Source organism: Cyanistes caeruleus, chromosome 11 (assembly GCF_971803275.1).
Source record: "Cyanistes caeruleus chromosome 11, bCyaCae1.hap1.1, whole genome shotgun sequence".
Classification (NCBI taxonomy): domain Eukaryota; kingdom Metazoa; phylum Chordata; class Aves; order Passeriformes; family Paridae; genus Cyanistes; species Cyanistes caeruleus.
In genome coordinates, this window is record NC_141711.1 from 6,992,190 (window position 1) to 7,136,368 (window position 144,179).

At 44.0% G+C, this 144,179-nt stretch overlaps 1 protein-coding gene and 1 long non-coding RNA gene across 9 annotated transcripts; both read right to left on the reverse strand.

Annotated features, from left to right (window-relative positions):
- Window positions 1-580: 580 nt before the first annotated feature.
- SYNPR (synaptoporin) lies at window positions 581-98,716 on the reverse strand. Of its 8 annotated transcripts, XM_086845926.1 has the most exons (9): window positions 98,578-98,690; window positions 98,428-98,493; window positions 50,562-50,634; window positions 49,359-49,543; window positions 42,680-42,887; window positions 26,787-26,911; window positions 12,449-12,647; window positions 3,366-3,557; window positions 581-2,364 (listed from the first exon to the last, which is right to left on the reverse strand). In XM_086845926.1, exons 5-9 carry the CDS (start codon window positions 42,746-42,748, stop codon window positions 2,098-2,100), a joined length of 852 nt encoding a protein of 283 aa, XP_086702052.1. In that variant the 5' UTR covers window positions 42,749-42,887; window positions 49,359-49,543; window positions 50,562-50,634; window positions 98,428-98,493; window positions 98,578-98,690; the 3' UTR covers window positions 581-2,097. The 8 variants fall into 8 exon arrangements, with proteins under 8 accessions (XP_086702052.1, XP_086702055.1, XP_086702050.1 ...); XM_086845929.1 differs by lacking the exons at window positions 42,680-42,887; window positions 49,359-49,543; window positions 50,562-50,634 and adding exons at window positions 81,776-81,885; window positions 82,982-83,054 and having other exon boundaries at window positions 98,578-98,663; XM_086845924.1 differs by lacking the exons at window positions 49,359-49,543; window positions 50,562-50,634 and having other exon boundaries at window positions 98,578-98,682.
- Window positions 59,800-65,062, reverse strand: LOC111935001 (uncharacterized). Its single transcript, XR_002867554.2, has 5 exons — window positions 64,916-65,062; window positions 62,053-62,191; window positions 61,492-61,673; window positions 60,966-61,052; window positions 59,800-59,897 (listed from the first exon to the last, which is right to left on the reverse strand). It is a non-coding gene; the product is annotated as an uncharacterized LOC111935001 (long non-coding RNA).
- Window positions 98,717-144,179: the final 45,463 nt, after the last annotated feature.

A 144,179-nucleotide genomic window follows, 5' to 3' on the forward strand; every position in this document is an offset into this window, starting at 1 on the left:
TTGCTGATGTCTTTTTTCCAAACTTAAAAGAAGAAAAACAACCAAAAAAAAAAAATCCCACCTCTCCCAAACAGACAAACAAACAATCAACCTCAAAAACAAAAAAAAACCACCCAAAGACAAAAAAAAACCCCAAACAAATTAACCAAGAGCCAAAATAACCTTTTTCATTAACCCAGAAAATTGTATTTTGCCCTCATTTGGAATAGGAGTACATTTAGATATTCCAGTTTGTTTTCTCTACAAATCACACATAGCTTTCCAACAATCCTCAGAACTGGGATGGTTCCACAGTACTGGACTAGTCCTACTGACAGTGGAAATAGAGGTAAAGAGGCAGGCAGGTATTAAACTGCACACTTTTAATTTTTTAAAAAAGTTTGTGATACTAACCTTTAATGACAGATGTCTGCAGAAGTGTCATACTCCACTGTACATTAAAATAATCCCCATAGAAGTGTTAGAAAACAGTAAGAATGTGACCAATAAGGTCAGGCACAGGAATAGGTATTTTTCTTTAATGGTTATCTTTGTTATTTGGCAGTGACATTTCAATATTAACATACTCTGAAAACATGCATTGTATGCAATAACTTTATTAGGGTCAAATAGATATCACAATATAGATTCATCCACTGAGTAGCCATAAATTGGTTACAACAATCATAGAAGAGACTAAGCTGTTTTAAGCTAAGATGCTTTCAACATTACAGCTCATACAATAAGATTATATACTGATACACTTTGATCTAGAAATGCAGATGATCAGTTTTGATTAGTACATTGTGCTTCAGGCTTTCATTTGTGCCAATGCATCCCATATGCTGAAGTGAGGGAGGGCTGAATTTCCCAGGGAGGAATCCAAACAGGCTACAAGTCTGGCTCTTTTAGGATGAGTTCCTCTGAGCCTGGGTTATTTGGTCAATCCAGTTACATTCTCCATTAGCACCAAGCTAGCGCTCAGAGCAGCAGCCTAACAGAGGGATATCTAACAATCTTGAAACAGCACGGACAGAAAGGTTTTCTTCTCATTAGAGGGCATAAAGGAATATTTATGCTTTGTAAGGTCACAACAATACGTGCGGTTTTCATGTCGCTGTATCAAGCAACAGGGCGTTTTCACATGATTTTATATACTGATATCTGCACCTCTGTTATCTTAGTTAAATAAATACCTTTGTAAACATATAACACAGTTACTTGGTCCTTATTCTCCACAGCTCACGTTAAAAGATTCACAAAACATCCATAGAAATAGTGATTTATAGAAGGAATACTTAGCTGAGTTAAATGGAATAAACATTGGTCAAGTACCATATATACTACTGAATGCCATTTCAAGGAAAAACAGTTTAGTTACAAAGCATTCAGAACTTGGGTAAGCCATATATTCAACTCTGCAAAATATATAAAAGATGCATACTTCTTTTAAACAGACATTTAACAAAACGTAGTGGCAGAAGTCGAGAAGTTCCATTTACACAGTCCAGACATTTGGTAGTATGAAACTGCTTATCCATGCACTAAATTACAGATGGATGACTCAGTTAACTGAAATAATAGTAAAATCTTCTGAAACAAAAAGGTATAACCAAAACAAATGCTCTGAAGAGTCACAGACAGGCAGTTTTGAAAATTTAGGTGCAATGTTACATGCATGGATATACAGAATAATTTGTAGAAATCATAGTAAAACACTTTCCGTTTTTCACCAAAATGCAGAAGGAAATTCAATTATATTATGCATATTAAATACTACAGACTTGAGGCTACAAAAAGCTTCTACCATCTTAACACATACAAAACTACCATAAAGTTATCTCTACAGTACGTACTACAACAGCAATTCCAGGTCACCGGCAAGGAGCACATCCCCTGTGTCTGGCTAGTCAGGGAAAGAAAGGCCAACTCCAGCCCACTGGCCACCTCCCATCTGCCAAAGGAGGTGGGCTTAGACCTTCAATGGACATTAAACACCCTGTTGTAGTATTAATTTATGTAGAACCCTTAAAAATCTGGTGCCACTGAAACTTGAGACCTGTTAAACTCTCTACTTGTGAGGGATGCAAGAGCTTGCGCTGCGTCCTAAATCAAACCCTAAATTTGATTAGCGAAGGAGGTTGGCCCGCTCTGCCCATAGCTCTGGGACTGGCCATATTCACCCACCTGGCCATAGGAGCCTGGCTGGTTGTAGCCACCAGCGGGCCCGTAGCTGTCTTGGTTGTAGCCACCTTGGTTGTAGCCACCGGGCTGCTTCTCCATGGTGTCCGCAGGGTGCCGCTGGCCTGAGGAATGCCAGCCCGTCTCCTTAAACACAAACCAAATGTTGCCTGCCCAGAGGATAAAGTTCAAGTAGCCAAAGACCTGGGTGGGAAGAAGAGGAGCTCGTCACCAGCAGCCACGGTCACACAGCTCAACCTAATGTTATGGACCCTGCACGGTCCTGGGATAAGGCAAAGCTGTTCCCAACCCCTCCTTCCCAAGGACAAGAGGAACTGGCCTCAAGTTGTGCAAGAGGAGGCTCAGATTGATTATTAGAAAAAAAAATCTCTTCACTGATTGTCAAGCACTGGAACAAGCTGCCCAGGGAAGTGGTGGGGTCACCATCTGTGGGGTAAGTGTAGATGTGGCACCTGGGGACATGGTTTAGTGCTGGACTTGGCAGTGCTGGCTTAGTGGTTGGACTCTATACTCTTAAGAGATCTTTTCCAGCCTAAATGATTCTATGATCCTCCCAAAATCTGCTGGAAAATTTTCTCAGCTTTGGAGAAAATTCACAAATTCACCTCCCTTAGCTTTAGCTCACAAAGTGTCTGCTTTGCTTTTTGCCTCCAAAAAAATACTTGAGTTTTAGACCAAAATTTTTTGTTGCTGTTTGAAAACATAATCTAGTTTAAAGAAATTGTGTAAAGATAAAATTGAAAGAAACTAATTAAAAAGAGAGATCTTAACTGGTCAGGTGGCCCAGAGGGAATTTTTGTGTTTGTTTCCTTAACATGCTGAAGTCAAATTTTATGTTGGTTTTTTTGAGGCATTTCAGAGGAATCTGTAAGGCACAAACCTTTCCTTCCTAAAGGAGCACACAGACCCCTTTGCAAAAGAGCTGCAGTGAGTAAATTAAAAGCAGAGGGGCAACCAATGCACTTGAACAGACACTTTGCCTTTTCCCCATCCCAACCCTGCGTACTCATCCTGCTGCTGCTCCGTGGCAGAGCTGCTGTGAGTCACAGCCTGCCTTTTCCTGCACTTCCAATTAAATCATGTCAGCTACCTGGTTTACACCAGTCAGTTTAGGTCAATACACGGGTAAGAGATGAAAATACATTGCAAGGTAAGGGTGAACAGCAGCAATCAAAGTCACTTACAACCGAAGTGTTGAGGCTGGACATAACAGGGCTGCGAACAGGCAAGCATTTGTTGGACTGCTGTTTGCAGGCAGACATCAGCAGCAGCACTTCATCGGGGTCGGTGGCAACCTTTACATCTGACAGTCCTTTAGCCCAAGCAGATGAGCTCACTAGCCACAAGAATGAGAAGACCACTGTCACAATGAAATCCTAAAAGACAAATTAGTTAGAAGCATTATACTGGTGTGTCCATTGGAAAGGAAAAAAGTATTAAAAATCACCAGAAAACTGAAAGCTTGTGTCAGAGGAGAGAAATACCAAGAGCTTATTACTTAGTGGAAAGTTTTGTTACTGTCATCAACTATAGAGATAATTTTCAGAAGTGCTTGACATGCCTAATGGGGCGGAGCCCTTTGGCTGACATTTGCACCTCTGGCCTTGAGGCAAGATTCCCACAAACACGTGGCTGGTACCCAGGATGCTGAGCTGCCTTGAAAATGTGGCTGTTCACAGTACCAGGCTGATGCATTGGGAGGAACTACAAAATACACATGCCTGTAAAGAAGCTGAGCTCTCCTGAGGGCTGTGTCTTGCCCTGGGTACTCCTACAGACAGTCAGGGTGGGTTTCCAATAGGAAGTGTTTCTGTCTTAGGGAAAACCTGAAATTGGCTAATTCTCAGGTACCAGATGAGGAGTTTTCTCACCAGCCACAGGGAAGGCCAAATGTCCCTGCTGCATAAGCCAAGCAGCCACTAACTACCATGAGTGACCAAGTAAACAGCAAGACTTGCCAAGCAGAGATGCCTCCCTGGCCCTGGGAGCACTAGTTCCTAATTCCCATCCACATGAAAGGAGGGGAGAAGGTGGGGTGGTCCCTCCAGGTTCCAGCGGCTCTGCTCTGATCCACTCTGCTCACTTTCCCCTCGAAAGACTCTCAAGAGCATGCACAGGCATAAACTTCTCCTTGTCTTAGCCAGAACAAGTGGCCAAGTGACACTGTTGTTGTGTGGGTTTGGGGGGAAAGGAGGGAGGAGGTGTGATTTTTCAAGCTTTCTTGTGTCTTGCTAAAACAGAAGAGCCTTTCTGCTGTCATATTTCATCCCATCTGTCAGCCCACAACAGATGGCAGAGGTGCCAAAGTCTAACATACCACTAACTGCATCGCTGCGTCTTGATATCCCACCTCCCATGGGGCTGCTTCCCCTTCCCCCTTGCAAAATAAAGGTGTGTGCGGAAAGAAGGGAAAACATTCATCAAGAACCCAGCGTTTCAGGTTGCTTCTCAAAGAAATAAGCAACCCCTAGGAAACACCATTCTCATCTACAAGCACACCTGACATTTGGGGAAGGAGCTCTCCGTGGCACCACAGGGGTGGAGGGCGCGAGCCTCCGTCACGCCGGAAGAGGCACCAGCCGATAAAGCCGCCGCACAAGCGAGCCATGAACAAAGGATGTCTCCACTGACGCAGATGGGATTAAATTAACTGTGCTTGGATGCTTTCCCAAAGGATACATCCTTCTCTTTTAACAATTTGTTTTCGGCAGGCCTATGTCTGCCACCGAGCTCTGAGTTCCTCTGACCTCCTTCATGCTGTCCACATGGGCTCTCTTGAAGAGCGTGAAGCCCAGGAGCTGACAACTCCCTTAACACCCAAAGGGACTCCGTGTGGGAAGAGCCATATAGCCCAGAGTAATTTTTCTTCTCAGGGAGATTTCCAGCAAAAGAAATTATTGTATCTCATATGCCTTAGCAGTGAATGAGAAACAGATTCCTAGAGGCAACAGTTCAATTGCAAACATTTCCTAAAAATTCCAGCTGGTAGAAACACGAGGTGTCTGCTGAGCTGTGGATGATGATGGGAGATGCTCTTTATTTGCTGTGAGGTTTGACATGCTATCAACCCAGATGCCAAGCCCTCATGCAGTTTCAGACTGACACAAGAGATGGGGACACAGCAGAGTTTTGGGGAATGTATTTTCCAAATGACAAGCAACTCTCTCAAGGCCACCACACTTAGAGCAAACTAAATCCAGCTCTGTAATCAGTGCACTGGTGTTCCAATTAAAGACATGCTTAACCGCAGGTAGAAATTTGATGCAAACAGAGACAAACTGACTAAAACTAATGCAACACAGGAGATCAAACTTGCTAAAAAGAGAGAAATTTTAAAAGGGAGCAAAATTCTTGAAGCAGGTGACAGCAGCAGGGGTACACACCAGCTGTTGAGCTTACAGGCTCTGACCCCATGTTGGTGAGGCCCATTGCACAAACTACTGCATCTGCAGGAGCAGTCTGACTGCTGGTATAGCCCATGTCCAGGGCTGGAAGTCCTTCTAGAACATCCCAAGGCACTGTGCACTTGAAGGGATGGCCCTAAGGGCACTAAGTATTTCATGTTATTTCTCAGGTTTTGTCTTCCCCATCACACCCCATGCTCCAGCCTTCTCCTGACTTCCTCTGCTCCCCTGTGCCAGGGTGTTCACAAAGTCTTCAACCCTGCCCTCTCTGCTACCAGCTCCCCTACACTTCAGAGCAGGTCAGAGCCTTGGGGAAAGGGTTCTTACTCCTGGGGTGCCAGGATCAGCTCTTGTATAGAGGAGCTCCCAAAAACCATAAAGTCTGGCTGGGTGCAGGAAACACCCAGCCAGAAGTGAAAGATGTCACAGTGGGACTCAAAGAGGGAACTGTGCAGCCTGTCCACTAGCTGGCCAACAGCTGGCCAAGGAGACAGGACAGAAAAGCTAATGGAACACTAGGATTTCTTCAGTAGGTGTTGTCATCAGGGCTACATGGCCAGACTCAGGCCCTCAGAGGACTTTTTCTTTCTCTGTGCAATGCAAGGAGCAAAATGTATGATTCTATGACTAGAGAAAACTTGCATCTTCCTATTTATTTTGAATCTTTGTGAACCTTTAGCTTTGGCTGGAACTTGAACCTCTCTTGTTTTCAAGTGGGTTTGCATTTCTGGCTCTGGCTCTGTGAACATTTTCACAGCTCTGGGTGGAACAGAGTTACAAGATAATGACATGCTGAAAATAAAAGTGAATTTCAAGCTAAGCTGTTCTGTGGCTTAATGTCTATCTGGGGAATTTCTCCTTGGTAATTAAGGCCAGAGTGCCTGCATACTAAAACAAATCTTGCATTTCAATGTTTAATATCCCTACAGCACGGGTGAGTATTTTTTTCCTTCAGAACAAAGTAATTTTTTTGTAGTTGCTCTCTTAAAGTGGTGTCTACAGATCTCTTCAGTGTGTATTGTTGTACGATTACACTACACTCCTAATTGCCAGGTTTCTCTCTCAGATCGCAGCTGAGATACTTTGCTGTGCCTACAGATGCCTTTGGGAAAGAAGGAAAATAGGAACATGTAAAGAAAGGCAAAAATCGAAATTTAAAATACTCTGAGTACACAAGGAGGGACTTTTCCAGATCCTGAAGTATGTGGGGAAGAAAAAAAATAAAAAAATTCTTGCTGCCTTTTTCAAGCTGACACTTGTTATTACTGAGTTTGCCAAAAATGCCTACTTGGAACAATTTTATGTATTATACATTTTAGAATAGAACTGTGTATGCCTTTTCTTTCCATAATTATTGAAATATTTCTCCTTGCTAACAAGCTACTTACTGGCTTTTGCAAAATGCCCCTCTTTGAAAGGGGCATTACAGTCACTTAAGCGTCCTGAGCACAGTTTTGGATTGCCCAGTGTGTGGCACAACCTCACCCAACCAAGAGCCTCTGAAGAAGCTGCTCGTTCACTCAGAAAGGGGACGTGTTTCATCTGCTCCAAGCTGGTCAGTGGCTTCATCAGCCCCTGAAGGTTGTGACACACATGTCCCTGCGTGCCCTCTGCGCCCTGCTCTCCCTCCCAGCCAAGCCTGGCAGGATGGTTCTGGGCTGTCACGGCTGGAAACAGGAAAAACCTCAGCTCTGGCCTGGCCAGAGTGCTCCTGGCATCCCTCCTCCCTCACAGAGCAGCAGCTGCTGCCTTGTAACTGGCTTCCACACAGTGCTCATGCTACAAAACCTTTCCATTCGCGAAAGCTCTCTCACGCATTTACAGCTCCCAAGGGAGAAGCCCCTCAAATGCTGAGGTCCAGAAACCCTCCTAGTGCCTGTCTAGCATTGTCAACAGGTTTCATGGCCAGCCATGCAGCGGAAGAGGGAGATTTCTTTACCCAGCAGAGGCAAACCACTCAGAGGATTTGCTTTCACAGTGATAACCATCCTGAAAATTCAAGAACTACCCCAGCAAGAGCCACAGCCCTGGTCCCAGCCGGGAAAGCGGCCAACAGCAGATTGCCGCAGGCAGCAAACGCCTTCCTACAGTGGCATTTTAGCTCTTTTTTGGTTTGAACGAGGTCCCACCCCAGATTTTCTGCCGAATGAAGCTTTGAAAGAATTACATGCTTCTTGCAATAGTCTAAGGCCTTGCAAGCTTGCTTCTGGCAGGGAAGTGCAGAGCCTTTTGGGAGGCACCAGCATGTACAGCAAGGTCACCCTGGCTTGTGCTTTAAAAGGAGATGACAAGAGCAGGCTGAAACAGCTCTTTGAAATGCAAAGAAATATTCAGGTTCTTCCTAATTTCATTTTTCTACTGTAAAGAGTCCAGTCTTTGTTTTTATAGATGGCTCTTTATTCTTTTCCTGTCTCTTTTCTAGACAACTGGACACTGGTGAGGAAGGGCAACATGTTTAATCAAAGAGGCATCCAAAGAGCAGAGCAGGGTGTACTTAACTCATTTGATCTGCAACATATGTAAAGAACCAAATGCCTTTTTGCATAATGTGATTATTCATGGGATTCCAGATGCAAAGGAAAGATCTCATCTTCTTAAGATATAAGCATCTTTATGCACCACAAGAATGAGATTATCAAGTAATCACTATAAAAATGAAATATATCTTTTCAGGGCTATGTCAGTCACTTTTCTTGGCTGAATAATTTTATGCTTTTATATTAATTGACTGGAATATTAATAAAGTGATTTACATTTATACATGAATGCATGTGGTTTCTCATGGCCAAGCTATAACTTCTCAGAGAAAAACCTGAAGGCACATAGGGCTGTCAGCATGTGGATTTTAAATAGAGCACATATGGGGCAAAGAAACCATAGGAAAAGTAAGAAGTCTGAGTGATGGGGACTGATACCCATTGACTGTGACTATTCTTTCTTTTCTGAGAGACATATGGAAGCATCCCATCCCTGATCCCCAAAAATTTCAGCACAGCTGGGTTGGTTACTCTCTACTTGCAAGAAGCTCCAAATGTATAGACCTGAAGCAGAGCACCAACACAGGTGCCTGGGCTGGCAGTCCCAGGGTGCAGCTCCTCCCCAGATATGTGATGTTAAACAAGTGGAAACCAGCTTAGATTAGTTTGGTCTGAGAGATGGGGATGTACTGAAAACTGGTGGCATTTTATACATCACATTCTTTAAAATCTAAGTCACCACCTCCAATTAATTTCTTTTAAAAGTTTCTGGATCTCGAGCACTAATCAGTCACTTGAGAAGCTGCCTTGCCCTCGTTGTACCCACCAAGGTGAGACCCCAGCTCCTCACTGCACACGTGCACCGTGGGAGTTTGCAATGGAATAAAAATCACAGCTGTGGTTTGCAGAGCTCAGAAACACAGGGCATGTTTCTATGAGGCACTGAATCCCTGGTACAACCTGCTCCTTGTTCCTTCAGAAACTGGGAATCCAAGGTCCTCTCTTAGGTTCATCTATCTGTAGGAACCCCCTCGGATGATCCCTCAGGGAGCCAGCAAGGGAAGCAGAGGGTGCATAGTGCAAGATCTCACTGCTGCCCGCTCTGTGGGAGTGGATAAGTAACACAACCAGGGCCCTGTGTGACCAAAACAAAGACTTTTATCCCCAAAACCTGACAGACAACATTAGCAACAGAAATGGTTTACTGCATAGTGAATAAACACACCACTGCCATCCAAACAGACAGGGAAGGAGTTAACTGCTTCTCCCACTGGAAATATTTCCTTGCTATCATGCCTCACTCCACACTGAATGCTAAAATATTTTTCCACAGTTAAAGTGATGCTTCACTGAGATCTCAGCACATCCAGCTCATATCCCTGTATCTGTATAAACAAAGTAAACTTGAAACATTTGTGATTGAAGTTTTCCCTGCAAGTTTCTTGTGACTTAATGGTCATTAAATTAAATTCCTAATAATCGTATCTTCTGCACCCAGTCAGGCTTCTGCAATTTGGTAATGTATTGACAGTGTTCTGTCTGTGACTGCCCGTGCAGGGACCTTTTATAAAAATATTATAGAATTTCAAGTGAAAGGGGTTTTTTCCTCTCTCACCTTCTCCTGTCATACTCATTTTTCAAATCCTGAAAATTTGTCAGGAGAAAAGGCAGCTCTGAGAGAGTGCTGCTTAAAGGCAGATGTCATCCCAGACTGAAAAAATATGAAGCCAAGAGGAAATACAAGGCTTAAAACAGGAATAGTTTTAACTATGAAATTGTGATCAGTCACTGCAGCAGAAGCAAGGATGGATGAAACTATCATCTTCAAAGTCTTCACTATGAGAGAAAACTGGTAGTCTGGATAAGATGCCTGATGCACTGATCCTGCCTGGTGATGAAACAGAGCAAGGGCTGCCTTGCCTGCTGCACCAACACGTGCTGCACCACAGATTTCTGCAGCACTTTTCTTTGGAAGGAACAATCTCAGGGATGAGACATACTCACACATCTGATCTGATACATGTCAGTTCAGAGCAGCATCTGCCTGGAGCTGGAGGATACACTGCCTGCCTCCCTCACAGAGTGTGTGACATCCGGTAGGTGAGCACTGCAGCCCTGAGAAACTGGTTTTCACTCTGAGTTTTCTTTTTCCTTGACCACTGAATTCCTCCTGGCTACAGCTGCCAGCTTTTCCTCTCTCTGGGGCTCTGCATTTTCCCTACAACTCCACTGCACACAGGGACTCAACACCTGTCCTCAACCAGGCTGTGATACTGCAATCATTGAACTGGACAGTGTCCAGGGAAACCAGCAAGGATGTGCTCCAGGCAAAAAAGGTTATTTTTTCCTAAAAATACCAAATACAACAGAGCATGCAGTGCACAGGAGCTGCAGGAGCATTTGGCTGGGGAAGATGGGACTCGTCTCCTGTCAGGCATAACCTGACCATAACCCTCAGCCATTCCCTGAACCACTCACCAGCAAAAGCTACTTTTGCTGTAAGACAAACTCAAAAGCATCTTTATATTCTGAAAAAATAAGGCCATATAGCCTTGGTTTAAATACTGGGAAAATGCAAACAGAGACTTTGGTAACAGACACTGGTTAAATTTAACCTGTAGATTCAATTACAATCCATTACATAGAACAAATTAAGTCAATGTGACATTAATGATGTAGCAGATTGTGCTATGCATCCTCTGACAGACATGACTGCAGCAGCAGTTTCAGGAAAGTCGTGGACAAAGGCAAGACATGGCCACATCATAATGTGACCTATTAATACTATTGTTTCTCTTTCCTCTTTCTATTGATACAGCAGAAAATGTGGTTGGTCAAAAACAAGAATCCTTTTCTGTAAGAAAATTAAGATGGAAGAATTCTGTAACAAATCCTTTCATGAGATAGTTTGAAATGAGATCTTACTTGATACCAAGAAGAATTAGTGGAACTTGATGGCAATGGTACCCACAAGCAGCGATTTTCTTCCAGTCAGACAAGAGGGTAAGTAAATGACTCTTGTGGGTGCCTGGCATTTGGCCTGTACCAAACCATGACACCAAAGAAACCCCAAATGAAGTGGATTCATTTCCTTTGATATGGAAAGAGAACTTTTTTGGTAAAAGTTCATCAGTTTTGAATTATGCAAAATCAAAAGAATAGTTCACATCTCCCTGTAGCAGGAAAATCTTTCCCTCAAACCCCCAAGATGCAAAGTTTACCTTCCTCCAGTTTAATCTTTTGCTGGCTGTTATTGTAGTTACTTCCTTTAATAGATTCAGCTTTCATGCACTGGTGATTTATTTTTCTTCCCATTATATGTTTCTGATATTCTTTACTGGTAGCTTTTAGCCACTTAAGTTTCAGCAAAATGTCTGGTTTCTGTCTTTCATAAATTTTAGAATTTTCTGAAATCCAGAGCTAACTTTTTCCTTACATGGGTCCTTGATAAACTCCACCCACCTTCACACCAAGACTTCAGAGAAGTATTTACTCTTCCTTAGTAACCTTCTCCTTGCAGTCATGAAGAAGAGGGTTATCCATGAAAGGGAGACTGTGCTGCAACTCTACAGCCCACAGACACAGAGACCTGACCCAAATTCAGGTGAGGGTCAGCACCCAGTGCTTGGCAGCCCAGCAAGACCATGGAGTGCATCATGGGCCAAAATGTACTGACAGGCAACAGATACCTGGACCAAAACAGCCCTCACTGGCTTTACAGTCTCAATTTATGAGCAAATATATGCACAGCAGCACTTGCTTTTTATCACAAGCCTTCAGGAATCAGTAAAAATAAAAATAAAAGCATAAACAGCCACAGTTTGATGGGTGCAGGCAATGATAACTGGAAAGCTCATAAACCAGTGTGCAGAAACATGCTGGGAGCTCAGTGTCATGCTAGGAATACAGCCACAGCATTCTTCAAAGCAAAATAATTTGGCTTAACCCTGCAGTAATTAGCAATAAGCAATCTCCCTGGCTAGGCTTTGATCAGGGGCATGGCTTCATCTGTCTGCTAGGACAATGCTTAAGATCTCCTCTTCCCTTTTTTCCCCACCAATAAAGCTCTACTATTACAGACATAGGGCTGAGATGCCAATCCTGCTACATGTTCATCATTTGTGTGATCATCATCACTTTGGGCAGCGGGAGAGAAGCACAGAATTTCACTAGTACACATAGGACTAAACTTCTCCTGCATGCAGCCTCCATTACCTTTGTTGCTAAAATATTAAATCACCATTAAGATAAAAAACAGGTGAATGCAGAGATGTTTTGGGCAGCATGACACCTGGACCTCCTAGACTATGCCAAAACCTCAACAACTGAAAAAGCAAGAGGTGAAGAACTATGCCTGAAAACACTGCAAATGCTGTAAACACTTACAATTAAAGGCCCTCTGTTGTTTTCACGGTACTTGTTCTGGAAGAAGATATAAACCACGGTGGCAGCCAGAGAGTAGAGGAAGGCAAAGACCGCGATGGTGACGAAGAACTCGGCCGAAGAGGAGAAGTCCCCTATCAAGGCGAGTGTTTCCCGGCGCTTGCCTTCGCAAGTGGGAGCCTCAAAATTCACTTGATGCAACCTGGAAAACATCCCATAGAGCAGCAGGTGAAGTACAGAATGGAAACTGCCATTTGAATAAAGATGAATACATTTGCTCTGTTTCATTCCTGATGCACCTTGACCCCTGTGAATAACTGGCAGCTGTGGGCTGTGCTCCTCAGAACCCTGTGAGTGCCAAGGTGAGACTGAGCACATGAACACATCTTTTAATTAATCCCAGAAAAAAGTTTATATTCCAGTGGTTTGGTACAACCTTCCCTCTCCTCTTTGGGGTTTTGCCATGGCAACAACTGAAAAAGGATAACATGAGAAACAATTTGATTCTCAAATTCTTACAATCCAGGCAGAAGAAAACAGGTCTTATCCTCAGTACTAAGCCCATGGGATATCCATGTTTGGATGTTCACAAATTCCTTGCATAAAATTGTCTAGTGCAGAGCTACCCGTGGCTGTTAGCCCACAGGGCTGCAGGCCACATAGTGCTTCTACATTATAGGCTTTTAAAATCAAGCTGCAGCAGAAATACACAACTTGAATCAAAGAAAAAGTCTGCATGCCCTGGTTTAAGCAACCTAAGCCCTAACTGGATACTAACACAGTATTTATCAGTGACTGAGCCGGTAAAAACTGAGCCACATCTAAACAGATTAATAGTTCTGTCTGGAAGCTCCAGCGAGAGACTTTTTTCTGTAATAATTTTAATTTCTGATACAGAAAGAGGACACATGGAGGGGTCATTTTGGCAGGTCCTGTTGCATGGCCCAGATTCTCATCACTGGAGATGTGGAGCCCAATGAGGGATCATGTTGTTCTGCTCCACACAGGGTGAGTGGAGGGGACAAAGCCAGCAGCAATTAAAAAACTGATGATCTGGTGCTGAGAAAGGATTAGGCCTTCTGGGAGGCATTCCTCTGCTCAATGGCAATTAATGTGTGCAACAGCAAGCCAATGGCAGCAGCAGCAGACATAACTGTATTTGGCTAAATAAAAAGTTAATTCCCCAGAGGAAAACAAAGTACCCACAAAAGAAATCACAGAAGACGGATTAATGGACACTGGAAGATTGGATGACTTTTTGCTTTTGCTGGTCCCGATTAAATGTACCTAAACGTAGGCAGGACCTTTTCATCAGAGGTTGATGAATAACACCAGTTATTTGCCTCAGAGGTTTTATTCCCTGTCATCATAGTAGTGGTGGGATGAAAACAAAAACCAAGTATGCCCAGATTGCAGAGATGAGCAGTGGCTGAATCACCTTTCTTGCATAAAGCCAACAAAGCCTGATGAAATCTGAAAACATAAGAGAGATCCTAATGTTCATGATCAGTTTCCTGACTTTACTGTTTCCTGGCATCACTACACACACACTTTTCATCAGGGCTTATTGTTATTTTCTAAAACTGGGGGATAAAAGGAGAAGTAAGATTTCCTAGTGCCTGTCATGCCAGTTTTGCAGTCAGGAGAGAAAGTGGTATTGTTTTAACCAATACCACGACAATGGAAAGATTTGAAATGCATTATTTGCATGGTCAAAAAAGGAAGATTTCTCTGCTTTCCTTTTACAGCTGTGTGTTGGTTTTGCACAGGCTGGTTTTTGGTAGTGGGGGGCCAGAGAGGTGGTTTCTGTGAGAAGCTGCTGGAAGCTTCCACCACATCCAGCAGAGCCAGTCTCTGAGGGCTCTGAACATGGACATGCTGCTGGCCATGGCTGGCACAATTACAGAGATTGGTAATGCTCTGCGATAGCAGATTTAAGAAGAAAATCAAGACAAACGGCACACAGTTTTTCTTTGTTCTTTCTTCTTTTCTTTTTCTAGTATCTAACCATGACAAAGCTGCTTGGGTGCTGTACTGACACAGAACAAAACCATGTTTCAAAGTACCTTGAAAATTGTGGAAGGCTCTGTGGGGCTCTGGATCAGTAAGAAATGTGGCCCATCTCTCCCTCCTTCCCCAGGGGAATGCAGTGCTGTGCAGCCAAAGGCTGTCCTCAGTCCTCATCAGGGCTCAAGGCCAGCTTCAAGGCAGGTTTCACACCCCACCCAGCCCATGGAGCTGCAGTCTGGGGCAGGAAGGACACCAGCAATGGTGTGCAGAGCCAGAGGTGGACACTGCTGTCTGCTTCTGCCCACCAGCAGACCAAGAGTCTCCTTGTCAGCCCAGCCTTCGCAACTTAACGGTCAAGGCTAGGAGGGGTTTCTTTGGCTGGTTGTTATTGTTGGTCCAAACCTCCAAATTTCTGATTCTTCAATAACTCATAGCATTTGCTGTGTTTGAAGGGCCACACTCAGGTACCACAGCTGCTGTTTTAGGGCCCTGCTGCAGGATGTGGGATCTGTTTCTGTAGCTGAACCCAGCAAAAGCCAGGCTTTGCTGCAGTGGGGAGAGCTCTATGCTTTTGCTACCACCTCCCCTCACATCACTTGCACAAGCACTGTGAAACTGGGCTGAGCTACCTTAAATACAACCCAAGTGCTTTGGGGAAAAGAAGAACAAGGCAATTCTGCATGCATTTTATTGTGTACAACATGTCTTTATAGTTTTGCTTTCTTTTCCTCCCCAGAAGCCCTGAAGTGCAGACTGGACCACATGTGTTGTTGCAAGCAGCAGCTCAAACTCCTGTGCACACCAAAAAGGAAATAACTTATGGAATATTTCTAGCAAGATTCAGACTTGGAGTTGCTGCCCACCCCTGCCCCTCTGACTGTCCACTGCCAACACAGCCCAATCTCATCATCACAACCACCAGCCTTTACAATACATGGTAAAGCAAGGGAGACCATTTTCCTTTTCTATTCTCTGTTTTCCTGACTGCATCTTGGTTCTGAATCATAAGCCAAAAAAAAATGTTCATATATTAACACCACACTTGTACCTTCTCAGTAGTGCTTTTGTGGCCAGGCACCTGTCAGGGATACGAGATCACAGAAACCTTCTTCCATCAAGGTATTTTTATTCACTTGCTTTTTTATTTTTTTTTAGATTTCCTTGAGGAAATCTAAGAGAATGTGCACTAATTGATGCTTCTTGTGGCCACCTCACCTATGGCAAAACAACTGAGATCTCTGTTGTGCAAAGGGCCCCAAAATAGACCATGATTCAGACCTGGGAAGAGAAGCTGTGACAGGGAAGAGAAGTGAGAGAGCCAAGCCCTGCGGTGGTTAGGGTGGATGCTGACTTTACATGATACATCTGAAAAGTTTCTTTAAGGCAGGGGAGGATCAGTGACAGAAACTCTGGTTTCTCTAATCAAAACCTTTTTGATCTGGAATGACATCTCCGAGAGAAAACTCTGATTTTTTTTCCCTACTGATGTTGCTGAGTCAGCCTTTCTGGGGGCAGAATGGTTTGGTGATGACTCACAAAACATTAATTGCCTCTGCCTCCCACTTTTGATATAATTCTACCTGTTCTGTCTCTTACTTCCTCTGACTTACTCTTGTTTCATCTTCTCTTATATCTCTTTGTTTATACCCCACCTTTTCTTTCAAGTCACCCTTGGCCAGTGCCTTCCTTCTGCTGCTTTTCCAATTCAAACACCACCCCTCCATTCCACCTTTGACTTTCCATTTGCTAAACAAAATCAGGAGTGACCCTTTGCAATCACACCCTTTGCACTTTGTTAACATTTGTCAGGCTGCATTAACAAGAATTATTTTCACTGATTGATGGACAATGCAAATAAGGAACACAACAGTAATGAATTTACTTAATTAGGGAAACCTTTCCCCCTGTAAGTTCCACCATGGGTTTTTCTGCCTTGTACTGCCCTGGGTATTGCTATTAATTCAGAAATAAAGCTCCTGACTTTGGAATGTGACCTTGCACCCCACACTCAGCAGAGCTGCACTGAGGTAATCCTCACTGCTCATTGTTACCAGCACCACCCCCTTTGTTAACAGCAACTGCCATGGCCAAGCCATCCAGGCCCAAATTCCACCAAATTCACTTCAATCTGAAGCAAGTCCACCAAAAGCAGTCAAGTTTCACTGATGAAGTCACAGTAATTAAGGGCTTCTGAGGCTTCTTCTACCACTTGGCAAACTTTCCATTGCCGTGGGAAATACGATGACAAGACAGCTGTATTGTCTAGCTTGACAAGATCAAAAGAGGGCAGGAATGTTTTACAGTGAAAAAAGGGATTTTTACATTGTTCCATGTAATAGCAAAGAACAGTTACATTTTCAGATGCTAATTACCCTTCCTCTGAAAACAATATATGAAGCCAGACACAGTGAACAAAGCTACAGCTGTTACGTGTGCATGGGGGAGCAAAAGTTGGGCTCTCTCCATGTGAATGTGAAGCTGCCTTTTCTTCCTCAACTTCCTCAGCACAATATTCATGCCACAGCTTTCTTCTAATCATAACTCACCATTTTTCTAAGCAGCTTAGCTCCCCTAAAGATCCTTGACCATGAAAATGGTCAGAGCCAACTGCCCCAAAGATCTGGCTCACTCCACCAGCAGACAGAAGAGCCCAGGCAGAAGGGTGAGTGATCTAATCTTGTCTGATTCACTCCCTTCACACAGGGATGCACACAGGGCTTAGACTTGAAGCCAACAGAACACGTAATTAACACAAGAATGTGCTCAAATGTTATTGATGAACCAGCATAGATCTCCTCTTCTGGGCTTTGATCAGTGTGTGGATTAATAAATAACAGATAAAGTTCTGCCTCCAAAAATTCTCAATGAGAGTTAGTGCTTCTCCATTCCTTTACTAGGATCTAGTGAAAAACAGGCAAAAAAAAGCACTCTGTTTTGGCAGGTTGTCCTATTTTCTGAAAATAGCATCTTGTAATCCACCCTCCAACCTGTCTACAACATGCTGGAACAAAATCTGCAACACCCACATACATGCTTGCAAAAACCCAGAGATCCATTATCTTTTCATTGGGCTGTGTTTCCCCCCAAGTTGTTTCTGGAAGTCAGAACTGTCAATTGTCTTTAGTGTCTGCAAATCCCTGAGAGAAATACATTGCTAGAAGTGAGTTATTGGAGTAGTACTTGTGGAGGGGTTTCTTGGGAAATGTTTATCTTGGTTGATAATCTCCAAATAAGGGGAAAATGAAATTTCAAAATACAGTAGTGAAATGCTGACATGCAGAGAACCCCTCAGCAAGTCAAAGTGCTCTGTTGAGGCACAAAAATGTGACAAAGGTTTACATTTTTCTTTCTCTGGGATACAGAGTACAGGCATTTCTTTTAGCTAGCCCTGAACACAGTGGAGTCCCCTCATTTCAGAGGACTATGCTGGTGTGCTTTGACACCACTGCCTCCAGCCAGCCAGTCCCTGGGAAAATATACCTTTAGAGGTGCCAAATACGTATTTTTTGTAGGTTTAGTGAAAGAATACAAATAAATGGGAGTCTTTTCTCACACAAAAGAGATCAGCATTACTGTAAAACTTCTCTAGAGATATTACCTACATTAAGAAAAACACTTTGAAAGTCATCTCTAATAGTCAGGTCAAAGCAAAAATCTGCCTACAAATAAAAAGTCTTTTCTTGAAGGAAATTGGGGTCCACTGACTCTTCCAACACTCTTCCCAGCCTGCTCTTCTCACTGTACAGAATACTTCCCCCAATGCTGGGAATTCCTGAATGTTTGGTGTTAAATCCTGGCTATCTTTAAGGCTGCTCACACAGCAAGGAACAGGCTTCCTTCCAGTCTCCAAGAGGCTGGATGGAGTGAAAAGTTCTGCAGCTTTCTCATCCTCCTCCTCCCCCCAGATCTGCTCTCCAAGGACAAACTTCTGAGTGGGGAGACCCTGCAGTATCAAAACCATTATCCAGCAACAGGATCTGAATCCTTGCACCCAGGCATCCAGGAGCTGCTGAAGTTAGTCTCAGGCAGACAGCCTGTTAATACCACATTTGAACACCTTGAAGCCATTAATGCTGAAGTTCTCTCCAGCCTTTCAAAGTCAAATAGCTGAGATGTTATTCAAGCCCTGGACAACCGTGGGGGGAGATGGTGTTTGCCCCTCAGCATGACAGCAGCTACCATGGAGGTGACTGCTCCCTGGCCCTTTTGCACCTGTGCAATTCTGGTAAAATCTGAGGTTTCTACCCTTTTGCTAACAATGACAAGACTGTTTCTCACCCCAAACTGCTCTCCAACAGCTCTTTTCCCAAGATGAAGAAATTACCACTTACTTAAGTATTCCCATCCCTTGCCTTCTCATTGCCCATCTGCCATGATGCACATCCCAGTGCTGCCTGCACATACCACAGCCCTTCAAAAGAGATGCTTATCCATCCCTGCTAACTATCCCAGCAGTTTTCCATATCTCACACCATCAGCTACCCCAAAAAACCCTTCCAGACTCCCCAGCACCCAAAGGTGCCTTCAGTACCCTGCTCCCCTACAGAGCAGCAGCACATTTGTTTTCACCACAAACCTGCCCCTACAAAATCACTTCATTTTTCTCTGGAGACAGAAAACAAAATTAAAATTCGCTGTCCGACTCAACAATCCAAGCCTGGTCTTTTGTTTCTTTCCTTTATAGAGGAAGAAAGAATAGAGTTGGCTGATCAAAGAGTATTTGAAAATATTTCACTTTGAACTTCTGTCCCCTCAATAAAATCTCTCCATTTATGACAAAAAAAATAATTCCAAAGCCCACATCACTCTAGAATTATTCAACACTACCAGTTATTTCACACAAATACATACATCATCTTACAAATATTTATTCCTAGCTCCTAACCTGGACATTTGACCATCCCAAAGATGGAGCTTTGTCACAGCTGACTTCAGTAGCTTATACCCATCCAAATCCATGTCCAGAGCAGCATAACCAAAAAAAACCCAGAAGATGCTGCTGGGAAGTTAACCAGGAAAGCTGCAGCAACCTACACTCTTTTCTGGTTTATGTCCAGTCAAAATAATATAAAATATTTCCCCCCTAACACTTTCAATTTCTTAGTTTGTCAGGTTCCTGGCCCTCACAAGCGCATAGCTGTGCTGCAGATGTTTGAACAATTTTCCTGCCATGCTGGTTTATTAGGCAGCTCAGAGCAAGCTCACCTCAATGCCTTCCCAGAGCTGGGCACCACATGGGTCCCTCTGCTCCATCCTCTACACCTCATTTCATTTCTCCTGTTAAGACAGTGAGTCTGAACCCCCCTGAGGTGCTCAGGCCTTCAGGAAGAGAAGCTACACAACCCTTTTGAGGATGGGGTCTGCAGGCATGGAACAGGGACAACACTGGTGGTGGGGAGAAGGCACCAGTGCCATACCCCCAGCTTGAGATCCCCCTGCAGGACCCAATCCCTGTGCCTGAGTGCACAAAGCTCTTGGGAAACAGCCTGCACAACACTCCTGGGGGAAGAAACACCCGGACTAGCACCAGCCGTGGGAATGAGCCTCCCCAGACTGTGCACGTAGCAGGAATGCAAACCCTACTACTCCATCGTAGCACCAAAAAGCCAACAAAAAAGGCTCATTATAGAACACATGCTGCTGGGAGTGCTCGGAAAGCTGAGTGGGTGATCCCAACCCCACTTCCAAGCCTTTATCCAAGACCCAGATTTATCTCCCAAGATAATTTCACAGCTCTTCTCAGGAACACATGCTGTGCAAGCAGAGCACAGTGCTCAAAGACATGCTCCACCAGTCTTTACAGCCCAACTACCTTCCCAGACTGGGCACTTGCATTCTTTGTGGTACAGACTAGTGGCATTATATTCTGATTTCCCTTCACTGAGCTATTTTCTTGGGACAAACTGCTTTCTAGTCTCTGGGAAACTTTGCTACTATCTCTGAAGGAAGGTAACCCTTAATTATCTTTAAAAAAAGTCATCATGTTCATAGAACAAGGCAAATTATAGTACCTGGAAATGCCACTGGCATACATTTGCATCACCACATAAACAACTATCCAATGTTACCTGGTCCCATCATGAGATCATGGTGTCACAATCAGAGATATTTGTAATCTGAAGGATTTTCTGAATTTTACTCAACAGGATGCAACATTATCTTCCTCATTCACATAATTTCCACTTTCTGCTTACAGTAGTTAAAATGTAGAAGTTCTGGTTAGCCAAATTATTTGTTAAGAGGTAAAAATTAGGTATAAAAAGCACTGCTGAGATCAGAATTTGCAACAGTTGTTACAGACAATTAAAGCCCTGACTGAGCCCTCAGTGCCCATCCTACACAGCCAGTTTATATAACAGGGATATTGGTGAAAATCTCCAGCTTAGCTAATGTATTATTGAACATTTTTCCTCATCAGTTCAGCTGTTAACCTCAGATCTGTAGTTCTAGATGAGGTGGTCACAGTTTGTCAAGAAAAAGGATTAAACTAATGCAGCTTTCATGGACCAGCCTACTGCAGATCCAGAAGGGACCACTCTGACACAGCTTGTGGTCTTCTGAACTCCATCCCATCATCCCTGCAACTCCTGCTTGTGCAAAATCTACTTCTCAAAAGCACCAAATTTTGTTCTAAAAAGTTCCAGGCTGGAGATTTATCCTTTCATTAAGCTGGAATGGGTCATGCAAAGTTTAACCAGCACCTCTCACCTTCCCAGGAGCTCTGCCAAATCCACCTGGGAACTGGGGCATCTCCATTTTGGCACAGGTTCCACCTGAAGCCAGTGCACAACTGCTGCTGGCTTGCTTTTGCTCCTGTCTATCCACAGGAGGTTTATGAGGCCACAGCCTGGTTTTGCAGAAGTGGCATCTTCTGTAAGATGAAGACAGCCAAAATAAAACACAAACCTTAAGTAGTTTAGCTGATTCCGTGACTTTATTCCTTCCTATCTCCAACCTTCCAGGAAGTCTAGGAGCAGAGCCCACCACAGCTGCCTGAAAGTCAGCACTGCAGGCAACTACTTAGTTGAAAGAATTCCTATTTATCAGCAGCTCTCAGTCTCCCAGCCATCACAGACATTTATAATCTTTCAGCCAGAATGTTTTTCACTGAATTCTGAAGAAAAATTTACTACAAATGGATGATAAAAAATAAAAGGATAGTACACACTGGCACAGAAATGTGCTAACATTAGCAGAAGCCTTTTCCAAAGAAAGATAGATGCAAAGCTCAAAAAGTTAGATGCTCTCTCCTTAATTATAATTTGTAGCTTCTAAGCAGGCAATTTAGATCTGGCTGTCATATTTCAAATGGAAGACTAGACTACCCATCGCATGCAGATGAGGTGAACACTTTCAAGGGTGCTCAATGGGAATGTCTTTATTCAAATGAGATGCTTAAAGTGAATGAAAAGCTCCCATAAAACACAATTTCCTTTTCCATCAGAAGGAAGAATCACTTGAAGAGACAGCTTTACTAGCACACTGAAAAGATACTAATAGGTGATTTAGAATAAAATGGAAAACATTTGTTTTGCTCACTGCTGTGATACAAAGATGTGCAAAGACATACTTTCACCAGGGCCTCACGTTAGCACCACCAGGAAATCCTACTCTGTCCTTTTAGTAAGGTGGCTCAGTGCTCCTAACACCTCTGCACACACTTCACCTAACCACTGGCTTAGCTGAGACTGTTTAAAATTTAACCATGTCATCCTCCAGGCCAATATTTTCCAAGTAGTTTTCAGGATGAATGCCCCAAGAAAAGACAAGAGATACTCCAAATTAATTCCTTTACAGCATTTAACTTGGGCAGACACTGCGTATGCAGGGTTGGGTTAAAGTACCTCCAAAAGCTACAGGCGAAGAGATTTTAGTCCAGGGTCTGCCTCAAGACTTACCAGGCAGCACACTTAGGGGCTTGTACTGAGATGGCTCTCCCTTCCCACTGCCCTGCAGACCTGTCCAGCACAACATCTCTGCTCATGGGACTCCCACGAGCCACAGACACCACCAGCATCACCCACAGCCAGGGTTTGGCACAGCATTCCTCCCCTGGCCAGGACAGGGCATGACCACAGAGAGCAGGTGATGGCATCAGCACAGAGTACCTCTCATCATCACCAGAGCGCTTCTGAGATGCAAAGGTTCGTTTAAATCACTCCTTGAAGAAGCCCAAGTGTTTCAGTGCAACTCTGCCAGCTGCAAGTAAAACATCATGTTTGTGACACAAATAATTATGTAGCAAAAAATCTCCAGTACTGACTCAGTAAGCAAACAAAAATACTTGCTTTTAGAAGGACTAATGAAAAAGCATCTTAAAAATAGTGAATACCAGTAACAAATATGTACACAGTAGGTGTACTATTCAATCACTTATTATCAAAGTAAACACAAAGCACATGATAAAAATGTTGTTGGGATCACAAAAATTAATAAACAAATAGGACCTTCACTAGGACTTTTATTACAGACAAAATATATTGCTTCAGGGCACTTGGGTAAGTGACAAATCCAATCTGAAAGGGTGATGGACTGTGAGAGCAACAAATAATCCCAAGATGCTGAATTTTTTTTCCACCCCTCAAAGATTCATTGCCTGGGTGAGGGTCAAGTTAATGAACATCCTAATGTGTGCCAAATTTGCAATAGACTCTGTATCAAGCACAGATTCTAATACTAATTAAAAACTGCTACTGTAGGGCCAGAAAAATTTATTCCATATTTGATCTTATAAAACTTTCAAAATTCATATACAGGTACCCAGAATAGTGGCTGATTTGTACTTTAAAACATGAGGAAGGAAGAAATGTTTTGTGATAAAACTAGGATCAGGCCTAAATGAGAAAAAACCTCATGTGAATATTTGAAACGTCTTTTTAAATATCAGATTAGGCATGGAAGTGTCTGGCAGGACCTGTAGAAGAGTGTGGCAGAGCTCCAGGAGACACTGCTGGAGGATATTAGGGTTAGGCTTGATGTTAATTTCCACATTACAGGGTGACTCCAAGGTCATGGATGTGGGTTGCAGGAAGCTTAAATGAATCAGTGTAATTGTGGATGGAAAAGCATCCGTCTGATCTGTTCCAGGAGAGATGGTGGAGCCAGATTTGGGGTCAATGACGTCAATTCTGGGGAGACTCTTCAGTGGTTACTGCACCCCAGTAGCACAAGCTCAGAGCAGAAGCTCAGATGGGAATGGCTCAGCCTCCTCACACTCCTGACACAACCACCCTGCACAGGCACCACCACACGGGCTTTTCTCCCAGGGATCCTGTCTCCCAGCCATGCAAAAGCACCACTGCACCAGATTGCTCTGCTAGTGTCTAGTGATTAGTACACTTCTATCATTTTCCTCACTTTCCCCTTTCAAAGGGAAAATTAATCCAGGTCCAGAACTACCTAAGAAAGTGATTCCAGCAGAAATGAGAAGCAGGCACCTTGTTAAAAAGGTTTCTGGGTTTTCCTTTTGGTGCTCCACAATTTCCTGCTACCAGAGTTACAACAGCAATAAGACAAAACAGAAGCCAAGCATAACTTCCATATAACCATAACTTTAAAAAAAACCAAAAAAACAAGAAAGAATTAATCTTAGTTTAAAGATAGGTTTCAAAACTCTCTGGCTAATTGTACTAATTATTTCTCTTGGACTCATTTTTATTTCTTGCTGGAGACTTTTGCAATTTGTAGGTTGGGGCTGAGAAAAATCTCAATAAGCAGGTGTGAAGATTGCCCTTTGTTTTGGGAGCATCTGGAGCTACCTGCTGCGAAGTGCAGTGCTGCTTTAGTGCATTCAAGACTGGCCTGTGGCCACATGAATCACCCTCACTTGCCACCAGCATTAGTTTTATCCTCCTGCATCCTCCTTTTCCTTAGCTCAGGTGATTGGTCTCAGAAGCAAGCGCAATGTCCATCCTTTCAGTCTGGAAGACTCCCTCCCCACTGTGATCTTGCTTTAATAGGAATGTTTTCAGGTTCTTCCAATGTCATTTCCAAAACACCCAAGCCTTCTTGCTTTGCCAAGCTGTCCTGTTCAGCCTTACCGCTTTGTTTACCAGCTTCAAGCTCTCAGTGCTTGTCATCTACTGGCCAAGGTCTAGCAGTTCATCTTTTGGGAGAAGAAAATAAAGCCTCAAATTCACAGCAACAGAAATGAAAGCAGCTGGTAGCACGACTTTCTTCGTTTCAAGTCATGCTGGAAGGTGCAGCTCATAAAAAGCAGCACTCAGGTATTTTGACTGCTTCAGTGTCACTGCTGACAGCCCCAACAGCAGCAGGGTGTCAGATGCTCAGCAGCTTCTCTCCTTCCACCTACACCTCCCCCGGTTGACAGCCAATAATCAGGACTGTGAAGGCATTTGAAACGAAAATGCCATGGGAAGATGGACCTGAATGCTAGACAACTGGTGGGAAATTCATCCTACCTAACAATGCCTGCAAGCCCATGCAGGGAGATGAGCCTCAGCCCCAGGAGCAAAGTCTTGATTAGAGAGACTCAACTTTTCTGAGCTGCTTTTTCCAAGCGGATTCACTGCTCTGAGATCTTTCCCAACTAAACTCACTTCTGTTTCTAGAGCATCCCATCTCCATTCTGTGGAGGGAGCACTGAAGAAAAGCAAAAATAGCAAACGCATGAGGAAGTCACAGGACTATTTAGATGAAGATGACACCAAGGTAGCACTGGGCTGGATTTTCCAGGGACACATCTGCCGCCTCATGTAATCTGCATATCTCTGGACACTTTTTGTATACGCCTCAGGTTTGAAAACAAAATCTCAAATTGCACAAAATCTGAGCATATTCATGCTTCTCCTATAACAGCAGCTAAGTGTCATCTCCCTTCTCACCTGCACATTTCAGGTATATTTGCACCATGTAGCCAACAACCCCACTGTACATGCCAGACATCCCATCTGTGCATGTTGAGTTCAAGGGCCAGCCACAGCCTCAGCTGGATCCCTCCTGCAAATAAACCTTGTTTTCCATCATCTCTGCAACATGCTGGAATGTTACATTATCCATCAATTACTTCCAGTTTTCTAATAAGTAAAACTGTGGGAAATTGCAGATCCAGCCATTTCCTTCTAGAAACAATGGTCGATGTGCCTGGTGAAGCACCAGGAGACACTTGATGGCTACTTCTCTCTGTTTTATTAACTTTTAAAATAAAATAGTATTTTATAATCATGTAAACTTAAAGCACTTCACTACAGGGTGTATTTGTAATGAATGTTGGAGAAATGACCTATTTGGAAGTGAATCAAATTACAAACTCACATAACACAATTTTCAGGATCTCTCCCATGCATACTAAGCAGAAATGAAAGAAAATGTGGACACGTTCAAGACAAAAAATAAACATGTAATACCAGGAAATGTGACTTTTGGAGTAATAAATGTATGTCAGACAAGAATAACATTTCAAGGAATCAAATTCAGTTCCCACTGTTTGGAATTTGCTGTATCTTAGAACATGTTAAAGAAATAGATGCTTTCAAGTCTGGTCTGTGCACAGCAATCATAAGCAAAACAGCATGTGATTTCCCAAGGAAGAAAAATAATTTTAGAGTCACAGTGTACTAGACTTGAGATTGAATTATGCATTCTTTTCTTAATCATCTCAATTCCTTGAAGAAATCACTTATACAAAAGTGAGCAGTTTCTGCAGTGGACTTGGCATATCTAAAACTAGAAAACTGTAAATGCTCTTTTGAAGCAGGATCTTAAATGGCATGAACATTATATATATATATATGTATTTATAACTACACTACAATTTTCAGACATACTTAAACCATAAAAAACCTATAAAAACTGTTTTCCTAAATAGCTAGGTTTAAAGCATTCAGACACCAAGAGATGCAAACAGGCAATTAATAAAATTTTCAAAAAGCATTTCAAAATTATGGTTCAAACTCATTTTGGTTTTTTGTTTCCCCCTCCCTTGGAGTAGCTATTTCAGATCCTCGCCACTGCAATGGATGGGAAATCTCTCATTTCCAGCTTAAGTTAATGGCTACACTACAGTTTTTCATCTTGGGATGATGTGTTGTTCATTTTTCCCTGCCTGCCATTTTCCACTCCCCAAGCTTTCCCGGCCTCCACAGGGCTCTGGAATCTGTCTTCTCCTCCGCTGAGCTGCCATTCCCAGCAGTTGCCATGGCCCCATCCACACCAGGTCTAGCCAAATTCATTCCTCCTGCACACCAGAGGAAAACTCTGGAGCCCCAGACTGGTGCTTAAGTGCAATCTGCTATAAACGAAGGAAACCTCCGTGGCGCTGGGCCAGCCCCAGCCCCCGAGTGCCGAACCGCCGCGAGCCAGCCGGGGTTACCTGAAGGGGTAGGCAAAGGCTATGTCAATGCTGAGGTCACTCTCTGACTTGTTTGCACAGTCCACACTGAGGCGCAGCTCTCCAGAGTACCCGCCGCATGTTGCAAATGCAAAGATTGCAAAAAGCTGTCAAAAACAAACAACATTTTTATTTTATTTCGTTTCAGCGATCACCACAAGCAGATCCATGCAGTAACTCTAGCTGCAGCACCGGCCCCCTCGGGTCAGGTCATCCATCACTGCTTGCATTTAAAGCATTGCCATACATTATCCCTGCACCTTCCCTAAAGCAAAGAACCACGACACACGAAGCTCTGTTGCCACACAGACAGACACATCACCATTTGTCCATGCCAGGCGTCTCAGCTCATCCCTCCTGTCTTGAACCCCATTTGGGATTCACAACCCAAGCAGTTATTTAAATCACCCCACTGACAGGTGAGATTGGACAAGAAGAGAAGGATGAATATTGACTGAACATAATGAGTAATTCTTAACCCAAACAAAACACTGGCAGAAGTATTTAAAAGGTGCAACCAGAAGTAGCAGTAGCAGACCCAGACAGCTCACACAGCTGCCATCCCATTTTGTGGCAAAACACAGAGCTGAGCTGCCCTTCTCCCAGCTCATGTATGACTTAGAAAAAAATCACAGTGTTTTTTAAAATTACTTTTCCTAAATTACTATCATAATCCAAAGTGGACACAGAGGTGAAGTAAACTGACTGCAAAGCAGAAAGGAATTACAGACTTTGGCTGAAGTCAGGCAAACTGGAAAGGAAAAAAGAGCTTGGGTAGTTCTGATGCAAATCTACTACATCTTAATCTTCCAGGAGAAAAATAATGGAGGAGGGAATATGCAGGGCAGAGACACATAAGCTTTCATATCAAGGGTTCAAAGAAAAGAATTGGAAACAGGCATGGGTATCTTCAAACACCATTGGTGCAGGCCTCCTTGGATGACCCTAAGTAGAAGAGGGGACAATTTATTTATGCAGTTGTAATTTACATTAAAGGACAGGTTAGATTTTGTTGATTGCAGCACTATAGCTCTGAAGTAACTCCATTAGTTTTAACAGAATTACTGAGATCTACAGACGGGCAGATAAGGGAAATGGCAAGCAAATGCCCAATCCCAGCCACAACTAAATAAGCTAAAATCAGCAACCCAGAGGAAAGGAAGAGAGAACACGTCTGGGAAAGAAACCATGTTTTTGGACACTGAAAAATTAGGCAGCAAGCAGATGTAATGGCAAAATAACAGACTGAAAATATAATAAATAGAAAAACGAGATCTTTTCTTGTTGTACAAGGCTTTGCAAAACATGCCATTAATCTTAGTTCTCCCAATTTGCAGCATAAACAAAGCCCCAGGTTTCACAAGCCTCCTTGGAATTCAGCTTTGCATGTGCACCTTTTCCCCAGAGTGACAGATTACAGGGGTGACACCTGAACACTGGGGCAGGGAGACCAACCCTCCCTGGGTGCAGAGCAATGTGCTGAGCATGATGGAGCACAGGGAATAACAGGAGAATGATGCAAGATTCCACCCTGCCACTCACTTCCAATGTGATCAGGGTATATCATACATGGAGGATAGATTTGTAAAGGTATTTAGGTACCTAATGACAAGAAAAGTTAATAAAAACTTTGAATCCATTTTTCTTGCTGAGCTCACTGCAAAAGAGGAATCCTGAACTTCACTATGAATTGACCTGCTAAATATGTCACAAAATAAATGTTTTCACTACAACTTAAGTAGCGTTCCTTCATCCTAAATGAGATACTTCCTCTGTACACACAAGAAGTTTCTGCCCTTATATGTAACACAGCACTGAAAATCAGCATTAATCACCTCAGGTTAATTTGTGAGGTGATGTCAGAAAACAATAAATTAAGGAGAGCAGGAGGGAACACTGACCTGCTTTCTGGCCTAATTAACAGAGTTGCAAATGCAAATGTTTTGCAGGTACATAGCCACAAAGATTAATAGTGATTATATAAAGAGGGAACTTGAAAGCCAGCAGTGTGAGACCTGCCATAAAGAAAGAGCAAAACCTCTCAGCAAGGGGACAAGCAGAGTAAAGAGGTGCAATTGAAATGCATCTCCTTTAATCATGCATTAGGAATCAGTATTATGGGTGTCATCATGTTTTTTTCACCAAGGGCATAGAGCCATGCCCAAAAACAGCTCAGGCCATTCCTTTCCAGGAAGCATCTCCTCCAGAATTCCCAGTTTTTCCTCTCCCCTATTGGGAACATCTCTGACAGCAGACTCTCACCAGGAGATAGCTCAGATGCAGCCTTTTACTCACCCTTTAGCCCACAACCAGCTCTTAACCAGAAGCTTTTCAGCAAACCCCTCCAGGCACAACCACCAGCTCCCACCCTCACCCAGCACCCACAAGGCAGGTGGGAAAAGGAAAAGGACCATGCTACCAGACCTTTCTACCAAATGTCAGCAATGTCTCAGCCAGCTCCAGCTTGGCTCCCTGCTATGGTTGGAGCAGATGCTGCTGATGGCTGGGATCACCCAGCTGCCAGTAATGCCCAGCCAGTGCCCACAGCTGCATGCTGAGGGCACAAAGCACCTTTAGGAAGCATATTTACAGTTTCCATCAAGGGAGTGCAGAGTGAGGGCTGTAAATCAATGGTGTTTCCCTTGGGAATCCTGGCCAAGCAGCAGCATAATTCTCCTCCTACCTCTGCGTTTCTCCTTCCCCCCCACCCCAAGTTGTGTTGCTTTATGTTGTCAGAGGAGTGCCCGGAGCAATAAGCCAAGAATTACTAGCTGTTTTTTTGTGCACACAGTAATTCTGTGGCCATTTCAGGAATACTGTAAACACCACTGTATTTTATTATAGCAGGATTTGTGTAAATGGCAGTTGTAAACCCCATAATGGGAGCTTTATGGGCCAGATTCAATAAAACCCCCATCTGTGAGATAATTTTATTGAATCTGGCTGCTCTGAAATTGAAAAGTTTATGGAGAAAGAGAAAGTGTTTCCCCATGTTCCTATTTACTCTTTGCCTATAAATCAACACTCGGCACTAGGCCTATCTGCAAGTGTGCACGCATCCTGCTTCCCCCTTCACATGAGATAAATCTCCCCAGCTGCAGTTACTTCTGGTTATCCCATGGCTGCTGCCTGCCAAGGCTCAGGCCTGGCAGCCTGATTCCTGTGCCTGGATTCCCTGGAATGGGAGGAACCTGCTGCCCTTCAGGCAATAAATCCTTGCTGCCCTGGCTGTGCCAGGCTACTACTCAGGGCAAACCCTGCTTTTTCCTGTGCTCTCCATCCCTCCTGCAGCTGCAGCTATTGTCTTGCCATTGCTACACAGTGGGGAGGCTGCTGCCTTCAAATGTGCCTGGATCCTTGCAGGGAAATGGAAAATGCCTGTTCCCAGCCTGCATCAGGGGTCCACATTCCATGTGGGATAACACAAACCATCCCACAAGTTCAGTGTGTGCTATGGAAGCAGTTACCAGGCCACCCAATGAGGCCACAGACCGAAGGGAGGGAGAGGAAGGAACATTATTTGTGCTTCTCAGCACAGACTGGAGCAATGCACATCTCACATGTCCAGCCTAGCCTGGCTGGAAGATCATCCTTCCTCCTCACGCTCTCAGACACAACGCTGAGAAGGTAATGAGTTTCTGTAAAGCGATTAACACCATTCCCAGATCCTGTTATGGTGATATTCCCTCTTTTACCTCCAGCCTTGGCCTGGACTATAGGTTTATTTTTATAAAGAAGTATAATCCCACAGTATAACTTAACAACAGAAATTATATTTATTATGGTACTGTGTAACAATAAACCAGCTTTCCCTGTCAAATCAGACAAGCATACTTTAAAGACCAGTTGGCTCCTTAGCACTTTGAGAAAAAAAAGCAATGTAACATCCAGCAGAGCACAACTGCTTCTCACACCAGCACAGGGCAGGGAAACGTTCATCATATGATTTATGGAACCACCTCCCTTCTTCCAGTGCCAGGTTTCAACGCAATGGCAATGAATCCTGTAATCCAGCATTCAGGTACTGTCATTTATCCAGGCTCAAGGCTGTTTCCTTTGTTTCCCAACCCAGTGGCCAGGGGCTTGTGGTATGTGATGATGCCCTGAGACATCCCAAGTCCTAGCTGTGAATTAAACAGTTGGTAGTGCCTCAGCACGGAACCCTGGACATCACTTATCCCACCGTGGAAGGGAAAAACAGGAGGATTTTGTATCGCTTCTCCCTGTTTGGCTTTGCGACAATTCCCCGCAATGCCTGCTGAGAACAGTCCCGCTCTGCACACCAGGGGAAGGCAGAACAGCTCCTGACAAGGCAAGTTAAAAGGCTTATGTGGCACATGTTACAGCTGAAACATCCCAGTAGGAAGACAACACTGTCATTTAAAATTGATGAAAATTCTATATAAACCACTTGCTTTTTCTGGGAGCACGTCTGCCCTGCGCAGCAGCCTGCTGGCTGACAGGATGGAGACGTGCTGGGGATGCACCCCAAACCTATCGTGCTGCAAAGGAGAGGACCTGCTCTGCCTGAGGGCTCCTTGGTGGGTTCTCCAGGAGGGCAAGATCTTAAAAAGAAAGTGTCAGTCTTGCCTGGAGCTGTGGTGGCCAAAAAGAGGCTGTGAGGGACACAGTTCACTATGTGGTTAGGCTTCAATGCTTTCTCTTGGCAATGAGGAAGGAAAATGGGAATGAACCTGCTGGATGCTTTCCCAAAGAGGTCCCCCCAGTCCCCTACTCCTGCCCTAACACTGGAAAGCCAAATGGAACTGTTAACACTTTTAAAGAGCAACCTGAAATATTCAAAACGCCTGCACTATTATTAGTCATTTTACATGTTCAGAGTGTTTTAAAAGCAGACCTATTTTTCTGGCATAATTTCTGGATCTGAGACCTCCCTCTCTCCATACCACCATAACAGAGAGACTGCAAAACCTTTGCCAAATGCTCCATTGCCTTACATTTCCCACTGTGGCCAAGAGTGTGTGTGGAGCGAGGAGGGAGCACATTGCTCTGAGGGCTCTGGAGACATTCCCCCCGGCACTGCTCACCCAGCAGAGTGTCTCGTTAAACTGAGATTATTTATTTATAGGGTAGAACCAGTAATTGAACATTGTTATTAAGGTTGCAAAGGGAAGGTTTGAAGGCACTAAATGACTGTATGAGAAACATTTAGTGCAGAATTGATGGCCCAAAATATGTCACCAGTGAAGGATTAGGAAGCACTCTCTCCTCTGGGTCTCTGCCTGTTTCTTTTTTAAAATCTGGCATTTTTCCTGCACGGATCTGAGCTGCAGACTTCCTGGAATCACTTCTCCTACATACAAGCCTTTGTGCACTGGAGATTATCAGATTATTGACTTTGGGATTCCTAATTATATCAACTTGACTGGTTGATGAATTGGAGGTGGATAGCATCGCAGCCGACGCAGTTCTTGTGGGGGTGACAACTAGCTGGAGTCATTTTCCTTCAACAGCTACATAGGGAGAAAGCTGAAATATATTCTGCTTCTGCTGAGAAACAAACCCTAAAGCCACAGTTCACTGATTGCTGGGATTTAGTGTCCCCACCTTAAAAATAGCAGCATTGCTAAGGCTCCTGTGCCAGCCCAGCCCTGGTCTGTGTGGAGCGAAAACTCCGGGGATGAGGGAGCAACTCAAAGTTTGGGCACCAAGAACCACACATGCCACTGTCATCCACCTGGAGGAGACCAATCTGCTCCATGACTTCCACACTGGGCCATGGGGTCTTCCTGAGGCCAACTACAGCAGTAAAACTCTGTCTGGAATTTTAGCACACCCACAAAGAGCAGCCCTTGATGCCACCTGGATGGAAAGACCTGACCCCAGAGCAGGCAGGAACCCCACAACACCCTCTGTTTAAAGCATACCTCATTTAATGCTTAGCATCTTTTTTAATGAAAAAAAAAAACCCAACAACTTGATTTGATTCTTAATGGAAAAACTTATGGAAATGAAATTGCGGTATTTTTAGTGAGTAAAGATCATTTTATAATAACTTGGTTATACAATACTTTAATCCCAAGGAGGCAATTTTCTCTCTTTTGCTTTGAAGAAAACCTTTATCTTCTTCATTCATCATCCATTGATTATTCTAAAAATCCCATTTAGCTCCACCAAATAATGGTATGGTAGTCTTTTCTCATTATATTTTAATAGAATAAAGCCCAACTGTATATGACAGGATTAGACAGCCATTCGTTGGGGTAAAGAACACTGCTCCTACAGATGGCCAGACAGAATCTATGTAATGCCTTTCCTTTTTATTAAGTTCAAAATGTAATGCAAGCTGTTTCATCCAGTATTTAATGGGTCAGCCACAAAGTTGAAAGCTACTGCTAAGGTTGGTAGCATGCATGGAAGAGTTAACTTGCAGAAAATAGAGACACATATAGAGCATCTCTTCTTGGATGCAGTTAAAAGCTGTTGGAGTACAAAGGTACTTCCACAAACTGGGCAGAGCTGCCAAGCTCTTCCAGCACCTCTAACCATAAGTCAAAGGTCTGAGGTCAGCATTTACAAGGAGCTGGGGGGCTTTTTTAATTTAATTGTATAAATTGCTTTCAGCACATGGACATTGGCACATGGGTAACGTGTCTTCCATGAAACAAAACCGACAGGTGCTGCAAACAGGTTTAGGAGTACCTGGGGTAATTACTGGGTGTACATGGCTTAATTTGGGATGTGCCACAGACATACCTACAGCCCTCTGCCCTCAGAACAGCCTGGAAGTTATGACTCTTCCTCTGCAGCCTCCACAGCTTCCCCTTCGTGCCCTTTTCATTTAAGGACACGGGAGCACAAGTTGGACAGACATGTTTAGATTTGTACATATAATCCCTGAATGACTCATGCTGTGACATATGTCACTGCAGCAGAGATGTGCTCTTTTTAGGCCTGAGAGCTTTTCTAGTCCTAGACTTCCAGAAAAAAAATGAAATCAAAAAACCAACTGTGGCAGTCTCTACCAGGATCCACATTGTGACACTGCCCAGAGCATCACAAGTGCCCAGAGTCCTGGAGAGCAGCCACCCCCAGTCTGTCCCCCCTTCCCCTGTCCTCCTGTCTCATGAGCTGCTTTGGCACCAACCACATGTGATCACTGCAGGCAAAACCATGGAAAGTCACGGTAAGGTACAAGAGAGCTTTTCTAATAGGTCAAGTCAATTCTCATTTTACTAACAGGTGATGTGCAACAACCCAGCAAACACTCAGGTTAATGAAAAATGTAATTGTTTCTGCTCCCTCCAGAAAACAACAGGTTTGGTACAGCCTCTACAGCCTGATTATATGGGATTTATTGCGTTATGGGATTTATTGTGTAACAAGTGTAAACATTTAATTATAAAATAAAAAACATTGGACTGCTGCTCGTTTCCTCTTTTGCTTGGTGGGTTCAAAAGCATCTGGGCTTAAAATGGCCCATAATGTAATATAAATGCATACAGAGCACAATCCAAGCTATTACCAAGTAGGATTTACTCCCTCTAATAATCACAGGGATTTACATTATGGCTGAGTGACATGCACACACAGGAAGCACTCTGGGAAGGGAAAGTGCCCCCAAACTTAACATCTTTAAACCCTGGCTGGCCAACACAGGCACAGGGACTCAACCACAACCAAGGCTAGAGCACACTGCAGCCCTGCACGGCAGGGACCACAAACCCAGCTTGCAAAAGTAGCTTTGTACACAGTGTGCACAACATCTGCCCTGGGCTGGGGCTGGGACAAGGCCCCTCTCCCAGCCAGGGAGCCCAGCCCCATTCCCAGCATCACCACCAGGCACCACTGTCTGTTGGCAACATTCCCTGATGGCTCCTGGAACTGCTTCCTCGCCTAATTTGTGCCCTTGTTCTTCCCATTAGCTTCAGCTCCTTTCCCAGCACTACTGCATGGAGCTGGGCTCCTGAGGAGAGCTTTCCTGCTCTGGTGACAGATGCACACTGCAGAACCGAGGCTGGAGCGCTCCTCTGGCCAGAAAATGCTCTAACAGCTGGGTCCCTGCAATGTGGCACAGTGAGAGGCTCCAACCAAACCCTCCCTGGGTCAGCACTGAGGGAAAATGACTATTACAGGAAAGGCTCTTGTCCTTCAATCACACTGTATTATTTATGACCTAATGATTGCCCATTGACTAGCAGGGATTATACATTCCTGAAGATGTTTCTGGGTGAATGAAAGGGCATTAACCTCATTATTATCACGTCCATGCTCATCAGAGGCCATTAGTAGCTTCCTCTCAGCTCCCTAGGTTCCAGTGTAACTATCTGGTGTCATCTGCTGCCTGTCACCTGCTGTCCTACACGCCTGCCCTGGCTCTGTCTCCAAACATGGGGCCCATTGCCTCATCTCAAACCAGATTTGGACGGAAAAATCCACTGGAACTGGCTTTGACCTCAACACCCACCTCTGTGCAAAAGGCTGGAAGAAGAATTTGCTCCTGGCTAAATATCAGCCCACATGGTAAAAATAATTTATTTTTTAATAATTAAGATGATGGGCTATAAATGAGCATTTGCTTTGCTGAGCTCTGGGAATTCACAGGGAACATTTTGAACAAGAAATATTTTTAAAATTAAAACCTCCCTCTCCTCTTCTTTTCTGCCACTCCTCTCAAACTCTGTCCCCAGAGATGGTATTGCTCTCCTTCCCACACTTAAATCATAAAAAGCAACACCTAAACACAACATATTTAGGAAATGCTAACAACACTGTTCTTATCTCACCAGCTCTGAAACACTTCATCTGGACAGGTTATAAGCTGTCCTGCTCCCCTACATCCTCCCCCTTCCTGTGCTGCTCCACACCTCTTGCCTGTCTCTTTTTTATTCACACCCCTTAATTCACGTTCCCTGAAATCTGTACCCATACCTGCTTCCAAATACAAAGAGAAAAAACTTTTCAAAAATCTTGCCTGGATGTTCTCCATTTCTTTCATGGTTCAAAATACTTAATTCTGAGACTGCCAGTCATCTTTCTCTTTCTCTCAGCTGCCACCAGCTGCTGCAAATCTTCTGTGCCACTTCCCAATGTACTTCAAATCCTCCCAGACCCCGGAAAAGAAACAGACACTTGTACAAAACCAATAATGCATCTATATGTGTTTGGCTGTTGCAATCTTTACATCTGCACTGCTGGAGATGAACATCCAGCTTTTTTTTTAATCTATAGACTCTGGCCTATGGAATAAAGCCAGGACCACTAAAATAAGGAAGCAGAGAAAATACAATCAGAATGGAAAAAGCAATTGAACATGCTATAAACTTAGAATCAGGCGAAAGCTAATTATGGCCATGCTCACTGAAAAGATAAGGACACAGTGAGGCAGATAGACTTATTAATTATTTGTGTTATGGTAGCACTTAGAAGCCCCAATCCTTTATCTGGGACTAGCTGTACTATACACGGCAAACACTTAGATGTATCTTTGGGTACTGGTACAGAGTTTTAAGGAAAATGTGCAAATGCTCTCTTCCTTCGCCTTCAGCAGTTTCTGGTTTGTTAATGCTTTTAAAGGAACCCGAGTCCACCATCAGACTCATTCTGAGCAGCTCACAGGATGGTCTCATCTCAAAGAACAAATAATCCAGCATGAAGGCAGCCTGCACTCAGGGCTGGATTGAGCAAACCCCAGGAAACCCCCCCAAAGCGGGGATGAGCTGCATCCATCGCCATCCACATCCCCTGGTGTGGGGGACAGAACGCTCATTGCTGCCAACAGAGATGTTTCATCCTCACTGACTCTGTGCAACTTTGATTGCTTTTCTAATTAAGATACATTTTATGGTAATCTACCAAGCCCCTTAGACTAAATCACTCACTTAATCTGTTGTTAGTGCCCATATGTTTACAGCTTTACAGCCTGCTGCAGCATATTTGCTTTGCCATGGCGCCGGGGAGTTTGGGTGACAGATGAGCCTCTGCACAGCAGTTCAGGTGGCACAGGGCTCTCCCACCCACCCACCCAGCCTGAGGGACAGATGGACAGACAGCCCTGACACACACACACAGCGGTTTGGAAAAGAGAGGAGAGGGAAGGTACAGCACTGCAGATACCCGATGCTGATCACCTGTCTCTTCCTCTGTCTCTACAGACAGCCTAGCACATCTTTCTCATTTTCTCTTCTTTCCTTGCCTTTTTTTTTTTTTTTTTTTTTTTTTCCTCTCCTCCAAAATAAGAGGTGGCACATGACAGGAGAGGACTGCTGAAGAGTTTCACAGTACTGTCACGTCTCTAGATCCAGAAATCATTTACCAAAGAGTTTCACTGCAGGTGCAAGGGCTCTTTGCAGTTTTTTGGTCACATCTGCAAACTAAGGACAGGCAGAGCCAGACCCTCCATCTGCACTGGACACTGAAGGAAATAAAGGCTGAGCAAGCTCCACGGTTCTACAGGGGGGTGTGTTCCCAGCCCCAACCTCAGCTGCAGTCCAGACACACCCACGGGCACTTCCAGCTTCTTCAGGGCTGGCACCGTGTCACCACATGCCCCTGGGCTCCCCAGCAAGCCTGCCTCCTGTGCAGGGACACACAGCTGCAGCACTGGCAGGTGCAGCTTCATCTCTTCATCTCACATCAGGCTGCCTGCACTGGCTCTGCATGAAGGAGCAGGGATCACTGAATGGAAATGTGGACCTTCCCTGTTCCCAATCCATGGCACAGCTCCCAAATGCCTGCTTCCCACATCTCAGCTGAGTACCTCAAGCTCAAGAGGGACCCAGAGACCCCAGATCTGCTCAGACCAGATGAGCTGAGTCTCCAACCCACCACACACAAATGAGTCAAATCCACAATGTTTGAAACTACTTGTACTCAGCTTGCTGAGGGAAAGAGAGCTCACAAGCAAAATCAGGAAAAACCAAACTCCAGGTTAGGCTGTCATCTACCATCCTGTGTACACGGAAAAATTCCCTGGAAAAAAACAGTCATATAATTCTACAGGAACTCTTAATCAAGAGTAACATGAAGAATAAAGTGCCACTTGCCATCACCAGCTCTGGTAGGCAGCTGCTACCCAATATCAATACAAATACCTTTCCCCCTGTAGAGTTTCTATTGAATCTGAACAGGATCAACAGAGGTGAGGAAAGCACTCATTATGTCTTACAAGGACTTGGCTAAAAAAGAGTATTGGACATTCAGAAGGAGACAGATATATAAGAAATCAATTTTTTAAAGGGTTTATGGAATTTCTCTAAGAATTGCTTGAGCTGCTAGAGGAGCAGGCAGGAAGACAAGTCTCAAAGAAAATGAAGCTCCTGGGATCCAAACACCCTATAATAATGTTTCAAACCCCTTTCAAACCCTGGTGCACCTCCTAGCAGGGGACAGCAATGCCTCCATCCCACTGGCACAAATCAGAAATTTTCAGTCCCAAGGCTTGCAAAGCACCATGCTGTGTACCTGTCCCTGCAGTTGCACCAAGCCTAGTCTGCACATCAGCCTGAAGTCGTCTTGCAGAGTGAGCATCACACTCCTGGGGAGGTGATGGAGGCTGCTCCAAGGTCTGAGAGCTGAGTACTGGTGGTACAGCTGCCCCCAGACCTGCTGTCACCAAGTAGTTGGAGATGAAGGATCACCACACGTTACAGCATGAGGATGGGCAAAAGGACAGAGACAAACCTCACAAACACTGAAGACTTCTGTATGTATGACATGATGAGCAGGGCAAGCTCACCTGTCCCCAAGGTTGTCAGCCATACCCTGTAGAGACGTAGGGCTGATGGGATCATTTCTGCTCTGCCAAAAGCTCCTCTGCCAAGAGAAAGTCTTGCAGCAATATACTTAACCACATTTTCTCTTTGTGCCTTAAGCCCCTTGGCTGCTGGCAACCTGCCCTCAGGGACAGGGATGAGACTTGCCCCTGCCTGCAGTCAAACCAGCCATTTCAAGCCACTTTTCCCACTTCAAAGCTATTAGGATGAGATAAACTGCCTTCCTTAATAAACCACAACCTGGCTTCAGGGCAGTCTGGCACCTCTGCTATGATGACTTATGTGGCACAGAAAAACCAGGCCTTTAGTTTTGCATGGTAGGAACAGGACCTGTGCTTTTCCATCCCCTCCCCTCCTGGGTCACCCAAAGATGTTCTCTGACCATCACCTTGCTCACCTCAAGGACTGCACTGAGCCCAATACCAGGGCTGAGCAAAGTTAGAAATGCTCAACACTGTTCTCAGGCAAGCAGCATTATGGTTATAAAGTGTGTGAGATGTGCATTGCTCAGACACCCATACCCTCCACACCTGAGGAGCTAAAGGACCATGAAAAAGACAATTATTGTTATGTACCTTGTTCTCTAACATGGTGGCACACGGCACATTTTATGTACCATGTTTCCTGTGCCAAGCACACACATCCAAGCTATGCAGCTGCATAAATATATATGGTCTTTATGAAGCAGCAATCACAAAAGCACCAGAAAGCCTCTGAACTGAGTGCCTATTAACTACATTTGCAGGAACAAAGCACATGGGCTTGCCTGTGGAATGCCCTGGCTGTGCACCAGCATCAGCTCAGCCCAGCCAGGGCACAGACCCAGCAGAGCCTGTGAGCCACTCTGAGGGTCACACCTCCAAATATTCCCATCAGCTGCTCTTCAAGCAGGTGAGAAGGCACATGAACTACTACACTAAAAAAAAAAAAAAAAAAAGGGAGGGGGGGAGGGGGAATGAACAATTAAAGCTGTCCAAAAGCAGCTTAAAATGACTAAGCAGTTATTGGCAATCTGAAATTTCTCCCAGATTTTAGAAGAGTTTAGCTTTGAAAGCTTATACAACATCCTCACCTTCTCCTGTTGGTTCAATAAACTCAGTTACAGCCTTCTAACATCTTATTAAAGTACACTTCATATATCTATTAGCATACCCTGGTATCATGAGAGTAGCAGACTATTCTGGGTTTAATCTGTTGATTTTTTGGGCAGATACATCCTCAAACATGTTCTCATAGCAGCTCCAACTTGTGCTACAGCTGGAGTTCTTAAAGACTTCTGGAGCACCAAAGCTATTGACTCATGGATACAGTTCAAGTATGAGAGAATTAAAGTGTCAATAAATAAGTTAATATAATGCTGCAAACTCAAGTATTAGGTAGTCTGAAAGTATTAAAGCTATACATCTTATTTCCCTCAGCCTATTGTTACAGTCTCTGACTTGTGCTGCCTGGAAAGCTCACCAGGAGCTATGATGGGAAGAGAGAAATAACTGCACCTCGCTGTTATTCACAGGTAACAAGGAGGTCTCCAAGTTAACCAAGAGGGCTGAGGAATGAGGCTGCTGAGCTGTAAAAGCACAGGCAGGGAGCAGAAATTCAGAGCAACAGTCTATTGACCTGTACTAATGGTGTTACACTCTGAAAAGTAAACTATTTTCTTAATTAAAGATTTTCTTTATTTCATTAACATATTTTGATGAGGAGCATGTTGCTGCCAAGCTGTCATACTTTAGATTGATCTAAGGTAATGGGCATTCAGATTTCATACTTCAGCTTGATCGATATTAAATAGCTCTGATTTATTTTTCTATTGAATATTGCGGCATTATTTTGGAGGCACCTCTGATTTAAAATGCCAGAAGGAACACAATAAATAAGAATTCCTTTTCCCTTTAATCATCATTGTCCATGTTTCTGCAGTAAAATGAAGTGCAAAACAAGTTTTCAAAGCAGGCATCCCTCTCTGCAAAGACAAATACAAACTGAAAATATTTCAGCATATCTAAAAATCACAGAACAGTTTGACTCAGCATGAGACTACAAAGAAACCAAGCCTAAACACAATTTTGTGGGCTTCACGATTCCTGAAAAACCCCACTTCTCCCCCAGCCAGTACAGTTACACAAATAAATAGAGATGCATATAACTTACCGGAGCAAATATCACCATACACATTTACAAAAGGATTTATAATCCAACTTGCGTCTCCTGAAATAAAGCAAGGTTTGTCTCATACTAAAAATAAAGGCTCCCAAAAGCTTCTCACAGGAGAGAGAGAGAGAGAGAGAGAGAGAGAGAGGGAGAGAGAGAGGGAGGGAGAGGGAGCAAGCGAGCATCAGCTCCTTGCCTCGCTTTTTATGAAGCAAATAAGGAGAGCAAGAAAATCAATGCTGAGAGAAAGTGAGATGATATACCAATCAGGCAGCAGCCTCAGACTTGTTTGCAGAGGGATGGCAAAATGCTCTTATTATTAGACACTGACTACACAGAGCCTGAGTGGAGAAAGCGTTTCCCCTCGGCGAGGGGCTGATTGCTTTGTTGTGGTGCAGGTACCACCATGGTGGGCTGGGAGATGCAGCCCCTTCCCTCCCACTGCTAATGCAGCATTGCTTTGGTCCTCGTGTGTGCTCCATAGAAAAGAATCAGCTCACAATTTTGGGCTGAAGTTGAAAAAAGCTTGAAGATCCTCCAAACTGTCACTGGAGCCTTGTTTCCTCATTGTGGGGCTTGGGGGCTGTCTGGACTCTGTTACATTTTGAGATGCCTTTCACTGCACCTCGGACAGCTGCCTTGCAGCTGCAGCAAGGAGCCCATCCAGAAAGGGGAAAAGACTTCCCAAGTCTCCCATACCTCCACGTGTGCTGAGCAGACCCTGTGCTTGCACAGATCTCCAAAGCATCCTCCTGAAATCTGAGCTTTTGTCCCTTTTTGTGTATCAGAGAAAACCACTGGGAAACCCATGGATTGCCCTGCACCAAGAGGGAAAATTTTTGTGCTATTAATCCACCCAAACAACATCTTTGCTGTGCCACATGTGTTGGGGGGAGGAGGATGTATGAGAGGACGAGCTCAGGCACCTGTTTGTGAGCTGGACACATCAGTGGCAGCCAAACACCACTTTCTTTTTGGGAAGGTGCCACATTTGCTCCCCCCACCAGCAGCTACACACAAACCCCACACCCTGTCACAGCAAACTTCCTCACAAGAGGGGCTTCAGGCCAGTCCCACATCTCTGCTCTGCATTCAGGACATCAGTACATTAAGAGCAGGAATGGATCTGTGGATCCCTTTTGGAAAGGTGTCTGCTCTGCACTTACCTGTGCCCAAACACCACTCAGTGTAACCAAGACTAAACCATACTGTGCTGTTTATTGGTCAGTGCTGAGCTGATCACTGTTTTACCCTCTTTTTTCACCCACAGCATCAAACATTTACAAATACATGTGACATAAAGCAAATTTCCCTTTTATTAGGAGACAGAAGTTACATGCTGGTATACAGATACACCTGTGAGGTGACAACAGTTCTCTGCACTACAAAATTGGAGCACAATTGCTTTTCCCCAGTGGCTTGGGATTTACAAGAAGTACTGGAATTCACAGGAAAATCCTGAAGACAAAAGCAAGGAGGCTGAATTCATCTGGTAATACAGTTGTATTATCTGTTGGGGGCTGGCACTTCTAGCACAATCCAGGCACAGAGGATGCTCTGACAACCCTTTATGAGCACAGTACTCCAGGCCCCTTTCCCACAAGCAGGAGCTGCACAGCCAGGCTGACAGATGTCACTGCTGTCGATGTGGCCCTGTGTTTCCAGCAGATACAGCCTGATACTGGTGGATGCTGTAATGAGGAGATGCTCTGATGCTCAGAGAGTTCTTCAGGCTGAAGCACTGCTCTGCTGCGTGGTGCATTTTAACATACACAGAAACGTTCACCAGCTACCTGCACACCTCCTGAGCTCCAGCCATGAAGATTAAACACCACAGCGACTCTGGTCTGCAGAGCTGGGCAGCATTTGCTCCCCCCCTGAATTGTGAGCAGCCCTTAGATGCCTTATAAATGCAGGCAGGAGCTGCACTCTGCAGTCACATTCATACTCCACGTGGTCAAAGGTGACCAAGGACCACACAAAACTTACCACCCACTGCATCAGCACAAAGAGTGATGCTGGCTCTCCCGCAGCCCTGGGAGCTCTTCTCCAGCACATTGGTGGAGGATGGCAGGAGGATACTCAGCTTGCCTCAGCTCCCCAGCTGATGCATCTCACTGCTCCTGGCCTTCTTCACTGCATTCAGTTCTCCAGCTGGCACTCAAATGCGCTGTATCTCATGGTGACCAGCCTCTTGCTGCAAGGTGTGAGAGTAAGTGAAATGCAAACACCTCTCATTTCATTTTCCACTGAGAAAAATCCCTTCCCACAGCTAACAACTGCTTACTTAAACTCACTAAAGTCTTCTGAAAACTTTGAAAAACATACATTAAAAGAGTTCTGCTGAGCTGAGAGCTGCCATGTCTCAGCCCTCAAAACATCTGTGCACCTGGGCACCTGTGTGGGATGTAGGGATGCAGCTTTAGCCAGAGCACAGTGGGTTGTGGCAGATGAGGACCTGTCCTGTAACAAACCTCCTCCAAACAACACAGTAACACAACTCCACAGGATACAGAAACCAAGGACTGCTTTTTTTCCCTAACTGGTAACACACCACAAATGCTGTAGGTCAGTTCTAACACTACTGAAAGGCAAATGTGCTGGTGTTTGCTGACAAGGCAAAACACTTGTCAGGCTGCAGGAGACCCTGCAGCATGGTCCTTTCTCCAGCTTTATTAGAGTAGTTTCCAAAAATTCGTCTGAAATACTTGATGGGGCACTCAGCATCACCAAGCACAAGAAGAACTACTGCCAACACCAGCACTGCTATGCCATGTCTCTGTGCTGTATCACAGCTTTTTACTTCTGATTTTTGTGTTGGGAGTTTCAAAGCAAACTAGAGAACTTCCTGGGATTTAAGCCCCAAACTAATTTAGGTACTATTGAAAAGCAGTATACATATAGCAGATTTGCAACAACTTTGTGCAAGGTTCATGGCCAGTGTTGCTGAAAGGGATGCAGTGACACCAGGAACAGGACAGGCAGCAGATACTGCAGGACTCAGGGGAGGCATCTGCATGAGGTCAGCTCAGAATTACAGAAGTTGGAAAAGACCCCTCAGATCACTGAGTCCAGCTTAACGGAGCACTGCCAAGTCCACCACTAAACCACATCAGGATCCTCAGCTCTGCCCAAGGCTGGACTGCACCCTCGCCCTGCCCAGGTAAAGCCAGGAACAGACAGCACCACCAAAGACCCTTTGGACCATGCTACTGCATTGGTGACCACTCCACATTTGGAAAAGTTAATTAATTAATAATATTAAAGTGTCCATCCCACCTGTGCTACAGAGAAAGCATCAATCAAGGCAGCAGTGGTGTCCAAGAAGGCTGAAGCCTGGCAGAGGGGCTGGAGCTCCAGCTGAGAGAGGATAATCAGCCTACCTGCAGCCACTGCTGTAAACAACCCACCAGTACAGGGAATATTAAGACAGGCTGCCTGTTTGCCAACAGAGATTTTCACATTTCCCTCTCAATCTTTATTTAAATTTGGGAAGACAGAAAATTAACGAAGTCTGAGATCTGTAACTGGAAACCATTTGTTTTTCTTGTGGAAATGGAACGTTTCCTAATGAACTTCCCCTCCCCCTGTGCCACTCAGATCCGGATGCAAATATTGCTGCGAGTTTATCAATCTGCGGCTTGTTTCACGCAGTTTGCAATGCTAATGAGTAAACCAATTTTGACATATTATGTAAGCCAGTTTCTGAAACAGAGATTCTTGGCAGGCCAAATGTAAACACAGACACCCTCTTGCATCCAATTTAAATGAGCATGTTGCTGAAAGCACTAAGGGCTTGATTCTGTTGACTTATTCCTGATTTACTCCAGTTAAAAAAAAAGGGTGGGGGGAAGAAGAGAAAGAAAACTAACAAAAATACCTCTTCAATTCAATTACTAGTGCAGCAGCAATTTGCAAAATGGATCTAATTTTGTAACAAGGACATGTGCTGGAATAAGCTAATACAGGGTGGTGACTTGGGCACTGTGTGAGCACAGCACACGCCTGGGAGCACACATGCCATTCCAGATGGAACTGAGGGGGGAGATGACAGCTCTCCTCTCCCTCATCCCCCCAAGCCAAAATTAGGTCCAGGTAGTGGCCCACGGGTTGGAGCAGCCCCAGAAGGTGACTCCTTCCAGCCTCTCGCTCTTCCACCAGAGCTTTGCAGAAGAATGATGCTGCCTGTGGAGGCAGCAGGCACAGCCCAAGAGCAGCACCAGCTGTTTTGAGCTGCCCCTGTCCTTCACATAAGGGCCAGTAGGAACCCAGAACATGAGGGAGTATTTGTTTCAGCACACACTAAAAGTTTGCACTTCACCAGCACATGTCCAGGTGTCAAGACCCCAGGCACTACTCAGTACCTTGCCCACCTGGCTCAAACCTGGCAATGCAGAAAGTCAGACACTGTGCTTAATGGATTAGATCCACTTTTTAAAGACTAGCACCAGAAAAACATGCTGGGAGGTACCCACTAAGAATGGCAGACTGCAACAACCAGCAGAACAACTGCCAGTGACACAGTGATGAGCTGCAACTCACAGGCTCAGAGGCAGGGGTAGGAAAAAAAAAAAAAAGAAAAAAAAGAGGGGTAAGTTTTTAAAAGGCCCTAAAAAAAAAAAGGCTCTACCAGAGAGATGAGCATGGTTTTACTGGAGTGAGGAAGGGCCAAAATCAAATCTTTCATTTGCACTTTTTCCCAGTACCATCTGGAGCATTTGTATCTGCCAAAAGCTCGGCGCACTTGACCAGTGGAACCAAACAGGGTAGAGGCAAACCTGGAGGTGGCCTTTGGCCTGTTATCAGCTCTGGGCACCTCCACAGTGCTTTAAAACTGAAACACCCCTGTGAAGTTTAATTGTGATGCTCCTGCCATGACAGAGTAAAAGCAATAAAATCAGAGACATGCTGTGCTTTGAGGTAGGGTGTGCTGCCACAGAATGTATTTATTGTGTGTCAGAGATCCCACCAGCCACCAGAGCTACAAACACCACCTCACATTAAATTCCCTGCACAACATCACAACCAGGATACCATTTACCATACCTGGATCTTTTACATTACAAGGAAAAGGAGAGCAAAAGGAAGAATACTTTTAATCTCCAAGCAAATATCTCATCCTGAGCTTTCAATGGTGAGAGCAAACTTGAGAGTTCTTCCCTTTGTGCTGTGCTGCACTTTTGAGCTATGATCATAAGCAGCCAAATGACACACATTTGTTGGCTCATTAAGTTTCACCCTGCAAGTTTAACAACTGTATATTTCTAAAGTAATTCACATTTTTATGCCATAAGAGAAAACTTACTGCTGTCTAGACACCGAGGGGGAAAAAAAAAGGACAGTGCTTGAAAGGAGGGCAGCAGACAAAGAAGCATCGCTTGGGATATGAACAACAGGGACTTGAGATGCCTGTACAGACCCAGCACCACGGGGCACAAATCCCAGCACTGCAGGGCTATGGAAGAGCAGCAAAGACTGGGAAGAGAAGATGCATTTCAGATCTGAGAGACCTCATGATTTTTGTCCAAGTCCAGCTCTTTGCCAGCCAACAAACACCCCCACTAGTCACACTCCTATCCCAGCACGGAGCCCAAGGTGGGAGTAAAGCCCAGAATCACATCACAGCATGGACTTCCATCCCAGCAGGGAGATGAAGGCAGCAAGCAACCAGTGCAGACTCATGTGCCACAGCACCTCCCTCCATCCCTCCTGCTTATCTACATCTGGCACATTATAGTAACAGACAGGTAAATGGGGATTTCATTCCTAACATCTCATTTTTTTACTGTAATTTTAAATGATTTGGAATAACTCCTGCGGTTAGAAGTCCAACTGTTATTCAGAGTTAGTCAATTTGGAAAGCTCTCACTGTCCATTCAAGCATCCCCTGGATTCCTCAAGCTCAGAAGAGTGTTACTGCCATTCCCTCATTCCTAATGCTTTCTGCATTTTAACACTGTCCCATTTCTGCATGTCTTAAATACCAGATACTAAAACCATACAAAGAACAATCAGGAGGCCAAATGGATACTGACTGGATGATGAAAACAGCATGAAATAAAAGAGAATCAGATTATTTTCTGTTGTAATTTTTATAGCTATTTAACAGGAAGAATGGAAAAATCTAATTACTGTCAACTGTAAGTTTTCAGCTACCCAGCCAGCAGTGCGCTGTTATTAAACTACTGTATAATTGCCTCTTTTACTCTGCTTCCCACAGAAGTTGTGTTATTTCACTCATAGTTAAACTCATAATATTGGCTTCATAACTAATCCTGTCAATCGAAATCCCCGGGGGCTGGTGCAAGGATAAAAATAGCAAGCAGTTGTTTCTTCCCTCAGCTTTCTCTCAAAGCCCATTTCTGCAGGCACTGGGGCTGCAGCTCAGCAGTGCCACAGATCTTGGCACCACCACTGGCCTGTGAATGCTGCTCCTACGGCTCAGAGCAAGCAGAGGGGAGGGACAGGTCCTTCCTGCAGGAGATTCAGTCCCTTGCGCTGTGTCTATCCCAGGAAAGGCCAGTCTTACCCACCCCTCCCTCCTGACCCAGGCAGCTCAATTAAGGTATTTGATGTTGCACTGTTGAACCCCAACCTCCAAGCCCAGCTGCCTACCCTGGGACTTCTTGCCAGCCCAGAGGCTGAGATGACCTCACAAAGCCTGAGGAGACATGAAAAACATGGCTTTGTTCCTTCCCCAAACGCTGGGACAGAGTCTCACACAGAAAACCCCACCAAGATACCCAGCTACCTGTTCAAGCATCAAAGATACCCACTGAGATGTCTGTTGGGCTCCAGGTTCCTAAAGGTCTTTTCCAGACTAAATGACTCTGTGCTTCTCCAAGATGAGTACAATTTGTCTATGCACTTACAGGAAACTGCAAAAAGCACCAGATTTTTGGCCATCCAAATAGTTCACCTCTGTCTGAACCCTTGTTTCCTGTACATCCTGGATAGATATCCCTTGCTAATTCATGGCATGGTCCTTTCCCAGAGATGGCACTGTGTTTGCCTGGGTCTCCTGCCTCTCTCCTCCAGCATGTCCTTCCTTCCCTGTGGGATACTCCTCTTGCCCAGGACATAGAGGGCCTGAACTCACTGCTCAGCTCAGGTTTGGGATGAGGTGATAGGGCTGGAAAGGGTGAGGAAAGATGGATTTAACCTCACACTCAGCCCTACAATCTATCTCTCTGGAGACAACAACCCTGTGCTGGGGTTGCTCTCTGGTGGGCACGCACAGAAACTGCTGAGAGCTGGCAAGGAAAAGATGGGAAACAACACATTTCCCAAAGTGGTGTCCCAGAGGAAGGTGGCCATGCTGGGGGGGAACCAGTGCCAGGGCCCTGCATGCACCTAGACCAGCTCCAGAGTCACCTCTCTTGCCTGGAGGAGCCCCTCCCTGTGCTGGGACTGACACACAGACAAGAACACAGAGCACAGCAGCACACTCACTGCACCACCAGGTCCATGTGGGAATCATGGGAGACTGCTTCATCTGAGGTGGTTTTCCTCCTGGAAGAACCACCACCCTGCCTCCTACAACCAGAGGCAGGGGTACAGCACCCCAGCCTTCACTCAGCCCGCTCCTGGAGCCATCCTTGGGATGGACAACAGCAGTGTCCATCAACACAGGAGTGAGAGAAACAGGGCACCAGTTTAAAAATGTGTAAAAAAATAAATAAAATTGCTCACCCTTTCTCCCACCCCACAGCAAGGATGGACCAGCCCCAGCACAATGCTCTGCAGCCACACAGGAAACTACTGCTTTCTGTGCAAGCCTGAGACACCCTGGCCAGAGGCACCACAGGGTTAAAAAACCCTTTTGTGTGCTGTGAGAGCCCTCTGGGAAGACATCTCTTCCCTGAGCTGTGTTGTTCTGTCCTCCTCCCATCACTAAACTTCATTCACTGTTTAAGACAAGAAGATAAAAAAATAATTTTTGCCATTGTTTGGGCTGCCAAGCAGCACCACAGTGCTCCCAGTCAAACCAGGAAAACTTCCACCATGTCCAGCCTGGAGAGCTCTGGTGCTCCCATGGCTTGGGGGACTGCCTTGGCTGACAGAGCTCTCAGCAGCCCTGACACTTAAAATAAACATGGCCCAACACAGTGTTAGATTTCCCACCCATGGTGTTTGTGCAAATGAACCCTCAGGCTGACAGACCTCCTTACTCAGAAAGCTGCAAAGACACAGAGAAACTCTAAGGCCAAAGTCACCCTGGTGGTGGCACTGTCAATGAGCTGCCACCTCCCTGCCAGCAAGCAGAGCCCACAGCCTCAGCTGTGCCAGCCATAGCAAGGACAAAGGAGGGAAGCACCAATACATGAGGGCTGAAGCAAACCCACCAGCATGACTGAGAACTATTCCTGTGTCCAAGTACAGGAGGAGAGTAAAGGACAAGGAAAACTGAGGATGCAACAGAAGCAGCAAAATCTCCTATTGTTCCTACAAGTGCTGGTAATGCACAGCACACAGAGGAGCTCAAAGCAACAAAACATATCTGGTAGCATGAACCAGCCTGCCTCAGTGGAGGTGACAACATATGTGCCCTCTCTGGATGCTCAGCCAGGTCCTCAAGGAGAACATGGCAAAGCAATCACTCTTATAAACACAGGCCTTAATATCGAGATCACCATCCTTGGGGTCTGATTCTTCAAAGATTCAAAACCTGCCAAAACTCCTAATCTTCCTCTTGACTATACTGCTTGTGGTGTGTCCATTTAAAATTTCCAACTCTTCATCCTCAAAGAAGAGGAGAAACAAGAGTCCCAGGCTGTCCTATGCTCCTCGTGAAGTGACACAGTGTGTTTGGATGAATTCCCATCAAACAGCAGTAGATCCTTCAGGATGAATCTGGAAGAGGAGAGCACAGGTTGTGTAAGTAGTGGGTAAATCAAGGCCAGCCTAATTTTCCCATTTGCACAGCGGCCCAAGCATGCAAGAAAATGTGTGCAGGGTCCCTGTGTTCCCCAAATTAATGTACTGTGGATGAAAGGATGAAAATGTATTTCAATTGACTCATTGGTCAGGGAGAAATGAAAAGGAAGTACATTACTGCTTCCATAAGTTCTAATTACCTGTGGATTTTAGATGCAAGAGCAATGCATTCATCTTGCTACCTATTTTTCATTAAACATAGTTCAATCAAAGAAGCCATCAGCTTTCTTAGATGAAAGTAATTAAGGAAAGCACAGGCTGTTGTGTTTGCAGGGGAGACAGGAGCCTTCCCCTTGGCAAATCTCATGCTCCCAGATGCATCCAACCTACCAGAAGTTTTAAGCCAGCTGTAAGCCCAAGGCTTGTTCCCAGATGTGGGGCACCCTGCTGCTCCAGCAATCAACCCACCCACTGCTCCAGCTCCATGGGATGTGCAAATCCTTCCCCCCTACATAACTGCATCTGTTATCGAACAAAACACAGCTGCCTCTGAGAAGGGCACACCATGCCACAGACCTGCCCCCATGCCAGGGTACAGGGCAGAGGAGATGTCTGTATGTGCCCATCTCATGCTGCAGGGCACTTGCACTCAGTAATGGATGGACTTCCAGTTACACCCAAAGAACAAGGTAACCCTTGTAGGTTACAAATCCCTTGTAACACAACCTGGAACCACTGAAGAAACTCCACAAGGACAACAAAGCTGAAGGAAAGCAAGGGTTGAGCCATGTGGTAAAAGGTTTCACCTCTCCAACTGACTTCCCCAAAAATGAAAGTGTAGGATGCTGTGCTGGGGACATCTTCAGTTCTGTCTGAGATACGCTGACTACTGCATGTCATCAGGGTATCTGGTATTGTCCTAAGGCTCAGAAAAATCATTCATGCCCCCAAAAGAAAGTAACATGGCCAATGCAAACACCAGGCAATATCTTACCTGAATCACCATCAGCAAGGCTCTTCCAAACTTCAGCTTCAGGAAGGTCAGGGGCTGAGGTATTGTATTTCCCCTGTGAACGAAGGCGAATGGTGCATTTTTTAAGTTTCACGTGAGGCAGCCACACAAGTGCTTTAGGTTGACCTTCCCTGTGGATTGCAGAAGACTGTCCTTGTCCAACCAGCAGAGGCTTTCTGTGCAAAGCAGCTCACTGTCCTTGGGCTTTTGCACATTTCGTGTGTGTGAGATTCAAGTATTTGTTATTATTTCTTGAAATGAGAATCCCCCTTCAAGAGCAGTGCTTGGTTTACATGGAAAACAACATTCTCCCACACCAGTCATTTCCAGTAAATCAGTCCACAAAAGTCTGGGTGTTCAGTACATGCTTGTTGGCAATTTATGCAAATCTGTTCTACAAATAATCTTGACAAATAATGCTAAGAGTGAATTTGAGCTGAGGCTGTCTGAGATCACAGGTGTTAGTTAGGTTATCAGACACAGTGGGTGGCATGTTAATGTGTTCACATCTTAACTAGTGGGTATAAGCGAGAGGCTTGATCTACAACTGAAAGAAAAAACTGAAAGAAAAATTGAATATACAGCACAACAGATACTGCTGAACAGATTCGCATGTGGGCACTTGATTTATCACAATGCCTACATAAATATGTATGGAGCAACTGTTTCAGAGAGGCCCCATGCATGGACAAGCCTGTAAAATTAGTTTTCTGATCTAAATATTAAAATTGGCCCTTGGCAAGTAATATAAATAATAGTCTCTTACAAAATCACTGTTTCAATTAATTTTACTGGCATCACCTTAATCTGTGCAAGAAGGAGAGAGAAGCATCAAACAGGCCTGAAAGCCAGCAAAATAAATTCAGAGTTGTTTTCAAGAGGTCTGCTTGTCTCACAGTTAAGAAAATGCACCATGAGATGGAAAAACAGATTTAAGTCCCATCTCTGCCAGGGTCTAATTTTTCTCTGTAGAAAAGTAGGATGTATTTCTTGCAGCAAACACAAAGCATTTTCTCTTACTTCAATAAACAATCATTTTTTCTGAGCAGTTACATCAAACAACTTACATTTTTTTGCATCCTCCAGTAGCTTTGTTTTACTGCAATTGTCATTGTTTAAAGAGGAAAAAAAAAGCAAATAGAAAAAAAGTACCTTTCCACTTCCTTAAACCGATTAGAAATGTCATTCACATTACCCTGTGGAAGTGAACTGAACTATTCCCAACAGCCACTCAAAAAATACATAATCACCATAATTACTGGTGGCATCTAATTAACATTCAGCTTCCTCTCTACAGCAGCTACAGCTGGACAATCCATTTATTTCAACCTAAAACTAATGCTCTCCTAATTATTTTCCATCTCGCTAAGCAGCCCACCTGTGCCCATTTTCACCGACAGCTCCGTCTGGCACAGCGTGAGGGCAGAGCCTGGTGAGCTCAGCCTGGAACTGCCTTGCTAACAACTGCCCCATGCAAACACGGGGACCTGCTCCCACTAATTATACAGCTCCTGGCTCTGTCAGCCTGCTTAACCAGGATCCACAAAAAAAGAAACAAAAAAAAAAGGCAAAGGAGCTGCAAAAGGCTGCGGCCGCCCCAAGGGACTTTGTGCTCTGTGCTTGACAGGACAGGGAGGAGGATAACTGAGCCCATAAAATGCACATGCCTCTGGTTTGATGCTGTGGACTGTCTTCCAGAAGGGCATGGAACAGTGGGCACACCAGTGGTCCAAAAGCCTGGCACATCATGGTGCTGATCTCCAGGCTGGGGCAAACCTTCTGCTGCCACCTCTGTTCTCCTTCCCTGGCCACTCTGTTGCAGCAACAGGAACAAAACTGCTCACCCCAAGTACTATTTTAAAAATAAAGACAGCTAGGGATTACACAGATATAGTAGCCTGCTTTTATGAACTGCCTAGTATCAGTAACTCTGAATAAGATGAAGTACATGCAAATCCACAATACCTTAGTTGTTTCAGTCTACTCCTAGCCCTTTCCACCCCCATATCACTAATCAGGCAACTTTTTAATTCACTTTTATTTTCTAGACGTGCATCACCTCTTGTTAGGGAAAGTAATGCCTGCTGTTGCCATCTGGATGAGCTCAAACTCATTAGCTCTGTTTCCTTCCAAAATTCAGCTAAAAACTTATTTTCTTTTTTGCTCACTCCTCTCTCTCTTTGCTATTATGTTTCTACTTATATTATTTCAGCCTGTAATGATTGTAGCACTCCTAGGAATGATGATCCGCAAAATTATCTCATAATTGCATTCACACATGAACTTTCATCATTACAACTAAATATATAAAGGGGGATGAGAAGGAAACTGGCAGTTACTGGAGGAAGCTCTGGCTGAACTTCTCTTGAACTCAGGAATTACTAATGCTTCTTTTCCCTTCACCCTCACTTTAATTTGTCAGCTCTAGGGTGAACATCTGAAGGCACCAAGAGGCCTCTGCTCAGCCCAGCCAGTTGGGTTCACAAAACCCACAGTGACACAGTGTTTATCCCCAGTCAAAGTGGGTACGAGAAGTTAATGACATTCAAAATCTGTGGGGAGAAGGAAGGAGCTCAGCACAATATTGTAGAAGTCACTTCAGAGATCAAGGAGACTAATACAGCAGGTCACGAGAGGTTGTATGAGTTGTCAGAGATGGCCTGAGCATCAAAGGGAAGAAAATTAATCAGTGCATGCATATTGGAAGGTTATCTATGCAATAGTCAAGGAGTTACAGTTTTGATGCCAAGGTAAGAACTCTAAGCACCAGTTAAGATCAGAAATTCAGTATCTTCAGGCTGTGTGCACAAATTTTTTTGCTCCTCGTTACCTGCTGAGCAGTAAAGTGCCTCCAAATGGAATTGTCCAGACTTCCCCAAACAAATTTTCAGTTCCACAAAAGATAACCTAATCTTGGCAGCTGACCTGTAAAACCTTTTAGATATGGCTATAGGTAGAGGACCAAATTTTATGAAAATGCCCTAGTTCTTATCAGTGCAAATCAAGCTAAGATGGATCAAGGAACTGAAGTTGCAGCATTTGCTAAACTCAAGAGCTGCCCATGTGCTCCCCTGGCTGTCCAGGAGTACTCATGTTTGAAAAACTAACTGCAAACCAGTGTATTTCTCTTTGCAATTTTTCCAGAAAATAATTTAACAGTTAACACAAAGATCTCCAGCCAGTATAACATTGCTAAGGCTCCCCAGGTGAACCTCTTGCATTTCATTTACCGTACTGGTGAAGCCCAGGATTGCAGACATCTGATTTTTGGGCTGCTGTGCTCCCCACACCAGCCAGGCTCACACCTCCCACTGCACATTATCTCTCCTGGAAAGAGCACTCAAAGCATCAGCAAGGAAAGAGCTCTTGCAAGCCTGAGAAGTTCACAACAAGCCCAGCAGAGGAGGAGGGATGGGTGGATTCCCTGGTGTCTAATTGCACATACACCATCTCTGCCAGTACTCCCAGCAGGCGAAGTGTGGGACTTGGGAAGTTCCATTTATTTTTTTATTTACTTCTACAAAACTTCTAGAAATGCAGGTTCTTTGAAACCCCACTATCCTGCCCTATCAAGCTGAGGCTGTCCAGGTGGTTCACAATGCATTTGTACCCCTTGTCATGTTGCAGGGTGCCAGCCACAACCGAATAATTTCATCTGATGCTTGAAGACAGAGCTTACAGATGATAAAACAAACATCTCCTTCGAACTAATGGCCCTGTCCAAAAGCCAAGCAGGTAGCAACTTATCACTTCCAATCTCAGCCAGCACTCACTTGCACTTCTAATTGTTTTTAGCCTCTTCTTAAGACAATTAACTCCATACTCACCCCCTGACACTATCTCAGTCCAAAAAGCAGCTCCCATTTATTGCCACAGGGCTCTGCATTTAGATCTCAAGCTTCTGTCTTTACTTCCTTTCCTCTGCAGGGCACTGCATGTGTTTGTGTCTGGGCATGTGTTTTCTCACCCTGATGAATTCATTATTTATGGGGCTGAAAGAGCAAAGCTGCTGAAATCATTTAGCTCTTCTGCATGTCTCCCAAAGGCATAACAAACATAATGGGAAAGCAAATATCAGGCTAAGCGGGGTTGTTTGAGGGAGAACACAGAAATGAACGTGGGGATGCTGTGCAGCAGGAATGCCAATACATGCCATGCTTTCCTGCCTGGTGTGGGGCTAAAATTCTCCTGTCCTGGTTCCAGCTGCTCGCAGGGATGCCCCGAGCAGCCTGGACCAGCACAGGTCAGTGTGCTCCAAGGGATGCTCTGTGCTCCCTGGATCACTGCTCAGCTTTACCAGGTCTGGCAAATGGCACTAGAGGGCAGAGCTATTTACTCTCAGCATATCTGAGCCAAGGGGGAAAATCCACAACTTCTGGGCTGCTTCTAAATTCTCCACAGTCCTGTCCAACACCAAAAGCCTTTAATACACAAAAGCCATCACATATATTTCTACTCAGAGTGACAAGCACAGGCATTAACAAGCCAACAGAGAGCCTGCAGTTCCCTGCTCTGTCTTTACTGAGACTGAAGAGCTGGAGGTGAGTGACAGCCTCTTGCCAAGGCAGCAGCAGCCTGGGCCTGCCCTGGCTCTCTGCACTCCAGGGCACATAGGGCAATGCAAGTAACACAGGTCCCTTGCCAGCAGGAGTGGGTAACAAAGCCTGTTCTCCTCCCATCACTGATGTGGATGAAAAGGTTTTACTCATCAGGAAGCTTTGATCACAGAGACCAGAAATTATGGACCACACTGACATGCTGCTGCTAAGGCTTGACACCCAGGCTTGCTGCTAAGCATCTCAACAGATGGCAAGTGCTTCCAAGCAGGTGAAATATTCAGTGTTTTAGCTTTTGTTCTGAGCAGATGACCAGAGGCCAAGAGCCCTGTAGGTGGGCAAACAGAACTGTCTGAATGCACATCTACTCCATGAACCACAGGATTTACATTCCAGAGAGCACCTCCAACAGCCATCGCTACATCTCCTGGACCTCAGCTCACTGCACTTGGCTCAGGAGGCGGGGGAGGGACTGTAACTCCTAAAACTGACACTCTGTTACATGCAAAGGTTTTTGGATGGTACACACTTGCTAACTACAACAGACTTTTCCACAGTGTCCTGGTAGTGAGAGCATCCTTGGATGAGGATTATAGCCCCAAGAATCCCACTCCAAACTACTCATAAGTCCTTTTCTTATTATTTCCCCTGTGCACACAGTGTGCTTGCCTTTATTATTATCAAGATTAGTCATCCTGCAAGCCTGTTTACTGTTGAGTAAGGAAGCAAAGGAGTCTTGCCCCAGGAAGTCACTGCTCCTTTCAGGGTCTAAGGAACTTGTTCATGAAGTACCACACTGCATCATATCCCAGCTGTGCTGCCAGTGAGGGTACTTCATAACAAAATCTCTGGACAGGGGAAGGAAAGTACCTGCAAAATATAACTCAGAGCACAGTGCATTAATGGCTTAGTCAACAGCTTAGAATAATGTTGGCTATCTTAATAGCGTGGAAAAAAAGTCTATTAATATTTAAAGAGAAGGAAGGAAATAATACTGGTTTCAGGTCTCAGTCACATTTTGTCCCTTGCCACAACCACTTCATTCCACATCTCTTCCTCCTGGGCACACCCTGCATCTTCTCCTCCGCAGAGGAAAGGCAATGTGTTGTCTTATTTTTGTGCAGAATTTGATTTCGAAGTCATCATTGCAAAAAGGGCTGAAAGGACCCTCAGAGCTGAGGCCAGGCAGCTCTATCTTTTCTGGCAGATGTTTATCTAACTTCTGACTCCCAGTGACTGCAACTCCACAACTTCCTGGGGCAAATCTACCTCAGCGTTTCTCCATCTGCCCCTTAAAATTGTTTATCCCTTAATAGCATATCTTTTCCTGCCAACCAGCACATACAAGAGAACTGCCCATTCCCTTCCTCTCCTCTCTGCAGCAGCCCAGGAGAACTCAAACATGATCTCACCTCCTCCCAGTTACCTCTTTTTTTACCCCTCACAGTAAATAGCCTGAAGCCCACAAGTTTTCTCCCCACAGCCTCTACCCTCGGTTCATTTTTAGTGTCTCTTTCTTGACTCCATTTTCCCAACTATCTTTCTTTTTTTCTTTTCTTAGGATGAAGCCCAAAAAGTGATGGTTTCCCAGATTCTAACTAGCACAGAGCAAGACAGGAAGGATTACCTCACCTGCCCATCACTCAGCTCTCCCAGTTTGCTGTAGCCCCACACACAGTCTGGCCACTTTGCAGAAGACTTCTTCCTTCCAGTCTGTGAAGCACCCTGTCCTCACCAGCACCAACCCTTCCTCAAAACTCCCCTTCCTGCAGAGTCCCATTCCAGGGAACTTGTGAATCTGTTCCTGCACCTTCCCAAAGGATGTTTACATGAAATCAGATGCCTCCAGGTATTTTCTCAGCATCAACCTCATCCCTTACCTTAAGGAGCAGCCTAGCTCTTTCCAATGGCTACACAGACAATTTAGTAAACCTAAAATCACTTGATCCCCTTTCTCACTGACTTACCTTGTGCATGTTTTCAGTCCTGCCCCATAGATCTCTGCACAGGAATTATAGAGAAAGCAACAGCAAGGACCAAGCAGGTCTGGCTTACCTGAGCACATCACCTGCTCAGCTCACACCTGCACCAGCTTTTCAGTCAAAACTGCTGGTCCCTCCCTCTCCCTCCCTTAAAAGCAATGGCTGTATGTGATTCTGGAGCTGTAATTGATGATGGCCTCTTAAATTTTCACTTGGGTTGACCTGAGCTCACCTGCACAGACCCCAGGAATGCTGGGCTTGGTGATTATGTCCATGCTCACAAATCCAAGTGCACCCCAGGTGTGTCTGGGTTCTTCTTCAGCCCATTCCTTTCTCCTTCCCTGGACACTGACTAGCCTCTCCAAGAGGCTGTGCAGAGCAACTCTGGGGTTGTGTGACACCTGAGCAACACTTAGATTTGCAGATAAAATATCTTCACTCTGTCTACTTAACGATTTAGCATGCAATTATTGTCTTTAAATACAACTGGGCAGAGAACTAAGATGGATACTGTTCCTATTCTTCACACAGTTACAAATTATAGTAGTATACTAATATTAGAGGTATTTTTTTCCTCTAGTTACACGACCATCCTCTACTTTGGCTATCTTGTACACTGGTGTTGGAGCACTGTGCTGGGCTCACTGAATTTACATTTCATCTCCAAATGCTGCACCTGCTGCAAAGTCTCATGACCAGCCTGAAAAAAAGTACTTCATTCTTTCATAGATGCTAACTCTGAAGTACAGATCAATCAGAAAAAAACAAATATAAAGTTTATGAAAATTGAAAGTGATAAACAGTACATACATATGAGTAAAAAGTCAGAAAACATATAAAGCATGTAACAGGACTAATTCCCTACCAAGGAAAACACAAAATACTAACACCCTTGCATAAAATGAAATTAAGCCAAAGAAGGTTTAAGCAGCATTGCAAAATCACATCCTTTTAATGTCAATGACCAAATCTGAGTTTCAGCCACCCTTCAGGTTTTTAGCATATTTTAGTAATTCTTTATCACAAACATACCTGTCAAATCTGCCTGGATTAATTTACAACTCAGATGTGATTGTGCAACAAAACATCTGATTTGCACATGCAAATTCTCATGAAAACCATAAATAGACAATTGACATAGACAATTTTTCAGTGTGTGCTCAGAAGCTGACAATTTAATCATTTTAAGTGTAAAACACCCTTTTTATTACTGTGAAACACAAGGCCTGTCATGAGGATATAAATGAAACACATAAATTGCTATCTGAGGAGTATGAAGCATCGAAGTCAAAGAACACCAAGGCCTGGATGGATTTAAAATAAGAGCAAGGCTGGCACAAATCAATAGTAAACAAGAGTCTTCAAAACAAGTTAAAGGACAAATCTCTCTGTGTGTATAGTATTTGACTATACATATTACCATATTAAACATGACATTTATAGAATCACAGAATGAATCACAGACTGGTTTGGGTTGGCAGGGACCTTAAGGATCATCCAGCTCCAAGGCCTCTGCCATGGGCAGGGCTGCCACCCACTAATGAACACTGATATGATATTTTGGATAGCTGGCCAACCAGGAGGATCCTGTGGAGATGTACAGGTGCCATTTCATGTGATGTTTCCCATGCCCATAAAAGCTGTCTCTCCCAGAACCTGGATGCAGCCAGTGTTCCCTCCCATGGCAGGGAGGAAAAGGATCCAGCTTGGGGTCTCTGATGCAGATGATGCTTAAAACAGGCTTAAACAAGGCTCTGTAGACAGTGATACTGAAGGGTGCTAAAATGATTGCTTTCACTCAGCTTTCAGAGTATCAACAGTGATTAATGACTAAAAGCAATTGCATAGAAATCAGATGGAAGTTGGACTCTGCCCACAATTTTACATGCATTAAGTGCTGGGAGGTGATGGGGAAAATGGACCATTATCCATAAGGCACATGATTTCTGAAATAATCACAGCACTGAAAGATTAGATGATGCTGACCCTGTGGTGAGCAACAGTCTCCTCCAGAGCATTTTTTTGCTCATCAGTTGCTTCTTCTGCAGATCCACCTTGTTCTCCCCATTCTCATTTGACTCTGGTCCCAGTTTGGGGTTTGTGGAGATAGGGCCAGCATTAGCTTCCCACAGGAAGGTCAGGGTGGATGTGTCAGCTAAGGCACATATTTTGGAGCAGGTGGAATTAAAAAAAAAAAGAGCAAAGTCTGCCACTTTCACAGAGCTTACAGCACAAATAACACAACAGTTATTTAGCAATCTTGTTACTGTAGGCAAAGTTACAGCTGAGTCCTGATGGTGCTTTGATTGTAATGCTCAATCCTTGTAAACACATTGGCTGAATTAAGGATATGGATAAAGGGAGTGGAAGGCTTTTCCCCTGCAAAGAGCAGAACACAGTTTGTCTTGAAAAAAATTAATCACAAAAAACATGCCTCTATTTAAACAATTACTTCCAAAATTTTGGAAGGGATTTCTTCTCCCCTGGAACTCAACATTACATTTGGGTTAACAAGCACCAGAAGTAAAACCAATTAAAATTTTACAGTCAGTGAGGACAAAACCAACAGGGTATAACAGCCTTCCAGATTTTCATTGATATGGTAATGAAACACAAATATTTATGAGCTGAACACTCCACCCAATATCATTCAGAGAGAGTTCTTTTAGTGCTCCAACTAACCTTTCAGGATTATAAGAGAAGAGACTTGCAACAGATAAACTCTTCACCACATCTTACCCTTAAAGTACTTTATCAACATGTGTATCTCTTCTTCATCACTGTTAGACAAAGGAGAATGAAAATGTGAGAGAGGATAATGTTGCTCATAGGAAAAAAGAACAAAAAATCTGGAGATAATTGGAACTGATGGATCAAACTCATACTGTGCTGATTTTTGCCTTTTTCTTTTATCTATTCTCTGTATTCTTTACACATATATTTGTGGTGTATTATGGTACTACTGGATACTTTTCCCAGTAGTTTTTAATGCTCTTTCCTTAGGCAGAAAGACAAAACACATTCCAAGGGCCCCTATCCTATCTTGGTTCTCCCTGGCTACCAAGGTTGAGAACAGCTCTTTGAGACACTTCTTCATGAACAAAATAGAGCCATTACCATGGTGGGGGCTCCAGAAAAGGGTTGAACCAGAAGGGGGAATTACCTCATCACCTGTGCTTCTAATTGGGAATTCTTGTCAATTATGCTAATTTGCTAAATTTATAGAAACTGTATTCACCCTGTGTGAGTGGGCTTTTGTGGATATTTTCCATACCTGTCCCTGGAGGCCTCCAATAAAGATCAACCTTTATATTACCTCCTATACAAATATTATCTGAAAGTGTGTGTTGCTTCATTTACAAGTTCCTTAAGGCATCAAACTACTGCACAGAAATATGCAAAAGAAAGCCTTATTTACATCATAGCATTGAGGCTAGTTCATTATTAAAAGGAAAAGCCTTGAGCTCCCAATAGAAGAACAAAAGATCTTCTCATTCACAGCCAAGGCACAAGAAGGAACTGCTTGCCAGCATCTCATAAAGTCTGTGACCCAGCCAAGAACTGAGCCCAGATTTCTCAGCGGCAGTCCAGCATCATCAACAGATCTTCCCTATCAAAGGAAAGCTGGAAGAAATGCCTTGACAGTGTACATCCATACAAGAAAATTAAGTGTACCTAATCAAGAAAACACTCCTCTGTGTCTGTGAAATGCATCACTCCAGGTCAAGAGGAATTTGTCTCCTCTCATAAATGTCACACAAATGCTTCATGCTGCTCTGCACTATCACAGCAATGTGCAGGAACCTGGAGAGGAATACTACAGTCATGGCACAGCACTAAGCACTCACCCAAGAGCGTCTTCCACAGGGTAAATGGGGTCTGCCCAACGTTCCACCTCAATGCCCTCTATTCCCTCTCAGAAATGACCTGTGCCACTTAAGAAAAGGGGAGGAGAAAGAGTGAGAAACCAGGACTGTTCAGTATACAAATGCAGGAAAAACTCTGAAATAGGTACAGGTGCTACATTCTTGTCTGCAGTGATGCAGGACATGGCTTTTTTTCCTGCCCAGGTAATTTCCTTTTCCATATGGAAGAAGGTAGGTGCTGCAACCTCTAGAAAATACAAGCAAGAAACTTCATCTTAAAGTAAGGCATAGAGTTTCCAGCTTGACCCAAAGGGAAGAACTAAAGGCTACTTGTGATATCAAGCAAAATAAATATTTTACAATTGCTGTATTACTTTGCCAATTTTTCAGTCTGCAGTTTAGTTCTACTTTCATAAATCAGAATTTGTTATCAAGCACATTATTTTGTGTATGTATCTGGGCAGCATATGAATTGAAGACTGAAGTGTGTCACAAAGCCACACCTCACCTCTGGGGTGGCTGCTCAGCTTAACACCTCCTCAGCCAGTATCAGCCACAGGTGCCAGACAGCAACAGCAGGATTCACAGGCAAGGTAAGAAGTGTAGCACTTGGGAGAGGAATGAGTTTTCTGATGATCAGCAGTGAGAAGGAAAGTCATTTGATGCACTCCAGGAAAGAAATGAATGCACCTGTAAAGCCAGGGAGTTTGTCACAGTTGCTTAAACAAACATGGAACAGAAAAGATATACTCTGCTTTAAATTCTTCTGTAAGGGACCACCATTTGTGCACTCACTGAGAAAACAGGCTAAAATGCTTTTAATAACTATGAAGACTGAAATGAAACTAAACAGGACAATGTAAAACATGGGTAACAAGGAAAAATATTTTCAATTACAATTCCCTTAACCTGAATCGATATAGAATATCTAGGGACTAGTTTCTCAAGGTATGAGTGTGGGATTACAAACAGGACTTCTGCAGCAGCAGTCTGACTTCAGGGACCATCTCCCCAGGTACTGCTTTGCCAGCTGAGCCATGGAAAGCTGGCAATGCACAGAGGCACTTACCATGAAAAGCCCAGGAAGATGAAACAGTGCAGAACGTTTTACAGAGCAAAGCTGTGGCAGCTGGGATGCAGATGGTGTCATGCTACCTGCCAGACCATAGGCATGCTGTACCATCCCTGCCCACACCCCCTTTTACCTGCTGGGAAAAGGAACACAAAATGAGGAACACCAGAATGATACTTTCTTTGTGATGGACTCCAGATGGGGCTTCTTAAGTAGCTTCTTAAACTCTCTCCTGACTTTTCTGACTCTCACAATGTGTGTAGCATGAGGTGCTTTTGGTGCACACAGATAGCTTGACATGGGATAATTTTCTGTGCCCAGAGATGTCACTGTTCACCTCTTGACAGCAGCTGATTTTGCATCGTTCCCCTGGCAATGAAGACAACTGAGTAATAGAATAGCTTGGAACACCAAGGAGCACAGAAAATCAGTCTATTAAAAGCAAGGGAAGTCTCCTAAGTGAGTTACAAAGCTGCAGTCACCGCAGAGCCCATGAAGGACAGACAATGAAGTTCATTAAAGAGCTCTCAGCAAACATTCCTTGTGTCAATCCCACTCCAGAGTTATCCTCCAGCTTCCATCTATGCTGCCTGTACACCTGATTACATACACCTGATTCTTCTCAGGCATTTCCAAGATGAGCAGCTCTTAGGAAAAGGCATTCCCTGCATGCTCTGCCCAGGACATCAGCACCCTCAAAGCTGTGAACCATGCTGGGGCTGAGCCAGTTTAGAAGAGTTTGACTTTCTCTAACCTATGCCTATCTCGCAAGCAGCAACAGCAGCCATTCCAGCAGCTGAGCTCAGCCTATTACAGCATTTCTCTGAGAAAGCAGCATTGGATCAGGGCTGCATCAGGGAAAGAAATATTTGTTCCTTTTGTACTCTCCATCCATGAAGACAGCCCCCTCTGGGCCAGCCTTCAAGCATGATCAAATATATACATGTGTTGTGGAATGGCTGGACACAATCCTGCTTTTTACCCACAGTTGCTCATTTTCCATCAGTCCTTGCTGCTAAATAAGACCTGGTTGCCTCCTCATTCACCTGTGAAAGTCTGCATTGAACCCCTCATACCTGCTTTTAATTATCAGGGTGGTTGAAGTTCTCCAGATAAACATAAATTCTCTTCATATGGAATTATCCCCCATGCACAGCTCCCCTTGTGAGAGGATCAAGTGGACTTAAATGAGTCTGAGAGCTGTGCACATTCAATATAAGGCTGAGCCTTTAAACTTCCCCATATTTCTTTCCTGGCTTTTGTTTTGTTTGTTTAGTTTGGGTTTTGGGGTTTTTTGCTGGTTTTTTTTTCCTTTTCCATGTTCTTACACCATGGACAGCATGTGCATTGGGGACGGGCAAATAAACTGTGGCAAGTAGGTGAACAGGCAAAGGCATGGGGACTGAGCCATTTGCCACATTTTGGATATTACAAGACAAAACTATGCAAAATCTATTTTTTTCTAAAATCCTTATGACTACACAGATGCTGCCAAGCACAGGAGTTTAATTCCAGCAGGCAGGAGTATCCCAGAAGAGAGGTGAGTGGCAGTCAGACCTTCAGCATCTTCACCTTCTCCTTCAGCATCTCAGTTTTTCACTGCAGCAACACAGGCCCCTTCCACACTATTTAAAATATCATTAAATACCACTCCTGACATACAGTACACATAAATATCCACTAATCCATGCACAGGAATACCTTTAGTTGTCTCTGATACTGGAGCTGATGGCACAGCAAATGGGGGCCAGTGCTCATCGTAGCAAATAGCTTTTCCTTGTATTCAACTTCATCACAAGTAAGTTTTGATATACTAAATTTATGCAAGCAAATGCTATTTTGGCAAATTCTTTTGTCAGCATTTTTATGACAATGGATACATACAGAATATAATGACTCCAGCTCACTGAAGAAAAAAGCCAGTACTTCTGAGAAAATTAGATTTAGGAAAAAATATTCTGGACTGGAATAACTGTCAGTATTTTCATAAAATTATTCATTGTTTTCTTCACTGGTGAAATTTATTGCAAATAAACATAAACAAAACAGAATTAAGGAGAAGCAGATAAGTTTCTTAACAATCTGCAGACAATCCCTTGAACCTTCCCTGCCATTCCCACTCCAAGGTATGCAGGGAAAGCAGGGTTCTGTCACAAGCTTGTGTAGTGCAGGACAACCAGCACCAAAGTTGTTTGGAAGCTTTCCAAGGCCCTAATACACCACCACACACATCTGTAACACATTCAACTGTATGCATTTGTCATCTTGGAGCTTTGAGATTAATAATGTTTCCTATCTGACTAAATCACATTACTGCTTCAAAAGACATCACCGTAAGGGCTTGAGACCCAGGCAGATCATGTTAGTGGAGCTTCTCAGTCCAGTGCCTTGCAAGGGCAGAATCCCTTTGAACAAGGCTTGGTAGACAAGTGCAACCTGTTGCATCTGCAGTCTGCTCAGGGCAGAGATATTTGGATGCCCTGAGAGCAGGACATCCTTTCCCTGCAGTGGCATTTTGCAGCACCTGCCACAATCGGTAGTTTTCTGAAGTGGGTTCTAACCCACATCTGCAGCGAGACCTGCAGCCTTCCAGGGCTCTGTCTCTATTTCTCATGAGGGTGGCAAGGCAGTTTTTTTGCTTAGATAAGGTCAGATATCTGGTTTTCAATTTGTTTGCTTTAGTTCTTTTTCCAAATATGCCATAATCTGTTGATCTGTGTAATGCAGATTACAGACTCTGCTTAAACATAAAAATAGCTACTTGCTTGGTTAAAAGACCAGAATCAAAACTGTCCCAGGTCACAGACAAAAATGCAACATCTTTCCTTAAAAATATTTTTAAAGTAATTAAAATACTGACTTTTATCAACCTGGTGATGCTGCACGAGCTGTTCAAGCTGAGAGACGTTTCATGAAAAATACATCATCTTGTATTTGGAGTCCTCCACGTGGCACAATCACTTGATCTGGAGAAGTCTCTGCAATTATGATTCCATCACTGCTCCCCCTAGTATGTAAGGAAAAAGAACTAACACTTTTTAGTTTGCTTTTGTTAAGATTTATTGGAACCAGCATGGATACAGCTACCTGGGCAAAATCAGGAAACTCCCATTCAAAATAAGATCAATTGCCAAGGTGACCCAGGCTGCAGCAGTGAAACACAAACCAGAAAAGGAAGTAACAGTTCTCACTCTGTTCATCTTCCTGGTGTGCATGCCTGAAAGGCCATCTTCCAAACTAAAACTGGGACAAACTACCAATTAAACATGGGCTTACAGATCTTCATATTCCATCTGAATAATACAGTATAGAAGCAAGCTGCAGTGCTAACAAGTTGCAGTGCTTAGTGTTTTCACCTTTATTGAGATGAAGCATTAAAAAGAAACCTCTAATAGAGATTCAGAACAGTTCTGAACAATTTACAGCAATTCCAACAATGGCCCATGGATTACAGCAGATACACTTGGCCAGGGTTATTAAAGAAGTCACCTAGAGTGGAAAATGTTACTGTCCAGAAGCCAGATGACCTCCAAAAGACATCTCTAAGTGTTTAGATCAGGAATGCTCTTTATTTACTCTGGCAGGTAAACACAGACTTGACCTTGACTGAGTCAAGACTGACAGTGGTCATCTTCATCCGTGCACAGGCTGAGCTGCTCAAACACTATTATAAATGTGTATATATGTAAAAAAAATAAAATAAAAGCCTATGCCTTATGGTTTTATACATAGATAGAAATATAAATAATACCCCGGACTTCACAAAACAAGCTTATACCAGGGCATGCCTCCCCACTGGCCTCAGCACCACTAGAACTACACAAGATGTTGTACACTTAATAAATGTGGTTTCACTGCTGTACAGAAAACAACAATACACACAAAAATGGACACACATCTATTTTCAGCCCACCAGAATAAACAAAAAGATATGTAGAGAATTGGGAATCAGGGAGATAATGAGCTGTCATAGTGAGTAACAGTTTGGCACCAGTGGTGCAGCTCTGAACAGTCACAGTTACCAAATAATAATGTTTACTTCAGCATTTCTGTCAAGATCAACTTGATGCCTCAGGCAGTTTGGGGAAGAATCACTTAGTCAACAAGCAAAATCCAAATTCAATTGGAGGAAACTAATTAAACTGAGCATAAAAAGTCTTCCAAAATATTAAACTATGTCTGAAAAGACATCTTAGTACAACTGAACTGACAGGATTTTGGAAAAGTCTCTATTTCTCTGATTTTAAAATACTGGAATCTTAGGCTGTCCAAGAAATATGTTTTATAGTTCATCTCTTGCAATAAAGCCATCACTGGGGAAAGATAGCAGCAACATTACCTTCCCAAGAACCCTTTCATGTAATTTCTCTGATATAATGCTGCTACACTTCAGGAGATGTGACTTTAAAGGATGAAAAGTCACTTTAAAGAAATCTTCAAGGATCTTTTAATTGGTTTTCATTTTACAGAGTTTTGGGACTGTACATTTTACCCTTTGAGATGCACAAGGATCCCAACTGCAGCCTGGCTGAGTCACTCTTTGGCTCTGCAGGGGTGAACACCACCCTGAACAGCGGCGGCTGCACATCCCAAACCACTGCTCCAGATGTGCCCCATCCTGGCAGGCTCCAGCTGGCTGCAGGGAGGGTCCTTTCAACAAAAAGGGTCAGTGACTCCAAAAATCCCCTAACCAGGCAAAGGTTGTCTTCCAAGTTAAGACTCTGGCAAGTACAGTAGGTATGGATTAATGCAAACATGTTATTGTATCATTTTTAATTGGTTGCCCATGCAAAATGATCCACATACTCACCAGTGATATAAAACTTCAGAATTTTGATACATGGAAATGGTATATATTTTCTCCACAGTATACCAGATAAGAAGCCAGTTGTACTTGACCTCTTTAATAGTCTGTTCTTCCCAAAATTTCCCATCCTTCACAGACTATACACTCCAGGTGATGTGAGCAGAGGGGATCTGGTCAATTCAAGCAGCAAGGCGAAGCCACAGATGGTGTCAGGGCCATGATCCTGCCTGTGCAGACACAGAGCCACGGCAGAGCTGGGATGCTCCTGCCGCTGCTCACAACTACCTCAAACCGGTTTTATCCCTGCAAAACCTCGGAAAACAGTAACTCTCACGTGGAGCATTTTTCCCTTGTCAGAAAACAGCATTAATTCTGCAGCAGCTCATTCAAAGGCCAGGGACTGAATCTGGGTCAGGCGGCAGAGCCCGGGTTTGGCCAGCGCCCGCCACCAGGTGTCACCAACTTCTTGATCAACGCAGATCTGGTCCCAAAATGCGGCTCAATCAGCCTGTTTACCACTCACGGGGACTATCCGAATAACCAGAAAAGACCGGCACTTTCTCCTCCAAATCCGCACGCTGCTTGTTCCCGTTCAGGTGTCTCTCCCTGTGGTAACTCCCTGTGTTTACAGTCAGCCCCACAGCCTGGCACCTTACAGAAAAACAGAGCCCAACCCAACTGGGAAGTTTAAATCCTGTTCCCATGAGGGATGTAGGGGTTTGAGGGTGCCATGTGCTGTCTCTGAACGAGGAGACCCAAGCCTGCCCCAGCCCATAGGGAAACCTACTATTCCAATATTTGCTTTGCTACCAAAAAGCAACCCACTGAGCACTTATGGTCTAAATTTCCACAGGGAAAACAGTCTGGGTCAACCCCACAATTCCAGCTGAAGAGCAGTTAGCTCCCAGATGTGTAAAACAAGGTATAAGATATGAAGGTTAGAGTATCTTGGAAAAAGGTAAGTGACAACTGTAAAAAGCACCATTACTTACCCTAATGTCTGAGCTAATGGTGCTGCCCAAAAAGTGGGAGCAACAGAAAGAAAACTTATTCAGATGGGGACTATCATCTTTCCAGTCTCATATCTTTATGTACATGCATGATATTTAACAGTCAATTTAAGAACTAGAGAGAAAACATGAGTTACAAATACCTCTTCATCAGTTATGGAACTTTTTTAAAAAAAAAATGTTATCACAGGAGATAATCTATCTGAGGCTCCCAGTGAAATGTCATGCTTAGAGCAGGGATACACAAAACCAGCACCCAGCATGGGAATGCTGCCACTATACTCTGTGCCTACAGACATTGCCACACTTTGAAGATGATCAATGAGGAAATATTCTTGCAGCATCTGGACACTGCCTCAGCATATGAGAGACACTCCCGGAGGGACTCAAAAATCTCAATTTATTCTGATTTGAGCTGCCATGCTTGCAAACGTCTCTAACTGGGAACAAACCTTCCTTACTGGTCAATAAGCCCCAGGTCCTTCGGTTGAAGCAAGCAAAGCCCTGCTGAGTGAAAAAAAATTAGTGGCCTTGAAACCTTCAGAATCATATGAAAATCAGAACTTTCTGTTCCTCTTCTCTATCCCTCTGATTATCCATCCCAATGTCAGAGCCTTGTCAAACACCTCAGAACTCACAGCATCCATCTGGCAGGTCCTCATATCATTGTATTCTTTCAGATTGTCACTATAATGTCAACTGAAGGCACCATCACAGCACACACTATCCATTAGGGTCAAAGAGGATACTGTCCTTATCTTCATATCAATTAATCCCTGGAATTTGTCAGTTTGTTTGGGTTTTTTTTCCAAATTAGGCCTTGCAGATGCTGAACTCAGAAACAGACACAAAACCAGAAATGTTTTACTCTGCTTTTAAGGCATGACTTTACATGGCATCCATATCAGGAATATTTTCACTTTGGATAGCCACCAAAGCCCCATATCACATTTAAGTTAAAATCTTCATACCAAGGCTTCAAGATTTTCAATTGCATTTAAAAATCTGAAAAGTTTCAATTCAAAGGAAAGTTTTAAGTAAAAATGCCTCAAATCTGTATTGATTTCAATGATGCTATGTAAAATTTGCAGACCAACCTTACTTAAGAGCAATGAAAATCTCAAGAGTATTGTACAAAATGGCAAAAAGGATTTATAATCTGGGACAGGAGAGATTTTCACAGTCTGAAAAGCAGAGGTGCTACCTGTGGTTTTAGGACAGGCACATGAACAGTTCTAGTGAGATCTTCGATGGTAAGTGACCTTGGTGTGTTCAGATCATTTAACACCAGGAGTCACTAATCTCTCCCCTCTCTCTGGTTCTCTGCAGAGTCACACAGATGCTGTATTCTGCACAAGGATTCTGCTGTGAAAAATGTAAAACATCACAGGAATGCACAGTGAGTGAGGCAGAAATGTCCCAGGTTTGGTCCTGCTCCCACCATGGACCAGGGCAGCTGCTTCTGCACAAGCCCAGGATCAGGCCCTTTGCACAGGGAACCTCAGCAAGGGCTGAGCCATTTTTCCTGGGAAGGCATCTCCTCCTCTGACAGTGCCTGGCTCAAACAAGCAAAGAGGGCTTGTGCTCTGCCTTGATTTTGCATCTCATTATCCCACTCTTCACAGTGAACAGATGTGAGGAAGCTTTTCACTTTTTGGAACATGGCTGCATCCAGACCAGAGAGAAAATACTGCACAACACCAGAAAACTGCCCAAATACATCCAAGTACTATATGCTCTTATCCCTTAACCTACTGGCTTAATCTAGAAGTAATTCCAGACCTCCTTCTCAGGATCCTTGGATTAAATTCCCAGTTCAGTCACCCATTCCTTGCAAAAGCAAACGCCAGCCTTTCCAGCTCCTTGCTTTCATGCATGAAACAGAGGTGGTGACTATTTCTATAAAGCAGGGAGGACGCTTGGCAGCCCTTAAAACAAGCCACATTTCAATACAGCAAAGGGTGAAGTTAGGCACTAACTCACACTAACAGGTTTTAATTGTGTTTTTATCAATGGTGAGGCACTGCAAGTCAATAGCTGTGACAATATACCCTAAATCATACAGGATTACCACATTGTGTCAAACAAACACATAATTAAGCAGCTTTAATATGTTAACAGTTTGGAATCAGATTAGTGTTGTATTAGGCTAATAGAGTTGGTCCCCATTAATCCAGACCAATTGCTCAACTCTGTTTACTTGGATTTTTTTCCCAGAAACTTAAAAACATGAATCTAATTCTCAGCAGAACGTGCATATGCTGTAGGGCAGGATGAATTCATTATGATATCTGGGCACGTGGAAAAACCAAGTGCAGCTTAACTGGTTCAACCACACAATGAAGAACTAAACACTCTAATCCTCTGTGATGAGATTTTTGTACCACAAGAAGAGAAAATGTATCTGGGCCCTGAGCAAGGCGCTGAGGCACCTCTCCACATCTGCAAATGGCCCTGGAGTACTGTGTGGCTCCACACACCCCCAGGACCCCCAGTATAAGAGTTCAGCACCACTTTGTGTTGCAGAAACAGTCCACAGAGGTAATGCTGCTTTTGTACACAAAATGCAGGGATGCAAGGCAGAGATGGATGTAAAACCTACTGCTCAGCTTCCCTGGGCTACCCAAGCTTTAAATACAGAACTTCAGGGATCACACACATCATGACAGCAGTGCTGGGATGTCTGCACATGTCCATGATGCATGATCCCAAATAGAGGGCTCACTCTATAGCCAGGTCAGAAAAGGCCTTGAAGATTCCCACTCACAGCTGACTCTTAAGGATGCAAGGAAGCATCATGGCAAAAAAGAAAAGTGAATAGTGAGGCATGGAGGGCAATCAAAGCCAAACCATATTGCTCATGACCTGTACAGCACTGAGGAGACTTAATCCAGCCTCATCTAATACAGCCTACTATTGGCACATCCACACACCAACAGCAGAGTGAAATCTTGTGACATTAAGGTTTGGTTCAGATGTCAAACTCAGAGCTGACACTTCAAACCAGACACTTCAAAGTCATTCCTACACATGCGCTCTCTACTTAATTTCTGTATGTGTACATGCACCTGCATGAGGAAATGCATATATGTTCTTCCTACATATACTTAAAAAATATATAATCTATCACAGAATGGCTTGGGTTGAAAGGCACTTTAAAGATATTTTAGTTCCAACCCCCCGTCCATGGGCAGGGATGTCAGCCACTGGATCAATATATAGATGTATCTTATACTGAAGGAGGGCAATAGTAAGATTTTATTTCTCAGTATGGCTAAGGCAAACACACACATTAAAGACAGTTTCTTTTTAGCCAACTCTGTATTGCTTTATAATTGCAAAACATGTACTAGATTTACACAAAATCAATGTTTACTTGTCTTAAACTGATCAATTGTCAAATTTTTCTATATCCATGCAAACAATTCATTTTAACAGTCAGTTTATGCTAATAAACAAGGCAGATTCTAAGAAGACAAATTCTGTTACTGTCTACATTCAAGGTACCATTCAGCCAGCGAGAGAATTTGATTTACATTGCATGAGTATTAGGGAGTCACCCAAGCACCCATAAAACAACTGCACACACAGAGGCTGAGTTCCAAACAGTCAATTCATCACACTCATTCCAAGACAATTCCTGTGGTGCAGAGGGCAGGATGCTGTAGTCACCTGACATGGGGACACCAAGCTTTTATTTAAAGCAAAATGTTATTCTCAATAGAGCATACCAGACCTTGATTTACAACCCATAAATCCTAGTTCACAGTGTTTATGCTACTGGGGACAAAACATTTCCTTAGAAATATTGCTGGGAAAATGTCAAGCAATGAGTTATCTGTGAGAGAATGACATGGAGAAGACAAGTTTTTGCTGAGAGTAAAATGGCAAAATACAGAATGCAAAAACGTTTGGACGGCACCGTTTCTTCTGAAGGCTGAAGCTTAGCACACAACACTAAAATGAAAACCCACCTGCATCTGTTCCATTTACCATGGAGTCATAAGCAGCAGTCAAATACCTTTTGTTTGCCATCAAGCAGTTATTGATGTGTAGCTCAATAAAATGAAAATATTTTATCACAGGGAATTCATCAAGCATCCTTGTACCACCAGAACACAGGACTGTGCCAGAGCAATACAGTTTAACACTTCACATTTATTGGTATTTACAACATGCAGCAGTAAATGACACAAAAACCCATGGCCATCAACACTTACCTTCAAGGGCAGCTTCAGAAACATTTGCAGCTCCACCCATCCTCCCCACACACTTTGACCACCTTCTGATGGCCAGGAATGTTCTCTCTTTAGAAGTAGCTACAGCACTAGTACTGAACACAGTGCTGCACAGGGGCATGTCCCCTCCCAAGGGGCAAGAGGCTCCTCTGTATTTGGGAACACACCTTTTGCAGGGTGCACTCACTCCTGTCCCCTTTGCCCTAGAGCTGATACACAGGTGCATGTTGTTTCTGGAGGAAAACAACAGCACCCATGAGGAGACTCTGTGCAAACCTGTCCTCTCCAGGACCTGGCACTTCTTCCAAGATCACTTTGTGAATCCTACTTCTTCCCAGAAGAGCTGCCAGCCTGACCTGTGCCCCTTCCTTGCCTTTCCAACAGCAATGAGGAACCCGCAGAGAGCCAAGGCTGCACAGCTGCTGGCTCCTCAGCATTCACATGCCTCTACATTTCTTCATTCTTCAGCAGATAAAGCCACATGTCCCATTGGGATTGTGACAGTGGTGTCATCAGCCATGTCGTTCTGAAGGCTCCTGTCAGTGGGGTTAGCAGTGGGACATGGTCCTGAGCATTCCCCCAAAAGCTGCTGGGACAGCAGAAGGTCCATCTTCCCCTCCCACCAACAAGAGACCAGCTGACTGAGCCCCAAAAGGAATTGTCATTAATTCTCAAAACACACGGGTCTACACTAGCCTTTTCCTTTTCTATTAAAATTGAAATAATGTATTAAATGATGCAGCTGGAAAGTCCCAAAGAACTATTATTGCACATGCGTGTTTTTCCCTTAAAGCTTTGATTTGTCCCACATAATTGTAGACAGGAAGGATGACATGTTCTCTACAGAAATCTATTACATTGTCAAAATCCTTGCTCTGAGTTTTCAAAATGAACAGTTTTGCTTGAAAAATACTGTGTTACAAAATTTATACACACATGAAAAAGACAGTGTAACACATCAAAATCAAAGTACTTCAGTTGACCAGATCTGAGTTTTGGGGTGTTGGTATCTTTTTCAAGGCAAACAGACTTTCAAGATTTAAACATTCTTTCCTGACTCAAAACAGACAAAATTTTGGCAGTCTTGTCTTTTTTCAGTGAGACATGAAGGCTGTTTCACACGTGGCTTTGCCAAGCATCACTGAGGCAGAAATTACCCTCATGTGTGAGAAGAGGGCAGATTTTTCTCCTCCCATGCCCCACACTCTGAGACAGGCCCCTGAGAATATGGTGGTGGCCACACAATGAAATGCCCAGCTGTGGCAACCAGGGCCATCTCCCATCCCATCCCAGTCTCCCTGGCTCGCAGAGGGCTTGAAGCAACACAAGGGTCACTGAAGACTCATGCCGTGGAAGCACAGCACCAGCACCTCCCATCAATTCCTTCCTTTTCTCACAAAACTGCCTTTGCTTCTCTTCTCCCCTCCATGTTGGCAGAGGAGCTTTGTGCTGCCAAAGGCTGCAGTTCTCTGCAGCCACACCAAGTTGGCTCATTAGCTCAAACAGCTGTTCTCCCCTTCGTGCATCCAAACAGCAGTGTTATTTTTAAGTGTGCCCATTACACCTGAAAAACCTCTTTTGTCTCCCTCTTGTACAGCAGTTTCTCATCACACCAGCACTTTTCCATACCTTTCTCTGCTATCAGAAAATTTAAAATCCAACACCAGGCAGGACAGTTCTCCCAGGCCACCTCTTTTGCTGCTTTTGCAAGGTGTGGCCCAACCATAAAGGTGTATTTTCACAAACAGTGCTTAACCTCCATAAATGCAGAATTTTCAGCCTTTTCAGTGTGGCTGCTAACAAATTTATCACCTTCATCTCTTACCTGGCCCATGATATTCAAGATTAATCCAGTTTGTTGTACACTGAGAAGCAGACCATGCTGAAGATGAGTCTTCCCCAGAAATCAGGTTTCTAGCAGCATACAGGAGAAAGGAAATACAAGGACACCTGACAACTACCCTGCCACCTCGAGAGAGCCAAGCGTGGGTGTCCACCACATCCAAATGGCTCAGTTCCCAAGGGGAGACCAAAAGCCTTACAAAACCCACCATAAACTTCACAGTCTTCATGCTCAGCCTGGAAAAAATGGTTTTGTTTTCCTCATAAGCTTTTCATTTTACACTTGAAACATGTAGGAAATACTGTGGTGCCTCTGGAGCCAGGATGCTCCTTACACTAGGATCATGAAACTCACAGTCAAACATTTTATCCCACAAAGGGGCAGAGGTTGTGGCCACCATCCCCAGCCCAATCTTCCCTCTTTGGCAATATTGTTTGAGTATAATGAGACTTCAAATCATTGCTTTTAAGACTCTGTCACTTTCAAAAAATCAGATGGCATCTTGGTTTGGTTTTGTATTTTGGGAAGAAGGAGGAAGGCTCCGATGTTGCCAAAAAAAAAATAATAAAAAAAATCAACCACATAAAAAACCCCCACATTTGCTTATCAATATCAGTAGCTTGAACTAGCATTTTATTTGTGTTTGTATATAGTGACAACATTCAGGTGAGACCAATAATAAAGTACTAAGTGTCACAGGTTCAGAAGTAATTTTTTCTAGGTTAAAAGCATTTATGAAGAAAAATCGGCATCACAATTCCATTCATACTCAAATGTGAGGAAATGAGTTGGCACAACCGACAGCTCCATCTTTTTGACATATTTGTACTTTGCTTTTAAAAAGTAATGCAAACACAAAGTAAAAATGTTCAACACAGAGGATAAAGAAACACAATCAACGTCTCCCACTCCCCACAGCTGGAGGCGACACATTCCCTCAAACATGGTATTTATCTTGGAATTTCTAAATTATTCACTGTTATTACTATTTTTTTTTTTTCCTAAATACCTGCTACAGTATTACTTTCTAAATTACTGGCCTCTATTGTTAGTTATCTGCAACTTTTTTATCTCCTGTGCAAGTCAGGGTAATCACATGAAACTACAGGATGAAGCATGAGGGACTGTTTACCCATGAAACCCATGGCCTTGAGGGTGCCACAGCTCCAGGACTTCTCCAAAAACACTCTGGGAGAGCTGCTGCCCAAACAAAAGGAGTTGAGATCAAAGGGAGGGGAGGGGAAACCAAGTCATGGGGCTGCTACTTCCCAGGGACTGTCCAGAGGAGGTGGGTGAGCCTTTCTAGTCCTCGACTGACCAATTCCCACTTTCTCCTACCACCCCAAAAGCAGGTTTTATGAGGAAATCACCACCTTGCACATAGCTACAGCCCTACAGAACATGCTGTTTAAACGAGGGACAATTGTTTGGCATTTGTAAGAAATGTAGCCAAACCCCTTAAGAAAATGCTGTTCAGAATCACATTGATGCATCATCCTCTTGCCACAGTTTTTTAGAGATATCTGTGATTTCTAGCCCTTTCCAGGGTAGAAAAAAAATCCCACTTTGGCCACCATGGGCACATGTCAAAGAAAAGCAGCCACACAGGCACCATAATATGATGAATATGTAGCAAGTGCTGGTACCCTTTTGCTGTAAAACAGAGGGAACAGACACACAGAGCATTTGGATCCAGATCTTCTTCCTCCAGGTACTGACTTCAAACACTTTGCAACAGCTAAAGCAGCACAAGGATTCCACATTCAGCTCTGAACTTCTCCCTAACCTTTGTGGTGGCATTAGCATAAGGCAAGGAGACATATTTTGACTCCCATCTGTGCAAATCCTCCCCGTGCTGCAGAATCAACATTCTGTCAACCAATTATTTTATGCTGTATCACAGCACCGGGGTGTGGGGGGGAGAGATGAGGGGGAATCATCACACCTACAATCAAAAGAGCAAGGTTTTGCAACATAGCATGTACTAAAGATGTCTGTCTTAAGTCAAGCTAGCAGCCATATTTTATTCAAGAAGCATGTAAACAAATCTGGCACATTCATTATAAAAAAACTGTGTACCTAGCATGTTCATCACATTTCAGATATTCCATTCCTCCCTCCCCACTGAGCTCCATGGAGACAAGTCAATCAGAGTTAACCATCTGGTAATCCTTAGCCCAGGCTGTGCAGCTGCTACCTACCATTTTTAATCAGGGCTATGTCTTCCATTCATGCTAAATAGGAGGCATGAACAGCTGCTTGGCCAACACTTTCAAGCAAGCGCTCTCTCTCTCTTTAGTATTCCTGGCTTCTCTTTCAGCTTTACATTTTGCCCATGTTTTATGAGTATTCACTTTAAAAAAAAAAAAAAAATAATTGTGTAACAAGGAAAATGCTTCTGGTCATTAAATCTTTAGAATATATCCGCTCTAAACGAGTTCCTGGGAGAGACAGAGTCCAATCACAGTCTGATTTTAGAAAATAAAAATTATTATGTCTGTAGAAATACCTTGTTTAGGCTTTTTTTCAACCTACAGATTCTTGCAGAATGGTTTTCCATTGCACATTTCAGGTAGAGAAGTTTTAAGCATGTGAGAGGTAAGATAAATTTAAATGAAGAATATCTGGATTAATTTTTAAAATGGAACAGTAATTCCCTAGCTTCCAGGGAAGGTTTCCTGCAGGCTTTCCTGTATCTCAGCACCCAAGCAGAAGCCTCTCTGCCTCCAGGAGATGCAGGGGAAGGGCACATGTCAAAATCACCACCAAATCAGGCTGTCTCACCTCCTTTGCTCAGTTCCAGAGATGCTTCCCTGTGAACCATGCCTTAAGCTTCTCCTATCATCCAAAATGCTTTGGGGTTATTTTTGTAGGAAATCCAGCTGAATGGCAACCAAATCTTTTGCAGGGATCAAAATACTCCAGCACAGCATGGCAGTATCTCAGCTGCAACTGCTCCAAAAGCAGCATGTATCCTGCCCAGGTGATGGGTACCAGCCCAGCTCCATGCTGGGCACACACACTCATCCCTCATTCTCTGCCTTGGATGCATCCAGAGCCATAACTGTAAATCTCTTGCCACAGTAACATGAAAAAAATCAACTTCTATCCACTGCCAAAGGCAGATTTGCTGCAGTCAGGGAGATGGGTCATGACAACCCATGGTGATGCCACCCAGTAGGAATGACTCAGAGAGAATTGGTACCCGCCCCAGCTAGATTCCCACCTGGATTTTGTGGGTGCAGACACTGAGATGTTGGCTAAGCCTGTTTGTTTAGGCCACCTCCTACAGCATAGGTGCTTCTTGCAGAACATGTTTTTTTTTCCTGAAATATTCCTTCAGCCACGAGGTATTTTACATACACTGGTCTGTCAGAAGAGTAGAATTTTGGCAGCATGGAAATCACCCATTGCCTCTATACTCTGTGCAACAATAGTCGCAATTTATACCCCAACAGTGTTACAGACTGTTTTAACATCATTACTTGCTCCACCTACCAAAAGGCAAAACCAACATGAAGGTCATACTGAAAACAATAATTATTAAAAAAACTCCACAATGATATAGATGTTAGAAAACATTATCTTTATTAATGACATGTCACTGGAGATGTAAAATCTTGCATGGCTTAATCAATTAATTTTCCTGAACAGAAAATAAACAGAGGGCATTCAGTATAAAACAGTGCATAAAGGTTAATGCAATCATGCATTCCTCCGAGCCCACCATGAATTCAGCATTTAACTTCCATGAATTTGCCACAAGTGAAAAAATAAAGAAATAAGTTAGATGACAGGATGGTGTTTCATCTTGTGGAGAGAAAATTCCTCCAAAACACAAACATGTCAGAGCAAATTTTAAGAGAAAAATAGTCTAGAACTGTGGTAGAAGGACCCTGTGGAAAAAATAGCTCTAGGATAATGAGTGCCATCAAATCGATAAGGTCCACTTCTTATGGCCTTTTTGCACACATACACAGAAAATTACTGCAAACATTCTGCTTAAATGGCATTTTAGTTTTTCATCAGAGATAAAAACAGTCTTTGCTGTATCTAAATGTGCAGATTCACTTCAACTCTTACATCCATCAGAGTGAATTGGAAGAATAAAATATGAATGCTATGTTAGCCCTTCTGGGAAGACTTATTTCAACCAAAAAAAATGTTCCTCATGAGTGATGGACCAATGCCTGTACATCTCTAGGCAATGATCAGGCTGAAGGCAGGGAAACTGGGACAAGAGAGGTGTGGAGAAAAAGACAGACAGTGAAAAGCACAAGTGCAGATTTCTTTCTGGAAAAATAATGCATAGAGTGGAAGAGCATTCTGCCACAAACCGACCCAATTAAAGTGGAACCATGAGCTGTATATATCAAACTGGCCTTTGCTGTCTTCTGCTTGTAGGTCAATATTCCCAGTCTGCAAATCCTGTGTATGTTCCCTGATAACCTCTGATGCGCCCTCCCTCTTGTGCATCCCTTCATGCCAGGGAAGTGAATACAATTTAAATTTAGGCTACAAAACCCAGTAAAAGCCAATCAAAAATTACATACACTAACCAAAAGTGGCACCAAACTAGAGAAGTATTAAAATCCATGAGGGACAACTCATTTTATGGCCTTGCTCTGATTGTGCCAGCTGCACTACGGGCAACACTGAGAACAGCAATACGTTTCTAGACCTCACAATGTGGCAGAAACTCAGGCTCAGCAACTCTTACACAAACTAGCACATGCCAAAACAGTGCAGAAAACACCTTCTGTGACTGAAGTGAAGCACAAGAGATGTCCTCAGTCACTGTAATGCTACAGAGTTGTAAAAAGCCAAGTATTGCAGCCAAAACACCCGTATGAATTATCCTAAGCAGCAACGCCCATGCTGTAGCCAGTGGTTGCTACTTCTGGCAGAAAAGCTGATTCTCTGATGACTGCTACACAAAAAAGGGATGTGCTTTCTGATACAAGAAAACCTTAATTTCACTGCTACAAAATGAGGCAAGGGATGTTACACCTTCTCCCAGCCAGGAATGTCTCCTGCAATTGGGAAAAGCTCATGGCACTTAAACCCCTTGATAGGCAAGTGAAATCAGTGAAGTACCATTAATTCATTCAGTATAGAGCAAGCCCTGGACAGACACACATCCACCACTGCAAAGATTCAGAATGGCTCTCTGCTTTCACACTTGCACACAATGTGCACACCTACCTCAGATTTTACAAAGTCCAGTGTGATAATACAGGATGTGCTGGGATGCTAAGCCCCAAACCCATGCAATGAAGGGTTTAGTTTTAAAAACTGAAAGGGTTTGGATTTAATAATCCAACAGATGGGAGATTGTTGTCATAAAGTAACATTTCTTTGAGAAAAATCCAATTTTTACAGAACATGGTCACAATAAAGATTGCATTCTTCCTTAGATTTACTCCCAAAAAACCCAGCCAATTCACAACCTGCTGGATGTGAGCTGTAATAATGGTGGTGGTGATGATTTTGTTTTCTCCCCTTCCCACCAAGTATACTAGTTATGAAACAGAGACTGAAAGGGAATTTCAGCATCTTTAATTCAGAAAAGAGAATGAACTAGAAATCTGGAAAAATAACTTGTGACTAATATGCAGATTTTATCAGCTTGTAGATCGGAAGCTACAGTTTGCTGGAAGTTGTCTCCTTTTCTGCTAATTTGCCTCAGATGAAAAAGGCACTTGTGTTCTCTCTCTAAGTGAATACTTCACCTCAATGCCTTTTGCAGCATATGCTCAAGCTCGCAGTTACTATTGATAGAATGTGAAAGAATGACAATTCTCAAGATTTCATAAAAATTCTTAAGCCAGAATGCTGCAGAATTTAATTTATAATTCAGGTGTTTACACTTGGACATCAGTCCTGAAACCTTCCCTTGCAACACTCCTACCATAGGTGGAATTTAATTTTAATAAAGGCTGCAATGGTGTGTGTTCAGTCTGTGGCCTCACAGAGCCTGTCATGAAAGCTGCTGATGACCATGAAACAGTAGAAATATTCAGATTATTTTAGGCCAAATGTCCAGTGGGGTACCTGAAAACTGCTAATTTGGAAGAGGATAGACACATGATTTTAGAGCAGGAATTGTTCTCTATGGTCATTAGCTGAAATCCTGGAATATCCATGTGAGGAGCAGAGGAAGCTGGCTTAGCAAGAGGGCAGAGACTGGGGGAGCAAAGCCTCAGAAGGGAAGAACCACCATGCTCCTTGTATCCAGCATTTTTTTAATCCACCAGCCCCAGTGCTAAGGCTTTGTAAGGTGAAGTTATCAATGATAACCTGCAAAAGGGGCAAAACCTGCATCACACAGATTGCTCCTGCAGGATCAGACTCAGCCACAGGTTTTTGCAGCAGTCAAATCCTTGTTTTTCTCCTAAAAACCATGCATCTCAGAGGGTCTGTGACAGGAGGGACATACCCTGACAGACCATTACCCCTACCCCAGGTGTCAGTGCAGCACTGGGAGTTTGGAGAAATCACAGGAGATGGTGCATCTGCAACCTGCTCTGCTCCTTCCACTCCTACCCTCTGACCCCACAGCCACAGGAGAGGAGATGGACAACAGGGAAAGTGCAGATGGGGCATTGCACTGCCCATTTCTCTGTGTTTCTACTGCTCTGATTGGAGAATTTGTGAAGGCATTTCTATCAGAAAATGGTAACTATACCAAACTTTGATCCCATCAGTGTACAACAGAATACAACTCTGATTTCCATGCTCTTAGGCATGGAATAAACTAAAGGCACCACAACTAGGAGGTACATGCAGACAGCTATAGGAATGCCTTTGGTACAGCTGAGGACTACAACTATGAATACCTGGAAACAAAATGTCCATTTTCTAGGTTTTTTCCTAAAGCACCATGATATGGATAGAGACAGGTACATGAGCTCACGCCATCTCTTCGCAAAGTGACTAAAGCCATCAAAATATGTATGCCTGGGTAAGCACCATGATAGTGTCATTCAGTTAACAGCACCAGAAATGAGAATCTAACACAGAAAATGTGACTGAGGAGTGTGAAAATACATTAACTCCTTGATGCTCTTCATAATCCATTATAAGCTGCAAGAGGCAGGCCATCATATCCAAATCCCCAGCATCAAAGATTGAAGTCACGATATACAGCCATAATCAATTTTAATTATAACAATCACCCTGTAAACAAGTCAGCAGCTAATTGGATCAATAACAGAATTCCCATTAACTGCAATGAGCTGCACATTCAGCAGCCTAAGTTATCCCTGCCTATGGCTACAGAGTCTGTTCTCAGCATTACTGGGAAAAGATCCCTTTTAAATTGGCTGGGGCTGCAGATCCCAGCACTGCCAGCCCTCCCCATCCCAAAGGCTCACAGCAAAGGGCAAATCTTTCAGAGTGGCTGCAGAGAGCTGCGTACCCACCACAGAGGTCTTCATTATAATCAATATCTGAAGCATAAAACATTCAACAGCAGGATATTTTAACTCCTAAAACCAGTCAATTACGTTTGCTGAATTAGCCTGTGTGACTGAGTTGGTGAGTGCAATGAAGGAATAAGAGTGAAACAAAAGCCCTGTTTAAAATAGGTCACTCCTTTAGAAAATTTTGTAATTACACACTGCAAATACATTTGCATGTTCAATGAGAAGTACATGTTTCTTGTGATGAGAGAGCCTGGAAGAGCTTAATCAAAGTCTAGCTTATCAGCAAAGGCTAATTGGCTTCCATAGCACATCATCCATCAGAATCTAGCATTAGCGCAAGCTTCACCAACATTAGTTGGCAGAAAATCCCAATTTATTTTGATAAGAGGTCTTACCTCCAGGGGTTTCCATGACCACATAATCAGGTGGTACATCAGTGGCCTGTCCCATGCCCTCCAGTCAGCATCACCCAGTTAATCATCTCAACAGCCAGGGAAGATGGGAACTGACCACGATGCAGAGTAATTTGGGAAGAAAGAAAGGTACAGGGTGATACACAATGAGTTGAAATATTTTTCTTTTAAGAAAGAGTGCAAAATAGAAACTAATTAATAAACTGCCATGAGTAAAGCAACCCAAAGATGCAAAATAATGATGGACTGAAGTTTTCCCTACAGCTAGCTGTCATCTCAGTTTGTGAACTGTAAGACTGATTTCCCCAGCGTTATGCAAAGAAACAGCCCTTTTTTCTTTTATTTAGACTTCATATTTCAGCTACTGAGTCTTTTTTACACTAAGTTGGATTTGCAGGCAAGGAATAAACCCAAGCCTTCTATTCCTGGGCATGATCTGCCTATGCAAAAATCTGGAATTATTTTTGGGAAGCACATCTTAGTTCTTCCAGACTTGTATTTCCACCACCACAACACATGACTACAAATGACAAAATCTAAAGAAAGTCAGAGCTTACGGAGGGCAGAGGCTGAAGATTCATTTATTAACGTAACACTTAATCTGAAATCACTTTACATCTGTATCACAGCCTGAAATTCTTATAAGCACTCTAGTAGAAAGTATCACAAGATGCTATTAGCTTGGTGCAAGACAACAGCAAAGAGACAGGACCATAATTTATTGCCATACCAAACTTAGCATGCAGGAAATATTATTGCCATTTCAATCCAGGGACTAATTCAGGTGAAGAATCAGGTCGTGCCAGGAACACCTGTAATCATCTTGTGGCTGCGTGCCACCAGGCCACAGCCAAATGCTGGTTGTTTTGGAGTCTCACACAGCAATCAAAAAGGCAATGAGACAGCTCTCCAAGCACTACAGATTCATCAGTACAGCACTTAATACTGAGAACCTGAGCTAATTAGCACTGCCCCACTGACAGCATCACATTGGGATCCAAGCCATGCCCTCCACATGGCCCTGCCTGGTGCTGAGCTTGGGTGGTGACTGCTGGGGTGACATGAGGCACATGCCCCAACTGCGCTTGTCATTCAAATCACCCAGCTACAAAACTCAACTACAACGGTGAAATACAAGCAAAACAATCTAATTTTGTGCTTCAGAAGATCAACTAAGAGTCCTCTCACCGTCTATAAATCCAAGAGCCAGACCTGGGCGATTAGGACCGCGTGTTTCCTAGGTGATAAGCCTTTCATTTTTCTGAAAGACATTTGAAATAGAGCATAGGAAGATTAATCCTCCCTAGAGAAGGGAGAGTTCACTGACTAATTTCTCTTGCATTTAGATGTAATAATTAGGCGTATTGATTCTTCTGCTTTGTTCCTTACATTATAATGAAATAATTAAGACAACTTCAAGGAAATATTTGAAAGCTCATTTCACTTTGTCTTCTCAAACGTGAGCCACCTAACACTTACGTGCACACTCAAAGGGAAAAGCAAAGGTAGACTCTCGCCTTGTTTATCTCCATAATTCATCAGGCATCAACTTCAGGCAGCAAAGGGCTGCCTTGGGCTCCACTCCATTTGCTGCCTATCATGACTATGAACAACAACACAAATGAGATCCATCTGATGTGACCAGGACACACATTGCTCTGCCAAGCTCTCACAGCAGCTTGCTATCAAGGGGGACTGGAGAGAGGCTGACCCCCTCCAAGAGTTATGAAGAAAAAAAAAACAATACTTGTAATTCCCCTTGAAGAGCCTCATGGTAGAATTCTTACAAAGTATTATGCAAATGTTATTTCCAGTTCAAATTTTTTAAAGATTCTTGGAAGATAATAGTAAAGCATCTACACTGAAGAGCACTCATGATCTCTCCAATCTCTCAGACAGCAGCACAAGCAGGTTTTTCAAACACAAGTATGGCATTATCCATGAAGGACTCAATCTTTTCATCCACAAGAAGAAAACGTTAGACAAATGGTTTGGGGGCTTCCTAATGGTCCTCAGGGATGTAAAGCCTGGCTGGATGGATCAGGGCCTGAACAGTGTGCATTGTGCACACCTGCATGGATACTCAGGGTGTGCTGAAATTGGAACAATTATGAGAAGGATGAATGAAGATATTAAACATGAAAAAAGTTCTGAGAAAAGCCACTTAAATTAAAAAGGATTTTCTTACTTCTAATTCAACATTACTAATTCAACAGCTGATAAGAGTTCTCTGATCTCTCCAGCATGTCTCAGATTTAAACAATTTTAGGCATTTTTTGTATTAAATAGCCTTTCAAATATTAATCTTGTAAAAACAGAGGGAAATGCATATGCATTTTAAAACATGCTTGCTTCACAAATACCACTAAAGCAGGCTGATACAAAACCATGGTCTCGCAGCCCCTGAGGGATAAAGGCCATGACTGAAAAGAGGTCACTCCCCCAAAAGCATGCAGATATACTGCCCTGGAATATACAGGTGTCACATGTGGATGAGTGTTTAGGTCCAAAGTGAGAGCAGAACTTTCCAGAAGTGGGACATTTACTGCAGACTGGGATTGAGCACTGGAGTATCTTGACCCAAGAAATGACATCACAGCCTCCTCCACATTTTGCTCTTCATGTAAAGCTCACCCAGAGCCTTGTGACTGATGTAGCTCTGGCACAGCATGAGCTGTTAATGTTTAATAGGCGTCTCCTGTATCCAGTGGTCACTGTGACAGCAGGGAACCAATGTTTATGATTCAACACTTCAAATGGAAATCTTAGATGTGGCTACCTCTCAACAGGAGGAAACATCTGAAGAATGTGTTTTTCTGATATTTTTACTTCCTGAGAAATGAAGGGTGCTTTCTGTATGACTCACATCCATGTTTTTCACTTGTGATATTTTTAAACTCTGAGATCCAGCACTCATTGGAATGCAGAAAGTGTGACTTTTCTCCCGTCCTACCCCAAAGGGCCTTTCAGCCCGGGACAGGTGACAGTAGGAACTAGGAGTGGGTCATATCCAGATTTACAATGGGGGGAGAAAGCTTAAAAGAAACAGCTTTAGAATTTATGAATGTCAGCCATATGGGAAAGCTAAAAGGTTTGATGAAAAAGAAGTACACAGACTTCTTTCCTATGAGAACATCATGTGTATTTGAAAACAAACAGAAAAACCCATCCAGAACAAGGGCTCCTTTCTCTCCTCTCCAGCCAAAACTATCTTTACAGTATAGATAAGAGCTAAATTAAAAAAAAAATGTGGTTAATTAAATACATAATTCACAGAGATATTCTCATGACAAGTGATCCAATACAGATTTTTTTCATTTCCTCTCACTGGACATTCCTTCCCAAATTCTGAATGCTTATATTAGGGCATCATGGAGAAATCCACACCTGTCCTAGTTGCACCCAATCTATAAAGATCTGAATTCTCCAGTCCTCAAAGAATTAAGAGACGTAAAAAAACCAAATACAACAAACAATGATAAAAGAGTTTCAATGCTTTGAAACTGTTCCCCAGAGTCCAGCTTCTCTTTCAGCTTGGAGAAGGCTGAAGGGCTCCTTGCTGGACCAAGGCTCACCATAAAAATCTCGCTGTTTGGGCTAAAATATCTTTAGCATCAGGCCAATGTAAATGCTGCCTTTCTTTAAGTACAGTTTAGTTCTTTTAAAGCACCATTCAAGAGACCTAAATGCCAGCCTCAAGCTCAGCCACAAGTAAGTGTTCAAAGGAAATTCATGGGCAAGGTTTTGCTCTGGGCAAAAAGATTTTGCTAATGGTTTCGCAAAACTTTTTTTTTTCTCCACAGGAGCGAAAAAGCAGAGGAAAGTTAAGGCAGAAGAACCACACAAGCAGTCAGAACAACAATAAAACCTGGAAACTCAAAGGCAAGAGAGAGGTTTCTGCAAAGTCAGGGGGAAGGTGGCTCCAGACACTCACAGGATGCAGGAGCACACCAGGCTCCTCTGTACTGCCAGTGTGAAAAAACAAGAATGAATCACTAAAACATCTGAAGCAACTTCTTTTAAAAGAAGAAATAACCTGCAAAGGACTGAAAACCTGACTAATGATTAACATCAAAAGGGGTAACATCTACACAGAAACCTATTCAGTCTGTACAAAAACGTCTCCAGCTCTCCAAGTGACAGGGAACACACTGTTTGCTTTGCAGCAACCCAGAACTATACAAGATACAGAGTTTAAATACATTTCCATTCAGATAAGTTATCTCTTTCCCTCCCCACCAGCAGCTTTTAAAAGATTCATCTTGAACTTACAGCACTGGAGGGTTTTTTCTTCTCAGATTTTTAATTCACTGGCATCATAAAGACCTTTAGCAATTTACAGTGTGAAGAGCACTTTCTCCTCAGACTGCCCTGCTTTGAGTCAGTTTGTACATTATGGTTACTTCATTACTTACATTGCATTACACAGGGGCAAATGCAGCAGGCACTGCTCTCTGCAGCAGATGTGCCCCAGGGCCACACCAGCCAGATGTTTCCCAGGGCCCCACATCAGGAGCAGGGCCTGGGCTGCTTTACCCCCAACTGCTCCTCTGCAAAATGAAAAAACAAACTAACAAAAAAAACCCAACAAACCACCCAAAAACCCCAAACCTAGGGGAGACACCCAAATTCTGTTGAACTACAGAAGAAACACAGAGGAATCAGAATATATTTCTTCCTGCTTCTTGTCATGATGGTCTCAGCTATTTGTCCTCCTGTAAGTCAGAGGGATGCAAGCCAGACTCCTCAAACCCTCATGCCACGCTCCCCCCCACGTAGTTTTGGTGATAATTGCATCAGGGGTAGAGAAAAAAATTAGCACAGTTTAGCACCTGTGGCCAAGCAATGCACAAAGTTTTCACCCTGCCACTCGGTTGCTGTCTAACAAAATGGCACCTTGGGCCAGAAAATCCCAGGAGTTTTCTTTAGACATGCTCAAAGCAGAGCATTCCCACATCTTGTTGCCTGACTGCTGCTTCTGGGAGAGGTCTCGTTTTCACAAGCACTTCCCATCTCCACATGCTACATGCTGGCTTTAATCACAGACAAATACAGGTGGTAAAAATGAGAATAGACTGCAAGAATCTCACCTTCCTCTTTGAAGGCACCTGTGCTTTCTTGGTGGGGTGGTGAGCTGCTACAATGCCAGGAGGCCAGTCCGTAGGGAATACGTGACCACTATATGTGGCATGTTGAATCTGATTTTTCTGCGTATCACCATATGGAAGAGAATCTCAGCAGCATCAAACGTTTACCTAAACTCCATTAATGTCTTCTGCAAGCCAATATTTATAGCATACACACCAGTAGCTGCTGTCAGAGTGTGTATAAATGTTAAACTGAACTGTTAAAGAAACATAATGACAGATGTAGAGATGCTGAAGAGTGCAATCTATTCTAATTTATGATAATTTATTTCCATCATCTGGAGCCCTATTCAGAAGAGAAAGCTGAACGCATCCCAAAGCGCATCATGGGGTGGAGTGTAAAAATCCCCAGGAAAAAAATAAATTCTCCTTTAAACCAAGCAAGAGTACTCTTGTCCTAACACCCAGGACATGCTTAGCAATCTCTCTGTGCAGAAGCAATACAGATGTGGGGTACTCAAGGCCTGCCTTTTGGCAGCCCAGTGACACGCGGGTTTCAGTGCAATTTGGGAATAGCTGGGAACTGTTTGTCCCATGAGAGATGTCTGATCACTGCTGAGTCACTACTTTTGGGGGACTAAGCTGCACAATGAACATTTATGAGCTCTGTCAGAGCTCCTCCAGCTGCATGAACAAACAACGCTGCACCCATGGGTGGCCAGCACTAATGAGCACATAAATTTGAAGAGGGAAAGCCATTTTTAGAAATGAGCGAACTACGCCATGGTGAGCTATATGGCAGAAAGAGCTTTTCTATTTGATTTTTCAGCAACACAAGCTGTGCTGGTGCAGCTCTGCCATGAGACCCAAACCCCATCTCCCTCTCCAGTTGCTGTCATTCTGCTGTGAAAACCATGGTGGAGACAATGAAAAAAGGAGAAGCGGAAAGAAAAAAGCAGTGACAGCACTTGGTCCCTGCAGTGGGGACCACCGCTGGGCCGGGGGAGCAAGGAGCTCATTTTCATGGCATCATCCCTGCATCCCTGGGAAGCAGCAGTGGCAGGAGGCTCATACCCCGTGGCACAGCCAGCGTCCCCTGCATATGTCGGCCCGCCGTGGAGCCAGCTCCTGCTGCCTGCCAGGGCCTCGCAATCTGGACAGGCACAGATTTTGTGCTGGAACGGGCGCTCTCTCGGCAGAGCTGCCTGCCACGAGTGACAGGCTGCCACCGCAGCCCCGGCACCGCGCGCAGCCCACGGAGCCAACGCAGCAAAACACGGAGGCGGAGGAATGCTGATTCTCTGCTGAGTGGACTGTGCTGCCCCTGCACAGCTCTGAAAAATGCCACAGTCGGACAGAAAAAGGGATAGGCACACAATATATGCATAGACTACAACCCCAGCATGCACTCATGGACTTAGATGCCAGATGATGGTTTTCAACCAAAACAATTTTCTGCATTTTAGACGCGCGTGTCTTTTTCCAGAAGGGTTGTCATCTCTCCAAAAAATTCTTGACTTTTCTTTCGAAGTGCCAGTGCTCAGGGCTTGCAACATCTGCCCTGGGAACACCACTGCTGTACCTTCAGCAAGCTTGGGTTGGCCCCTCACACTGCCCCTGCTCTGGAAATCAGGTGTCACAGCCAGACTACATCATTGCAATGGGCAGAAGGGTCCCATCACTGACTTCTCCAGAAGGAGTGAGCCTGGGGCATCGCATCAGGGCATGCAGTGGAGGAGAATACCGCCATTTCTGTAGAGAACATCTCTTTACAGAAATATTTTTTGTTGAATTAATGTAGTTTCTGTCACAAATATTCCTCTATTCATGATCTCACCAAAGTGGCATTTTACAAAGATTAAGAATTATTTTTCCCTCAAGTAAATGAAATTTCTTTTCCCAAAGCAGCTCTACCAACGACTCCTTTTGATGCAGCAATGACAGTTTCTTCCCTGACATCTTAGGAACAACCCACATTGCAAAGGACAAATATTCCATATGGTCCTCAATCACCTTCCCCAGCCTATAATCCACAAGGAAACTCTTTCCAATACCTTTCATGCTGCTCTGTGCCTGGCTGCAAGGAAAGGCAACTGCTTGCCAAATGCTCCCAAACTGGGCACTTGGCTGGGATTAATCGATGCATGTGCCCAACCAACAACATAACAGCATTGCTTTTGCTCTCTGACTGAAGAATCAAAGTTTATTAATTATTCCACTTGAAGTTAAATCCCTTTTGCAATAAAATCTCCACTCTTGGCCTCAACCCTCTCAATGAGTAATTCCATCAAGGAAACTCTTCTTGCAGCACCGTTCACAGAAGATTAAAAAAAAGGGAGTCAGTATGTTTAGAGAGAAACTCTACTGTGCCATACTTGTGAGTAATCCCTCTGTCCACATGCCCATGGGTCACCAGTTGGAAAAGGCAGCTTGCAATGCACTCAGTACTTGGCAGTGAGCAGCTTTTGCACTTTTATCCATCCTCAAATGCATCCTTGCATCTGCGTGAAAGATTAGAACAAAATGCTGCTACGACACAACAGCACACACCATGTGTATCAGCTCACCAAGATCAAAGGCACACAGCAGCGAAGAATTTAATTAAAATGTTAAAATTAAACAGGAAGGCATCCATTGTTTAATTTTTTGGCAGGCATCTTCATTCAAACCGGGTCCTAATTCCATTCCAGCACGCTGACTGCCCTTGGAGATGGCAATCAGGAGAGCTCTGCCGGATTTATCAGCTGCTGGATTTGGCGGTGGGGGAATCCCACGCTTGCTTTGGCTTTCAAGCACAGTCCCTAAAAAATCACTAAGAGAAACTGCTCAGCTTCAAAGGATAATTACTGCTATATTCATATTCTCCAGTAATAAATCAATTTCCAGTATCCAACCTAAGCCCCTTGGGATGGGCACAAGATACACACCCAAGAGCATCATTCCCCCTTGCAGTCCCAACAGGGAGATGTGACCTTGCCACGTCCAACCACTTCAAGACACCCTTCCCTCCATACAAAGGCTGTTGGAAATGGGGTAAAACACTGATGCAAAGAAGTGGTGTTTTGTGTGCAACATGGCTTCTGTATGGGGAGGAGCAGGGATACATAACAATGTGGTTTTAGATCTTGCATGCAGATGGGGGCCTTGTCTTGTTTGGTTTTGCTTTGAGCATACCCCCAGCACACAGCCAGGGAGATTATTCTGAAAACAGTTCAAGCAATTCTCAAGTTTGCTTGTTCAATAACTTTAAGATATTTCCTGGCTTCCTGGAGTATTTTGGGCTGAATGCTTAAGGCAGCCATGGACCACACAGCCCACCTCAGGGAGGCTGAACCAGGAAGCCAGATGTCTCCTTGGTTTTTGGGAACCTAAAAAGAAAGATTTTGCTACTTCTTTAATGCTATTTGGGATGCCACAGAAGCTTTTCACCCAATATGAAGAATGTCAAATGCAGTGTCAAACATGGGACCCCAAAACAAGCACTCAACATACATGTGACAAAGGATTTGAGCTGGGGCTTATCACTTCAAGCCGAAGATACTTCGGATTTGCATCACCTGAGAAATTACACAGGAGGACAGAGCATTAATATCAGGAAAAGACTGTGGACAAGCACAATAAACTTCTCTTTGAAATTCAAAGAGCTACAGTAGAACTGTTACTATAAATTATTTCCTGATGTGCCAATGATCTTGCTGATGTTGGATTGCCACTTGAGATCTTCTGGGTAGAATTTCACCCTCAATACTTCTGACTTTTGAGTACTTCTAGTGAACTCAAGTCAGGCTGTTCCCAGCAGTCTCTGGTATTTCTCACAGAATGAAGATCAAGTTGACAGACTGGGACTTCTGCAAGAGAGTCAAATCAGATTTATTTCTGACAGCAGGTCTGGGACTGTACACCTCTCCTCTGAAAATGCATAACACTTCATTGAAATCTTCCTGCTTCAGTTTTTCTCCTGCTTCCTTAACACTACTTTACTCCTGCAAATTTTGGTGACAATGATAGGGTCTTCTTATCAAAGAGGTTTCTCCAATCCAGTAAAAGCCCTCTGCGTCATGGATCACTAAAAACATCCTGAACAACTTCTGCCTTGCCATGGCCCTGCCAAACTGGGCTGGAACATCTGCACCAGCACTTATCCAGGACCTGGAGCCCTCAGAGCTCCCCACAATGTTTACCCATGCCTCAGGCTGCAGCCCTTTCCCCACAGTATTAGCCCAGCAGCTCCCACAGGCTCTGCCTCTAACACAGCCTTCTCCCAGATGCTAAACCATTCTGGAAAAGGCACAGACAGAACAGCTTGCTCAGAGAAACATTTATCTATCCATCAGAACATCAGAAAAAAGAAAAGGTAAAACAATAAAGGGCAATGAGCACATTAATTCAGCCTTTCCTGAGCCTTCTTCCTGGGTCATGCACCTACCGTGCTGCTTTAAGGGCCAAAGCTGACATTCATCTTGTGAGACCTTTCTGCTTTGCCCTCAACACTGAGGTCCATAGCATTTGCTTCATGCCACAGATGGCTGCTCATCTGGAAAACCCTCTCTCCTTAGGGGCCACGCCAGTCTAATCCTCTGCTGATCCTTCTCCCCTGGCAGCATTATGAAAATACTTCACCACGGCAGAACCGTCCGACACAAGACTCTGTTCCCTCCCACCACAACCAACCTCTGAGCCTGACCCACAGGAGTTCTTCCTGCACCATCCATTCCAGCTCAGGTCTGAGCACTTGCAAATGCATGCAAATACCCCATCCAAAAACCTGGAGCACGCACCCATGGATATGTCTGCATCCATAGGCTGCTAAGGATGCAACATCTAATAGTTTTGTTCATATAAAATATTCTTAGATAATACTTCCTTACTTAAATAAATGTTATATATCAAAGCCTTTCAATGACATAAATAATATCTACAATTACAATAATTGGAATTCCCATCATTTTATGTGATTTAGTATTTTCCTTAAGACTGGGAAGCACTATTAGCTATTTTAACTGAGCAAAGTATTCAGTACTGCTTCCAAACACAAACTTGAGAACTTTCTTACAATGGCCAGAAGATAAAACTGTGCAAATTAAAGCAAAATCTTACAGTTTGCCTATATTCAGTATTCTTTTGCTTTTGCCAAAAAGCAAGCACACTGTCACCTTAGCAACAATGTCACACTTTGCAGCACATATGCCACTTTGAACAAACACCTTAAACACAGCATCTCCACACTGTATGTTACTTTCTGTAACGTTCTTAACAGCACTCTGTAGATCCCCCCAGGAGTAAAATCCATGAAGACCCCTCTGGCAGCTGCTGGGCTGGACAGCCAGCCAAGTGCTGTTTTCCACACTGCACCCCAGGCCCATACTAAGAAGCATTTTATTCAATGCCCAAGGGGAAAGCTGGGCTTGCAAAGGTGCAGCTTTGTCTTCCACCACCAGCTCAGTGCTACCTGCTTTCTGCCTCTCCCCTTTCCCTGCTCAAGACAAGGTCCTCTCCCCTGGAGCAGAGTGGAGAACTTCACCAAGCAACACCTCCTGCCCCTTGGGATCACACACAGTGCCATGAATGCAGGTTAAAACAGGGACCTGAGCATCCAAATGATAAAAAGGTTTTTATCAGAAGCAGCTCCAAGCCTGTCCTCTCCCAACTGCAACATCTGAATCCAGAGATGTCAACATGCAGGGCTTTTACCCGGAGCTCCAATTATGCAGATGCTGATTTACAGGAGTGATGACTGAAACATCGCCCTCATAAAAATTGTCAAGGAGATTTTAACTCTGTTTGTCTAATAGCAGAACCCTCTATCTCCACACATCTTACTGCTAGTTTGAAAGTCAGATCATTTTTGTTCTTCTTTTCATAGAAACCTGGTTTGCATATATAATCAAATTTAGCATTAATGAGTCTCTTTCCTCATCTTCTGTTCCTAATGCTTCAAACAGCTGCACTCAGATAAGAGCAGCCATTGATATGGCTTACCATGAGATTTTACCAGTTTCTCCCAGGTGCTCCCACACTAGCAGCACATAACTCCAAAAAGTCCTGCTCCTGGAGCCCTGTCTCTCAAGCACATGTGCCAAGCCTACATAACTATTTGATACCAGGTCACACTCTGGGTTGCTTGAAACATCAGAATTTAAACAAATTATTAGGTGACCTTTTAAAATCAGCTCTTCCATGATCACAACATGGTCCTAAAATGGAAAATGGTAGGCATTTTCCAGATGAAAGATGTCATTTATTTGCAATGTGGCCAGGCACTGCTGACCTTTTCTCTTCCCCTGTATCAGCATTTGTACCATTTTAACAGCAACTTGCTGATAAACACAGTTCTCAGTTTCCAACCAGATATGCATGCAGATAATCACAGATGTGAACAGCAAAGCAGTCAGTCCTCTGCAGACTGCATAAAACATGGGACCACAAGACAGATTTCCTGTTCTTTCACTTGCATTCTGGGTTTTCAGTCTTCAGAGCTCCCATCTTTCTTCTGCTACCTTGATCTAAAACTGTATCTTTTTCCAAAGCCAGAGGTTTCTGAATCATGAGACTCGTAGAAGCTGAGACTTTGAGACCACAAGGTAAAACACCACGTCGGCACTGCTAGTGCTTCTGGTGCCTTTATGGCAGTCCCACTGGCAGAGTGACATATGGCTTCCACATCTGCCCCCAGTGAGACTACAAAAACTTCTCAGATCCTTCCTACTGCACACCACAGAGTCTGATGTCTAATGGCAAAACCCACTTCCTGCCTTCTTCCTAATAAAAATAACTTGTCTGACAGTTCCCTGCCTGCAGATTACCCCAATAAGTGCCCAGAAGTTGCAGGCCCAAAGCCAAGGACAAATGAAGCCTGTTCCCAAGGCTCAGGTCTCTTGGATGCTCACATCTTGTTGGTTCATCACAGCAGTTTTTGCCTGCCCAGAGCTGTAGTGTATTTTGCATGCATTATACTAAGCTGCCTATAAGAAATCATCCAATTAATGACAGCTTATAGGGAAGGGTTAGTTACACGGTAATTACCTTTCTAATATTAAGATACCATAGAAATGGATTTACATTTTTTTAATTTAGTAGCACATGTTTTACTGACCTGACACTACACATACAAGACCACTGAGGTAGCAACTGGGACCCAGTTTACAAGAACAGCCAAGTACCTACATCCCCAGGCAGGCATCAGAAGACCTGACAATTTTTAACATGTGTATATGCTTCTTACACATCAAGATGGATAGGCCCAGCATCAAATGCAGCATCTGATCCTGGCACTGTATAAGCAAAATCACCAGGCAGTAAGAAGCATTACTTTTTTTAAGGCTTTTCTTTCAATATGTGGGTAGAGAAGATCCAACACTCAACTCTTCCACCCTGCATCCTTGAGGAGCACTAAGCTTTAGCAAGCTAACCCTGCTCCATCAACTAAGTCTGCCCACACCAGAGTAGCCAGCAGCCTTCTGGTTAAGCAAAGGCCAAACAAATATATGGAAATATGATAGAGAGTCTGAAGCAACTATAAAATATCTCAGGCCTATAATACACTAGACAGAGCAAACTACTAATCACACATGCTTCATGCAAGCATTACCTTCTTATTTCTTTCCCATTTATTTTCAGCGTCTCAAGATATCTAGGCTTTTCTAGGGCACACTTGAAAGCACGCAGCTACTTATGTCCATTCATATGCATGCAAATATAATCCAACAAAAGCGCTCCACGGCCAGATGAGCAATCAGCACTAGGACAAAAGACAAGACTTATTATCAGTCTTTCAAGATGCAGATTCCCTCTGCCTTCTGAACACACATCTGTGTGCAAGGCAAGAGGTGCTAACCCTTTCAGAATCTATACCATCAAAGCAAGCTTGACTCTTGCCAGGCAGGCAACAGCCTGGCCTTTTTCCTGGCTCACCAGTCAAGTGATCACAGCAAGAAGAAAAGGAGGCAAAGCAAGGTTAGCTTGGTCTGTGTGCGCCATACACAGATTTTTCAAACCATCTTCATCCAATTTCCCCCAGAGATTTGTTGTCCAAATGTCCTGCAGTGCTCTGGAACTCTTTGGTACATCCCATGAAGATGCTCATGAACAGTGATAAAAGCCCACCATGCAAGGCCTGCAATGTGTTGTTTTTTGGGTTTTTTTTTTTATAAAGGTAAGAAATAAAACAACTCAGACACATTTGAGTTCACTGAACATCCTAATATTCACTTCCAAGTTGTCCTATTAAGAAAAGCCATAACATCCACAAGATTTGTCTTGCAACATAAATGATTCACACATGCCCTGATAAAAGCTGTACTGGCTTACACAAAATTAAACATACACCCACAAACCCCACCACCACCACCCATTCCCACCCCCGCCCCCCAGCCTAGAGATACAAAGTTCCCATTTTCACAAAAATATTTTTGCCAGTAGCAGCCTGAGTACAGCGGGTTGTTCCTATACCCAACACACTGCATGGGGAGAGCTTTGCGTTTTGCTAATTTCCTCTTCTAGGGCTCCAGAGAGGCACCAAGTGCAAAACAAATAGACCGAAAGTGACAAAATTGCTTGTCTTGCTCACTTTTTGCAGACCCCAATAAGTGCAGTGTAAACACATCCAGAGAGTCACAGGACTGAAATTAATCCAGGGAGATGAACGAATGTATTTCTTCTCTTTCATCTTTCCTTATTCATTATTGTCAGGTGCACGTATAAGAGAGTTATTTTTCAAATGACATTGTAAGAGTGTTTGTGACATTGCTACTGGTTGTAGTGCCACAGTGGATTACCTGAGAAATAAGCTTCAGAAGAACATTCTTCTCATGCAAAGATCTGTGGAGTAACAGCCAAAGGACTAAAGAGGAGCAAGAACAAATATAGCTTCTGAACAGCTCTTCCCTGCCCCAGCACATGCCATGAGTTGACTCAAAGCTGGAAACACCCAGGCCTCACCCAGTACAGCTGTGTGCATTTTTCCAAGCTCAGATTTGTGATCCACATGCTTTATTGAGAAGGTAGAGCTCAGAAAACGCAACTCTTGCATAATTGCTACAAGTCAGTTTCTTGGGTTGTTTTCTTTCTCTTAACCTTTCCCAGGCGTGAGCCAATGTTGTCTCTTAATGGTTTCTAAATGCAATTTCTTGTCTGAAAATAAGATTACAATGTACATGGGAAATACAAATGAAGACATATTACAGTGCTATGAATAGTCAGAAGAATCAGTCTTATCTCAGCAGCTTCTCTCTGGGTGTTAGGTGACCATTAAAGTAGGAAATTGAGAAGGTCAGATAAGGTCCCTGCTCTTTGAGACAGAGGTCCACGTCTGAGCCAGACTACAGGAAAACTGCAATCTGCACACCTAAAGACTAATTCTGCAACAGTTACAGTTTCACACCTGAGAAACCCACAGCCTCTTCAGCTGCCTCCAGACCAGCAGATGTGTGCACCCACAAACACAGGAATTTCAGCAGCAGAGGTTCATGAATAAAGACGTGCTCACCCCAGAGTCACTACTGAGCCACCCCAACCTGCCCAAAAAACAAGAGTGAAAATTCAAGGCTGGACTGCATGGACAAGCTGAGGACATTTTCAGCCTGCACCACCTCCGCCCTACCAGCCTTTCTGAGGAACTCCCACAGCTCTGCCATCTGTGCTGCAACACCACAGAGCCTCCCCCCAGGCACGAGAGCCACCCAACGCCCAGGATCGCTGCGTCACCAGATGGGCTATGAACTTTATTCCCTTGCAGATGCAATCTAGGACTCAAGTGGGAGGTATTAAGGGGTGTAATTTGACTGATCTGATCAAGTGCAACAAGGTCTGTGAGGCTGCCGGGGGACATGGAAGTGGACACAGAATTGACTGGAGCATTTGGTCTTCTTTTAAAGTTTAAAATTATGATTAGGTTGATAAAAGGAGTCTGAGGGAGAGGTGGACAATTAGTTGAGACTGGAAATGGTAGAGAAAGGTGGACAACAGTTCGGAGGCATGGTGAGAAGAGAAGAAAGATGAGAGTAATAAGATTAATTGAATAGAGATGGAATTTCAGTAATCCAAAAAGTCTTTCAAGTATATTAAAAAAAATAAGGTCTTCCACACTCTGAAATATCATAAACTGTACTTAATTCTACTTACTCATACGTGTCAAATGGAGAGAAAGTAATTTCTCAGATCATCTTAAATGTTAACACACTCTGCACCCTTCTCCTATACTCCCTTATTGCCAAGGATAGTTCCACTGGGGCCGTGTCAGGAGAGCTGTTTACGCACAGCCGCGTGTGCACGTATGTGTACACACACAGGCAACGTGCACTTCCAGCAGCCAGAAGAGTTCCACTTGTGGCTTCCAACCATGAAAAAGGCAGCTTTTATATTCAGCTGTTGGAAGAAGTTACAGACCCAGGAAAGTGCCAAGAGAAGAGTTCCCGCTCGCTGTCCCGAGGATGCCAACACACTGACTGGGGTGGGAACGGTTTTCTCGATGGCACAGCCCATGCCCATCAGCCCAGAGTCCTTCCCAGAAGGGCTCACTTCCCAAGCTCCATCAGACATAGCCTCATCAGGCAGACAGCCAAAAGACCACGCTGCCAGCGGCTATTTGCCATGGGAACGGCTTTGCTCCCCGTTCTTCTGCCCCGCAGTGAGCGTTGCAGAGTGGCTGAAGCACTCTCCGACCAGCGCCCTGGGCTCAGCCCCTGGATGTCCTGACTTCTTGAGGCAGGGACAGCAGTGCTGGCTGGGCTTGTAGAGCTCTGGGCAAAGAACACAAGGGACCTTGTCCATTCACTGCTGCACACAGGTGACTCCACGGTGGGGCCACCCTGTCCCAGGCCATGGCACCACCACATCACCATCACCCAACTCCACAGGACCTGATGCTTCAAGGTGCCCAGCGGGGAAGAGGAGCTGCTTCTGGTCAGCAGGGACAGAGTCTGGGATGAGAAGCTGCCCCCAGCACACCAAAACACCCCCTCAGAGGCACCCTGGTCCAGGCTGCACGTTGCAGGTGCTGACATGTGGATAAACGCACCCGCACAGGGATGCGCCCCCCAAAATACACGCCTTACATAATTCCCCAGCCAGTCGGCGTTAGGGGAATGTGATTAATCCTCCATGACATGTTCTGAACTTTCCGTTCAGAGAGGCTCTCTGCTCCCGCAGACCTACTGGCGATGGATGTCATTTGACCTGCAGACTTCACTACGAATGAGCATCAGAGCAACACACAGTGACATTGCTCCGCACACCAATTATCTGCCTCCTTCCCCGCTCGGCCCAGAGACAAGTTTGCTAAATGCATAACGAGGATTTTGTTTTCCTCGGTGTTGGTTGGTGGATTTTTTTTTTTATTTTTTTTTTTTTAAAATTCGTTTACAGCCAGCACAAGGATGGAGGGGGGGGTAACCCACAAAGCCAGCCCCCAGCCCGCCCCGCCGGCCCCAGCGCCGGAGGACGCGAGTCCCCGGCCCCTCGCCCCGCGTCCCCGGCCCAGCTCCCACCTGTTCCGCCGGGCGCGCACTCTGGCGACAGCCCCCCCGCAACCCCTGCCAGCCCGGGACTCACCCACTCCAGCACCCTGAGGAAGGCCAGCGGCTCCTTCACCACGCGGAAAGTGCCCGCGGAGGCGAGCTGCGGGCAGAGAGAGGGGTCAGCACCGCGCCCGCTCCGCGCCCCTCAGCGCAGCCCGCCCCCCGCCCGCGGAGCTCCGCGTACCTGGTCCACCGCCTCCATGGCGCCGCAGCCCCGCGGAGCGGAGCCGAGCGGCGCGGAGCCTCCCGGAGCCTCCCGCCCGCCCAGCCAGCCGGGATGCGCGGCGCTGCCCCCGCGCAGGCCGGGCGGAGCAGCCGGGCGGGGCCCGCACCGCCCCGCGGAGCCGCCCGGCCCCCGCTCGCTGCCCCCGCCGAGCCGGCACTTTTTATAGCGCTGGCCGTCTTTTTCAAATCACTGTTATTATTGTTGTTGGTTTTTTGTTTTTTTTTTTTTTTATTTTTTTATTTTATTTTTTAAATTTTATTTCTGGCAGGAAGGAGAAGGAAGACATCGGGAAAAATAAAATTAAAAAAAAAAAAATAAATAAAAGAAAACAAACTGCCTCCTGACTGCGCGCACAGAAACTATTAACACTGTAGGGGATGGTACCCGCTGCCCTGTGCTCTTCCTTTCCCCTTTCCCCCTCCCGGGACGGACTCGCTCGTCTCCCCCGCGGCCGCAGGGCTGCAGCGCTGTGCTCTCAGCCCTCGCTCCCTCCCGCTTCTCGAGCATTTCCTTGACAGCAGAACAGCGTTTTCTGCCTTGATGTTGTCCTGGCCTCGTTTCCCAGCAGAGCCGTAACAATTGTAATGCATCCCGGGTGGCACAGCCCGGCAGGAGCGGAGGTTCCCCGTGTCCATCCACGCTCACCGGCAGCACTCCTTGTGGCATTAAAACGGCACTGTGAGGATTTTGCGGTGGAGCAAAGTCCTGCCCCAGTAAAGGCTCTGGACACAAACCCATCACCCCTTTTAAGAGCACAACAGCCTCTAGATTGAGAGCCCGAGTCTGCAAATATTTTCAGATTTAACTTCGCTGCCACCCTGATAGCCGGTTGTGCCACCAGAAGAACACCAGCACTCAAATAGGATTTCGGCCATAAGTAGGTCAGAGATGTGCCTAAAAAATACCTGAAGCTTTTACTCTCTTTAAGGAATCAGCCATCTGCAAAAGTTAAATAAGTCAATTAGTTTTGCTCAAACTAAATCTCTATTATAAAAACCACAAACAATAATCTAAATGCACCCTTGGAGTAAACAGGATGGGAGGGAGAGGGGGGTGGGGGGGAGTTGGAAGGACATTAATTTATGAAGTTTTCACTGGAACTTGAGGCAGACGATTTTGTGTCAAAATTATATATCTGGAACAAACTCAGCTGAAGTCTGGTAGCAGTGGGACTGGGTCCAGATTTTTAAAAATGTAAATAATGTTTTTAACCATATCAAAACCAGCTTTCAGGTCAGAATTATATTTAATTTTTTTCAATTAAAAATTCTTGTATTTTCTGTGTTCCTTTCTACCTTAGGAGAAAAAACAGGGAAGAAAAATGGATACTTTTCCTTAAAAAATATTATCAAGCATGCTTTTATTTATTTATATAACATCCTCTAGGAAATACAAAACATTTCTCAGCAATTCTAGGAACTGCCTGCTGGTGGCCCGGTGCTGTGGGAGGCAGAGTCCCCTTACAGAGGCAGAAGGACAGAGCATCCATAAATCTCCAAGATGCACAAGCAGGCAGGGATGCACAATCATCCATCTGACTTCCAGCCAGAACTTGTCCCACTGGTACAGAGATGCAGAGCCAGGTCACTGCGAGCCACCTGCCTTCAGTCCTCATGCCTGAAGAAGAAATTATCATGGAATATCCCGTATTGGAAGGACCACAAAGATCATTGTGTGCAAATTAGTCTAGTCCCCAAGAGCAGCAGGGTAACCATTCTCCCCCCTGCAGAGATTTCCTGCTCTGGTGTCTGGTATTCCCACCAACAAAGCCCTTGGCTGTGGGAAGTTTCATCACTTGCTGTTTACTGTGACTCTCATGTGCTGTTTCCTTTAATAGGTTTCTTTCATGGAGAGACTTAACAGCTGTGGATGTATTGAAGCAGTTCAAAAACCTCCTGAGAGATTCAAAAAAATGCTGAAACATTTAGTAAGGGAGTAACTTAGCAGTGGACTGGGGAAGATGTGGAGAAAAATTTTTCCTTAATTTTATCAGTAATGTATTTTGGAAAAAGACATCTGCCCCATCTCAATTGTCTGCCACAGAGAGCTGGAAGCTTAATTCACTAACCCATTACTAATCACCTCCAATTTTAAGCCTGAGATTAAAGTAGCACTTGAACTTCAGTTTTCAAAAATTGTCAAAGAAAGGAAAATAAAAGCAATATCCCTAAAACCTTTACCACCAGCAGGTTGCAAACTGGGATGAACTCCCCCACTGTTCTCTAGGTCAGCACACTTGGGTTTTCAACAGATATAGGAGCTCCCTCATGCTCTTCTTGGGGTTTTTTTCATTCCCTCTCCACCATCCCAGCTGTGCTTCCCCTTGGTGCTCCTCAGTGCTTGGCCATCCCCACCTCAGCTCCCCCAAAGGCTGGAAATCCTTGCAGAACCATAGCAGGAGCCTGCATTTATAGCCAGTGTTCAGTGCCTCTTGCCATTATTAACTCTTCCAGGTGGCTATTAGCATTTGCTCTTGGATATGGCAGAGTGTCTCTGGCTCTCACAGCTGCTCTTTTCTCTCTAAATTCTATCCCAGTCAGCTCAGAAATAAGAGCACCTCCATCCCAGCTCCTGAGCATCCTAATGCAAACCTTGCTCTGAAACTGACATTAAAGCGCCACAGTTTTTTGATCCTGTGTAATAATACACACTCTGAAATGCACATTCAGGATAGCAGATATGATAAGTCTGCAATTACTGGTGATACAGCAAGAAGCTGTACCCCAGGACACTACATTATATTCACTCTTCTCACACCTGGATGACTGGGCTTGACATGCATGAATCAATAAAAGCCAGAGAGATGCAGTTACAAATCTCCATGCTGAATGAAATATAGGCTGGAAAGACAGAGTATTTCATAGGCACAGAATCTCACGCACAGGAGGCTCCTGCCCTTTCCTTTCCTTGGAAAGAGTCCAGCAGTGCTGTAAGAGGAAGCAGCCATGTGCCAGTCTTGCAACACTGCTGAGGGCCAAAGTTTTCCACAGGACACTAGTGGAGCTTTAGTGCTCATCAAAAAAAAATAAATTCAACTGGCCCAAGTCCTAATAGGGCAAGTTTAAAAGCTACAGTCCTAATTTCAGGATTAGCATTTTGTCCAGCTAACAGCAGTGATTTCTTTCCTGTTTCTAGGAAGCACATACCTTGATTTTTCATTTGGATAGAAGAAGGGAAGTTTCCCTGGTTAATGGCAAGTGTGAGAACTGGATCTATTAGATGTTATGTGTCAGTAGGAAAAGCATCAATATGTGCCTGCCCCTCATTTGCACCTTGGAAAGGTTTTTCTCAAAGGGCTTTGCCAAGAGATGTGTGTTAGACTTCTTCCTAAGGCTGCCTAAAGCTGTGTTCTCATCAATAATTTCCTACAGTGTGGTCTAAACGCCAGACCAAGTGAATTCAGGCTTTTTCTGCACACCCATGGACTGCAGACCACATGGGAAAAGCAGCAGATCCATGGAAGCATGACTGTGCCAGCACCACTCCTCAGCACATGGCTCCAGATCAAATTTTCCCTGTGTGAATGGAGAAATGGCCACTGTGAGATGGGGACACTAACTTTAGGGATGGGAGTGCTCCTGCCCCTGCCCAGGACTGCACCAGTGAGAGCCAAGACAGCATTGAGGGGCTGAAAAGGACACTGAGGCCTTTTTTTCCCCCTTGGGATGTCTTTGATTTAAACCTTAGTTCTGCCTGCTGATGTGGAAAGGGTAAGGGTAATCTCTTGTTCTCCTGGGCTGGACATTAAATGTAAGCCAGGTGTATCTGCAGGTGTGTGCACAAAGGGTAAATAGTAGAGAAAGTATCTTTCCTTACATGTGGCAGAGCACAAAGCCTACGGCCCATGGGTCATCCAAGCTGCAGCAGCAAGGGCCAGATGGTGGGGTCACCCAGTTTGAAGAGAATTTAAGGCAACTGGTGATAGCACCAGTGCAATTTTTTTGTGAGCAGTTGGGTGTGGAAATGAGGTCTCACACACGCGCTAGGAGGACCATATGGCGTTTAGCACACCAGATTTCCCAGCTCCAGCCAGGCCTCAGTCTCACACTCTACCTGTCACTCTTCTCGAGATCCACACTGTCGAGGGTCACTTCATCCTCTCAGGGTCTCCATCAAATTTGTTTGCAATACATTATCTCCTAGAAAGGAGAGCTTGGTGCCATCTCTTGGATCTTTCAGTTGTTTTTAAATCTCCCAGTCATTTTGATTAGGTTTCAGTATTTTCCCCTGGGGCTGTATTCTGCACCAGGGAGCTTTTCACCTTTTCCTGGCACCTAGTTCACTCACCCATCCCAAAGCCTACTGCCAGTCATTTCATGGCTTGGCTTCACTTTTTTGTTGTGTTCACTCTAAAATTTAATAACAGAAGAGCAACAAAATATGAGGCCTTGGGTTAGCCAAGAATTGCCTTCCATGTGGCCAGGAATCACATATGGTGATCCATGGGAGAGACCTTAGGTCCCAGCCATGTCCTGTACCACATTTTCCAACACCCATAAGCTCCCTCCACAACTGCATTTTCAAATCCTAGGTGTAAACCCCTGGCTAGAAATAATCCTTATTAAACCTAATTTCTCAGGGAATCTCATTTCTCAGCTTTCCCTGTGTGCAGATGATAGGGCCAAGCATGGACATCAATCCCCCCTCACTGTATGCTGAGGTAAATAACTTGAAATGCCACAGGACTGCAGAATATTCCATCCTCAGAAGCTGAATAAAGTCTGCATACAGAAACCCACATATGCTTGTTTTAGAGCAAAATAGCTTGGGAAAAAAATGCACATCTCAATGTGTTGCCAGACAATAAAAAGTCTTCAGGATTCAAAACAGCAGAGCAATGAGGCTATTGCTCATTATTAAGCTAAAGGTACAAAAGTATTTTTGAAAGGAGTTTTGTTGGATCAGCATTTGTTTTTCTAGCAACATACACAATTTCTTTAAACAGGGTTATTTTCGGAGTATGGAATGAAAATAATTATGGAGTACTTTCTAAAGGTTCAGTGATTAAGGCAAGAGCAGCCAGCTGTTTGGCTGCACAGCTGATGTTGACCAAAAGTATCATGTCTACAAGTGAAGCTGTCTTAGTAAGATTTCTCGATCTCACACAAGGCTTGCAACTGTTTATCTTCTGGTCTCTAAGAATAGATGCAGAAATAATCTTTAGTTTTTCTTTTTGGATTCTTTTTGGATTTCAGTTATATGCCTGTGAAATAAAAGTAAAAAACATATTATTGAAAGTCAAGCTTTCCTTGGTCCAAAATGTTTGCCTGACTTGGCTGCAACCTTTGTTCCATGTACAAAAAGCAATACTGATTTGATTTTAAAAACTAATCAGTCATTTTTCTTTTCCTTTCTAATCTTTCACTGCCATCCTGTCTTGTCATTTTTGATCCTAGCTTTGAGAGCACATTGTCTGGCTTTAATCAAAAGCATTCTGTAATTAGGTTCCAGCTAATTTAGCTTTGACTATTTAAAAGCAAAAAAAATAACCTTGTTTCATGGTAAAACCCAGCTAAGTTTCAATGGAGCTGAACAGGGGGAACTTCATTTCATAAATGTATCATTGGCAACCAAATTTGTCCCTTAAAATCGTGGGGATATAATTTGTCCTGGGTGTTTTGAGGGTGATTTTATACACAGAAACATGGAGAGCACGAATCAGCGAGAGAAGCACTGCTGCAGTCGTATTCAGTCTCTCCCCAAAAACCTGGGTCTGGAGCTCTAGAAGGGACACTGTCAGGGCTGGGATCCTTCAAATCTGACCTACTTTTCCATTTCATCCTTTACCAAAGCAAATATTTAAATGCTAGGTTTTTATTTTTTTTCCTTAATGGAAGAGGGGAAAATGTCAGTGCACTGGCTCCAAGGAAGAGCTGCAGAAACCAGACCTACTTTGGGTTAACCACGGAGGAAGGGCCTTGCACCACATCCTGCATGGAGATGATGCTCTCAGCTGTCCCAGCCCCATGAGGGAGATGTCCCCATGCTGGCCCAGTGCCCATTTAGGGCACAAGAGCAACAACAAAACCCTAACCCACCTTGCTGCTGGCTTGCATGAGAAAAATCTCTTTTCAGGGTAAGGAATTAGAGGGTCAGGTGGGGACGTGGTGGGGAGGACTCACCTTGCCAGCTCCAGGACTGAAGGAGAAATAACACAAACCCAAACTTTGCTCCTCAATACTGGTACAAAGCACATTCACATCATTTACATCCTTAAGGAGGGATGAGGTAGGCATATGCATACACATTCTGTATCCCAAAATGTCTCTCACCTGTCCTTTCCTTGCTAGGGGAGCATTTATTTATCTCCTTCAGTCTGGATTACTGCTTTGACAGCATGGTAGGTGCAAATCTCCTATGACATAACATAGAAAATGCAAACCCACCAAAATCCTCAAATTCACACTAGCACAGCCCTGCAACTTGGAAGGTGTTTTCACAGCTGGCTGTGTAAGACAGCTAATAAAAATGCAAAGGACAAGAAACATCCAAACACCATTGCTCTCCAGGGCTTGGAGTTGGAGACCCTTCCAACTCCCTGTGCACCCACAGCCTGGAGTCAGGAGCTGGTGCCCCATCACTGCAGAGAAGAACAGCACCTTCTCCTTAAAATTGCTGCTTGCTGGTCTGAGCTCTCACACAAACCATCAGAGGAAAACCCAGCCTCTTCTCCAGCCAGGGGAAATTGAAGTTCACGTCATGCTTTCCAGAGGGTGCCCCAAGCACAGGGATGCAGATGAGACCAGGCTGAGAGGCAAAGCATCATGTGGTGTGCAGCCCAAGCAAGGTCACAGCAGCAAGGGGGGATGATCTAAATTAGATCAAAGCACTCAGCAGGTTCCACTGGTGAAAGCCTGGGCATGCAAGGCATTAAAGACAGTGACCTGCTCAGATGTTCCTGTAAAAGGCACTTAATTAGTACTTGATGGGTGGATGGAGAAGCTCCTGTCATCTCTGACAGAATTCCACAAAACTTTTAGGAAATGAGCAGCTCTCTACATCCTGCTTTTGGGGATCAGAAACATATAATGAACTTCACAAGTGTAAATTATGGGAAAGCAAGAATCTACAGCCCTCAAAAAAGTGCCTATAACATCCCTGAAGATCATCCCCCACCTTTGCCCTCCTTGCAGGCAATTCACACATTATCTTTGCTTTCCTCACACTGACTACAGTTTTCCCAAGTGCTTTCTCAGGCTCTGGGGTTGAGCAAGAAGCAGTGCTGTAAGCTTTCAGGTTTTAATAAGGTGGTCTCTGCATCTAATTGGAAATTTTGCTAACCATTTGTCGGCATGTGCTGAAGCCATTATTGGTAACACTTCAGAACAGATTACTAATGTCATAAAATAAACTTTCTATAATGATACATAATTTAAAAAAATATCTGGGGACCTTCCTTTCCATAACAATGAATATAACAACCCTTTCTCATGCTAAATATTATCTGAATTTCCTTCAGATTTGCAATCTGGCTAAAGCTGTTGTACAAGTCAAGCTGGTTGCGGACGTACTATTTATAGCAATGTTGAGAACACTGAAATCCGTTCTCTGCTCCCAGGATGCTGTGTTTTTAAAATTGGGTTTCACCAAATTGGAACTAAGAAAAGAAAAAAAAAAAAAAAAAGTGAAAAAAAAGGTGTTTTTTTAGGCTTGGTGGAAAGATTAAAGTACAAAAAAAAGAAGGGAAAAAAAAGTGCACACTTTTTCCTGGTCATTTCAACAGCCTTTTGAGTCCACTTTGCCTTGCAAGGCACTCACAGGGAGGGGTACAGCTCACCCAGCACAGAACCAGTTCTTCCCAGCCCAAGGTGTATTGCCCTGAAATCAAATTCCCCACCAAGGACTTCACAACAGCTTCACAGGTACCCACAAAAGTGGAGCAGAGACTGGATCCTCACCATCACTCAAACCCTGGTCAGGCTCTCCTCTGCCCCAGGGACAGTGTGAAAGGGGAAAGATCCTGCTCTCAGTTTGTCTCTGAGGGAGTTTAGTTAATACCCCTAAAATGATTTTTTAAACACAGAGAGCCAGCCAGTGTATTATTCCTACTTACCAAGCAACACACAGTTTTCATGAGGGTAAATTAGCTTTCCCATCTGGTTAGAAATACCCTCTTAGAATTGTCCAACCAGCCATCAGTCCCTGATGCTACAGAGAAGGTGACTTTTGTTTTTGTTTTGAAGAACTCAGACCCCAGTACTTTGATGGAAAAAGAAACACCAGAGGACCCTGCAGGACAGAGAGCAGGCAGGGACTACTAACACAAAACCCACAGTGAGAGGGTGTTACCAAACAGAAGAAGCAGCATGAAATATGAAGTGAAAAATATGGGTGGAAAAATGACAAAATGGAATGTAAAACTCAGAGATATAAGCAACACAGTATTTAAAAAGAAAGCAGACACAGCCCATCACAAAAATCCCAAATAGCTGTGGTTGAGAAGAGGTAGAGATCTGTGCTGGGGAGAGGGATTATATTGAATTTTCTCCTCCCAAAGTCTTGCTAAATCAATCAACAAGGGGTGGGGAAAGCTCTGAATAGACCCCCAACAGGACAACTGCCTTTTTTGAGGGGATAAGAATGGTAAATAGGGCTTTGTGTAAGGCAGCAGTGGGTTATGCACAGAGCTGTTCCTAAGTCTGGGTAGAACTGCTAAGTGCTTCCTAGTTTGATCACCTTTACAGCTATGTGCCTCCCAAGAGACATGAATTTTTCTTTTCTTGCTAAAGGTAATGTTTCTTAGATATGGCAAAGATCTTGAGTTTTGAGGCCTTTAAAAAGTAGTAGCAGAAGGGAATTATGCAGCATCTTCTTTCTATTTGTTCTCCTGCTTATATGTTATCACCTCTTGTCTCTCTTCCTCAGACTCTGGCTTTTGACTACATTTCCTAGTAGATTTTCATATTTTGAAGTCCTTCAAGGACATCTCTCAGGTGCAGAAGGAGCTGGGAGCTATGGCAGCTCTCACAGAATCATTCTGGGGAATGGAAAACAAAGGTTTGAGTCTGTGAAATAACTTATCTGGGAGAGATTATAAGCTCAGGCTGTCTGAGAGCATTTGCTGGGCCTATAGAAGAATGGGAGGCTGGAGAAGGAAATAAAAGAAGTTCTTTTATCCCCAGGCTGTTGTCAACAAAAGGCGGTGTAGTGATACTGCACTGCTTTTCTCCAAATCTGCCCTGGCAGGAGCAACTTCTAGAGCAGTCTGGTCTTTATAGAGGCCACAGAGTTTATTATTTCTGTATACCAGAACTTCCTGGAGAGGCTGGAGATCTGTAGACAATCTCCATGTGTGCACAGAGAATCACAGAATGGTTTGGGTTGGAAGTGACCTTAAAGACCATCCAGTTCCAACAGCCCTGTCATGGTCAGGGACACCTTCCACTGGACCAGGCTGTTCAAAGTGGCCCTGAACACTTCCAGGGATGGGGAAGTGTATATAAATATATATATATATATATATACATAGATAGGTCTATACACCCACTTAGATGTATATTTGTACCCCATACTTTGGTGGGTGACAGTCCTAGCACTTAAAAGGAACAGTGATTTCACTGGCAGTGTTTCCCCATAGCCCTGTAAGCCATAAAAAGGCTGTGTGTGACCAAATGACCAAATCCAGCTGTTCTGGTCTTAAGCAGGGAGCTCAGCAAGTGTGACTAGAAGGACAGGGTGTGGCTGTTCATGTGTCAAATAACAACTTTGAGTGGTGTGACTTGGCCAGGAAAAGGCACAAGTCTCCAGCTCAGTCTCTCTGGCCAGGAGCAGCAATTCCCACATGTCTGCTGCTGGTCCCTGGTCCAAGAGGCCATGTCAGCATGTCTACACTTCCCTGGGTAGGTACCGTGGTGTGGGAGCTGTCAGTATAGAAAATAAACGGGAAAACCCAGGCTTCAGTGGGCAAATGTTGGTGCTTTCAGATAGGGAGCTTGCCATGTGGTTCTTCTCTGCTCTTTTTCTCCGGACTCTCCAGCAGCTGTCCCTGATGTGAGAGGGAGCCTTGTGAAGCAGTGGTTGTGCAGTGAGGGTTTAGTGCTGGGGTTTTGGTCCAAACCTGAACCCAAGTCTGGCTGAATGGGTTCCTGTTAGAGAGGGGCTCTTGGGAGAGTGAAATGCAGGCTTATGGTTTCTCTCTGAGGCTGGATCTGATTGTGCCGGTAGTGTTTAGACTGAAAGCTCAATTGTGTTTTGACAACATCTTTTCCTGGTGTGACAGAGAGGAGCATATCCCAAAATCTGTCTTTCAGTGCCCAGACTTGTTCCTCAGCAGTATTTAATATTCTGGGTTTGGATGCTCTATGAATAAAGCAAAAGCCTCACGAGTCTCTGTGGGACAGCCTCTTTCCTCTCCTCCTGATTTTAACGCAGGGACCCTGGAAATTCAAAATCCAAACATGTGGAAAACTGGAGTGTGGCATCCAGCTTGTTCTGCTCCCCGGTCCTGCTGTTACCCTGAGATGGACCAGGTTAGGGAGAGGCAGTGACTGATGTCTCCAGCCTCTTTTTGTCTTATATGGTGAAGGGATGAGACATCACATGAAATGAAGGAAAAGAAGAGTAAATTCTGAGGAATTTGTTAAAACAGGGAATTTTTAATCTTAAAATATTAATAAAAATATAATTAAAATATTAATGAGGTCTTAACTAGAGTACATGAACATATGTATGTGTAAAAGTATCTGATCCAGTCCTCTTGTGCTAGAGGAAAGGATTTAAAAAAATTGATCATGGGCAGGTATCAGATTGAAGGAGCAAAGGGCAGGACTTCCCCAACTGAAGGAATGATCTCCCTCACTATTTTTACTCACTGCTGGAGGGTTTGAGCTCTCAGGACCAGGACCAGCCACATCTCAGAATAAAAATATCACAGTATTTACTGTGAAAAATGTCTTATTGTGACTTACTGATTTAAAACCAGGGCCATATCTACAGTGTCATACTAAACACTCTATCAACTAAAATAATTGGATTAATTTGAAAATATAAGGTCAGGTGATTTAAATGCTTTTCAAAAAGTATTTCATAACACAATTTTTTCCTTTGATGGGGAAGCAGGGAGAAAGCTCTTTTTATCCTACTGTAAAATCTCTATTGCCACAAACAACCATATCACCAAATGAAGAATGCAATTAAGCCACAGAATGAACAAAAATAGAACAACATTCTTTTGATTTTAAAGAGTATTTTCTTTTTGTTACAACCTTTACCAGTAATGCAAATTTTGTGCACATAACAACAGGAGGAATATAGATTCTTAGGACAATTTTCACAGGTCCCAAGCAGGGCAAAATCTGCTCCATGTGAATATGAGAGTTGCAGGATTTGGGGTGGTTTAGTTGACATTCATCTAATTCTTTCATACCAATTCACTTTGTTATGAAGAAATCCACGTTTGTCTTGTAAAAGCAAAGCATTTAGGTTGTGGGGGGGAAAGCATAAATTGATGACCACTGATAACCAATAAACATTTCAGTAATACATGTTAAAATTCATGAATTTTGTATTTTAATGTGGTACTTCTCTGGTATTTGAGCTATTTTTTTCTCTCTTTTGTAATTCAAGTGAAATATAATTCTAATTCACAAAACAACAGTACATTCTCAACCCTCATCTATACAAAAGCCTTTTTACACCTTTTCAGTAAAGCAAAAAGGGCCTAAAATGAAGATTATTTTGCTGGCACAACATGAAGAATGTAGTATGAGTGAGAATCAGACCCCTTATCTAAAATATATCCAAAAGGAAACCTGTCTGTTTTTCATGGTGTCAGGATAATTTTTTGTATGTAATGGCCTAATTATGTGCATATTTACATGTTAATCTAAGTTTGCAATAAAAAAGTTCAAAGTGAAAACCAGCAAAGCCTAAATATTTTTAAAATATTAATACTTTTCTTTGTTTTTTTGGGAAATTTGTCATAGAGGATATTATTCAGTCAAACTAACTCTGTGTTGCCATCGTAGTGCCTTGATGTGCCTGGCTGCACATACCAGTCACCATCTCCATTCCTTGTGCCAGAGCCAGAGGGCACAAAGGGACTTTCCTCCACCTCTGGTTTTACAATTCTTAAAGGGTTTGGGATAGCAAAGAGCAAATTAAGAAAAACAAACAACAAAACCAAACAGTGTCCAGATACTGATAAAAGGATTGGGGTGAGAAATCCATCACCCAAAGGCTTTAAATCGGTGATGTGAGCTCCGGGGAGGATGTTGAGAGCACAGGTTAGAAACAGAGCCCCAGCTCTGTGTGTGGTGACCTGCCACCCCTCTCTCAGGCCATTCCCAGCTGTGGGGCTGTGATGTGTGTCAGGAGATTGGGGTAAGCCAAATTTGTGCCTGGGGGTCAGGAATTCCTTTGCTGGCTGCATCCACCCCTGGCACTGAAGCCCCCCAGCTCTGCATTCGGGGGATGCTGCGGCACCCACCCAGGGCTGCCCTGTCCTTGGGGCCGCAGCCTGGAGCAGCTGCAGCCAGCCTCATCTTGATCCCACACGGAGCTAAATCTGGAACAAGTCCTCTGAGATCAGTGGTGCTTCCCTCGCATAAAGCCACTGTAGGAAAGGCAGATTATCCCGGACCAGATGTCACTTTCTGCAGCCGCTGCGGCGCCGGCACAGAGCGGGTTTGACTGTCTGCACCTTCCAAGCTGTTCCCGGGTTCTTCCCTTCACCTCAGCTTCAGCATGAGGATCCAGGAGAGCCAGCTAGCACTTATTGTTTGTCTACCTTATTTTTTCAGGAGCTCAGTTTCGTTGTTCCTAAACACAGGTCTGGCACCTTAGAAATGTTTTGCTAAAATAAAGCTTAGAATCGCCACAGTCAAATTTAGGAGACACAGGGATCAATAGTTTATACAATCTTTGGGGTGAAATCTTTAATTTCATGGAAAAAGCCTGAAACTGTTCCTCAAGTGACCACAACTGTAAAATACCCGTAAGTATTTCAAGGCTCGTGATTAAATAATGAGATCTGTGAGCACCAGAGCGTGCAGAGCAGCCCCTTTTAATCTCTCAGCCAAATATGATCACTGTTTTTCATGTCCCATTCCTTGCTCTGGTGCTGGCCACACATAAACTATTTTCTCCTATTGAACAGACTTTTCAACAGCACCAAACCACCCTGAAGTCCCAGGTTCCTTCCTGGTATGTCTCTGCCTCTCCCAGAGGATGTAAGCAAACTTCTTACTATCCAAAGCTGAACAAGGGCAGTTCATCTTTTCTTCCAGAGTGAAGAGAAACCTTGCCTGGTTCTGATGAACATATGATTTCCAAAGCTGGTTGCATTTAACTCAGAGTGAAGCAGACAGGGTTTATTACTTGTACCGAAGAGCAATTTACCCTCTTGGTCATGTGCTGGAAGCTCTGGGAATGGAGAAAAAACCCGCTTTGTTTGAAAGCTTTGCTTAGAAAACCAGGTCCATATTGGATGTTTAGCAGATTTGACGTTTGATTTTCTTCATAGGTAATTGTGTTGCTGCAGAGGGAGAAGAAATGGTTCTGTAAGGACTTCTGTACAGACCAGAATACCTTTGCTTGTGCAGGAGCCCTTGAATTTGCACAGGTGAAAGCTTCTTCCTAAACATCTGTGCAGTCAGACCCTGTCACACACATTATTGTGAAGAAAGTCATAAAGAGAGGGTGATCCAAACATGACTAGATTTGGATATTGTGAATCAATTGCACAGCATTGGTCCCACTCTAATCTGCAGCAGAGCATCCGGACTTTTGATTCTTGGAAGCTTAGAAGAGCAAAGCACCTGTATATTCCAATGAACTCTTGCTTTGGATTCAGGCATAGAAAGACATCAAAATAACACCAAGAATAGCAAGTGACTAAAATATACATAATTTTTCATTGTACAGGTTCCTTAATGACATTATGCATATGCTTTCTCAAATACATGTTATAGCTATGATATGAAAAGCTCTCTTTGGAGCTATTTTTTGCAGGTGGACTAATTTGGGGAGAGAGTAATGGAGAAGACATCTGTGGTCCATTACATAGCTCGAGTGTAATTTTGAACAGAGAGAAATGGAGCAGAGGGGTGTGCTCTTCTCTATAGCTGGAGTTTACATCTAGGGAGAGAGACAGAGGTTTTTCCCTGAAAGTTCATACCTGTTTTGCCACCTGAGAGAGGCAGCTTTTGCCCACGTTTCTCCAAGCCTGATGTACCCTGATTGTGTATAACCTCACAGGGAAAGGAGCAGGAACAGAATCTGACATTCTCCTCCAGCATGTGTTATATTTTCACAGCAGGAGTTTAATGCCTTGCCGTAATATTTTTCTATAACACAGCATGCAAGTCAAAATTCCCAGTACTTTCAATTACTGGACACCTGAGTGAGGAAACTGCTACTGATAGGATTAGCAGTGGTGCAGGGTAAGTGGCACACAGTGACCAGTGAGGACCTTGGAGCAGTTCCAGGAGCTGCTTTCTGCACAGGATCAGGGCTGTTCAATGAGTGAGGGGTGGCCAGCGGCCTTCTCATCATACCAGAGTGAGCTGGGCAGCTGTGGCTGCTGTTTGCAGCAGAGATGAAGTATTGGGTGCTGTAGGAGTGTGAGAGCAGCTTGCAGTGGCAATAGGAGTCCCGTGAATTTCCTGGGGGCAGGGTTGGGTCTCTGATTCCTTGCATATTTCAAGCCAGGTATGTCATCTTCACTGAAGGAGACAAAAAAAGTCTCTTGTCTCTTGTCTCTTGTGCTTATAGATACAGCAGCATGAGATCTCATCTGATGTGATAATATGCTGCTGGTTCTGGGAGCTGCAGCAAGTCTCAGCCCTTGACTGAGCAGCTCAGTCGCACCATGTGAATGTCAGGCTGCACCAGTCATGGCATTCCTTTGGATCGATCATGCATGGCTTGGTGTGGAACTGTGAAAACAACCCCATTAGCCCTCATTCAAGATAAATGCTGTGATTATAATGACCACAGATAACATGTGAGAAGTATCTAAAGGCAGAGCACCAGACAGCTCACACAGTCCAGACTCTCTGGCTTCACTTGGATGGGAGTGTGGTTTGTGCTTCCTCATGACAGGGTTTCAAGCACAGAGTAAAAAGAATCCCTTAGATAGGCTGATGCTTTAGTACTCTGGATATTTAGGAATGAGGATTGATAGTACAGCTGAATACACCCTGGAGCATAACAAGGAAAAGCAGCTCACCTCAAGTACGAGGGACAGAAATATCTGACTGCCACCTCACAGCGTCTGAAGCTGGGGAGCCCCAGTTATGGTTTGGGTATTTGGATTTGCCTTTCAGGCAAAATTTAGGTGATAACTGGTGCAATGAGTTCCCAAGGGGAAGTAAGGCTCTGAGATGTGAAGGGGAGGCAGAAAGGAGAAAAATTGCAGCCCACTTGCTTCATATTTCTCAGGGTGTAACAGCCAGAGGAGGTAAAAAGCTTCTGCAGCCTTCAGTTCCTTATCTTCAATCAAAACACAATGCAAAGACATTTTTATTACAGTAAAAAAGAATCAAAATCAATATCAGAGTGTTATAAGAAAAAAAGGAAAAAACCAAGTGATGGATACCCACAATAATTGGCATCCAACAGATAATCTCACCTGTTACAGAATTTACAGTGGTCGCCACCAAATAAAATGACACAAATACATGATTAAAAATGCTTTTTGAAAATCAATTGCACTGGGTGGGGGGTGCACAAATCTAGCAGCTGAGGGGCAGCAGAGTTGCCATGCTTCAGCATTTTTTCCCAAAGCTCCCCAGTGCCAAGGTGCCGCTGGCTACCCTTAGGTAGTTGGATGCCTCAGGGGTTTCACGGTAATTACTGGTCTACAATCTGTGTTCAGGAAAGCTGTGATTCTAAGAAGTCTGTAAAGTTTCCTGGTTCCTTAGTCCTGTGTTAGGCAGTAGCAGGTGGCTTGGGCTGTGCATTACATTTACAGGCACCCCCAGGCTGCTCTTCAAAGGTCCTTTTGCACCTCTTTCTTCCATTTGCCTATTACAAAAAATGAAATTTTCATGACTAGCAATCTGAGGTGGAATAGCCCACTCCTGATTCACCACAGAATAGCCTGAGCTCATAACCTCACAGTAGGAAGAGTTATGCCCCTGTGTTTAGTTAGTGGGGCACTTCTTGTTATTTCTCTGTGGGTAGAAATATCCTTTCAGATGCAAAATCTGAATTCCCTCACAATAAAATTCAGCAATCAAGAGTTTGACTAGCTCTTAGTGCTTCCAAAATGGATGGCATAATTAAATGATGTAAAGCCTGCTATAATCAGGAGTGCACAGTCAATGAATATTCAAGCTGTTCTCATTGTTAGGGATGATAAAGAAACATCTTCTCTTTAGGTGGGTTATTATTTATTGTCTGAAGAGTCATCCAGAAGATGGTGCCACAGTTCTGCCTGTGAAATGAACACCAGCCCAGAAGAGAGTCCTTGCAGAGAAAATACTATTTCATAGAAATTAAAGAGCAAACCTATTTTCAGGGGCAGTTCAGAGCTCCAAACCTGACATTAGGTCTGTGTTAAGGCTCTTATTGAAAACTAGGGCAATGTATCTTCATTGCTTTTGCTCTGTGTCACTCCAGGCAAGGTCAGCCAGCACAGCAAGGAAGAGAAAACCCTTCCCATCTCCCCATTCCCTTCTGAAAAAGGGACCCATCTTTGGGTATTCGTTAAACTGCTTGTTCTGGGTTGCAGCAAGACATCAAAAATGACAAATAAGATGAGGACAAAATAAGCCTTGTTCTGAATGCTTCAGGAGGCTTCAGTGGCAGTAGGAAGTGCAGCATTAGAGGCTGTAGCTGTTTCTGTTGGTTAAGGAAGGACAGTATTTCTGAGGCTCTGTGTCTCTGAAGAAAATGATGAGGTCGAGCCTGTAGATCCCTGTAACGAGATTAAATAATCTGATTTCCATTTCACAAAGCTTTGCACTAACATAGAAGGAAAAAATGAAAACTGAGATTGGTATGAAGCAAAATCTTTGCTCCTACCAAAAGCGGGCATTTAATTTTTTCTTCCATTACAATTTTCTGTTGTCTGAGGTCTCTTCTCTGTAGCTCTACCAATTTGTCATCCGATTAGTCTGATGAAGCATAGAGAAGTCATTTGAACTGTAAATTTTCTGCAGGCAAAATAAAATGCAAACAAGAAGAGCTTCCTGTGCCTGCCAAAGTGATGATACTCAGAATACAAATAAGAAAAAGCCATGCTGACAGCATAAGCTATTTTTATATTCTGTCATTGGCTCCCAGGCACGGCAGTTTGAACAAGACCGCATCTGTATTCCCAAACCCAAATAAACCATGTAGTCTTAAGTGAAGTTCATGTCTTACAGAATAGCTCTTTAATCATAGTGAAAGGATCCATTGCAGGAAGGATGAATCACGCTGTTGATTCACACTCAAGCTGTACGTTTACTGTTCGGATTAACCCGGACACAACAGCTCGAGAGAGGAGGGTTTCCTGCTGCTGACAGGAGATGTGCAGGAGGAGCCAGCAGGGACTTCAGTGCTGGCAGCAGGAGCTGATGACACTTCACAACCGTGGCTCAGTCCTGGATCTTTTAGAAGCCAACATCATGACCTGGCTTTTTGTGGTGGCTGGGCACAGACACATGAGCATGTTGGGGGTGTGGGTCCCCTGCCACCCTCCCACAGTGATGCCCCAACCTCGCCAGGGTGGCTGGATTTATCACCTAAAGGTCACCTCCAGGGCAAACACTCACAATAGGCAGCCCCCTCTTCCTCACTTGGATGACGGGGATGGGGAGAGATGCTCGGCTGGGGCTGTCCTTTCCCACAGCCTCAGCAGCTCTCAGCTTCACTCTCACGTGGCTCCTTTCTGAAAAGCAGCTGTGGCCTCATTCCCTTTTATAAAACCTACAGCATTTAGAAAACACAAGCTCTTTCTCAGCACTCTTACACTGCTGAATTATTGTACAGATATACATCACGTACTCATTTGCACCTAACACCTCTGGCTAATTGCAATAACATCTTGCTTTTATAAACTGTTTGCCACTGCTGGAACTCAAAGTCTTTTTGGAGGTCAGTAACATTAGCAACAGGCAAGATTTCCCATAGCAAGTGGAGCTGAAAGGAGCACTAATAGGACTGTAGCTAGCAAATGGACCGTGCAGTGACACAAAGGCCTCAATCCTGCAAGTTTTTCCAAAATAATCCTCTGGAAGATATTAGTGGAGCAACAGGAGATTTTTATGATGCAAAGGAACTGCTGGTTATGAATTTCTGGAAAGTAATCTGACTTTCTCTAGATAAGCATCACAGGGGAACTTCTGCCAAGCCAGGGAGTCTTTTACTATCCAGTCACTATTCATTCAACACACTACAATATTAGTTAAGTAATTCTCTCCTGAGTTAGAAAATTACTTTGATCTCTACAAGTATCTCTGTAAAGCCAGGAACTTGCCTGGATTCCCACAGCACTTTGCACTTCAGGAAACCATCCTCTGCTTCAGCAGAGCTCGGGGCAGCTCCCCACTGGGGCTGAACTTGGCAGCCAATCATCCCGGGTGAAACCCTCTGTTCAGTTACACTGGGGGTAATAACCAAGCCTGTCACCAAACTTAAATACAGTTCTTACCTTAATTGGGAATAGTGGCTGAAGGCTCTGCTTCTCCCCTCGGCATTTGCTTGGCTGACTGCTCAGCAGCTGCTTGGGCCATGTGGTTTTCTGGCAACTGCGGGTTGTTCGCTCAGTGAGCGGCACCGCCGGCCACGTTGTGAAGGGATGATTGATGATCCGATCGGAGCCACGACTGTGTTTCCACCCACGCTTGCTGCCAGTCCCTTTCAAGAGAGAGATGCCGTGCTGCCGTGCTCTGCTTTGATGAGTACAGCGAACCACACAGTGGGATGAGTCCATCAGGCTTTTTACAGCTTTGGACAGGCCTGGCTGTGGCTATAGCTGGACTGCTGCTCCCAGTGCATCCCAAAAGCAGGAGTTCCCTGGTAAATGACTCCCACCCTGGATGCCCGGGGTGGATATCAGCCTGTATATAAAAGATTATAAAAAGCTTTGCCTAGTGTGGATGTGAAAGGGGCAAGAAATAAATCCTGGGTGAGTGACCCAAACCTGTGGCCTGCAACACCACTCATCTCCCAGTCCCCAGAAACCTTGTAAAACAACCAAAAGTAGATAACTCCCATGCACCCTTTCTGAGAAAATGGAGCTTTTTGGTAGGAAAGAAGTTGATTGATGGATTTTATTTTAATTTTCATCAGCCATTTTGCTTCAGGAAGAGGTGAGATTGGGAGTTAGGTGGATCCTTTCTGGTGCTGGGGACTGGAAGGTGCTGCACTAGGAGATGTCAATGTTATGGTGACTTAGCCAGAATGCAATGAGGGATTGTGGGAGAGCTCTGAACTGTAAATCTACTTGCTGAAGTCCACCTGACTCAGGCTTGAAAGAAAAGAAGGAAAAATACTACCCAGATTATTAGCATTGACTTTTGCCTTTTTCATTAGGACTTCTCCCTGCAGGAGGAAAAAACGAAGGCAGAGCTAATGTCATGGATAAAATTGCAGCCCAAACCTGATTTTCATGCTCTATTTACTACAGCAGATCAGAGGTTTTGTATAAGATCCTTGGGAATGTAAAGAACAGTGAGTTTGTTAGACCAAAGCAGCAGTTGCATATTTCTCCTGCCTCAACACAAAACTCAGCTGTTTTTTCAACCTGAACTTGGTCTTCATCCAAAAACTGACCTCAGGGATGAAGGTCCTTGTTGCTGGCTGGGAATCTGACCCCAAATGCCCCACACAAGCCCAGTCAGCTATGGCTGGTCTGGAGAGCAGCCTCTTTCCCTGCACTGCAGGGAGGATGCATCACCGCAGGTGCTGCAAGAGGAATTATTTGGTGTTCAGGAGGTGCTGGAATTATTTGGTGTTCAGAGTGCTAGCCTCTCCAGCAGTGAGGACAGTGAGAACCAACAGCCCAGATCACCTGGAAACCCTCAGGCTGGCTGGGCATGCCATGAGCATCAGGCACCTGCTAGAGCCACAGGAGCACAGGAGTAGCCAGTGGGCACTTTGCAGAGCTGCTGGCTGCAGGCAGGCTTTGTGGCAGTGCAGAAGGGATTCTCTGAGCCTCAGCACCCTCCGAGCACCTTCCCTCTTTGCCCAAATGCACCCAGAAATAGAGCCCTGCTTCCTCCCTCCAGACAAGTGCTTTCCCCAGCAATGCTATGTTGTTTTTTGGCTGCTATTTCAGATGCGTGGTAATTCACTGGTGCAGCAGTTAGGAGCACGCTCGTTTTCCCTTTCTGGGATCCATCTGGGTGCCTTGGGGGTGTTAGAAATCCTCTAACAGGAAATTAAACCAAAAATCCCAGCTCCCAGTGAGAGGGCTGTGTTTCTAGCCCAAGCTTTGTCTTTCAGGGAAAATGGCCCCACTTATCAAGTTATCTGTGAGAATGACTAGGCCTGGTGCCAGGAACGCTATCGGCTGCCTGCTGAATTACTCACTATTCAGTGACCTTTCAGCAGATTATTGGAATTATTTTGAATTTCAATGGAGGATGCTGGAGTCTCCTTGCTTTCAGGCCGGCTCCCTGCCCTCTATTAAATCTCTGAGCTGCCAGCACAAGCTACTGGGTCCAAGGCAATGGGAACGGCTCTAGCTGGGTGGCTCGTGTGATGGCTTTCCATGTGTGTGATCCATCAGAAAAGCTGTGCTCTGAATCCAAAAGCAGCAGGACTGTCACCATCAAAATGCATCAGAAGTGAGGTTTTTGGTTTTTCAGCAGCAGAGGAGCAGGGTTTTCTTGTGGGATATCTCATGCTGAGGTAGATGCAAAGGAGCTGATCTCTCCTTGGGGGTGCATTCATTTGCACAGGAGAAGGAGAGTTTAGATTGATATTTCCTTACATGAACATAACAGAAGGTGAGGAGGAGAGAAAATAATTAACAGATTCAATCACAGAATTGCTTTCAGGGCTCTTCAGAGGTACTAGAGAAAGAAAATACCTAACTGATTGGAAGATTTTGAGTGTGCTGATCATAATAACAAATGGTCCCAGGTTGGCTGAGTGTGAGACACAGATCTCTTGCTGGAGAAGGAGCTGCTTTCCCAGCAGGACCCACCCCTTCTAACCATGCCAAGAAGCCATTATATTGTTGATGGATCAGCGTGTAGAGGAGGGAAAAGAAGGTCTGTGAGTTGTGGCTTTTGAGCCCTTCCAGCAAGAACTGCTGGAAACTTCCTGCTGTGCAAGTTTCGTAGGCTTCCTTACAGCTTTCTGTCCTATGAAGGTTTCTGGAGTGTACCTGAAACTGAGCTGAGCTGTGCTGCAGAGGCTTGCTAACAGCAGAGCCTGTTCTCTGCTCTCCCCTACCTGCACAGGCAGCATTAGAAACCAGGATGTCAAACAGCTCAACTATGTATTGATGACAAGCCCCAGGGTTTGTAACCCTGATCAACCCTTCAATACCAGTAACAGCATCATTTCATATCCATTTACTGCTGTGACAATGTTCAAGTGTTGAAATACACACTGGAGGTTTCTAAGCCTGTAGCTCATGTGATGGGAAATAACATCTAATCCAAAATTCATTTTGTACTGAGCTTGCAATAGTGGGAAAACTGTGTTTGCAGTGTTGTACTTGTGTCCCTGCTTGCCTGTGCTGGGGTAAGGGTCAGGGAATGATTTGGAGCTTTTGTTGGTGTTAAAACCAACCTTTCCCAAAACAGTTTAATTTGTAACCCTATACCCTTAATTTGTAACCTCCTTATATGGAGGACATAGGGTAGTTGTACACTCATTTGTGTGAGAAGAGACACATGCTATAATCATAGCTACATTTCTAAGAATTACACTAAATAATTGCATGTATATTACACTACAGCCTCACAAACCTGGCAACACTTTCATGGAAGAACAGCTGTTGTAAAAGTCAGTACTTGGAAAAAAACCAATTAATACTTATATTAACTGAACTTATTATTGCAAAGCAAGTGATTATTTTTTATGTTTGCCATTGAACAAGTGTAACCATTTAAATCGGGGCTGTTTCTAGTGGCCAGCAGCCTTTTCGTTCGCCAAAGAGCATAACTCTGGCTGTGACAGGGCAGTAGGAAAATACATAAATATTTAATGCTGAAGTACATGCAATTGAGCTGCGTTTTCCTGCAATTTGTTCAGCTGCCACTTGATGGGGCCGAACGTCTCCTTTTGCGGCAGGAGCCGCTGGCTTCCCCCGCCGGCCGGGGATGCGCAGGGAGCGCCGGCCAGGGCGAGGGATGGTGCTGGTGCTACTCCGTCCCCGTCTTTTGAAACCATCACCATGCTGGCAGTCTGACACGCCTTCCCAAATCTCACCGTGCTTCCCTTGCCTCCTCCTGTGCTAATTCATGGCTGCACGTAAAATTGTGCTCTAAACACTTCTGCTTTGCCCGAGGAGAAAGTGGTACCCGTCCTACAGCTAATGGCAAAGGGCTGGTATGGAGCATCTGGCTCTTTTGGACAGGTCAAGTGGCCTCACAAAATGCATGGATCTGACCTCCCTAAAGAAGCCAGAGGAAATTGTTTTCCTAACTTCACTTGCTGAGTATGTCCAAAACCATTCATTAAATCCTTCCCAACAGAAAGGAAGTAATCTTCTTCCTTGCCTCAGAGAACCTGATGTAAAACATCCACTTTGGGTTCCATCAGTTGAAAAGGAATGTGGAAAAATAATAGAGGGAGTCTTGGAGAGCTGATAAGATGCCAAGGGTCTGGGTTACACGCTAAGGGGCAATGTAATGGATCACCATAACTTGCAGGTGTCTGTGCTGGGGTTGCTGCTAAAAGAAGCTGTTGTCCCCTGCTCCCTCCTCGCTGGAGAAAACAGCTGTAGAGTTGCAGGATATCAGCTGGGCTTGCATATTCTGGAAATAATGCAAAGAAAGGTGTGTGTCAAGGTAAATAAGAGAATCCAAACCAAGCCTTGTACAGCTGTACCTGGGTGGCTCAGGAAAGCCACACATTCAGGGAATTGGGGCTGCAGAAGTGGCACCACAGCATCTGGAATTACCTGTTTGAGCTGGTGGCTGGGTCTGAGGCTCAGATGTACTAAAAAAAAAAGTCCAGTAATTCATTACATGTGCTCTAACCTGGAATGTCCTTGGTTGAACTGACAAATATGAGATGGTCATATATGTTTATAAAGAATAAACACCTGATGACATGAAGGAAAAAAGGAAGTAAACCAAGTAGAGGGTTTAGGCTTGCAGGATATTGCAGCAGTTCCATGCCCCAGAATTATCAGGCTGTGTAGCATTCATGGTCTGGCTGAGGGTGAGGTCTTCAAACTTCCCAACCATTATTTGGCACGGCTTTTGGAGCACAACGCCCAAAGGGGCCAACATTGCTATCTTAATACTCTGCTGTTGGTAAAGAAAGTCCCTGATACTGCACAAACATGCTGTATGCTGGCAGGCAAAGCAGTGGTGCTAAATTGCATCAACTCTGAGTACGATTTTAAACATAGAGCTCTTTTTATAACACCAGAAGCATCTCTGCGAGGTAACTCAGAGATTGCAGCTCATTACCAGCCCATAGGAGGAGCAAAACAGGATGGCAACAGCACCAAGGGCCAAGGGACAGCAGCTTGTGAGGGAAGGGTTAATCAAAGGCTTTTTTCCTCCCCTGTTTGATCACAGCTACTTGCAGACAAGTGCTTCTAACTGCTTTCACAAAAGTTTACTACTTTAAGTTACTCAGCAGTGAATTGTGACCTTTTCATGGGCAGATGGTGATAGAACAAGGGGGAACAGTTCTAAACAAAATCAGGAGAGATTTAGATCAGATGTGACAGGGAAATTCTTTACAGTGAATGTGATGAGGCCCTGGCATAGGCTACTCAGAGAAGCTGAGGGTGTCCCCCATTCCCTGAATTGTTCAAGGCCAGGTTGGACAGGGCTTGGAGTAACTTGGTCTAGTGGAAGGTGTCCCTGCCCCTGGCGGAAGGGTTAGAACAAAAATATCCTTAAGGTTCCTTCTAACCCAAACAAATCCTTGATTATGTGATTCTCTGACTCTATATTGCTTTCAGACAAAGTTTATTTGTAATACAAGTGAAATCTGTTTAACAGATTTGTACATCCACGAGTTGTTTTGTGTTGGTGTCCCCAGGAGATACTATTTGTTATGATAGTTATGGCATAACTTAAGTTAGTTAAGACATGATTATGTAAAAACTGGCTGATGATTTTTAAAAGTTAGTTAAACATGAGAAACCAGCATCTTTTTAGCACAACAGCAGTCTAAAGAGACAGTAAAGATGCTGTTCCTCAAAGAGCACTGCAGGCTTGAGCCTGTTCCATGTATTCACAGCCTTTGAAAACAGTGTAAGGTTATGAAATTTAGCAAAGAAAGAAAGTAAGTATGAGGCATTTTCACCACAAAGATAATCTGACCACTGGGGAATAAATATGGGATATAAATAAGTAGAATCAAAACACCAGGTGATGCTTTTAATGAGCACTGCTGCTGTAAGTCAAGGGCACATTATTTGGAACTGATTGCTCTCCATCTATCTGTTGCTAACAGGTTGAGGGACATAAAGTATGTATGACAGAAATGGGAACTAAGGATGTAGCAGCAGAGTGTCTTGTAATCCTAACATGGATCTAATGGGACACTGGTGAGCCCTGTCTCAACCAAAAATGTCCTGAATGGGAATATTGTTACGCTGGGGATATAAATCAATGAAAACTCATCATTTGCCACACAAATCAAAGGCTGTGTACGGTGTTTAAGGGAAGGACCTTGCCCAGAAGCCCCAGCTGTAAGTGGCACAGTGCCTGTGGGACCTGCTTAGCTCAGGGCACAGCTCTCTGCAGCAGCAGGTGATGTGGTTGGTGACAAGCAGTGTGGCACAGAGGGGCACAGCATGGCATGTCACCTCCCTTGGCCCCACCGAGCACAGCTCTGAGTGATGCTGACACCTGAAGGCTTTGCTGGTCGTGGGACTGCGTGTCCAACAGGGAGGTCCCTGGCAGTTTGCCAGCCCTGAGGGGTGGGGGTGAGTGAGAAATTAGGATAACTGGCAAAAATAAGCAGTTGTTCATTAAGTGCAAAAGAGCAATATGTGGTTGATTAACTTTCTGGGACAGTGAGATTGGCTGCAGCTGAAGGGGTAGAGTAAGTGCCTCTTGCAGACACCTCAATTCCATCCCTAGGTATGGGGACACAGTCAAGCCTGCAGATGCCCACTGTGTTGGCAGCTGAGACCATCATTTCGTTCTGCAGGTCCCTCTGTGCCTCCCTCCCTTCAAACAGTGGGGCTGAGAGGGGAAAGTCTCCTCAGAGGGATAAGCACGGCTGTGTGTTCCCATCCAGCCACAGGAGCAGTGCCTGGGGGCTTGCAAGGCTCCTGTGACTGCGATGCTGGCTCTGCTCCTTCCTCCTCACACTGCCCTTCACAGCTCCCACTGCCTGGGTGCTGCCTCTGGGAAGAGGAGGGATGCAGGGAGAGGGGATGAGGCTGGATGGGGCTGCCAGCAGAGCTGGAGAGGCTCTTATCAGCGCAGCACAGAGCCAGCCATACATATTCATTTCATCCCCAGTCATTTTGATTTTCTCTGGGTTTGAGAGAGCTAGCAGGGGACCCCTCTTTGAAAGAAAGTCTTAATAATAATTTTTTTCCATTTCTTCTGCCTTTGCCTCAGAAACAAAGGATTATTTTACATATTTTACACGATTTTCTTGGTAGCATACCTGAGGCTGACATGGAAATTAAGACATTTTGAAAAGTAGCTGGTCCTGTGTTATTCCAGGCCTCTGACTGGCTTATAAAGCTCTGGGGCAGCACACCCAAAACTGTAGGGGTCCGTGGAGGGGAGATTTTTATGAAAGCAAATTGCAGGCACATTCCATCAAGAGGAAATTGAGCCCTTTCAGAGTGTTTAATGAAAATGCTGTATTATCCCTATCCCCACCTCAATTAAATATGTCAAAATTATTAATTGTATAGAAACCTCTGAAATTTTTAGCATTCATAGAAGCTTCTATGAGCCTCCCTGTCACCAACTCTGCCAGCACTGGTGGCTCCCTTTAGTTGCCTGCAACTTTCCTTCTTCAAAATGTTCCTAAAAGGCTCAGCCATTGCAGAGCAGCCTTGTGTGGCTGATGCCAGTGAGAGGGCTCCTGTCAGCTTCACATTGGGCTCTTCTTTTGATGTGCCTATGCTAATTATCTGAATACAAAGTCCTGCATTTCCAGGCACATTCACCATCATATAAATGTTGGATATTTGTTAAGTACCCTGTCACGTACAGTACTGTCCCATTGATTCTGATTATGCTCAAAAGCAGTTGAGGAAAAAGCAACAGCAGAATATTTTATATTTTAAGATTTTATAACATAGACAAACACCATTCAAATACCTGCACATTGTCCAGCTATTTGCAGTAACATTGTGTTGAGTTTAACAAGAGGAGAGGTTTGTGGACTTGTGCAATGACAGCTTGCACAAACTTTCCTTCCCTCAACCTATGGCATGCAATGCTTTCAGGGTTTTGAGAGATTCATACAGGAATGTGTTTTATTTCACACTATTTTAATGAACCATCACTAAAAAAGTCAAGACAACATAAGCTCATATCTTGTCTAAGCATTACTTAGTTAGATCAATTAATTACTCTAATTACTTAGAGTCTGTTGCTTAATCAATAGTATCCTTATACAAATAGCACCAGTGTGAGCCATTTCTGTACTCTGTTGTAGTTTGTGTTTTCTTCTGCTCCCTCATCAACTGGGAATCACCTCTTGACACTTGTCAGCATTTTGGAGTAGGTCCCTTTTGGCCTCTGAGAGTACAGGGCAGTGAAAGTTTACATGTGCTCAGAGAGAAAAGATGAAGCCTTTTTTTGCTTCGATACCTGCCAACATTTCCAAGAAAATTCCCTTGTCAAGGAGAGGTTGATGCCTTATTTCATAGAAGGCAGCTTGGTTCGAGACAGTGTGTTTGATTTGTCCAGCTGTGGCTGCAGGATCCTTGTCAGGGAGGTGGGAATGGCTCTGTGTCAGAGCACTGCAGAGCTTTGCCCTGGACTTGTCTCCAAGAATTCCTGGCAGACCAGGAATGCCAGGTCTGCCCTTCTGGGTTTTTTGGTAGGAGGTTGCTGCCTTCATGGAAAGTGTTGCTATCAAAGATTCTTGTGCTTGATTTGCACAAAACACAGACTAAAATACATTCTAAGAGAGTCCAGTTTTTACAGAGAGATCAGGAGCAGGTGACTTCTGAAGAGCTGACATGATTTCCTTCTTTGAAGCACAGCAATATTTAAGATAAAGGAGAAATTCTTTGTCCATAAGGAGACTGAATTTATTAGTGGGCAGTAGAAAAATCCAGAAGTTGAGGCTCTCTCTCTCTCACATCTGCAAACTAATTTTGTGTTAGTTTGTTTACCAGAAAGTAATTGCAATTGGAAGGCTCAGAAAATACAGATTTGGTTCAATTATGCCTCACTCAAGAAATACGTTTAGTCCATTTGGGGCACAATTCATTTGTGGCATTTTAATATGTTTTTATTTTGATGTGTTTATTGAGGTATGCAGGTGTTCAACAAGATTAAGTAGGGAGTTTCACAGGAAAAGAGTTGTTATGCAATAACCCACATTCAGGCACTCTTGGGATCTTCAACACCACAGAGCAACCTATAATGTTACAGAAGCTCACATGTCAAGGACCAGCACTACTTTTGACCTGTGATTTCTCTGCTTCTTTGGATTTTCATGTCCCAAAACATGGCTCCTCATATGTTGTTGTTGCTCCCACAAGTATGGGAAGTTGTTTAACTTGTTGCTGTCTCTTTCTTGTCAGATCTCAAGGCCAGCATATTTTCATATAAAACATTACAGTACAAACAGAAGACAACTCAGAAGTACTGAAATGCCACCCCAAAAATCTGCAGGGATTTAGGAAGCAAATAGACAGGCATGGCACTACAATGAGCCCCAGCCATATGAGCTGTGACATGTGAAAGACAACTGAAGGGAACTGGGGAAGAAGCATTAAAAATACTCTGAGAAATTATGAAGATGTCCGAGATGATGAGAGCTGCTTGGAAGGGTAATAAAAAGGAAATATATTATAGTGAAAGATGGAAGAGGGAAGAAGTTTGCTCATTGCTGCTGGCACTGCTGAGCCATGCAAGACGACCGAGGCCTCATCCCCAGCCCGTGCGATGCTCGGGGGCTCAGCACCTTCACAAGCCGATGACCAAGGGTGTAGATCAGGGCAGAAGTTTATGTAACACAGGATCACACAGCACTCAAGGGGACTTCTCAAACCCAAGGGGACTTTGGCACCTGTCACCAGCATCTAGGAGAAACATCCCCCCCTAACTGGATGATTGCACTTGACACGATGGAGGTGTGACAGCTTCACATGTGAAACAGCACCAGCTTGGCTGCATCATTGAAAAGCTGATACAATGGGCACAGCTTGGAATGTATCTGAGAAGAAAAGGAGAAAAGAGAAAGGTGTCATTAAGTCATTTCAGTACTTTACGTTTAAAAAATATCTTAGAAGGTTCCCGCTCTTACACATTTTCAGGAAATGTTTTTAGGAGGAGAGATTAAATATGACAGCAGGGGGAAAGCTCGTTTTCTAGCATTAATTTAGCAGTGTAGTAAGCCTCTTGGAGCTCAGATGTGTTATGATGTGCAGGAGAGGTATTTATCTCCTGAGAATGGTGGGTTTAAGCAGAGAGCAGTTTCAGAGAGATGTGTCTGAAGCTGTGAGCAGACCCAGGCTGTGCCATCCCTGGTACCCGCAGAGTCACACCGGGAGCTGCTGCCAGCACAGCTGTGAGACATCCTCCCTCTGCTCCTCCCTGCTCCTGCAGACAGCCCAGCTCTGCAAAATTAACAGGGAATCAGACTGGGCCTGGGGGGCGTTTCTCATAGAAGAGGCAGAGAGGGAAAGAAAGCCCAGCTGTAATGAATGGCACCTCTCCCTCTCCTGGCTGCATGCAGCTGGTCTGATGCAGACTTGGTGCCAGCAATCCTCCTCCCGTTTCCCATGGCCAGCAGACAGATCTAGGGGACAGGAGTTGTGGAGACAGCCACTGGCTGAGCTGGTGCTGCTTCTGGGAGCTGCCAGATGCTGCTGAAATCCGGGAATGTACAGCCAGAAGTGGGAGCAAAGCAAGAGCGGGCAGAAGATGGTCAGGGAGAGCAAAAGCTTCTTGTATAAAGATGCTGGTGACTGAGGGCTTTGCTGGCCTCTGCATGGTGGGTGCTGAGGAGAGGGGCAATGTCTGTGGTGCTGGGGAGTGGAACCTCAGTGTCCCAAAGGTGTCAGGGACACCCCTGCAGCAGAGGGACAATCAGCTGAGGTCATGATGCTCTTGTTTGTTCCCAAGCCCATTTTCCCATGGAAAGTTGATTGTTTCTCAACTTCCCAGGCTGGAGGATGTTTGTTCCAGACAACATCAGGCAGCAGGAGTACCTGAGGACCCTCTGGGGTCAAAAGTCTGTGTGTGGAGAGATGTGGGTTCCATGGAGGGGCAGACATTGACTGAGCACGGCCCCAGACTGCAGGCACTGTGCTCCCTTCACCTGCTTGGGGAGCTGAGTCCTCGGGCTCCCATCCTCATGAAGCAGAATTGGGCTAAGGGCTTTTTTCCTTGCATGAGCTGTTTCTAAAGCCTGGAAACCAGACTGTGATGTGATGATGCTGGAGCACTGTGCTGCTGAGGATGCCCACGAGCAGCACAGGGCACAGAAATGGGAACCTTCTGTATTATCCCAGAGGCTACACAGGCACCCACAGGCTGTGATGCTGCTGGTGCCTTCTGTCAGGTTGGTGAGCAGCCTTCATCAGATGTTCATGATGAATTAAGTGGCAGTGCTTCATAAAAAGTACTTCTAATTTATTTTAGTAGTTTTTTCTTATACCTCTCTGCTTTTTCCTTTCAAAGTGCATTTTTTAGACTTCATATTCTTAAAATTTATAATGGTGGGATAGCTGCTATTTATGAACAGAGAGTGCTGTTGATTTAGTTTTAAAAAATTTCCATCAGTTTCACGACATTTTAAGAATTCTGCAGTTACATCAGGTGATTAAAATGTACAAGGCTCCTCTCAGATTTGCTCTGTTCTCTCTTTTCCCACAACCTGTGAAAGAGCCAAGACAGTCTTCAGGGTCTATGAAAAGATTATGCAGCCTCTTCACAAGTCTGCGGGTGAAAATGAGCCCAATTCACCTGGAAGCCTGACAAGATGCTCACCTTCATTTGCAAGCTGAGATAGCCAGCATTAGCAGCATTTTGGAAACCCAGAGCACAGCAGATGCCTTGTAATCTTCAGGAAAAGATAAAATGTCTTCCAGAGGCTGATTTTCACTGCCCAGCTCTGTCTGAGTTTGCATCTTCCTGGGAAAAAGAATTTGGTCCCTGAAGGGGGTGGGCACAAGACGAGAGCTCTGGTGATGCTCTCAGGTTTGCACAGTCTGCACCTCCCTGCTGGCAGCTGCCACATCCCCAAAAGCAGCGAATCTGGCTGCTTATTATCTCTGCCTTAATCACCCTGGGACATGAGCAGCATGACTGATATCCACGCACCCAGATGGCTCCCAGCCGCCAGCCCTGGCTCCCCGTCGGAGCTGCTCTCCCAGACCAACTGGCTGCACTGGGCATTATCTCAGAGACACAAGAGAACCAGAAGACACAGCAGACACTGTCCAGAAGTACATAAATGCACAGGCTGTAAGGTGCTGTAGTTCAGGCAAGACCTGCCCTTCCTGGTAATAATGTTTAGGTGGGGCTTTAAGTGCAATAATTACTAAAAAATGGGGATTTTTATTCCAGAAGGACATTTTGAGTGTGATTGAGACTCTCTACGACCTGACTCGTATTTTATTTCTTTATCTGAAAGAGAAGAGAGGGAGGAGGGTGTGTGAGAGTTGGGAGTGTGTCACAGGGGCCAGGCTCTGGGACACTGCTCCATGTCCTTGCCCTGAGCCTAGCAGGCAGCCTTTCTCCCAGATGAGATTCCCATCTGATGGACCACAGGCCTTTGCCAATTCAAGGCAAGGCAGGGAGTCTCACAGAGGGCAAAGCTAAGCAGGGGATTCAGGTCATCCAAATTTCAGGGGAAATGTAAGGTTATCTGTCTTACAACACACAAACTTCATTCTCTTTAATGTTTTACAAAGCACTTGTGAGCAAGAGGTGCTTTTGCAGCACCCTGGATTTGAATGGAAATCTCTTTGTTCTCACAGTTAGTTTTGTGAATTTTTTTGCTCTAGTTTCTGTGTAAATGTACAGTTTGCAAGACATTTTATCAGTAGATGTTTTTATTTTACAAGAACTACTCCTGTTGCAATTTTCAAATCACTTGTAAAAATTGTGAAGTGCAGCTCTTCACTCTAAAGATGTGACCCACGCATTCAGGCTTTTTATTAGGTTCTTCTTTTTCTGCATTCTGAAGTCTCCCAGCTTCCACAAGTCTCTTTCCATTTACTTTATGGATTCCAGGACTTCCTAGTTACAGAAACATTATCACAGATTTTAAGTTCTACTCACACAGCTACTAACATTGCAGTTAACATCTGGGCCACCTTTTTGAGTGTGTCCAGAGGAGGGACAAGGCTGGTGAGGGGCTGGGAACACAAACCCTGTGAGGAACGGCTGAGGGAGCTGGGGTTGTTTAGCCTGGAGAAAAGGAGACTCAGAGGTGACCTTATCACTCTTCAACCTCCTGAAAGGTGTTTGTGGTCAGATGGGGGTCAGGCTCTTTCTCCAGGCAGCCACTGACAGAAGGAGAGGACACAGCCTTAGGATGCACCAAGGGAAAGATAGGTTGGACATTAGGAAAAAGTTTTTTACAGAAAGGGTGATAAAGTACTGGAATGATCTGCCTGGGGAGGTGGTGGAGTCACCATCCCTGGATGTGTTTTAAAAAAGGTAGGATGTGGCACTGGCCATGGTCTAGTTAAGGTGTTAGGGCTGGGTTGAACTCAATGATCTTGAAAGTCTTTTGCAACCTGGTGATTCTGTATTGCTCTGGTGGCTTCCCAGCTCTTTCTGCCTTGCTTTGAAAACAGCAATCCTGTATATGGCAGGGTATTTTCCTAATTGACAGATGACAGGTCCCCTCTCTGTCCCTTTGCTTTGGATCAATTTGTTTGTTAATTTTATTTTTGCTGTTAATTTTCTTATGAGCTCTTGCAATAATGGAGGTCCCCATTATGACTGTGTTTTTTGCCACTGCTGAGGATAAGGACACAAATGCTGCCCTGCAGGCAAAGCTCATCCTCCTTCATCTCTGTCACTGCTGTGCCTGCTGCTGCCTGAAGCCAGAGGAGTGGGAATAGCTGTCTCTAAGTCCCTTCAAACCCAAACAATTCTATGATTCTGTGATCTATCCAAAGTAGAATCAAATGCCCCACATCCAAGCATGCTTCACATCATTTTCTTTAGGTAGGAAATGCAAAAGTCTTCATATGGATATAAGGAGAAAGAAAAAGCAACAATGCAGAAGATATTGACATGGCTGAAAATTAGCACCTAATTCAAATATTGCAGGGTTTCTGAGTGATCTCTATTTTTAAAATACATTTGAGGAAGAGGGCCCATCAGTTTTCGAAAGGGCCGTAATTTCCATCCCAAACATGTACATCAGCAAAATATCCAGAAAACATGGCAAGGTATGCAATGCAACAAAACCCTTCATGTTTTCTAAAATATTTGCATTTAGACACTTCAGTTCTGTAAATTACTCACCCTTAGATTTCCTTTTGCATAACCTATGCACAGCACATATTACAAAAATGGGGAATATTACAGACTTCAGGTAAAGGATCTTTGTGTTTTTTTCTTTTTTCCCCACAGATGACACCTGTCTGACCCAGACATTCAGTATAGTGAGTGGATAAGGGAGGATGCTCCTGGCCCAGAAGGGAGCAGCAGCTGCCTGGGGGCAGAGCCAAGGCTGAGGTGTGTGGGCAGCAGTGCTCAGCCCTGTCCCAGCACACCTCAGAGCCAGGACCGTGAGGAGATCTCAGTAGATCTCAGGAATATATTACATATTTCCAGGAGCTGTCTAGCCCCATGCACAGATCACAAAATTACAAGCACTCAGCTGCCAAACTTTGTTTAAAAGTTTCTTAAAACCTGTCTGCAGCATCATGCCATTAGACATAATTAATGAGTGTGCTGTGCACAGGGGTAACTGCTCAGATCAAAGCTGCAGCTATTTATTTTTTCTGTTGCAAACAGCAGCATCTGCAGAGCTCCCTTTAGTGACTCCATCTTATTCAATAGGCAGAGCCTTGGCTGCCACTATTTGATAAACTGGGGGCAAGCTGTGGGTCAAGGGGTCAGTGTGTGTCTCTGAATATTCAAACAGCCACTAGTATAATGATAGGAGAGCTGATAATTATGGAAACCCACTGCATTAGCTGGCAGAACATTAATGGCAAAGAACAAAATACAAGCTTATATTCCCTCTGGCTAAGAAGGTAAATTGCATTTTTAATTATGACAAACTTTACATTTGTTTATCTCCTTTAAAGTATCATTTAGATACCTCAGCTGTGGTCAGAATCCAACCATGCTCTGAAGAGGTTATATTTTAAGTCCCTGACATTCAGGATATTTCCTGCTGTCCTGGTTCTGTCAAGACAGAAGTGAAGCTAATTGGGAAAAGGTCCATATGAGTGTATGGAGGAGTGTGAAATGCAAATGTGAAGATTCCAGGTCTATATTACTACACAGCCTCCTCCCTAATATCATCTCAAGTACTCACAGAAGGCATCCCCATGAGCTCCCTGGGGTGTGCAGGGCAGCAGACTCTCCCCACGAGCAGTGGGGCAGGGTTGGGTGCATTCCCACCTTTGGGTCCACCCCAGCTTTGCCTCCTGGGATGCCCACACTCACAGTGGGTGCATGGAACAGCCTGAATAAGGACTGGACAAAAATTGTGTCTCCCCTGTCTATTGTGCACACACCTTTGTCACCCCAAAAACGGGCAGATGGGAACATAGCAGCCCCTCCTGTGCTGACTGTAAGTGTGTCCCTGTCTCTACTGGGCCCTCCCCTCTGCCCCTTGGCAGCTTTCACCTGTGAGTGCCTTTCTGCACGCTGGACCAGCAGTCCCCAGCACATTGTCCTCGTCACCGTAATTAACAAACACGATTAAGAAGTGCTGGTGCTGCACCTTGTCACTATGGCAGCCTTTTCTTTTCTCACTTGGTGTTATGAGGTAATAATTAAAGCTTTAAATTTTTAGCAGCTTCCTGTAATTTAGAGTAATTTTTCCTGGCATTCCCTGATGTTCTCTTCATCCTCAAGGTACCTAGCCCAGGCTGCTGCCCCACCAATCAGCAGTGATTTTGTTGTTAATTGCTACATCTTAAAATGAAAATTAGGTTTAAAATTATATTGCATAGAAACAAACTTATGTTTGACATACTTTTAAGGCTAATAGAAATGAATGAAAGAGAAGCCTGTCCTCCTCATTTCTGGTTGTACAAAGGTTTTGGAAGTTGTTTTCATAGAAACATAGAACAACCCAGGTTGGAGGGAACCTTCTTGGATTATTTGGCCTGGCCTTTATTCTTTAAAACATCATAAACCAAAGAGCTCCCAGTCTTTCATGGTATTTTACTTTTCAGACAGTATGTGGACATAGGAATAAAAATTGGTTTAAATAATTATTTACAGAAATAAATAGTCTTAGGTCCTACACACATGCATGACTGTAAATTAAGCTCACAAGAAGAATTGATGAGAGTTTTGGGGCTCTCATTTAAGACAGGACTTAAGGGAGAGTGAAGGGAAGTGAATGAAACAAACTGGGTAGCAGGGGGATCCAGAATGCTGCTTCACCTGAACTTCAAACATACAGAGATTATTGCTCTGGCCAGGAAACACTGGGCTGCAGAAAAGTAAGTATCTTACTGCCAGCAAAGAAGTCAGTTGATTCAGGTGCAATATAATATATCAGCCTAATTTATTTGCAGGTAGGTACAGTCATGGACAAATATTAGAGTATTATAAGGCCAAAGTGAATTAGCTATGGAAGCCTTCCAAGATCCAGAAATCAACTTTTGTTGCAGCAATAACCATTTCTAAAGAAAAAAGCCAGTAGCCCCCATGGCCCAAGGGGCTGCTGTGGATCAGTCACTTAGCATGAGCCTGCACTTTGTCTTTTTGTCAGAGCTGAGTCTGCTCTTCCCTCAGGTTGCACTCCAGATAAAGGGGTTTATTATCTGCTGCAGTCTGATTAAAACAGATGACAGAGTACTGTACAGGACCTGTGGACTTTAACTTGAATTTACTTATGGATCTTCCCAGGGTAGAGTCTTATGGCAAATGTTTGCAATCAAGCACCCCAACCAGCCCCTTGTCAGGCAAGTCTGCACCTCACAGCCACATTTTTGTGCTACTCCATCAGCTCATCCAACTTCACCCTTCATCTCCAGATGCTCTGGTCTAGAATAGTTTACTTACAAGGTAAGCCCAAGTTGTCCATGGGGTATTAGGTAGCTTCATGCATAGAGAATTAGGGGAAAAGGTCCCCTTCCTTCTGCAAGTGCATCCTTTGGAAAACCCAGGATGGGCTGAAACACTTGTACTTCTCCCAGTTTTGAACAGCAACATCAACATCTGGTTCATTTTCTGGGAGTGCAATGCCTTTTGCCCAGTGTGGATTAGTGAAAGCCCCCATTTATTATCATTATGTCAGTAATGTACCACATCCATGCTCTTTGCTAACAGCTCCAGCAATTATCCCGGGATCAGCTGCTTGCTTGGGATAAGAGGAGGCTTGTGGGAGTGCAAACCCTTGGGACCTGGTGACACCTGAGGTGACAGAGCCTGTGGGATGGAGAGAGAATCTTCATCAGCAAAGGTAATTGTGGCCCTTTTACATACAAAATAATTTTTATATTAGCACATACCCTGGAATCTCACGTAAAATCCACTATAAGCTCATGGATCAGCATAGCTGAACTGCAGTGTGGAATTAGCTAATAAAGTGCAGGAGGCTCATTCTGCTCTGGTTGGTTTTTAATCCCCATGTTCACATTTCTGACTTTGTCATTAAAATCGATTTAGGTGATTCCTCATGGCCATGATGATGCTGGACCCCCATCAAGGGGTCTGTTCCTCACCATTGCTCTCCCTCCACCGCAAAGTCTCCCACACTCAGGAAAGACAGGTAGACAAAAAGAAAACATACTCTGTAGCTTTGCTTGTACTCAGTGCACTTAATACACTGGATTTTAGACAAAAGCAATCTGGCTTAACCTTCATCCCCATTTGTCAGGATTTCTAATATTTAGGGTGTGACAGTAATGATCTTTGGATCAGGTGAAGGTTCCTGAGGTGAGTGGCCTCAAGGCTGGGAGCTGGTGCCTACAAGATCACAGTGTCACTAGGCTTGGGACACCTACACTCCTCTCTCCAGTGACCAGTGACAGCAATCTTTGGCAAGCTTTTGAGCAGCTGTCAGAACCACCTTGCGCAGCGAAAGAGAGAAAATCCAGTCTTGGTCTGGATCTGATGGCACTGCCAAACCCAGCACTGTTGATGGCACCATGACTAAGGACTCAACCTTACAAAAAATTTTTAAAATTCAGCTAAACACCTTACCCCCCTCCATTTTGTATAGAAACCACACTGTGCTTCAACTTGGCCTTCACAACTTTCCTCCCCTCCCCAGCAGGGCACAGAGCCAAAGAGCCAATTGGATCTATCACGGCCAGTGGGATTTTCTCAGATGTGGTGACTTTTGCAAGGGCAATTGGGACTGGGAGAGAAAACCTGACAGGAAGGGCTGGGAAGGCTGCAGGACTGGGCTCATCATGCAGGCTGGCTCTGGCACAGACCTCACTGGCTTGTGGCAGCTGCTGCACAGTGCCCATTAAAAGGCACTGCCTAATTCTTGGTCTACTGCTTTCATTACAGACTGTTAGTCCTTTGTTCTCAGCTAACATTGTTCTAAATCCTTGTGTTTTGCAGGGGCTTTTTATGAAACTGCTTCAGTAACCTAGTTTGAGTTTAAAATAACCTTATTAGTAACACCTTAATGATAAATAGCCTTCCTACATATGATTTGACTTCAAGGCATTGCTCCAGCTTTAGGTAATCTTCACAGTGGTTGTTTGAGGCAGGTGCTGACTGCAGTATTTGAGACAATTCTGTTAAAAATTGAGATGATGCAACAAAAGTTTGTTGATTCTTAGGCCTGGCACCTGCTCAGTCTTTACTGGCATGACGATCATTTTCTGCATTTCAGTCCATCAGAGGCTCCTTTGGGATTTAAATCTGGGGGAGCTTATCTTTCCAAATTGATATTAAGATATCGACATCCTCCCACAGCAGTGAGCCGGCTTTCCTCCATGCCAGTATTTCATTTGAATTCCCTGGAGGTAAAACTTAGATAAGGAATAATAAGCTTTGTGATTCATTGCTCTTGTGTGTGAAGGAGAAAATACTAGTGCAGAGGGCCTGGCAACAGCACCACAGAGCTGTAACTACACCAGCAATTACAGGGGACGAACAGGGCCTGGCCCAGCTACAGTGGGAAGCACACACCTATTTTCATCCATTTGCTCCTCAAGGCCTTTGTGATGGCTCTTACTAACACTAAAAAAACATACTACATTTCTAAGTACTTCTCAGGAAAGCTGGCACAACACAGGAGATGACAGTATTTGCTGCAAATGCAGAAGCATTTGGGATTTTCCTACCTTTTGCTTGATCAGTTCTCATCCATTTTAATTCTTCTAATCGCCTCCTGGCACTTTGCCACCAGCCACTGTGGGAGTTGGACCTCAGTGTGACTCACCCCATGCTTACAGCAAGGGAAATGTGTGGACAAAGTTATTCCCATTGATGAAAGACAGGAAGTTTTCTCCATCTCCTGGCATTTTCCAAGTTTTTATCCAAATGGAAACATTCTTGGCATGTCAAGCTGAAAGCAGAAGTCAGCTCAGGGCCAGTGAGTTAATACATTTTGCTAAAAAGAAATGCTTTTGAAAAGACCTTTGCGTGGAGAAGACTAAGGTGATAAATTACGTGGACTTGAAGGATGAATGTTTTTTCAAAATTAAAATGAAAGTTGTGCTTTGTTCAAACACAGTACTGCAGTGTCTACAGACCCATCTTGTCATTACTTTTGTTGGAAAAGCTTTTTAATGCCCGCTCCAGTTTTGCTGAATCACTTGAAGAAAATCCCCGAGATGATTTAGCTGGTCTTTGTTCCCATTGAGTTCAACAAGAGATAAAATAAGTGGTCAAACCAGGAGGGGACACGTGAGGGCCTTGCTCTGGGCACCTGGGCCCCTCTCACTTCCCAAAGCCACTGTTCCACCCATCACATTTGCAGAATTGCAGAATTAACCCAGCAGTGGGGAACCTAATGCTTTGCTTGCAGACATCCATCACTACAGAATTCCCTCTGGTGTCTGTGGGAGCTGGAATTGCCCCTCATGAACCCCAGCCCTTGGTGTGGCAGAGCCCCTCAAGTCCTCAGTGCCTGAGGGAGGTGAGGCTGTGCCTGCCAGGCAGTGACCCCCTGCTCACTGACAAGCTGGATTTTGTGGGCAGGTCCTGGGCTATACCTTCAGAAAGGCTTATGCTGACTGTGTCACGGTGCTTAAAAACAGAGCATGGCACCATGACTCATTCCATATAAACCTGTTAGTCCTAAACACAAAGATGTGCTTAAAATTGTTTGCTGGAAAGTTTTATTTCCCTTCTCACAGATCTGAGCAAATGTCACAGCACTGCATAACCCACTGTTTTGTGCATTGGGTTTTTCTTCACTTTGCTCTGCTGGTAAATTAAAATGGAAAATACCTGCAGGAGTTCCAGCAATTTTAATTGTGCCATGGAGTGTTGAGTGCATTGGAAGGCTGACCTCAGAGACTTCCAGTAATATCAATGAATTGACCCTCTTTGAAAGCCCTATTAGCTCTGCATTCTAATTCTTGAGTGGTTTGAGTGGTTTCTGCAAAATTAAAATTACAGCCCCTCATATGGCTTAATGCAAACTCAGCAATCCTTTTGTTGTAGACAAAGACCTCAAAGACTGTTTACAAAGGTGGGTTAACACTGAGGATTTCTGAGCAATTGAGAAGTCATGGAGTGAAGACAAGATGTGTGAAGCCAGACTGTCCTCCCTGATCAGAAAAAGTTGCAGTTGCTTGCTTAAAAAGGCAGAGGGAGGGCCCCTCACCTTGAAAGGTTCACCCACGCTTCTACACAAGTGAGGGGCTCCATCTCTCCCACCATCACCCTGGGTGGCACCTGGGAACCCCTGGGACATGTAACCAAGTGGGGGTCCATGTAGGGCCCTGGAGAAGGACTTTTTACCAGTTTGGTAGTGACAGGACAAAGGAAAATGGCATTAAACTGAAAAGAAGTAGGTTTAGACTGGTCATTAGGAAAAGTCTTGCTTGTGAGCATGGTGAGGCACTCACAGGGTGTCCAGGGTGTCCAGAGAACCCGTGGCTGGCCCATCCCTTGGAGTGCTGGAATCACTAGATTTCAGTCTAGCTCCAATCTAGATTGGATTTGGTTTGTAGCAACCTGATCTAGTAGAAAGTGTGTCTACCCATAGAAGGGGGTTTGAACTAGATGACTTTCATATCTCTTCCAACCCAAACCATTCTACAATTCTGTGACTCTATGACAGTTTTGGATTTAGGACAAGAAACCTGTGCACCCTTGCACAGGTTATGAAGAGACATAATTTCTTCTACATGAGAGACATGAGGACTTTCTGCTCCAAACACAGGGCTCATAGAAACAAAAAGGGTAAAGCAGATTTGCCACCCTCTCAGATCTTGACATGGACATTCTGGGAGGGAGTGTGCCCAAGGTCATTGTCAAAACCTCCCTCATCTTGCACAGTGAAAGCCAAGGTCCTGATGCTCTGACTCTCCAGGTGCAGCAAGGAGAGGGATGGAGGGATATTCCCATCATACATCTTCTGGTAGCATCACCCAGGGACCTGATGTCCCACTGAAAGCTGCAGAGCCGATGCTCGAGGCAAAAAACCCAGAGAGCCTCTACTGGGAGAGAAATTGTTATTTGCAATGCATAGAGAAAAAAGCATTAATTTAAACAGAAAATGAAATTAAACAGAAATTTAGAAATGTGGGAGATGGCTGGCTGTCTCACCAGGAAATTACTGTCCCTTAATGCAGTTAAGCAGCCAGACCCCAGGGCAGCTGGGCAGATCACTGAGAGCACAGAGAGATTTATACAGATGGAAGCTCTGGATGAGTTCTGGAAGGGGCAGCATGAGCAGGCACATTTGGACAGTGGATTGTTGAATGCTGAGAGGTGTCAGACACCTCCACAACATCAGAGCAGCCTCCTATTCATTTGCAGACTGGTGGGAGAGGGCTGATGTTCAGTGTCAGCAGGTGAGTCCCTGCACAGCCCAGGAAGCCCTGATGGATGCTCTCTGTTCTAAACCTCTGGCATCTCCCTGTGCTGCTCAGGCTGTCTCTGAGGACAGGCTTCAGACACAAGCTCAGGATGGGTTCCCCTCTGCAAACACATCTCTGCAGTGACCACCCTCACCTTCTTTGCCTCTCCCTGATTTTTGCTCCAATTGGCACTTTTGGGGCCCTCAGCTGGTGTTCATCCTGTGTGTTTTTCCTGTGCCATCTCTCCAGGGAAAAGGCCATACTTTAGCTTCTCCCAGCCCAAGGAGCTGTCATAAGGGAGTACTTTGCACTGGTGCTTTGCCAGGTTCACACTCCTCCCCATGGGCAGCAGGCACCATCTAACCCAAACCTCACACCAACCCTCTCTGCAGCTCTCTGCATCACCCTCCAGCTCTCCAGCTGTTTCAGCTTTGAAATCCCCCAATGGAGAGCAGCTACTGAAAGAGAAGAGCTCCCCTCTTGCCTTTTAAGGCTGAAAATGTTGAAGGCACTGGAGAGAGGGCACAATAAGGCCTCTGAGTGGAAATGCCCATAAAGAGAAAGAAATGGATAAAAATAAAGGATTTAGCTTTGTTCATCATAATTTGCAGCACATTCTAAGCTCTGAACATCTCCAAGGACAAAGTGTATTAGTGATAACCCTCAGGAACAGGGAATAAAGTGTGTAATTGAGAGCAGTGTCATCTTCTTCACAGTTAAAGAACAGAGCAGTTAACTCAGATGGTAAAAAATGTCAGCTCAAATATCTCTCCCTTTTTATCTGTTGGTTGTTGAATGCATATTTCCTATAAGAAACAGCAGGCAACTGTGAAAAGGTCTTCCATCAGGTTCCAAGCTTTCTGTAATGCTAGAATATATCTCACCAGCTTACAGCTATGTTCGTATTTATGCTATTAACCCCTCTTAAATATCAATTTTAACACAAATTTCAGAAGCTGAAATTGATTAGACATTTGTGTAGATGGATGCTGAAGATCTGAGAACTTTAATATCATACTGTAGTATGAGAAATAGCAGAAACTTAATAGTACAGCTGCATAGTAAACATAATGGAAAGGAGCAGAGAACATTGAATCCTTAGCACAGCTCCTCTGGAAGTGTTACAGACTGCCTTAAAACTGTGGGTAAGGAGCTGAGCCCTTGGCAGCTTCTTTATATGAATTAAAGCAAAATATGTTAAATTATGCATTTCAAGATCCAGAGAAGTCAATGAAAACATCTTCATAAGAACCCTCAAGTGTCACAATTTCCTGTTTCCTGTCTTTTGCCTGTTCTCACAAAACATATCTTTGTCCCAGCCTTATCTTTGGTGGAAATTTGGGTTTATCGTACATTTGCAGAGTTCATGGTGGAAGGCAATTAGTGAAAGGGCTTGGGCAGAGGCCATCAATATTGCACTGCTTGATTAAAAAAAAGCATCAGGAGTTGGCAGTGAACCATCCTACTATTGGCAGAGGTTATTTAGTGCATCCTTGTTCCTCCTCAAAACTGTACATCTCCTCCATTGCCACAGGGTAAGATCCTGTGGGCAGAAACCTGGGGCATGGTTTAAAAAGTGAATATGTGAGACCACGACACTTTTCCAAGAGATAAGCCTTAGATGCTGCTGGCTCCCTGGATTTGGCACAGCAGAGCTAATTCCTTCAGGTCTTTACAAAAATCAGCGAGATAATTTCAGAAGTACTTTTTGATCAATAATTTACTATAATTAAAACATTTTTTTTAAAGATCAACAAGTTCTTCAGGGCATGTTGCACTTGCAGCTGTGAGGACATCAGTTTGTAAACCCTTGGGGTCACTATTTGTAGGGAGAGTGGCTCTGCCTTTTCCTTTTCAAAATCATTGACTTTGAAAATAATTCAGAGGAAAGGCCCCAAAAAGGCACCTTAAGAGTAGAGGCTGACTCTGAATCTTGCAAGATATTTTGTGTTTTCATTTAGCATGTCTTCAGCAGCTGAACCAGTGAACAGTCTCAGGGGACATTGGTCAGGTTCTCAGCTCTGAAGAATATTCTGAGGTTTGTTTTCATTCTAAATGGAAAAAAACCCAGAGAGCAAGCAACCTAAATTTTTCCTGTAAACATATTTTTTTTTTTAGTTTTATTTGATTTGAGACATGGGAGCATTTCTTTTCATTAATACTGGATCATGTAGTTGTGATACAGGACTACATTTTGTTTCAATAACATGAAAAAAGCTATAGTCTAGTACTCACCTTATTATTACAGCTAATATTCTACTATACCAAGGTCTAGGTGAAACAGCTCTGAACTATTATGAAATAAAGTATTGTGACACAATTAAAAAAAAAAGAGTAAATCATAATTATTAACTTCAAATTTCAAAAATTCATCTGAAGCCACTCTCCCTTGAAAGAGCATTTCTAATCAGAAACCAGCTACTTTGGAATTATTTATTAGCCTAAAAACACAACTTTTTTTGGCAAATGCAGCCTAGAGGAAGGGAGCCACATTTCCAAACTCTTTCTTCTACTACATCTGCTGTGGAGAAAAGCAACCCTGGGCTGAGGACGTGGATAAATGGTGGCTGCTGCTCAGGAGCTGCAGGTCCTGCTTTCTGCTGGGGCTGCACCCAGACTGAAGAAATATCCCATGCAGCTCCAGCTCTGCAGTGAAAGAGAGAATGGCTTGGAAGTTAATAATGAGGTTCAATCTAATTGAAAATATTATCTTTGCCTTTGGAAAGGTTAACGTCCCAACTCAGCCGATGACCTTCAAGATCTTACGGTGGAAAGTCCAACAGCTCCGAGGATCATTACATAAATCATCTTCCCCAACTGCAGAAAAATCACCACAGTTAACATGGTTTAGTAGATAAATTTACTTTATTGTATCTCACACAGCCCTGTTTACACTTTAAGGACACTTTGTTTCCGTCTATTAGAATACATTTTGATTATTTCAGTCTTAGCTTGCTGCAGAGCCGCTTGCAGGAATATTTACAGCAGAGACAAAGCCCAGGTGTCCGGAGGCTGCTCTGTACTGCTGGACCTGAAAGACTGAATTTTATAATAGTTAATAAAAGCAAGATCAACATGGAAAATGGCATGCAAACAGCCAGTAGCCAGTTTGTGCTAAAGGTTTATTTTCTAAGCATTCATGTAAGGGATTCATTTAATATTTCAAGGTTCCAGAGAAGAACAAGAGGCGACTCCCTGCCTTTGAACCCCCAAAAGCAGCAGGGCAACTACAGGTGCCTTAAAGGGCAGTGTCTTTGGAGCTCTAACTTGGGGCAGTGCTTTCACATGCCATGCTTGCTCACTGTCATCAATTATTAACTTCGGCTTCAAACAGGAGATTTGGAACTGAAACATGGTAAAAAATTCAAGGAATTTTAACACAAACATCTGTTTAAGGAATAATTAATCATTTTAAAAACGAGTAAGTAAATTTAGCTGAAATCTTATGCAACTTCTTAACACAAAAAATTATCCTCTCCAACAAAAAAACATGATTTACCTTTAACTTTGTTTTTTTCCCTGTCAAATTGATGATTAAATGTTCAGAAAGACCAGTATGATTAATAAGAAGCAGCATCCATCTGCACTGGATTATTTCAATGTAACAAAGGTCAGGAATCAAAACTGAGATACTCTCTCTGCCTATGGAGAACTTGTGGGTTGTAAGTGAGAAACCAAAACCCTTTACATGGGCCTTTGTAGGAGTTGTTAATGTTTTGGATCTTTGCATGCAGCAAAATTTGTATTTTGGATAATGATCTTACTGAAACAAGTCTTAAATTCTCTGCACAAGGTGTATTTCAAAGGGGAAGTATGAACTTTACAACTGAAAAGAACTGAGGAAGTGGAGAATAAAATAAAGGAAAATACGGAGGTTTTGCAACTTCAAAAAGAAATATTTTTGGAAAGTTAGAGAACTTTGCTTTAATACTTTCAAACAGATATTTCAGACTCTTCATTTGAAAGACTACTTTTTTTCCTTGTAAAATCTGACTTGAATTTTTAACGAAAGAAAATCATTAAGTTGTTTACAGTGAATCAGAGCTTTCCATTCCAAGCCAAACAAAAGTTTCAGATATACCCAAAATTTTTATTTTCTATAAATGTTTCATCAAATGGTAATTGTTCTCATTTTGGTCAAATGTGAATAACTTTGTCCTTAGGAAGAAAAATACATTTCCACCTGCAGGATTTCAGAGAAGGCACATGGAAACTGGACTTTTTTAATGAGGAAAAACATAAGAGGTGACAGTGATTTAAAACTTGAGGTTTTCCTGGGAATAAAAGAGACAGTGCAGCAGACACTTATAGTCTCTCCATTTTCTCTTTAGCTGTTTAATCCTGTGCAGTGACCTTTCTTTTTAAATGTCTAATTTTAAGTAACTCAGTTTCCTCTGAGTTCCTGTGGGTCTAGGACTGTACTAGACCTGTTCCCCTCCCCTGAAAGTCCTGTACTCTGGATCCTGGGGTCCAGCCATGGGTGCTCACCAGATCATGCTGTGTTCACAGGGCACAAAGGAAAAAACAGGAGTTTAAATGCAGGTGTGGGGGTACATGTAAGTGATTGGTATTCATCTACCATAAATGGCTCCAAATTCTTGTTTAGACTATAGTAACAGCTCAGTTTGACTATATTAGAAGATCTATTTTCATACTTAAGGGCAGTATTTGGCACACAGTACAGTGTCTGTGGAAATACATGTTTTTATTTGCTTAGTATTTGAAATATAATGGCAGACACCACACCAGAGCTTTGTACTATATATGGCACATGCAACTCCAGGCCCTGTGGAAAACTGTGTTGTGTGATCCCAGGGCTCACCATTTAATCTGATCCCAGGGAAGCACACAGGACTCATGAGCTCCTGGACAGCTGAATGCTTAGATTTGCTACTATACAGCAACCCTTTTTCCCAAATATTAAATATTTGCATTAATGCATAAATTCTACTCAAAAATGTCTTGCAATATTACTAATAAAACATGGTATTCCTTGCCCCAAGTTATCTATAATGTTAACATAACATGAAAATAAAAAATAAACACAAAAGTGAGGACAAATATGTTCAGAAGGAAGAGAAAAGATGATGATGTTTTATCTGATAAATGAATTTCACAGTCCACTTATCCATGGATATCACACCTCAGAAAAAAACCTCATTGTTGCATTGTGTGCAACTCA

Coding starts and splice junctions, on each gene's coding strand:
- SYNPR (XM_086845931.1), bottom strand. Junction 12,648..26,786: donor GCCTTTGCCTACCCCTTCAG/GTAACCCCGGCT, acceptor GATGTTTTCCAG/GTTGCATCAAGTGAATTTTG. Junction 2,365..3,365: donor CCAGCCTCAACACTTCGGTT/GTAAGTGACTTT, acceptor CTTCCCACCCAG/GTCTTTGGCTACTTGAACTT.